The sequence below is a fragment of the Rhinolophus sinicus genome, chromosome 18 (genome assembly GCF_057876585.1).
Source record: "Rhinolophus sinicus isolate RSI-liver-muscle chromosome 18, RSI-T2T, whole genome shotgun sequence".
Lineage (NCBI taxonomy): Eukaryota > Metazoa > Chordata > Mammalia > Chiroptera > Rhinolophidae > Rhinolophus > Rhinolophus sinicus.
The window spans coordinates 89,309,217-89,453,395 of record NC_142518.1 but is presented as its reverse complement, the minus strand read 5'-3'; positions in this window follow the sequence as shown (position 1 = coordinate 89,453,395).

Genomic DNA, 144,179 nt, shown 5'->3' with positions numbered 1-144,179 from the left:
CAATCCCTAATAGTTCATTACCTATTTGATCAAATTGTTTTGCTTACACTTTCAACATTCTCTTGGGTTTTTGATGTTGAAAGATATCCCAGTCTCCACTCCTCTTCAATCGATTCACAACCATTACAAAATTGCTCACGTGACTTTTAAACCATTTTCTTGGTCACTGCAGCATCACCATAAACTAATTTGAACAATCTGTGTGTTTCTTTAGCACATTTTTGCATTTTGAAATAAAATTTCGTGTTAATACGTTGTTCATGATTCATGATTTGTGACACACTTTCAAACACAACTTCTCTCAAGTGTAGCTCATACCTGACTGACTGCACCCAACGAGTAGAAAATTGTCACACACTGTTACTAAGGTTCAACGTGCTGATTCCTGTATTGAAGAGCTCTGCCTTTCTGTTGGATGGTACTCTGCAGCTGCATTCACTGTATGTTTTTATCATACCTAGTATATACAGTATCATGTAATTTGCAATTAATGACAGTTTTCCTTCTTCCTTTCCAATTTGGATGCACTTTAGTAATCAGACAATTCAGATTTTTTGTTTTTTCTTGATTCAGCCTTGGAAGATTGTGTGATTCTAGGAATTTATCCATTCCTTCCAGATTTTTCAATTTGTTGGCATATACTTGCTTGTAGTATTTATTTATTTATTTATCTATTTTTCGTGTTTTTGTGATGTCAGTGGTAACTTCTCTTTCATTTTTTATTTCATTTATTTGGTTTATCTCTCTTTTTTATTCCTCGTTTTTGTGGTTTTGTTTTTTTTTTTTCCTTGTAATTGATTTCTAGTTTCAAACCAGTGTATTCAGAGAAGACACTTGGTGTGATTTCAATCCTAAACTTATTGAGACTTATTTCATGGCATAATATGCGGTCTATCTTGAAAAACGCTTCATGTCCACTTGAAAAGGATGTATATTCTGCTGCTTTGGGATAAAATGCTCTAAAAATATCCATTAAATCCATCTGGTCTAGTGTATCACTTAAGGCTGCTGTTTCTATGTCGCTTTTCTGTCTGGAAGATTAGTTCATTGGTGTCAGTGGGGTGTTAAAGTCCCCTACTATGATTGTGTTACTGATGAACTCTGCTTCAGGTTGGTCAATATGGGTTTTACATATTTAGGTACTCCTATGGTGGGCGTATAGATGTTTACTGGGTTTATGTCCTCTTGTTGGATTGAACCATTTATTACTATTTAATGTAATTATTTGACTCTTATTATCATCTTCATTTTAAAGTCTATTTTGTTCAATGTAAGTATTGCTACACCAGGTTTTTTCTCACTTCCATTTACATGAATTATACGAAGATCCAACAAGTAAGTACATGAACTCATCCTAGAAAAAGTGCTACATAACTCATTGCTGAATATCACTATGGTCACCTTCAATGTACTCCCTTTGGGAAGCTATGCACCGATGTCAGTGCCTAGTCCACACTTCAAAGCAATTTTGGAACACTTTTTCTGGAATGGACATCAGAGTTGTTCTCATATTACCCTTGATATCTTGAATGTAATAAAAATGTCTTCCTTTCAATATTTCCTTTATCTTTAGGTAAAGAAACAAGTCATTGGGGGCCAGATCAAGTGAGTAGGGAATGTATTACAATACGGTGATTTGTTTACTGGCTAAAAACTCCCTCACAGGCAGTGCCTTGTGAGGTCGTGCATTTCCATGATGCAAGAGCCATGAATTGTTGGAACAAAGTTCAGGTTGTCTAACTTTTTCATGTAGCTTTTTCAGCACTTCAAAACAGTAAACTTGGTCAACTATTTGTCCAGTTGGTACAAATTCATAATGAATAGTCCCTCTGAAATCAATAAAGGTTAACAATATTGTTGCAACAAGTTCACAAACTTAATTGTCTGACCTTCTATTTTTCTATCCCTTTACTTTCAATCTGTGTGTGTCTTTCTATAATAGGTGGGTCTCTTGTATACAGCATATGTATGGGTCTTGTCTTCTTATCTATTCAGCAACCCTATGTCTTTTGATTGTAGCATTTAATCCATTTACATTTAACGTGATTATTGATAGATACATAGTTACTGCCATTTTATTTTTTTATGTTTTTGATCCTTTTCCCCCCTTTTTTTTCTCCTTAAAAGAGTCCTTTTAACGGTTCTTGTAATACTGACTTGACAGTAATGAATTCCTTTAGCTTTTTCTTATCTGGGAAGATCTTTACCTTTCCTTAAATTTTAAATGACAGCCTTGCTGGGTAGAGTAGTCTTGGTTGTAGTCCCCTGTTTTTAATCTTTTTAAATCTTTTCTGCCACTCCCTTCTGGACTGCATGGTATCTGTTGAGAAATCAGCTGAAGGTCATATGGGAGCTACTCTGTAAATAACTAGTTGTCTTTCTCTTGCTGCATTAAGGATTCTCTCTTTGTCTTTAACCTTCACCATTTAATTATGATGTGTCTTGGTGTGGGTCTGTTTGTGTTCATCTTGTTTGGGATTTTCTTCACTTCCTGGTCTTGTATGTGCATTTCCTTTTTCAGGTTAGGGAAGTTTTAATTCAGTGTTTCTTCAAATAGGTTTTCGAAACTTTGCTCCCTCTCTTCTTTCTCTGATACTTCAATGATGCAAATGTTGTTATATTTGATGTTATCCCACTGGTCCCTTAAACTATCTTCATTTATATATATATATATATATATATATATATATATATATATATATATATATATATATATATATATATAATTATTTTCTTTTTGGTGTTCCAATTGATGATTTCTGCTACCTTGATTTCTACATGGCTGATTTGATCATCTGCTTCATCTAATCTATTATTGATTCCTTCTAGTTCATTCTTCATTTCAGTTAGTGTATTCTTTATTTCTGACTGGTTCCTTTTTATACTTTCTGAGTTTTTCTTTATGCTTGCTATCTCTTTGTTGAAATTCTAAGTACCTTAAGCATTCTTATAGCCAGCATTTTAAACTCTTTCTCTAGTAGGTTATTTGCCTCTATTTCATTTAGTACTACTTCTGGAAGTTTTTCCTGTTATACTATTTGGGACATGATTTTATTTCCTTGTTCTGTCTGCCTCTCTGTGTTTGCTTGAATATGTTAGGTAAATCTCCCATGTCTCTCATTATTTGCTTGGTGGCCTTATGTAGTATATGTCCTGTGTGATCCAATATAATAGTCTCCCTGACCTCCTGTGTTCCAAGAGTGTCCCTTGAGTATTTTTTGTTTATTATCCTTTTGAAGTTGACCGTTGATTGCTTTTGGCTTGTCAATGGGTGGGATTGACTCACAGGCTTTTTGACTGAGGATTGGCCATACCCTCAGTGTATGAGCTGCTGTGCAGGGTTGACCCCTCAGAGGAGGATTTGGCCCTGTGGGCTCTTGTGCTTGGTGAGAATCTCCTTTGGGTGTGCTGCTTGTTGGGCTAATTAGGTAGTGTCCAGTTGTGGTCTGAAGGTGGCCTCTGGGTGTGTTGCTTCTGGTGTTTCATGGGATGGGCAATTGTGCCTGCCAAATTCAGCCTTACCTGTTGCCAGCCTGCTGTAACCTGTTAGGAGTCACAAAGCTATGTGGTTGACTGCTGCCTGTGCTGAATCTGAAGGCATGTGGGAGTGGCCTTGCTGTAACCCGAGAATGCTGTCACTAGTAGTAGGCATGAGGCAGCTTGGCAAAAGACCCAGGCCCCTAGACCTATAGGCAACAGATGGTTGCCTGTAAAGCCCAGCCATTGAAAAAGACTCGTTAGGTGCACATGGTGGGCTGGTTTACCTGGTACTGAGAGTACCCTGGTGATGTAGTACTAGCTTGGTGTGTAGAGTCATAGGGAGTCACAAGGTTTGGCTGGTGTTATTTACAAAATTAATGCAGATTCAGTTCGTATGCCAGTGTCTGCTTGTCACCAGTTTGTGCAGCATCCCCAGAATACCAAAGCCAGCCAACACTCACCTCAAAGCAGTGCCTGGCCTATGACCACTATGTAAAATGTCCTTACAACACATTAGACAGGCACCACTTTTCTTGGCTTCACAAATCTCTTAGAGCTGACTAAGAGTGGCTGTGGCACAGGTTTTGGATCATTCTCCACCATCAAAAGCTCCCTGTGTTTTCAAGGGCCTTCTCCTGCTTTAAAAGGCTTCTGCGACTTATGAGGTAGTTCTTGCCACTCAGTCAGAGAGAGTGCATTGGCATTGCAGCTCTAAGTGCATGAGGCAGGGTTCCAGGGGCTAGGGGATGTAGGCAGTTGTTTCTGTAAAGTTAATGAAGTCTTGGCTCCTGCACCAGTACCAGGACTGTAACCACTCCACAAAATCACCCTGAGAACACCATGGCCAGCCACCACCCTGCCTCAGGCCCACGGGTTCCTAAAAGCTGCCCACAAGATGCTCTGCATGAATGTCTTTGGTCTCCGCCCACAAAAATAATTTCCTAGGCTGCAGTGGATGGTCCACAGATGCCAAAAAGCTTCTGCTGTATGTGGGGTGGTGCCAACAGTCCATCCATCAAGAATGTTCCAGGTGATACAGCACCAGCTGTGTGGGGGCGGGGACCCAATGCATCACCAAGGCTGTGCACATACATGGATTCCACCAGACCAATATGTCCTAGACTTGGCCTTTTGGGGGAGGGCTCAACACTAAAGACAGCGCCCTCTTGTATGCTACAAGTGTGTCAGGCTCCTCACAGGGACAACAGTTGCTCCTGTCTCTCCAGCCTTCACACTATAGCTGCACAACTCAGACTTTTCCCACACGTTCCTGGGCCTTCTGTGCTGCTGCCTTTCCAACAGAGACCAGGTGAGTGTTTGCAAGAGAGTCTTTGTACAGGCTCTATAAGAGGGCATCTGTGTTTGCAGTCACCTTCCATCTCACCACGACAAGCACACAGATTCTTTGCTGATTTTCACTGCCAGATGCTGTCGAAACTCCTTATCTCAGCACAGGACCCCTGGGCTGGGTGACTGATGTGGGGCTGGGAGACTAGTGTGGGGCTGGAACCCCTCTCTCTTCAGAGGGGTCCTCTGCCACTGAGTTGCCCCTCCTAGTGTTCAACCACTGTTTGTGGGTTTAAGATTAGCTCATTTCACATCTCCAACCTTCCTACCAGTCTTTATGTGGCTTCTTCTTTATATCCTTAATTGTAGGGTTTGTGTTCAACTTGTCTTCAGATGATTCTTGAGGTTGATTTTTCTGTAATTTATTTGTGATCTTGGTGTGATCCCCAGATGCAGTAGGCATAGTATTTACCTAATCTGCCATCTTGGACTGAAACTTTTTATTGTTTTTATGTACTTTTGTATGCTTACTATCTCTTTGTTGAAGTTCTCACTAAGTTCCTTGGGCAGATTTATAAGCAGTGTTTTGAACTCTATATATGGTAGATTGCTTGCATCTATTTCATTTAGTGCTTTTTCTGGTGTTTTCTCTTTTTTTATTTTTTGGGGTGTGTGTGTGGAGGGTATTTTGTTATTGTTGTTGCTTTTCATTTTGGCTGTTTTTCTGTGTTTGTTTTTATGTACTAGGTAAATCTTCTACATCTCCCAGTTTTGGCAGGGTGGACTTATGTAGTAGGTGTCCTATGGGGCCCAGTGTTGCAGTATCCCTAGTAACCTGAGCCAGATGCTCCAGGAGTGTCTCTTGCATGGGTTGTGTGTGCTCTCTTCTTATATTTGAGCCTTGATTGCTGTCAGCATATCAAGGGTGGGATTGATCCCCAGGTTTACTGGCTTCAAGGATTGCCACAATCACAGCATATGATCTGTTTGTTGGGGCTGACCCCAAGGAGTAGGATTTGTTCCAGTGGGCTCCAGTGTCTGCTGAGATTGTATGTTGACTATGTTACTTGTAGGGGTAATCAGGTGGTGTTTTGTTGTGGTATGAAACTGGCCAGCAGGTGTGCTCATTCTGGGTTTTTTTGGAAGGAGTTCCTGTCCAGGCCAAGGTCAGCAACTGCCTGTGACATGTCTGGGGCTTCCTGGTAGGAGCTAGGAACAATCTGCAGTTGGTTGCTGCCTCTGTTTGACCTGCAGTTGCATCAAAGAAGCCACCCAGGGAATTGATGCTGGCCATCACTATTAATGGGTTTGGGACTGCTCAACAAATGGCCCAACACACCCTGAGGCCTGCCAGCACTTGCTAACTGTCCATAAAGCTCAGCCACTGAAAGAATGTTGGGTGGTTTGGGAGTTGGTTGAGTTGGGGTTTCAGGAAGTCACCATCATGAAGTAAGTGGTGTTCAATGGGTTAATGCAGATTCAGATTTAATGCCATTTCTGAGCCCGTGGCCACTCTGAACAAGGCTCCGTGCACCCTGAGGACAGTCACTGCCTACCTGGGGCATGTGGACTTCTAAAAGTTATCTGAAAAATACTGCAGTGCAGGCCAACAATGGCAGCACACAGGCCACCAAAACAACCTCTGGCACATGTGCAAGTTTGGTGACGTTGGGTATCATGGAGTCACAAACCAGGGACAAGTGGTATTCAAACGGTTAAGGCAGATTTAGATTTGACCCTAATTCTGAGCTTGGGTCCACTTCACAAAAGTCTTAGAGCACACTGAGGCCAGCCACTGCCCTTTTAGGTTCCAAAGACCCCTGAGAGTTGTCCAAGAACGGCTTTAATGTGGGCCAACTCTAGCTATCTGTCATCCAAGAAAAAGCCTCTGACATTACACAAGTTGGTTGGGGCAAAGTCTCAGGGATTCACCAGGGTGGAGTGAGTGGAGCTCACCAGGCCAATGAAAATTCATATTTGGCTATGTAGGGGAGGGGTCAACACAGGAAATTTGTCATCTGCATGTTTGCTACATGGGAAAATGGCTCAGCACAGGAACAATGGCCACTTTCCCCCCAGCCCATGTCCTGAGCCACACAACTCAGTCTCTTCCCGTGTGTGTGTCTCTGGCACCTTCAGAACTTCAGCTCATTTGCTGGATCCTAGTATGAGTGGGATCAAGAGAGGCTGTGTGCTGGTCCTTTATGAGGACACCTGGCTTTCCCACAGCCTTCCTTCTCACCCCATAATGTGGAATACCCACTGATTTTCACAGCCAGATGCCATGTTGGCTACTCTTCAGGGACTGATGCTCCAGGCTAGGGAGCCCAGTGTGAAGCTGGAACCTCTTGCTCTTCAGAGGGCATCTCTGCAGCCAAGATATCCCACCCAGTTTTTGACTGACACAATGGGGGTGTGTGACCAACCTGTTTCACATCTCTGTTTGTATTACTAGTTTGAAGGTGATTTCTTTATATTAACAGTTATAGGACTTTTATTCAGCTAGTTTTCAGATAGTTTCTCCTGGTTGACTGTTCTATAATTTAGTTGCAATTTTAATGTGGTCATGGAAGGAGGCAAGTACAGTGTTCACCTACTGTGTGATATTGACCAGAAATCCCCAAATTACTTTTTAAGATATTACGCTTTACATTTGTTTTAGACAGAACTCAAAACTTGTCTTTGTAGGATTCTGTAATTGGGTGATTTAAACGCTAATCTAGCTACTGCTGTGAAGAGACTTTTCATATTGAATTAAAGTTGCTAATCAACCAACAATAAATAAGAAGATTACTCTGGACTATCTGAGTGGCCCCAATATAATCACAGTTAAAGGAAAAAAAAAGTATTCTGAGACTTGTTAAAAATATCAAGTAAGACTCTTTTGACTTTCAGTGGATGTCAAGACTATTGCAATAGTGGAGAGAGGTTGACCTTAACTACAAATACAGTAAACACAGGTGGGGATTTATAGCCAATGAGCAAATTGAGGGGTCAGTGGTTAGAAAATTACTAAGAAAAACTTGATTACATATCAAAGGTAGAAGGATTCTTGCTAAATTGGCTGAACAGGATTCTTGGTGATGGCAGGCCAATAACTTAGATTTCAAGGGTAAGGGGATTCTTGATAAACAGGCTTAGCAGGATTCTTTGCTACAAATGGACTCAGCAAGGCCAAAGTTAAGGCTTAGTCTAGAAGAAGGCTCAGAGGAGCCTGACAAAAGTTTGGTAAAGGAGGGAGTTTTTCTCATCCTATAGTCTTTTAAATGCAGAAGGTGAAGGAAGAAGTGTCAGTCAGAGAGATATGGTGCAGGATCAGGAAGCAGAAAAGAAATAAGGCAGAAGGGAAGGTCAGTGAGCTTCTAAGAATGAGAAGAACTCCAACTGTGGTTCATGGCTTTGAAGATAGAGAAAGGGAGCTATGAGCTAAGGAAACTGAAAAGGACCTCAAGCAAGAAAATAGGGACCTCAGTTTCACAATTATAAAGAAATTCAATTCTTCCAACAATATGAATGTATTGGAAGTGGACTCATGTACAGATTCTCCAGAAAGGAACACAGTGCTCAGTTTTGGCCTGTGGCACTTGGAGCAGAGAATCAAGCTGAGCCCCCTCAGTCTTCTAATATACAGATAATAAATGTGTGTTGTTTTAGACCTCTAAGTTTGTGGTAATTTATTAGTAAGGTGATAAGCAACTGGTACAACATTCTCATCAGAAATCAATAAAAACTATTGAATCATATACTTGAAATGGGTAAATTGAATAGCATGTAAATTATATCTTAATAAGGGTAGTTTTTAAAAATGCCCCTTTGTTCCACATCTTTGCCAGCAATGGATGATGTAACTGTAATTTTTGCAAATCTGATTTGTGAAAATTCAGACTACTTCAAATTTCCTGACTTCTAATTAGGTAAAATACCACGTCATATGCTATGGCAATTAGCTTTTACTCTTCTGTGAACTTACTACTTTCATTATTGGGCACTTTGTCAATTGTGTGTGTTTTTTCCCTCCAATATGTCAGCTGTATTAGCTTTGTATTTAATGATGATAATAATGCCATGACTGTCATAGACATTGCACATATTTTCTCCAGGCTATCAAAAAATGTTCAATTGTTTTCATGTTAACTTGTTTTGTGTGTTAATTTTAAATGTGCGTTTTTAAAAATATTTTACTATATCCTCTACATTTTGTTTTTGTTTGTTTTGTGATATTATCATGGTTGTATCTATCCTTCAGTTACAATATATGCTCATAATATTTATTCATTTTTGGCTGCAGTTTTTATTATTACAAAGGACTGAAAATAAGTGTTTATTAATAATAAAATTGTATTTAAGACACTATTTTTTATTTTATAAAATTTAGGGGAAGGATCCAAGATGGTGGAGTAGTTAAATTTTGTGCTCGCCTCCTCCCATGACCACATTTAAATTACAACTAAATTATTGAACAATCAACCTAGAGCACCATGTGGAGTCTAGCTGAATAGAAGTCCTATATCTGAGGATATATAAAGGAAGCCACATCGAGAAAGGTAGAAGGGGCAGAAATGTGAAATGGGTTGGCTCCACACCTGCATGTGGCATTTGAAAATTAGTAGACATATCTTAGGCATAGAGATCCCCCTTGAGAAGGGAGGAACTACAGCATTACACTGGGCTTCCTAGCCCAGAATACTGATGCTGGGAAGAGGAGCCCCCCACAACATCTTACTATGAAAAACATTGGGGATTCTGACCATCTAGTTGAGATACAAGGCTGCAGCAAATACAGGTGTCCTTTTAAAGGGCCCACACACAGACTCATTCATCCACAGGCACTCACCCTGGGCTCTAGCAGTGGTACAGTGACTCTGGAGACTCAGAGACATACGGGGAGAGACTGAGTTGTGTGGCTCCAGGGTGAGGATTGCAGGGACAGTTGCCAGTTTATCTGTGTAGAATCCTCCTCCCATGCAGCCAGCAGGTAGGTGTCATATTTCCTCTGTTGAGCCCTCTCCCACATGGCAAAATCTGAATCTGCATTGACCTGTTGTACTCTGCTAGTTGCACCCAGGTACCCCACCCAACTTGGGAAGATTTCTTTTTGCCAGCAGCCAGCCCTGCCCGTGTTGCACTATTTCTTGGACAAGTCTCAGGGGTTTGTGGGACCAAGGTGGGTGGTAGCTAAACTTGGTGTGCTCTGAGACCTTTTCTGAGTAGCTCCAGGCTCAGTACTGGCCCCACATCAGAATCTACATTAATCTGGTGAAGACCACTCATCCCACCCTGGTGACTCCCTAAGACTCTGCCTCACCAAAATTGCACACCACACAAGGCTCTATCAGTGGCTGAGCCTTACAGGAACCAGCAGTCAGCAGCAGGCATTGGGATGTCCTAGACATTTGCAGAGGTATCCCAAGCCCAGGCCTGGCGGCTGATATCCTCTGTTTGTAGTGTAGCCTCTAGCACACACCCCCAGGACTAGCATAGAGAGCAACAAATCATAGATTGCTTTGTAGCTTCTACCAGGTGTCCCCCAGCCAGACACAGGAAGTGTATAAACTGGGCCAGCATTGGAGCCCCTCCAAAGTGGTCTCAGAACCAATGTACCTGGAGGTCAGCTTTGGAGCACAGCAGAGTATCACCCAATTAGCCGCACAAATGGCATAACCAAAAAGTGGTCCCAGCAGATAGCAGAGGCCACTGGGGAAAATCCTGCTCTGTGGGATAAGACCCTGCACAGCCACCCATAACCTATGGATGTGGCCAAATCCCACAGCCAGTCAACCTGAGGTTCAATCATACCCACTGATATGCCAACAGCAATAAAAACTCAACTACAAAAGGAGGGCACACACAAGGGACACTCCTGGAGCATGTAGCTCAGGTGATCAGGGAGACTATGTCACTGGGTCCCAAAGGACACATACTAAATAAAGCCTACCCCATCAAGATTGGGAGACTTAGCAGATTTATCTAATAGACAGAAATAAACACAGAGAGGCAGCCAAGTCGAGGAAACAAAGAAATGTATTCCAAATGAAAGAACAGGAGAAAACTCCAGAAAAATAGCTAGATGAAATAATGGCAAGCATTCTACTAGATACAGAGTTGAAAACAATGGCAATAAGGATGCTCAGTGAATTTAAGGGAAGAATAGGTGAACTCAGTGAGATCTTCAACAAAATTAATCTTGATAACATTTTTATATGCCACAAGGTGAAATATATGTTGTTGTTTTTCTCAAGGGAGATATCAATTAGGCTAATACGTCTTATGATATAAATCATTTTACTGATGAATCAAAATATATATATGTGAAGTTTCAGGTGTACAAAACAATTTAATAGTTATACATTTACATCCCTTGAGGGAGAAGGTGAGGGGATTAAAAAACACAAATTGGTTGCCATATATCTTTCCATAAATAAACCTCTTTCTTATTCTCCATTTAGTTTCTTTATGTTTCTATTATTGAATTAATACATATGGATTTTTAATTAGGGTGAATTTATTATAATATTTGATAAATCACATATTTTTCAATATTATTTTTAACATTTTCATTAATAGAATTTATTGTGGGGGACAATTTTGAGTTACAGGAAAATTGAGCAAAAAGTAGAGATTTATCATATACACTTTCACATCCTCCTCCATTTTATCTTTATTTCTAACATCATGCATTAATGTGATATATTTGTTATAATTGATAAGCCAGTATTGATACATTAGTAATAACTAAAGTCGATAGTTTACATTAGTATTCACTCTTTGTGTTAAATATTCTACCGGTCTTAACAAGTGTATAATGACATTTATCCACCATTACAATATCATACAGAGTAGTTTTACTGACCAAAAATAATCCCTTGTCTTCTACCCATTCATTCCTTTCTCCCTCCCCTCAGAACCCTGGAAATTACTAATTTTTCTACTCCCTTCATAGTTTTACTTATTCCAGAAAGTCATATAGTTGGAATCAAACAGTATGTAGTCTTTTCAGATTAGCTTTAATCACGAGCAATATGCATTTAAGGTTTTTCCATGTTTTCTTGTGGCTTGATAGTTCACAATGAAATCACACCTGAAATCTGTGTAATGAATTATTTTAATTCAAAATTGATGATCTTGTTTTTACTTTATCATGGTATATTATTCTTGTGACAGATATTTACAATTTATGTTAATATTTCATCTTTTTTTTTTTTTTTTGCATCAACATGAATGGGTTAAGGTGGAATTCTATTTTGTTTTATGCTGTAGAAGTGTGCCAAACCCAACCATAGCCATGGTAACAACAAAGAATAGTGGATAAGGTAACAAACATATTTTCTTTAAATCTATCAGAGAACGCCAAATGCAAAGATTCCTTAATAAGTCGAATTCCTGAGAAGTCTGGGGCCTTCATAATTAAGCAAAGAACAGCAACTTCTCTCAGACAATCAGATAAAGTCTAGATTGAATATAGCTCTTGGAGGTTCAAGGGTATGTAAAACTAGTAAGTGTGCCATATATAAAAATACTTTACAAAGTAGAGGAAAAACCAGAGTTCACAATACCAATACAGGATGGTACAGTGGATTTGAAAAAAAAGATTTTCAAACACAAAACTAAATTGCTCAGCTTAGCAGTCTGACTGTCCTCCACCCCACACTGGAAATTTTGTTAAGTAAATTATAGTGAAAGTAAAGCTTAAAATTAAATAAAGCTATCATAGTATTGACAGTTTAGTTATGCTTATATATCAGGTCTTTTCCAAAGTTGAATCTAAATTTGAGCCAAAACTGAAGTCATGACTAAACTTATTATAAGCTCAAATACTGACAAGATCAAACACATCATCCTCTCAGCAGAGGAAGTTGTATGTTTAATTTAAGAGCATGAGAGAATTTTTAAACTTCTTTTAAAACTGCAAGGAAACACAATCTAGTTAAAACAGTGACCTAGAGATTTCTCAGTAGAACATTTTTTTTTGGAATCCAAATGATCATTTTCTTACTCTAGTCACTTGATAGAGAAAATAACTTACATTTTCAAGGAGATACATACATATATATATATATATATATATATATATATATATATATATATATATATATATATATATATATATAATGTGTGTGTGTGTATTTTACTTCAGTCTCCACTGTTGTTCAATATTTTACTTCAGTCTCCACTGTTGTTCAATATACAGTTTACAGCATAGGATCAAAACCTAAGAGACATATAAAAGTTTAGAATATTTTGCAACAAAAAGTAGGCAACGGAAACAGAGACATGATATAGATATTGGCATTATCAGTCGAGGAGCTTTAGAAACACTATTAAGACATAGTAATGACTTTACAGTAAAAATGGATAAATGGGTGAACATATAGGATACATCAGTTATTTAATTGTATCCATTAAATAATAACTCTTATGTTTTCCTCCCCCTAACCCCTGTCAACTTATATTCTACTTTCTACCTCTATGAAAAGTCCACAAGAGAAAAAATAAGAAATCTAGAACAGAAAAATACAATACATCCAGTGAACATTTTTTTAGACTGACAGTAGACTGGTCACTGAGGAAGAAAAAAAAAATCAGTGAACTGAAAATCAGGTCAATGGAATTTTTGCAAAGTGAAACATTGTGAACAACAACACTACTGAAAAAAGGCCTGTGGGACTGGGAAAAAAGCCCAGGACTTTCTAAAATTTTCTCAAATAGAAACTTTGTATCCATTAAATAATAACTCTTATGTTTTCCTCCCCCTAACCCCTGTCAACTTATATTCTACTTTCTATCTCTATGAGTTTGCCTATCCTAGGAACCTTATATAAGTAGGATATTAAAATATTTGTCGTTTTGTGTCTGGCTTATTTCACTTAATATAAAGTTTACAGGGTTTACCCATGCTGTAACAGGTGTCAGATTTTTACTGATTGTTAAGGTTAGATAATATTTCACCATATATATGTGTATACCACATTTTGTTTATCCATTCATCTACTGATGAACATTTGGATTGTTGCCACATTTTGACTCTTGTTCGGTTGTGAACACTGGGATACAAGTAAATGTTTGAGTACATGTTTTGAATTATTTGGGATATATACTTAGTCGTGGAATTGCTGGGATTATATGGTAATTCTATATTAAGCTCTTAAGGAACTGCTAAACTGTTTTCCACCACTCTTGCACCATTTTACATTACCACTAGCAAAGCACAAGTGTTGCACTTTTCCACATTCTTGTTAACACTTGCTATTTTTTTGTTTTGTTTTGTTTTTGATAACCCATCCTAATAAATGTGAAGTGCAATCTCATTGTACTTTTGGCTTGCATTTCTCTAATGGTTATAGATTGTGAGCATGTTTTGATAAGCTTATTGGCAATTTATTTATCTTCTCTTGAGAAATGCTTATTTAAACCCATTGCACATTTTTGAATCGGGTTGTTTGTTTACTGTTGATTTGTAGTTACTTATAGATTTGGGATACTAATCATTTATCAGATATATGCCTGCCAAATACTTTCTCCTATTCTATAGGTTGTCTTTTCATTCTATTAATAATGCCCTTTGTTGCAAAGAAGATTTAATTTCAGCGAAGTCCAATTCATTTATTTTGTTGTTGTTTTCTTGTCTATTATTCTGGTGTTATAGCCAATAAATCACTGTGGAATCCTATGTTTTTGAAGCTTTTCTCCAATGATTTCTTCTAAGAGTTTACATTTTATAGTTTTAACTATAAAGTAATTTATATTTAAGTGTTTGATCAATTCTGAGGTACTTTTGGTATATGGTGTAAGATATGGGTTAGATTTCATTATTTAACATCTGAATATCCAGTATTCCAACTACTATTTATTGAAAAAACTTGACATATTTATTAAAAATCCATCAACCACATATGTGAGGGTAAATTTCTGTGTTATCTATTCTATTTTATTGGTCTATGTCTGTACTTATGCAAGTACTACACTGTTTTGTTTACTATAGCTTTGTGATGATTTATAAAATTAGGAAGGGTGATTTAAGCAGCAGAAATTTATTTCTCATATTTCTGGATACTGAGAAGTCCAAGATCAAAGTTCCAGAAAGAGAGGTTTTATTCTGAGACCTTGTCCCTTGCCCACAGGTGGCTGCCATCTTGCTATGTGGTCACATTACCTTTTCTCTGTATGGGGTGGGGGTGAGTGGAGGTGGGGGAGAGTGAACTCTTTTGCATCACTTCTTATAAGGATACTAATTCTTTAATATCAGGGCCCTACCCTTATGAACTTATTTAACCTTAATTACCTTTTATAAACCTTATCTCCAAATAAAGTCACATTGTGGGTTTGGGCTTCAACATACGAATTGGCAGAGGGGCACAATTCAGTCTATAGCAATCACTTTGAGTAGTGTTGTAATCTTTACGATATTAAGGCTTTCAGTCCAATATGGGATCTCTTCCAATTGATTTATGCCTTCACTAACTTCTTTCAAGAGTATTTTGCTGTTTGCAGTGTACAGGACTTTTGCTTCCTTGGTAACTTTTTCCTAAGTATTTTATTCTCTTTGATGCTCCTATAATGGATTTGCTTTCTTAATTTCCTTCTTGAATTTTTATTGCTAATGTATAAAAATGCAACTGATTTCTGAGTGTTGATTTTGTATCCTGAAAATGTTGAATTTGTTTATTAGTTTTAGCAGTTTATTATGTGTGAGTGAATCTTTAGGGTTTTCCATGTGTATGATCATGTCATGTGTGCACATAGATAACTGTTATGTCTTTCTGTCTAAACTGAGTGCTTTCTATTTTGTTTTCATGCCTAGGATTTCCAATACCATATCGAATACAAGCGGCAAAAAGTGAGCATGCTTGTCTCTTTTCCTGATATTAGTTTCAGTTCTTTATTATTATGTTGTTAGCTATGGGCTTTTCCCACACATGGCTTCTATCAGGTTAAGTTTCCTTCTTTTCTTAGTTTATTGTGTGTTTTCATCATGCAAATGTATTAAAATTTGTCTAATAATATTTGTTATAACTTGACATAATCATATTTCTCCTCATTCTATCAATGTGGTTGATTTTTTTTATTAAATTTATTGGGGTGACAATTGTTAGTAAAATTACATAGATTTCAGGTTCAACATATGAGAATGTGGTTGATTTTCATATGTTGAACCATACTTGTATTTGGGTATAAATTATACATGATCATGGTGTTAAATTCTTTTAATATGCTGCTGAATTTAGTTGGTTAATATTTTGTTGAAAATATTTGCATCAATATTCATTAGGAATACTGGACTGTAGTTTAATTTTCTTGCAGTGTCTTTATCTGGTTTTAGTATTAGTTCAGTGCTGGATTCATAAAATGAGGATGTGAGCATTCCTTCCTCTTCTTTTTTTGGAAGAGTTTGAAGAGGATTGTGTTAATTATTATTTTATTGTTTGGTAGAATTCATCAGTGATCTGGTCCTGAGATTACCTCTACTGGGAGGTATGAATTATGAAACCTATCTCTTTATTAGTTATAGGTCTATTCAGGTTTTCTATTTCCTCATAAATAAGTTTTGTTTTTGCATGCTAAAAATTGGAAAACCTGGAGGAAATGGATAAACTCTTAGAAAAACTATTCTAGGATAAATGTTCATCCATTTCCTCCATATGACCCAATTGTTGGCATATTTTTGCTCATAGTAGTCTCTCATATTTTTTTCCTGCAAAATCAATAGTATTCCTACTTCATTTCTAATTGTAGTAATTTGAGTAATTTTTTCTTAGTGTATATAGATAAAGGTTTTTGAATTTTGTTGATCTTTATAAAGAACCACATTTTGTTTTTAGTGATTCTCTTCACTTTTTTTCATATTCTTTTTAACTCTGCTCTAATCTTTATTATTCTCTTCAACTAGCTTTGGGTTCAGTTTGTTCTTTTCCTCCTAGTTGCTTAATATATAAAGTTAGGTAATGGATTTGATATCTTTCTTTTTAAAAAATGAGTTTGTAAGTATATATATACCACTTAGTACTGTTTTTGTTGCATCCCTTAAACTTTGTTATGTTAAATTTTTTGTTTTCATTTGTCTCAAAGTATTTTGTAATTCCTTTGTGACTCTTTTCTTTTATCTATTCATTATTTAGGAGTGTACAGTTTATTTTTTTCATATTTGTTAATTTTCCAGTTTTATTTTTATAATTGATTTCTAGTTTTGTTTTACTGTGATTGGAAAAGATACTTTGTGTCATTTCAATCTTTTTAAACTTATTAAAGCTAATTCATGGCCTAACATATTGTTTATCCTCAAGAATGATTCATGTGCACTTGAGAAAAATAAGAATTCTGATGTTTTGGGTGGAATGCTCTGTATATGTCTGTTAGGTAAAATTATTTTATATCGTTCAGTTCTTCTATTTCCTTATTGATCTTATGTTCAGTTGTTATATTCATATTGAAAGTGAAGTATTAAAATCTCCCAATACTTCTGTAGAGATATCGTTTCCTCCTTTAAAGTCTGCCAATGTTTGCTTTATCTATTTCGAGATTCTATTATTTGGATTCTATTATATGTTTATAATTGTAAATATCTTCTTGATAATGGACTATTTTATTAACATATAATGTACTTCTTTGTCTTTTGTAACAGTTTTTAATGAAAGTCTATTGTGTTTAATATTAGTATGGACAATCCAGCTCTATTTTTGTTATAATTTACATAAAATATATTTTACCATCATTTCACTTTCAACCTATTTGTGTCTTTAGAAGTACAGTGAGTGCCTTTTAGGAAGTTTATAGCTGGATCATGTTTTCTAAATAACCATTCTTGAAATGGTTACATTTTTAAATCTTCTCAACAAACATTAAGCAAGTACCATTATTAAATGATTTGAGGAAATAAAATGAAACATTATATCTCACATTTTCTTTTAAATTAAAGCAAAACAAAAAACATAGTCACATGCCATGATTTATCTCGGTGAACCCATATAGATTTTTTTTTTTATTTCCTTTGCCTCCTCTAGAGTTCAAAAAGCTTAATTCATAAAGACCAATTTTTAAAATGTTAGTTGGGAATAAATTCGAGAGAATGTGGTTGTACATAATTTACATTCTAACACACTTTTAAAAGCATAACTAACTTAATAAATAGAATTTCTAATACCTCTTATATGCTCTTTGAGGCTTTAAATTTACTTTTTTTTAAATTTTATTTTATTAAATTTATTGGGGTGACTTATTTTTAAATAATAATTACATTGTATCAAATTGCTGTGGACTATTGTTATATTCTTCAAAGTAACTTTGTTTTCAGTCTTGCATTACTTTAGCAGTAACCATGTGTAATGTGTATTATTAACCTCATTTTGCTATTGGTGGGAGAAACCTTAAGAAATGAGCAGTCTCAGTTGCTTAAACATTTCTTGCCATCATACACATTCTGAAGTCCAATATGATGGATCAGCTACTATGTGGAATAGTGTTGCTCACTATAACATAAAAAAAAATGTACAAAAAGTTGAAGCATGAAATAAATCTTTTAACTTTTCATTCAGTAGCCATACACAATTTTTCTACTCATATGCCATTAACCAATGCCAATCTTATTGTACTTCCATGAGAAAAATATGTAGGATTATACTATGGTCACCATTATCTTGATATCTTCTTCAATGTTTGTTCCATCAACCAAGATGCTCTTTCAGCCACCCAGTTCCATAGACAAATGGCTCATATTATGTGGTCTGACTCCCTTCAGAAGGTTCATGAAGTCCTCTTTTATTCAATTATGCATCTGTGAGATGCCAAATTATTTTCATATAACTCAACCAAAACCACATATCATTAAATACTATATGCAGATGCAGATAAAAAGATCCAATTGTCTTTCATTAAACTATACATTAAGAAAATTTGTAAAAATGTAAAAAATAAATAATTCTACTCTATATTTTTCCTGTAAATATAATTATTTTTCGTAAAATAAGTTTTATACTTACATGTAATGGGTTAATTAAATAAATAAATATTTTAAATGATTTGTTTCATGTATATTATAAATATCAGTGATATGACTAATATAAGAAAAAAGGTTTTTGCATCACCAACAATTTGTAATAAGTACTGGAGTCAAAATGTTTAAGAACTGCTAACCTAAAGAACTTCAATAGAAATAGAAATGTTAGCATTTCATTACACTGGAAGGCTATTTTCCAAAAAAGGCAAGTTTATTAAGGAACAGCACCAATATTTTGAGCTCATTTTGTGTATGCATTTGGAGCCAGAGGAATTTCACCTCAAGTTATGGCTTCAACACATGCTACCTGTGGGACCTTGAACAAATTGTTTACCTTCTCTAAACTTCAATCTCTTATTTACAAATGAAAATAATATGTAACTAATGCGGTTATATGAGGATGCATACATGTAAAATTGTTGCATCCTGTCAGGTAAGACATGGTAAATAAAATTTTAGTAATACTAGAGATCATAGAAATAATGAGTAGACAAAGAAGTATGTCTGGAAGGAATATTCTTCCATTGAGTCAAAACATGAGATATTGATAGTAAGAGAGTCCCTTGGTAGTTTTTATACTATATATGTAAGTTGCCACAAACTCTGACTTGCCTACCTCAAACATTTGACAAATATGCAACTGACACTCACAACTCATAAAAATCCGTTTGCCATGTGATTGCCACATTTTGTAACCCAGTATCCTCCAAGAATATTATCATAAACTCCCCTCAACTTTATTAATGTTTCTGGTTATTCTCTCCATTCAGGCACATAAGAATTGCACTCCTCATCCTCCTCTTTGAATTTAGGCATGATAATGCATCTTACTTGGTTCAATAAATATGACTATGGGTGATGTGAATCACTTTTTTTGTGGAAGAATTTAAGATCTAGTGCTTTATTACCTGTTGTCTTTTTTTTCATATCTCTCCAACGAAGGAGATTGTATATTTCATGTAGTGAAACTACAGAGTGTTAAAGGCTCTCAACATCCTGAATTAATTAATCCATAGATAGAGGTAAGGTGCCTAATGGAGGTGCCAGGATTTTTATCAGAATTCCATAAATGAGAAATAAGACTTTATTGTGTTAACCACTGAGATGTAGGAGTTCTTGAAGTAGCATAATCATGTCTACCTTTCTGACCATCAGTGTAATTCCAGTAGTAGCACAAACTCAAGGATAATTGTTTTAAGGGTCCAATATCAATTAATGTATCTCTGAGTTACAAATAATACACTCTCTGCTTCTCACCCCAGATGGTTAATCTATTCAGTACAATATTGACATTACAACCTTTTTGCACTGGAAATATCCCCTGAATTTAGTGAAGCTTTTCAAATCTTTTATTTTTCAATTACTCTTTATCTTTTCTGAAAGGCAATGTTTTAAGTAAAGTAGGCTAAATTAGCCCTCTTTATTTTTCCATTCTCACCAGAGCAATAAAATACACAGCTGAAATTCATTCTCATACATATGTAAGACAGAAATATTAGTGGATAACAGCTCCAAATAAGGAGCTTTTGAACTTTACTACACCAAGAGTTTAAGTTAGAAAATGTATCATCTGTTGAGCTATTGGGTATAATGTTTACCAGATAGATTTGGACGGATTATATAATACTTGGAAAGACATGTCAGTTGAGGTAGATTAAGAACTCATTTTCTTCCACCATCTGGTGCAGTTACTTTCATTGTAAGAGAAAATAAAACGAAACAAAACAAAAGACAAAAAAATATCAAAAAACAAAACAAAACAAAAAAACTTCTGCTATTGTACTGCTCAATGCAGTCCTTTAAAAACGTTTTTTTTTTTTTTTTTTTTTTTTTTTTTTCATTTCATGTATGCAAGTAAATGTCTAATTTACCTGATGTGTGGTTGTAATAACAGTGTTGATATTTATCTATATCCATTGAGAAAATGTGGTCAGCAAATACATTGTGTGATTTGACTGGCAAGGAATACACAAGTTTTGTTTGTTTTTGTTGTTTATATTATGTAGAAGAAGTATATCCAGAAATCTAACATCAAAGATTCCTGGTTGTTTACATGTTGAAGACCCAGGGCTGGGAGTTTCAGAATGGTTACACCAAAGGGAGGGGGAAAGAACATAGATTGGGAAATAAGAACGACTATAGAAAGCCAAATAGAAAGAGAGAGGAAGAAGTTTTGATTCTGTGATCCAATAGAAATTTCTTAATGCCATATTGGTGGACATCTACACATTAGTTTTTTTTAGATTCATTGGCATATAATTGACATTGAACATTGTGTAAGTTTAATGTGTATAATGTAATTTTATATATGTATATGTTGCAAAATGATTTCTGAAAAAATGTTGCTTAACACTTCCATCTTCTCATATACTTATAATTTTCTTGTGTGTTGTGAGAACTTTTATAATCTACTCTCTTAGCAGCTTTCAAATATACAATCGCTTCTTGACTTATAATGAGGTTATAGCCCAGTAAACTATTTTGAATAAGTCAAAAATGCATTTAATACACATTACCTACCAAACATTATAGCTTAGCCTAGGATGCCTTAAACATGCTCAAAACACTTGCATTAGCCTACTGTTGTGCAAAATCTTCTAACACAAAGCTTATTTTATAATAAAGTGTTGAATATTTCATGCAATTTATTGAATATACCAAACATTAAAAAATGATAATGGTTCTATAAGTACTTACCATTAACATACAGAGTTGAAAGCACACTGAGCCTGAAAAATATTTGAAGATTTGTGCTAAAATTAACTGCTGGATGATGTGGATGTTACACTGACAGGTCCATCAATTTCTCTCTCTTCTAGTAAAGTTTGAGAATAGATGGTAGAAGGCACTGAGTCATTGAAACTTGATGATTCAGCAGGCACAGTGTTCTTCAGCACAGGTTTCTTTCAAACCATTGTAAAGTCAAAAAATCATAAGTCGAACCATAAGTCAGGAACCATCTGTACAAAACAGTATTGTTAAACATTAGTTACCATCCTATTTATTATATACCCCCAAATTATACATCTTATAACTGGAAGTTTGTATCCATTACCATATTTCCATATCCCCCACAACCCAGCCTCCTCATCGTGGATAACCACTAATATGCCTGCTGTTACTATGAGTTCAAATTTTTTTTTATTCCATGTAAGTGAGATAATACAGTATTTGTCATTCCCTGTGTGACTTGTTTCATGTAGTATAATGATCTCAAGGTTTATGTATGTTGTCATAAATGGCCGTATTTCATTCTTTTTTATGCTTCAAAAATCTCTCTGTGTGTTGTGTGTGTGTGTGTGTGTGTGTGTGTGTGGGTGTGTGTATCACATTTTCTTTACCCATCATATGTCACTGGACAATTAGGTTATTTTCATTTCTGGACTATTAAAAATAATACTGCAGTTAACATGGGGGTGCAGATATCTCTTCAAAATGTGTGATTTCATTTCCATCAGAGAAGTACCCAGAAGTGGAATTGCTGGATGATATGGCAGTTCTACTTGTAATTGTTTGAGGAAACTTCATACTATTTTCCAAAGTGGTTACACAAATTTACATTTCCAATAAAAGTGTGAAAGAATTCTCTTTTCTCCATATTATTGCTGACACTGTTATTGTGGGGACAGAGCCAGGTGTGCAGTTTCCAGGCTCTCAGCCTCACGTGGAAATGTGCTGGCTCAGGTAGTAAATGGCCATCAACTGTGATTGGATGGCTATCAACTGTGGTTAGTTGGCCATCATCTGTAACCAGTGAGCCATTGGCCACTAATATAACTGCCATGGCTATGCTAGCAGAAAATGGGGGCGAGCAAGAAGATGGTGGCTGAGCTAGCAAGCGGTGGAGTGCAGGTTGCGGATTGCAGAGAAGTGGACGGCAGGTTGCGAATGGTGTAACTCCTGCTTCCTGTGTCTCCAACCCAGGTGCCAATGAGAATGTAGTGATATGACTCCCTATCCATGTCTCCGTGGGTGTTTCTTTTTGGCTTCACCATGTCCTGCGTTCTTATGTGGGCAGCGGGACCAGAGACCTCACCTGTCACCCCACGTGACAGTTATGTTATCTTTTTTCTTTCTTTTTTATAATTAAAGTTTATTGGAGTGACAATTGTTAGTAAAGTTACATAGATTTCAAGAGTACAATTCTGTAATACATCATCTATATATCACATTGCGTGTTCACCACCCAGAGTCAGTTCTCTTTCTATCACCATGTATTTGACCCTATTTACCCTCTTATACAACCTCACCTCCTTCCATACCCTCTGGTAACCACTAAACTATTGTCTGTGTCTATGAGTTTTGTTTCTTGTTTGTCTTGTTCCTTTGTTGCCTTCAGTTTTATATCTCACATATCAGGGAAGTCATATGGTTCTCGACTTTTTCTGTCAGACATTTTTGCTTAGCATAATAATCTCAAGATGCAGCCATGTTGTCGCAAATGGCCCTATTTCATCTTTTTATGACAGAGTAGTATTCCATTGTGTATATATACCATGTCATATTTATCCAATTATCTATCAAAGGACACTTTTGTGGTTTCCATGTCTTGGCCACTGTAAATAAAGATGCAATAAAGAAACAGAAACTCATAGACACCGACAATAGTTTAGTGGTTGCCAGAGGGTAAGGGGGGTGGGGGATGGGGGGTGGGAGATGAGGGTAAGGGGGATCGAATATATGGTGATGGAAGGAGAACTGACTCTGGGTGATGAACACACAATGGGATTTATAGATGATGTAATACCGAATTGTACACCTGAAATCTATGTAATTTTACTAACAATTGTCACCCCAATAAATTTAATAAAATAAAATTAAAAAAAAACAAAAAAAAAACATCAGAACACACACACACACACACGCACACGCACACACTTATGTATATATTTTTAATTAATTGGGGTGACAATTGTTAGTGAAATTACATAGATTTCAGGTGTACAATTCTGTATTACATCATCTATAAATCCCATTGTGTGATCACCACCCAGAGTCAGTTCTCCTTCCATCACCATATATTTGATCCCCCTTACCCTTATCTCCCACCCCCCACCCTCCTTATCCTCTGGTAACCACTAAACTATTGTCTGTGTCTATGAGTTTTTGTTTCTCATTTGTTTGTCTTGTTCTTTTGCTGTTTTTGGTTTATATACCACATATCAGTGAAATCATATGGTTCTCTGCTTTTTCTGTCTGGCTTATTTCACTTAACATTAAACTCTCAAGATCCATCCATGTTGTCACAAATGTTCCTATATCATCTTTTCTTACCACCGAATAGTTTTCATTGTGTATATATACCACAACTTCTTTATCCATTCATTTATCCAAGGACATTTTGGTTGTTTCCATGTCTTGGCCACCGTAAATAAAGCTGCAATGAATATTGGAGCACGCGTGTCTTTATGTATAAATGTTTTCAGATTTTTTGGGTAGATACCCAGGAGAGGGATTGTTGGGTAATATGGTAATTCTATTCGTAATTTTTTGAGGAACCTCCACACTGCCTTCCATAACAGCTGCACCAGTCTGGATTCCCACCAACAGTACATATATTTTTACAGATAAATGTTTTCAGATTTTTTTTGGTATTAGGTTGGTGGAAAAGTAATTGCAGTTTTTGTGATTAATTATTTTTATCCTTTTAAACCACAATTACTTTTGCACCAACCTAATATATACACAGGAATACTGAAAGAAACTATTCGACCTGAAACGAAAAAAAAAAAAATCAAAAGAATACAAAACCTTGAGTAGTATTATGAACAGACAGAAAGAAGCAGGAAATGGCAACACCTGTACAAAATAAGACACTACAAGTTCTGAGAATTAAGTTCACAAACTCTTCCTAGAAAAAGTGCTACATATCTCATCGCTGGATATCACTATGGTCACCTTCAAAGTACTCCACTTGGAAAGCTATGCATCAATGCCAGTGCCTAGTCCACATTTCAAAGCAGTTTTGGAATTCTTTTTCTGAAATGGCCATCAGAGCTGTTTTCATATTAACCTTGATGTCCTGAATGCCATCAAAATGTCTTCCTTTCGATATTTCCTGTATCTTTGGCTAAGGGAAGAAGTCATTGGGGGGCAGGGCAGGTAAGTAGGGAGGGTGTTCCAATACAGTTACTTGTTTATTGGCTAAAAACTCCCTCACACACAGTGCCGTGTGATCTGGTGCATAGTCACGATGCAACAGCCATGAATTGTTGGTGAAAAGTTCAGGTCATCTAATTTTTTTACACAGCCTTCTCAGCCCTTCTAAACAGTAAAATGGTTAACTGTTTGTCCAGTTGTACAAATTCATAATGAATAATCTATCTGTTATCAAAATATGTTTTGTAACATTTTTGCAACAGTTCACAAACTTTGTTGTCAGCACTCATATACACTTAAACATAACATACAGGGTAAAGAAGAACATTTAAAAGAAAGAAGGAAAAGATGAAAAAGATTACATAAATCACCTCCCTGTGTAAGTAGGGATAATTTGTGACAACAAAAAGCATAAAAGGGGAGAGATTAAATGTCTGAACCGGCAAAGGGGAATGGAGATAAGCATGCTGAAGAAAAATGACTGCTGTAATTATGAAATTTTCTTTTACATAAACTTTATGGTAATCACTGAAAAATAATCCAGAACTGAAATATACAACATAATAAAAGAAGAAACAGGGAAAAAGCATAGTATCACCACACTAAAATAACAGACAGCAACAAAAAGGCAAAGAAACAATGGAGACACTGTCCTATCAGAAAACCAAAGATAGAATGATAGGAAATCCTCATATATCAATAATCACCCTAAATGTAAATGGACTGACCTCACCAATAAAAAGGCACAGAGTAGTAGATTAAATAAAAAAACTAAACCCAACCATACGCTTCCTCCAAGAGACACATCTCAGCGACAAGGACTAGTGTAGACTCAAAGTGAAAAGGTGGAAATTGATACTCCAAACAAATAGTGTTCATAGAAAATCAGGTGTAGTCATACTTATACCAGGTGTAACCTTTTTGATAATAGACTTTCTGACAGGCCTATGGTGAACTTATCATGGTTTTGATTTGCATTCCCCTGATTACTAGTGATTTTGAGCACCTTTTCATTTACCTGTTGGCTATTTGTATATATTCATTGGGAAAAAAAATATATATGCAGGTTCTTTGCCCATGTTTTTAATTGAGGTAACTTTGGTTTAATTGAATTATTATTTTTCTACTGAGTTGTGTGAGTTTGGATGTTAATGTCATCAGATATGTAGCTTGCAAATATTATCTCTCTTTCCACAGAATGCATTTCTTTTTTGTTGATTGTTTATTTTGCTGTGCAAAAGCTTCTTAGTTTGCTGTAGTCCCACTTGTTTATTTTTCCTCTTGGTCCTTGTGCTTTGGATGTCATATTCATAAAACCATTGCTGAGACCCATGTCAAGGAGCATTTCCCTATGTTTTTTCTAAGATTTTTATAATTTTTGGTTTCATGTTTATGTCTTTAGTCTATTTTGAGTTATTTTTTGTGAGTAATGTAAGATAGGGATCTAGTTTCATTTTTTCTATGTGAATATCTAGTTTTTCCAGCAGCATTTATTGAAGACATTATCTTTCTTTCATTGACAATCATTGGTGCCCCTGTCCAATACAGTAGTCTCCCCTTATCCAGTTTTGGTTTCAGTTGCCCACAGTTAATAATAGTCTGAAAATATTAAATGGAAAATTCCAGAAATAAACAATTTGTAAGTTTTAAATTACATGCTATTTTGAGTAGCATTATGAAATATTGAGTCATCCCCCTGGGTCCCACCTAGGATGTGAATCATCCTTTTGTCCAGTGTGTCCATGCTGTACACAATACTAACCCATTCGTCATTTAGTAGCCATTTCAATGATCAGATCAACTGTTGTGGTACAACAGTGCTTGTGTTCAAGTAATTCTTATTTTACATAATGAAGGCCCCAGAGTGCTAGAATAATGATGCTGGCTATTCATATGTGCCAGAGAGAAATCATAACCTGTTTCCTTTAAATGAGAAGGTGAACATTCTCAACTTAAAAAATAAAGAAAAAAATATATGCTGAGGTTGTTAAGATCTCCAGTAAGAACAGATCTATCCATGAAATTGTGAATAAAGAAAAAGAAATTCATGTTAGTTTTGCTGTTGCACCTTAAACTTCAAAAGTTATGGCCATGATGCATGATAAGTGCTTAGTTGAGATGGAAGAGGCATTACATTTGTACATGGAAGGCATGAACAGAAAACGTGATTGACAGAAATGTGTTGTACTAGAAAGCATTGAGCCTATACAAAGACTGCAGAAAGGGATCCCCTGAAATAAGTGACCAATTTACATAATTTTATCACAGGATATTATTATAATTGATCTATTTTATTATGGTATTGTTCTTAATCTAGTACTGTGACTAATTTATAAATTAAACATTATGCCAGGTATATATGTATAGAAAATATTTTATGTATATGTATAGGTATAGTTATAGGTATAGGTATAGGCATAGGTACAGGTACAGACACAGACACAGACACAGATATAGATATAGATATAGATATGGTTTGGTACTATTCTTGGTTTCAGGCATCTACTGGGGGCTTTGAAATGTATCCCCTCAGATAAGGGGGAACTACTGCATTAGTTTATCATAAATGCACACGTTTATTTCTGGGCTCTAGATTTTTTTCCATTGGTCTGCATTCCAATTGATACCACAAAAATACAGAGGTTTATAAGAGACTACTATGAACAACTATACACCAACAAATTGGACAACTTAGAAAAATAGATTGATTCCTAGAAACATATAATGTAGAAAGGCTGAATCATAAAGAAATATATAATCTGAACAGACCAGTAATGAGTAAGGATATTAAATCAGTATTCTAAAAGCTCCCAAGAAAGAATAGCTCAGGACTACACAGTTTCACTGGTGAATTTTACTAAAAATGTACAGAAGAATTAACGCTAGTCCTTCTCAAACTCTTCCAAAAAATTTGAAGAGGAGGGAATACTTAGACTCATTTTAGGAAGCTGACATTACTCTTATACTAAAACCAGATAAGGACAGTACAAGAAAAATATGTATACCTGAAATCTATGTAACTTTACTAACAATTGTCACCCCAATAAACTTTAATTAAAAAAGAAAAGAAAATTAAAAAGAAAAGAAAAATACATGAAAAAAATTCATCTTCCCTGATGAATATAGATGTGAAAGTTCTCAACAAAACACTATAAAATCAAATTCAAGAACTCATTAAAAGGATTATACACTATGGCCATGTGGGATTTATCCCTAGGTTGCAAGGATGGTTCAATATGTGCAAATTAATAAATGTGATACACCATGTGAAAGATAAAAAATAATATATTCGATCCCCCTTACCCTCATCTCCCACCCCCACCCCCTTACCCTCTGTCACCCCAATAAATTTAATAAAATAAAATTAAAATAATAATAATAATATGATCATTTTAATACAGGCATCAAAAGCATTTGACAAAATTCAACAGTCTTTCATTATACATACTTTCAACAAATTGGATATAGAAGGAATGTACCTTATATGACAAGCCCATAACTAACAACATACTCAATAGATGAAAGGTTTAAAGCTTTGCCTCTAAAATCAGAAACAAGACAAATATTCCTACTCTTACTGCTCTTATTGAACATAATACTGAAAGTCCTAGCTAGATTAATCCAACAAGAAAAAATAAATAAAATATAAGCTACCCAAATAAAAAAGGGAAAAGGAAAATGTCTCTCTTTGTGGATGATATGATCTTACATATAGAAAATTTAAAGACTCCACCATAAACCTTTAAGAAGTAATAAATGATTTCAGTAAAGTCTCATGACAAACAATCAACATACAACATTTATTTTAGTGTCTATACACTAACAATGCACTATCCCAAAAGGAAATTAAGAAAACAATCTCACTTATATTAACGTACAACAATAAAATTCTTAGGAATAAATTTAACCAAGGAGTTTAAAGATATGTACCCTGAAAACTGTAAGACATTGATAAAATGAATTGAACAAGACACATAAATGGAAAGACACCCCACGTTTATGGATTGGAAGAATTGATATTCTTTAAATGTCCATAATGCCTTAGGTAATCAATAGATTGAATGAAGTCCTTATGAAGATTCCAATGGCATTTTTCACAGAAAAAAAAAATCCTAAAATTTGTATGGAATCACAAAAGACCCCAAATATCCAAAGCAATCCTGAAAGAAGAACAGAGCTGGAGGTATCACATTTCCTGATTTCAAAGTATATTTCTTTTGTTAAATTACTCTGTTTTGACTTTATAATTTTTAAAATTTTATTAAATCAATTGGGGTGATATTGGTTAGCAAAATTATATATGTTTCAAGTGTACAGTTCAATAGTACATCATCTATCTATTGCATTGTGTATTTATCACCCAGAGACAGTTCTTGCATCACCATATAGTTACCCTCTTCTACCACTCCTCCTCCCCCCTTACACTCTGATAATCACTAAACCACTGTGTGTGTCCATGACTTTTTGTTTCTTTTTTGGTTTATCTTGTTCATTTGTTGCTTTCACTACCATATCCCACATCTGAGTGAAATCATTTGGTTGTCGACTTTTTCTAACTGACTTATTTCATCTAACATGATAATGTCAAGATCCATTCATGTCGTTGCAAATGGCAGTACTTCATGTTTTCTTATCGCTGAGTAATATTTCATTGTATATCTGCATGGTTGACATTCAATATTATTCAGCTTCAACTTCAGGTGTACAGCACACTGCATGGACTATGTAGATGTCTGACCACTATGCTATTCCTAATTTTTTGATGGACCTCGATACCGATTGCCATAGTGTCTGTACCAGTTTACATCTATATCAGTAGTGTATGAGAATTCCATTTTCTCAACAAACTCTCCAAAACTTGTTATTATTTGTCTTGTTGATAATAACCATTTAACAGATGTGAGGTAGTGTCTCATTATGGTTTTGATTTGCACTTCCCTAATAGCTAGTGAGGTTGAGCATTTTTTCTTTTATCTGTTGGCCATTTGTATGTCTTCTTGGGAGAAGTGTCTGTTCAGGATCTCTGCCCATTTACTAATTAATTTTTTTTGTTATAGTTGTTGCTGAGTTGTATGAGTTCTTTATATATTTTGGATATCATACCCTGATCAGAGGTATTGTTTGCAAATATCTTCTCCCATTCCATTGGTTGCCCCTTTGTTTTGTTGATGGTTTCTTTTGCTGTGCCTATGCTTTTTAGTTTGATATAGTCCTATTCATTTATATTTGCTTTTACTTCCCTTGCCTTTGATGTCAAATTCATAAAATCCTCTCTGAACCCAAGGTCCATTAGTTTAGTACCTATGCTTTCTTCTATGTAATTTATTGTTTCAGTTCTTATACTTAGGTCTTTGACCCGCTTTGAGTTAATATTGGTATTTGGTGACAGGTACCAGACTCTTTTCAGTTTTTTGCATGTGGCTTTCCAATTTTCCCAGCACTATTTATTGTAGAGGCTTCCTTTTCTCCATTGCATGTTTTTGGCCCTTTGTGGAACATTGTCTCCTTATGTATATATTGAGTTTCTGTCTGGGTTCTCAATGTATTCCACTGGTTTGTGTTTCTGATTTTCTGCTAATACCATGCTGTTTTGATTATTGTTGCTTTGTAGTATAAATTGAATCCAGGTAGTGGTTGAATGCAATCCCCATCAAAATCCCTATGGCATGTTTGTAAAGAAAAGGAACAAAAACATCAGATTTGTATGGAATCATAAAATACCCTGAATAACCAAATCAATGCTGAGAAACAAAGAACAAACTATATTTTAAAACCATATTAATTAAAACACTGCACATTAGTTTCTATTACTTGATAGTTAAGATAGTTAAGTCTGGGTTGAGACAATATCACCTGCAGCATTGTTTCACAACTATATATTACTTAAATTTTGTTTTTTAAAACATAGATAGATTGTGGTTTTTCTTTGCATTTCTCTGATGATTACTGATGTTGAGCATTTTTTTATATGTCTATTGGCCATTTGTATGTCCTCTTTGGAGAAATGTCTATTCAATCCCTCTGCCAATTCTTTAATTGGATTGTTTTTTGTTGTTGTTGTTGAGTTGTATGAGTTTCTATATTTTGGACATCAGCCCCTTATCGAAGGCGTTGTTTGCAAATTGGATGGTTTGCAAATCTCCCATTCGGTTGGTTGTCCCTTTATTTTGTGGATGTTTTCTTTTGCTGTGCAGAAGCTCTTTAGTTTGATATAGTCCCATTCATTTATTTTACCTTTAACTTCCCTTGCTTTTGAGGTCAAATTCATAAAATCCTCTGAACCCAAGATCCATAATTTCAGTACCTATGTTTTCTTCTATGCAGTTTTTTGTTTCAGGTCTTATGTTTAGGTCTTTAATCCATTTTGAGTTAATTTTGGTACGTGGTGGCAGGTAGAAGTCTAGTTTCATTCTTTTGCATGTGATATCCCAATTCTCTCAGCACCATTTCTTGAAGAGGCTGTCTTTTCTCCATTGTATGTTTTTGGTTTCTTTGTCGAAAATTATCTGTCCATATTTATGTGGATTTATTTCTGGGTTCTCAATTCTATTCCATTGGTCAGTGTGACTGTTTTTCTGCCAATAGTATACAATGAGATATCACCTCACACCAGTTAGAATGGCTGTCATCAGCAAAACAAATAATAAGAAGTGTTGGAGAGGCTTGAAGAAAAGGAACACTTATACACTGTTGGTGGGAATGCAGATTGGTGCAGCTGCTATGGAAAGCAGTATAGACGTTCCTCAAAAAATTAAGAATAAAATTACCATATGACTCAGCAATCCCTCTCCTGGGTATTTGCCAAAAAAATCTGAAAACATTTATCCATAAAGACATATGTGTGCCAATGTTCATTTGAGCTTTATTCATTGTGGTCAAGACATGAAAACAACCAAAGTGTCCTTCAATAGATGAATGGATAAAGAAGTTGTGTTATTTATACACAATGGAATACTATTCTGCCATAAGAAAAGATGAATTAGTACCATTGGTGACAACATGGATGGATCTTGAGATTATTATGCTAAGTGAAATAACTCAGACAGAAAATGTCCAGAACTATATGATTTCACTGATGTGGTATATAAAATTGAAAACAACAATAGAATAAGACAAACAAAGGAAAAAACAAAAACTCATAGACACAGACAATAGTTTATTGGTTACCAGAGGGCAAGGGGAAAGGAGAGTGGTAGATGATGGTAAAAGGGATCAAATATATGGTGATGAAAAGAGAACTGACTTTGGATGGTGAACACCTAACATGATATACATATGATGTATTACAGAATTGTACACCTGAAACCTATGTAACTTTACTACCAATTGTCACCCCAATAAACATTAGTTAAAAAAAATAGCTGGATAATTCCCAATATTACTTATTCATTCACCTAATGAGAAGCTGAATATCAGTGGAGAATATTATATAATTGCTCTAAGTAAACTCACTTTAAATTTATACTCAAATTTATCAAGAGACAAGATATTGACATACAATTACACCGTGTTTCCTCAAAAATAAGACATAGCCGAACAATCAGCTCAAATGCATCTTTTGGAGCAAAAATTAATATAAGACAAGGTCTGATTTTACTATAAGACTGGGTATAACGTAATATTATATGACATAATATAATACTGAATTTTATAATATAATTAATATAATATAATATAATATAATATAATATAATATAATATAATATAATATAATATAATATACTGGGTCTTACATTAATTTTTGCTCCAAAAGATGCATTAGAGCTGATTGTCTGGCTAGGTCTTATTTTCTGGGAAACATGGTATTATCCCTTATAGGAGATGTTTGTCAATATCTTCTCCCTTTATGTTGGTTGCCTCTTTATTTTTTCAATGGTTTCTTTTGCTGTGCATAAGCTTCTTAGTTTGATATAGTCCCATTCATTTATTTTAGCAATCTGGCTCCTGGTTACATACCAAAAACATCTATCCATAAAGATATATGTGCTCCAAATGTTTATTGCAGTTTTATTTATGGAAGCCAAGACATGGAAACAGCCAAAGTGTCCTTCAACAGATGATTGGATCAAGAGGATGTGGTACATATACACAATAAAATACTATTCGGCCATAAAAAAAAGATGAAATAATGTCATTTGTGACAACATGGATGGGTCTTTAGATTATTATACTAAGCAAAATAAGTGAGACAGAAAAAGTAGAGAACCATATGATTTCACTGATATGTGGGATATAAAACTGAAAGCAACAAACGAACAAGAAAAAACAAAGAAAGAAACAAGAACTCATAGACACAGACAATAGTTTAGTGGTTACCAGAGGGTAAGGGGTGAGGGGGGGTGGTAGATGAGGGTAAAGGGGATCAAATATATGGTGATGGAAAGAGAAATGACTCTGGGTGGTGAACACACAACGTGATATATCGATGATGTGTTACAGAATTGTACACCTGAAATCTATGTAACTTTACTAAAAAATTTCACCACAATAAATTTTAATTTTAAAAAAGTGGGTATGAAAATAAAAAGTCAAGAAATAACATGTGGTGGTGAGGTTGTGGAGAAAAGGAACACTTGTGCACTCTTGGTGGGACTGCAGACTTAGTGCAGCAACTATGGAAATCAATATGGAGATGTCTCCAAAAACTGAAAATGGATATACCATATGACCAAGAAATTCCACTTCCGGTTATTTATCCAAAGAAAAGGAAGACAACAATTTGCAAAGATATATGCACCCCTATATTCACTGCAGCATTATTTATAAAAGTCAAGATATGGAAGCTACCTAGGTGTCCATCGTTAGATGAATAATGCATAGATGAATATATATATTCACACACACACACACACACACACACACTCACACACAATGGAATATTATGCAGCAATAAAAATAATGAAATCTTGCTGTCTGTGACAACATGCATTCATCTAGAGGGTATTATGCAAAGTGAAATATAACAGACAGAGAAAGACAAATACTGTATGGTTTCACTACAAATTATAAAACACTACATAAAAACACTATATAAAACAAAACAAAACAAAATAAAAACAGACTCATAAAAACAGATACCAAAGTGATAGTTACCAGAAGGTAAGGAGCGAGCGGGTAGATGGTTGAAAAGAGAAGGGGCTAAGTCAATAACAGAGTGATAAGTTTGCACACTAAGAGATGATTACTAGAATTAACTGGTTGGTCACACTGTAAGGTATGAAAATGTTGAATCGCTATAATGTAAGCGTGAAACTAATATAACCAATATAACATTGCATACTTACTATACTTAAATTAAATATAATAATAGTAATAATAATAATAATAATAAAATAATCTGCTAAATCAAGGAAGCATTTTGACTGTGTTTAAGATGAGCTGTTTGAATTTCAATTCAACAATGGTTTGGATAACTAAAATATGATACAGATATTAATGAGAACTATACAAAATAATTGAATTAGTAGTATAAGAGAACAATTCTGGATTGTAGAACCAAAGCAATAACTAGTATTAGTTTTCCATTTAGTTAATAATGACTATGAGTATTAGATATAATAAGTACAAACTAATCACTTATCATAATAATCTTAAAAATAATAATCACAATGGTGAAAATAATTCTGGGAGTAATTTCTATTTAGTTTTATTGAACAAATTAACGTACTGAAATTCATTAATTTAAGGATGCGATTCAATGTGTCACTGCTATAATCATCACCAAAATCAAGATATAGAACCTTTCCATGACCATTGCAAAGTCCCCTTCTGATTTGTTTTCCACCAGAACTTCTATATTATAAAAGCTACAGATAGATGTGATGCCCCCCTGCAAAAGAAACCAAAAACAGCTAACACAGCTTCAATAAATAAATAAATAAATCTATATAAAAAAGAATACATTTCTATAAATCTATAAATGAATATATGATTATCTACAAATGAATATATAACATATTGAAATGTAAAAAATACATGAAACAACAGAATAGAAGGAAACAAAAGAAAAAAATCAACTGAAAAAATATATTTGAAGATTATTTTTTAACTTATTGTGGTGACAATTGTTACTAAAATTACATAAATTTCAGGTGAAAAATTCTGTATTACATCAGTTATAAATCCCATTGTGTGTTCACCACCCAGAGTCAGTTCCCATTCCATCACCATATATTTGATCCCCCTTACCCTAATCTCCAAACCGCACCCCACCTACGCTCTGGTAACCACTAAACTATTGTCTGTGTCTATGAGTTTTGTTTCTCATTTGTTTGTCTTGCTCTTTTGTAGTTTTTGGTTTATATACCACAAATCTGTGAAATCATATGGTTCTCTGCTTTTACTGTCTGACTTACTTCGATTAGCATCATACTCTCAAGATCCATCCATGTTGTCACAAATGTTCCTATATCATCTTTTCTGAAAGCTGAATAGTATTCCATTGTGTATATATACCACACCTTCTTTATCCATTCATCTATCGATGGACATTTTGGTTGTCTCCACGTCTTGGCCACCGTAAAAAAGCTGCAATGAACATTGGAGCAAACATGTCTTTACGGATAAATGTTTTCAGATTTCTTGGGTAGATAACCAGGAGAAGGATTGCTGGGTCATATGGCAATTCTATTCGTAATTCTTTGAGAAACCTCCACACTGCCTTCCATAACGGCTGCACCAGTCTGCATTCCCACCAACAGTGTATGAGGGTTCCTTTTTCTCCACAGCCTCTCCAACATTTGTTATTATTTGTCTTGTTGATGATAGCCATTCTGACTGGGGTGAGGTGATATCTCATTGTGGTTTTGATTTGCATTTCTCTGATGATTAGTGATGTTGAACATTTTTTCATATGTCTATTTGCCAGTTGTATGTCCTCTTTGGAGAAATGTCTCTTCAAGTCCTCTGCCCATTTCTCAATTGGGTTGTTTGCTTTTTTGTTGTTGAGTTGCATGAGTTCCTTGTATATTCTGGATACTAGCCCCTTATCGGAGGCACTGTTTGCAAAAATCTTCTCCCATTCAGTTGGTGGCCTCTTTATTTTGTCAATGGTTTCTTTTGCTGTGCAGAAGCTTTTAAGTTTCATATAGTCCCATTCGTTTATTTTAGCTTTTACTTCCATTGCCTTTGGAGTCAAGTTCATAAAATGCTCTTTGAACCCAAGGTCCATAAGTTTAGTACCTATGTTTTCTTCTATGCAGTTTATTGTGTCAGGTCTTATGCTTAAGTCTTTGATCCATTTTGAATTAACTTTGGTACATGGTGACAAATAGCAGTCCAGTTTCATTCTTTTGCACGTGGCTATCCAATTCTCCCAGCACCATTTATTGAAGAGGCTGTCTTTGCTCCATTGTAAGTTTTTAGCTTCTTTGTCAAAAATTATCTGTCCATATTTATGTGGTTTTATTTCTGGGTTCTCAATTCTATTCCATTGGTCTATGTGTATGTTTTTCTGCCAATACCATGCTGTTTTGATTATTGTGGCCCTGTAGTACAAGCCAAAGTCAGGAAGTGTGATACCTCCATAATAGTTCTATTTTCTTAAGATTGCTTTGGCTATTCGGGGTCTTTTGTGGTTCCAAACAAATCTGATGATTTTTTGTTCTATTTCTTTAAAATATGCCATTGGGATTTTGATGGGGATTGCATTGAATCTGTATATTGCTTTGGGTAATATGGCCATTTTAACTATGTTGATTCTTCCAATCCATGAGCACGGAATGTCTTTCCATTTCTTTGTGTCTTCTTCAATTTCTTTCAAAAAAGTCTTATAGTTTTCAGCATATAGGTCTTTCACATCCTTGGTTAAGTTTATTCCTAGGTATTTTATTCTTTTTGCTGCAATTGCAAAAGGAATTGTTTTTTGTATTTCTTTTTCTGAGATTTCATTATTAGTATATAGGAAGGCAATGGACTTTTGTGCGTTGATTTTGTAGCCGGCAACTTTACTGTATTCGTTGATTGTTTCTAATAGCTTTTTGGTGGAGTCTTTAGGGTTTTCTATATATAGCATCATGTCATCTGCAAAGAGTGATAATTTAACTTCTTCATTCCCAATTTGGATGCCTTTTATTTCTTTCTCTTGCCTGATTGCTCTGGCAAGGACTTCCAACACTATGTTGAAAAGCAGAGGTGATAGGGGACAGCCCTGTCGTGTTCCTGAACATAGAGCAAAGGGCTTCAGTTTTTCTCCATTAATTATGAGATTAACAGAGGGTTTGTCATATATGGCCTTTATTATGTTAAGTTATTTTCCTTCTATACCCATTTTATTAAGTGTTTTAATCATAAACGGATGTTGTATCTTGTCAAATGCTTTTTCTGCATCAATTGATATAATCATATGATTTTTGTCCTTTATTTTGTTTATTTGATGTATCACATTGATGGATTTGCGAATGTTGAACCATCCTTGTGCCCAGGGGATGAACCCCACTTGGTCGTGATGAATAATCTTTTTAATGCATTGTTGTATTCGATTTGCTAGAATTTTATTTAGGATTTTTGCATCGGTATTCATTAGAGATATTGGTCTGTAGTTTTCTTTTTTTGTGTGATCCTTACCAGGTTTGGGTATCAGGGTAATGTTGGCCTCATAGAATGAGTTAGGGAGTACTGTCTCTTCTTCAATTTTTTGGAAGAGTTTGTGCAGAATTGGTATTAGATCCTCTTTGAAAGTTTGGTAGAATTCACTAGTGAAGCCATCTGGTCCCGGACTTTTGCTTTTGGGAAGGTTTTGGATGACTGATTCAATTTCGTTACTGGTGATCGGTCTGTTTAGATTTTCCAGTTCTTCATGGTTCAGCCTTGGAAGGCTATATGTTTCTAAGAACTTGTCCATGTCTTCTAGGTTGTTGAATTTGGTGGCATATAGTCCTTCATAGTATTCTTGGATGATCCTTTGTATTTCTGTGGTGTCTGTGATAACTTCCCCTTTTACGTTTCTGATTTTGTTAATCAGTGTCTTCTCTCTTTTTATCTTAGTATGTCTAGCCAAGGGTTTGTCAATTTTGTTAATCTTTTCAAAGAACCAGCTCTTTGTCATATTAATTTTTTCTATTGTCTTTTTGTTCTCTATTTCATTTAGTTCTGCTCTAATTTTTGTTATATCCTTTTCTCTGCTGACCTTGGGTTTTACTTGTTCTTCTTTTTCTAGTTCTTTAAGGTGTAACATGAGGTTATTTATTTGGGAGTTTTCTTGTTTCTTGAGATAGGCCTGTAGTGAGATAAATTTCCCTCTTAAAACTGCTTTCGCTGCATCCCAAAAATTTTGGTAGGATGTATTTTCATTGTCATTTGTTTCTATGTATCTTTTGATCTCTCCTCTAATTTCTTCTTTGACCCAGTCCTTCTTTAAAAGTATGTTGTTTAGTCTCCATGTATTTGTGTTTTTTCCCGCTTTCTTTTTATAGTTGATATCCAATTTCAAAGCCTTGTGATCAGAGAATATGCATGGTAAGATTTCAATCTTCTTAAATTTGTGAGACTGATTTTATGTCCCAATATATGGTCTATCCTTGAGAATGTTCCATGTACACTAGAAAAGAATGTATAGTCTGATGTTTTAGGATGAAGTGCTCTATAAATGTCAATTATGTCCATTTCATCTAATGTGTCGTTTAGGGCTACTATTTCGTTATTTATTTTCTTTTTGGATGATCTATCCATAGCTGTCAATGATGTATTTAAGTCCCCTAGTATAATTGTGTTTTGGTCAATTTCTCCCTTTAGTTCTGTTAGTAGTTGCTTGGTGTATTTCGGTGCTCCCTGATTGGGGGCATAAATATTGATGACTGTTATGTCTTCTTGTTGTACAGTCCCCTTCAACATTATGAAATGTCCATCTTTGTCTCTTGTTATCTTTTTCACCTTGAAGTCTGTTTCATCTGATATCATTATGGCTACACCTGATTTTCTCTGGGTACCATTTGCTTGGAGTGTCAATTTCCACCCTTTCACTTTGAGTCTATGCTTGTCCTTGTAGCTGAGATGTGTCTCTTGGAGACAGCATATGGTTGGGTTTAGTTTTTTGATCCAATCTGCTACTCTGTGCCTTTTTATTGGTGAGTTCAGTCCATTTACATTTAGGGTGATTATTGATATGTGAGGATTTCCTGTCATTCTATCCTTAGTTTTCTGGTAAGGTTGTGTCTCCATTGTTTCTTTGTCTTTTTGTTGTTGTCTATTATTTCTGTGTGGTGGTATTCTATGATGTTTCCCTCTGTTTCTTCTTTTATTTCAGTATATATTTCAGTTCTGGATTTATTTTGAGTGGTTACCCTTAAGTTTATGTAAAAGAAAGTTTGATATTTAGAGTATTCCATTTTCTTCAGCACGCTTACTTTCTCCATTCCCATATTCCGGTTCAGGCCTTTACTCTCCCTCTTTTTGAGTTTTGGTTGCCACAAATTGTCCCTGTTGATGGTGGTCGAATAGCCTCCTTTAGTATTTCTTGTAGTGAAGGTCGTGCATCAGAAAATTCCTTCAGCTTCTGTATGTCTTTAAAGGTCTTTATTCCTCCTTCATATCTAAAGGATATCTTTGCTGGATATATTATTCTTGGCTCATGGTTTCTCTCTTTCAATAGTTTGAATATTTGGTTCCACTCCCTCCTGGCTTGTAGAGTTTCTGCTGAAAAATCTGATGATAATCTAATGGGCTTTCCTTTGTAAGTTACCGTCTTCTTTTCCCTGGCTGCCTTGAGGATTCTTTCTTTGTCGTTGATTTTAGACAGCTTCAATACAATGTGCCTTGGAGAAGGACTGTTGGGATTGAGGTAACTAGGTGTTCTATTTGCCTCCTGGATTCGAGGGTCCAGTTCTGTCCACAAATTTGGGAAGTTCTCATCAACAATTTGTTTGAATATATTCTCTGTTCCCTTCTCTCTTTCTTCTCCTTCTGGTATGCCCATTATTCTTATATTGCTCTTTCTGATGGAGTCAGAAAGTTCTTGTAGAGTTCTTTCATTTCTTTTAAGTCTCAAGTCTCTTTCTTCTTCAATTTGTGTCATTTCCAGGTTTCTATCTTCGATGTCACTGATTCTTTGCTCCATCTGGTCAACTCTACTACCTAAGCTGGTTATTTCATTCTTAATTTCTTCTATTGAGTTCTTAATCTCCAGAAATTCTATTTGGTTCTTTTTTAAGATTTCAATCTCTTTTGTAAAATGCTCATACTGTTCTTTGATTGAGTTTCTGAGTTCCTTTAACTGCCTATCTGTGTTTTCTTGTATCTCGTTGAGTTTTTTCAGAACTGCAATCTTGAATTCTGTGTCATTTAAGTCACATATTTCTGTATCTTTAAGTGCCTTCTCTGGAGATTTTTCACTTTCTTTCTGAGCTATCTTGTTGCCTTGGTTATTCATGGTGATTACTGGTTTGCTATTTCTCTTCCTAGACATCTACAGGAGTGACTTCTGCAACAGGTTGCTAGAAAGCGGTCTTTCTTTTGTTTGCCAGTACTTGTTGGTAGAATGTTTTATTATTTCTCCAACTGCAACTTATTTTTCTTCTCCCACACAGTAATGCTATGTTTTCTCTGCACTATTCCAACTTCTCACGCAAAGGGGGGATTCCCTGGGAGACGGGCTTCTCCTCTGTTAAATGTTCGTCTAGGTCACAGGGCGCAGTGTCCCGGTGGGTATGTGGAGAGCTTTTGATGTTCGAAAGCTCTTCCAGCTGCTGATTCAGAGCCCGTATATTTCAGCAGTTCTGTTTACTCCTGCAGGATCCGCCCAGATAGGTGGGGTCAGGGGCAGGGTGAGTTGTGAGAGGTGGCCCAGAGCAATGGCGGCGACCACCACCACAGCCGGTCCTGCTTCCACAGGTCTCTCCCCTTTGCTGGAACCAGTTGGGCTGTGAATTTGTGTCTGCGGTCCACAGATCTCAAAACAGCAAATTTTCTGTTGTTTTGATCTGACACCGCCACTGTTTCGCTTCTAGCACCGGGCAGGTGGGGGCGGGGCGAGCTCTGGGAGGGTAGGGAGGGGACGGCTAGTATCAGTGCCCAAGGCTCCACTCTCCGCTTGGCAGTGTGGGCCCAAACCACCGTCTTCAGCCCCCCTCCCCCAGTCTTCTCTCCAAGGTCCCTGCCGCGAGCGTTGGGCCCAGCCGTGCTACATGCTGTCCCCTCAGCCCTGTGGAGCCCCGGCGGAGCCCCAGCAGTCCGATTTCCAGCAGCCGTGGCAGTTCCGGGAAGCAGCGAGCTCGGCGCACCGAGCCAGGTCCGCGTCCCGCGCCCACGCGGCTCCGCCTCCGCGCGCCTCTCCCCTTCCTCCTCCTCCCTCCACTCGCGCGAATCTCCCACCCGTAGGTGATTTCAGTCGGCAGTGGGCCTCCTCATGTTGCCCGTCTGCTGCGCAGGGAGTCCCCTGTGCAGTTTTTGCCGTTCGATTCTTTGTAAATTCCGGGGGAGCTTTACAGAGGCTCACCTCACGCTGCCATTTTTCCGGAAGTCTGAATAATTTTGACTTTGGAGAAGAGCAAGAAGTTGCATGGTCCCAGTCCTGGTGAATAAGGTGGATGAGAGTACACTGTAATGTTTTATTTGACAGAAATTGCTGTATATCAGAAGTGATGTATGACACAGAGTGTTGTCATGGTGGAAGATGATTTATGGCACACATCAAAACACACCTTCTCTCAACTTAGCTAACACCTGACTGATGTCACCAAACAAGTTGAAACTTGTCACACACTGTTCTTAAGGTTCAATGCACTACTTCCCATATTGAAGATCCCTACCTTTCCATTGGATGGCACTTGACAGCAGCATTCACCATATTTGGTGATCACACCAGAAAGACTCCACATCACACATCAATTCTGGTATGGCAATTTCTATCAGATAAAAACATTACAGTGTGTCATCACCCACCTTATTCACAACATCTGGTGTCATATGACTTCTGGCTCTTCCTGAAATTCAAAATGACCGTGAAAGGTAAACATTTTGAATAGATTCAAGACATTGAGGCAGCCGCGGCAGTGCAACTAAAGACACTCATGAAAGAGGACATCCAGAACAGCTTCAGAAAATGGCAAGAATGATGGGATATGTGTGTTACAAGTGAGGGGGGTGTATTTTGAGCGTGATTAATGGCAATGTGTCTTCTACTGTAATTTTTTTAGACATTCACTGTACTTTGTGATCACACCTCCTAATTCTGAACAATAAGTAAAGGTATATCACTGCTTTACATTTTTTGCTATTTACTTCTTCAATAATATTTTTTTCTGAGGAATATTTGATATATGGAAATAAACCACATCTAAAGTTGAGTATTTCTATTAGACTCAGGAAATCTCAGCAGTAATAACTTTGTGGGCTAATTTTATCCTTATTTTTAAATGAGGAAAATAATGGAATTTTATAGTAGGAGATCTAATTGTAGTTTTTCTTGTTGTCCTTAAAGATATGATCAACTTTCTTTAGTGCTAATGTACATCCACTTGAATGTAGAAAAGTGAAAAACCCATATACTTGACCAATGTGATGTACTCCATCACATTCCTGAAACACATTACAAAAAGGCATCATACCTCCCTGTTAACCATGTTTTTGTCTCAAGTATTCCTTCATATTGCTTGGCAGTAAGACACCAACCGCCTCTATAATTTTTTTTATTTTTATACTTCTGAAGAAATATGCTGCCTCCTTACTATTTTGTGTGAAATGGGACGTGTACTTTGAGTCTCTTTCCATGCAAAATATCTGAGAATTTTTGGCATTCTGTCTTCAAAATTAATTGAACATTTTGACAAGGAGAAAAGGAGTAATACTGAATTATTCAAAAATAATATTTTGCAATGAAGTTAAAAAATAATTATAAGGGAGAAGGTCCAAGATACTAGATTAGGTAAACACAATGCCTGCTCCTTCCCAGGATCACATCAAAATTACAATCAAATTATAGAGCAATCAACCTCAAGAATCGCCAAAAGATTGGCTGAACAGGACCCCTATAGCTAAGGATATAAATAAGAGGCCACATTGACTGGTAAGAGGCACAGAGACATGAAACAGGCTGAAATTAAACACACAGGTGATTGTTGAACACCAGGAGGGACACTTCAGTGGCAGAGGTCCTCCCTGAAGAAGGAGTGAACCAAGGACCATACTGGGCTCCCCAGCCCAGGTGTTCTGTGCCAGAAGAACAGTCCGCGAAATATTTGACAGCAAAAAATCATCAAGGATTCTGTCCATCAGATCTGGTGAGATGGAAGGTGGCTGGAAACACAAGTGTATTTTAAAGGGCCCATGTACAAATTCACTCACTTGCAAACAGTCACCTGGGCTCCAGTGGAGGGGTGGTATCTTGAGAGGAGCCAGAGACATATGGGGAAAGACTAAGTTGTATGACTTTCCAGCAAGTGCTACAGGGACATCTGTCATTGTCCCTACAGCCTCATGTGTACCGGCCCACGTGTAGCCGACAGGAGGGTGCCATTTTTCATATGCTGAACCCTCCCCCACAGGGTCAAATTTAAGACTATATTGGTCTGCTAAAATCTGTCTATGTATTCACTGAGATCAAAATGGCGGCATGAGGTTAGTCTCTTTAAAGCTCCCCTGGAATTTACAATTAATCGACTCCACAAAGGACTCCCTGCACAGCAGACAGGCAAGACGAAGAGGCACACTACTGAATACACCTAAAGGTGGGCGAATCACAGGAGCAGGGGAGGAGGGAAGGGAGAAGGGCAGAGACAGAGCCACGTGGGTGCAGGACACAGACCTAGCTCAGTGCTCCGAGCTTGCTGCCAGCCGGAACTACTGAAGCTATGGGAAAGGGAAGAACTCAGACTGCTAGGGCTCTGCTTATGGCCCACAGGGCTGAGGTGGCAGCATATAACACAGCTGAACCCAATGCTCACGGCAGAGACCTCAGAAAAAGACTAAGGGTGGAAGGCTGAAAACAGTGGTTTAAGCGCTCATTGCCCAGCAGAGAAAGGAAGCCTTAGGCACTGAGATTAGATGCCTCCTCCCTACACTCCCAGAGATCGCCCCGCCCCCACCTACCCAGTGCTAGAAGCTGAATAGTAGCAGTGTCAGATCAAAACAAGAGAATAATTGCTGTCCCGAGAACTGAGGACTGCAGATACAGATTCCCAGCCCACCTAGTTCTGGCAAAGGGGAGGGAGCTGTGGAAGCAGGACCCACTGTGTTGGTGTTCACTGCCATTGCTCTGGGCCACCTCTCACAACTCACCCTGCCCCTGGCCCCACCTATCTGGGTGGATCCCTGCAGGAGTAAACAGAACTGCTGAAATATACTGGTTCTGAATCTGGTGCAGGAAGAGTTTTGGAACTTCAAAAGCTCTCTGCATGCACACACGGACACTGCACCCTGTGACCCAGGTGAACCATTAATAGAGGAGAAGCCTGTCTCCCAGGGAATCCTCCCATTGTGTGAGAAGCTGGAACAGTGCAGAGAAAAGATAGCACAACCGTGTGAGAGAGAAAAAAATGCTGCAGTCAGAGCGAAAATAAAACATTCTACCAACAAGTACTGGAAAACAAAAGAAAGACCTCTTCCTATCAACCTGTTGCAGAAGCCACTCATGTAGATGTCTAGGAAGAGAAATAATAAATCAGTAATTGCCATGAATAACCAAGGCAACAAACAGTTCAGAAAGTGAAAAGTCTCCAGAAAAGGAACTTAAAGATACGGAAATATGTGACTTAAATGACACAGAATTCAAGGTTGCAGTTATGAAAAAACTGAATGATATGCAAGAAAACACAGAAAGGCAGTTTAATGAACTCAGAAACACAATCAAAGAAAAACATGAGCACGTTACGAAAGAGATTGAAATTTTAAAGTAGAACCAAATAAAATTTCTGGATATTAAGAACAAAATAGAAGAAATTAAGAATGAAATAACCAGCTTAGATAATAGAGTTGACCAGATGGAGGAAAGAATCAGTGACATGGAAGACAGAAACTTGGAAATTACACAGGAAGAAGAAGAAAGAGACTTGAGACTTTAAAGAAATGAAAGAACTCTACAAGAAGTTTCTGACTCCATCAGAAAGAGCAATATAAGTATGATTGGCATACCAGAAGGAGAAGAAAGAGAGAAGGGAACAGAGAATATATTCAAACAAATTGTTGATGAGAACTTCCCAAACTTGTGGACAGAACTGGATCCTTGAATCCAAGAAGCAAATAGAACACCTAATTACCTCAATCCAAACAGGCCTTCTCCAAGGCACATTGTATTGAAGCTGTCTAAAATCAACTAACAAGAAAGAATCCTCAAGACAGACAAGGAAAAGAAGACCGTAACCTACAAAGGAAAGCCTACTAGATTATCAGAAGATTTTTCAGCAGAAACTTTACAAGACAAGAGGGAGTGGAATCAAATATTCAAACTATTGAAAGATGGAAATTATGAGCCAAGAATAGTATATCCAGCAAAGATATCCTTTAGATATGAAGGAGGAATAAAAATCTTTCCAGACATACAGAAGCTGAGGGAATTTTCCAATCCACAACCTGCACTACAAGAAACTCTAAAGGAGGCTATTCGACCACCATCAACAGTGACAATTTGTGGCAACCAAAATTTAAAAAGGGCGAGAGTAAAGGCCTGAACTGGAATTTGGGAATGGAGAAAGTAGGCGTGCTGAAGAAAATGGAATACTCTAAATATCAAACTTTTCTTTACATAAACTTAAGGGTAACCACTCAAATAAATCCAGAACTGAAACACATACTGTAATAAAAGAAGAAAAAGAGGGAAACATCATAGAATACCACCACACAGAAATAATACACAACAACAAAAAGGCACAGAAACAATGAAGACACAGCCTTACCAGAAAACTAAAGAAAGAATGACAGGAAATCCTCACATATCAGTAATGACCCTAAATGCAAATGGACTGAACTCACCAATAAAAAGGCACAGAGTAGCAGATTGGATCAAAAAACAAAACCCACCCATATGCTGTCTCCAAGAGACACATCTCAGCTACAAGGACAGCACACACTCAAAGTGAAAGGATGGAAATTGACACTCCAAGCAAATGGTACCCAGAAAAATTCAGGTGTAGCCATAATGATATCAGATGAAACAGACTTCAGGGTGAAAAACATAACAAGAGTAAAAGATGGACATTTCATAATGGTAAAGGGGACTATACAACAACAAGACATAGCAGTCATCAATATTTATGCCCCCAATCAGGGAGCACCAAAATACACCAAGCATCTAGTAACAGAACTAAAGGGAGAAATTGACCAAAACACAATGATACTAGGGGATTTAAATATATCATTGACAGGTATGGATATATCACCAAACAGAAAATCCATAAAGAAATATGGTCCTAAATGACACATTAAATGAAATGGACATAATTGACATATATAGAGCACTTCATCCTAAAACCTCAGACCATACATTCTTTTCTAGTGTATATGGAACATTCTCAAGGATGGAACATATATTGGGACATAAAATCAGCCACAGCAAATTTAAGAAGACGGAAATCATACCAAGCATATTCTCTGAACACAAGGTTTTGAAATTGTATATCAACTACAAAAAGAAAGCAGGAAAAAACACAATTACATGGAGATTAAACAACATACTATTAAAGAACGACTGGGTCAAAGAAGAAATTAGATGAGAGATCAAAATATACATAGAAAGAAATGACAATGAAAACACATCCTACCAAAATTTTTGGGATGGAGCCAAAGCAGTTTTAAGAGGGAAATTTATATCATTACAGGCCTACCTCAAGAAACAAGAAAAATCCCAGATAGGTAACCTCATGTTACACTTTAAAGAACTAGAAAAAGAAGAACAAGTGAAACCCAAGGTTAGCAGAAGAAAGGAAAAAACAGAAATCAGAGCAGAATGAACTGAAATAGAGAACAAAAAGACAATTTAAAAAAAATTATGTGGGACTTCCGGAAAAATGGCGGCGTGAGGTGAGCCTCTGTAAAGCTCCCCTGGAATTTACAAACAATCGAACAACAAAAACTCCACAAAGGACTCCCTGCACAGCAGACAGGCAAGACGAAGAGGCCCACTACCGACTGAAATCACCTACAGGTGGGAGATTCGCGCGAGTGGAGGGAGGAGGAAAGGGAGAAGTGCACGGAGACGGAGCCGCGCGGGCGCAGGACGCAGACCTAGCTCAGTGCGCCGAGCTCGCTGCTCCCCGGAACTACCGCAGCTGCGGGAGAGGGAAGAAATCGGACTGCTAGGGCTGCGCCAGGGCTCCACAGGGCTGAGGGGACAGCATACAACACGGCTGAACCCAACGCTCACGGCAGAGACCTCGGAGAAAAGACTGAGGGAAAAAGGCTGAAAACGGTGGTTTATGCCCGCACTGCCGAGCAGAGAACGGAGCCTTAGGCACTGAGACTAGCCGCCCCCTTCCCCTCCCCTCCCAGAGCTCGCCCCGCCCCCACCTGCCCGGTGCTAGAAGCGAAACAGTAGCAGTGTCAGATCAAAACAACAGAAAATTTCCTGTTTTGAGAACTGTGGGCCGCAAACACAAATACACAGCCCAACTAGTTCCAGCAAAGGGGAGAGCTGTAGAAGCAGGACCGGCTGTGGTGGTGGTCGCCGCCATTGCTCTGGGCCACCTCTCACAACTCACCCAGCCCCTGACCCCACATATCTGGGCGGATCCCTGCAGGAGTAAACAGAACTGCTGAAATATACGGGCTCTGAATCAGGAACATCAAAAGCTCTCCGCATACTCACCGGGACACTGCGCCCTGTGACCTAGACGAACTATTAACAGAGGAGAAGCCCGTCTCCCAGGGAATCCCCCCATTGTGTGAGAAGTTGGAATAGTGCAGAGAAAACAGCACTACCGTGTGGGACAAGAAAAATAAGCTGCAGTTGGAGAAATAATAAAACATTCTACCAACAAGTACTGGCAAACAAAAGAAAGACCGCTTTCTATCATCCTGTTGCAGAAGTCACTCCTGTAGATGTCTAGGAAGAGAAATAGTAAACCAGTAATCACCATGAATAACCAAGGCAACAAGATAGCTCAGAAAGAAAGTGAAAAATCTCCAGAGAAGGTACTTAAAGATACAGAAATATGTGACTTAAATGACAGAGAATTCAAGATTGCAGTTCTGAAAAAACTCAACGAGATACAAGAAAACACAGATAGGCAGTTAAATGAACTCAGAAACTCAATCAAAGAACAGCATGAGCATTTTACAAAAGAGATTGAAATCTTGAAAAAGAACCAAATAGAATTTCTGGAGATTAAGAACTTAATAGAAGAAATTAAGAGTGAAATAACCAGCTTAGGTAGTAGAGTTGACCAGATGGAGCAAAGAATCAGTGACATCGAAGATAGAAACCTGGAAATGACACAAATTGAAGAAGAAAGAGACTTGAGACTTAAAAGAAATGAAAGAACTCTACAAGAACTTTCTGACTCCATCAGAAAGAGCAATATAAGAATAATGGGCATACCAGAAGGAGAAGAAGGAGAGAAGAGAACAGAGAATATATTCAAACAAATTGTCGATGAGAACTTCCCAAATTTGTGGACAGAACTGGACCCTCGAATCCAAGAAGCAAATAGAACACCTAGTTACCTCAATCCCAACAGACCTTCTCCAAGGCACATTGTATTGAAGCTGTCTAAAATCAACGACAAAGAAAGAATCCTCAAGGCAGCCAGGGAAAAGAAGACGGTAACTTACAAAGGAAAGCCCATTAGATTATCATCAGATTTTTCAGCAGAAACTCTACAAGCCAGGAGGGAGTGGAACCAAATATTCAAACTATTGAAAGAGAGAAACCATGAGCCAAGAATAATATATCCAGCAAAGATATCCTTTAGATATGAAGGAGGAATAAAGACCTTTCCAGACATACAGAAGCTGAGGGAATTTTCTAATACACGACCTGCACTACAAGAAATACTAAAGGAGGCTATTCGACCACCATCAACAGAGAGAATTTGTGGCAACCAAAACTCAAAAAGGGGGAGAGTAAAGGTCTGAACCGGAATATGGGAATGGAGAAAGTAAGCGTGCTGAAGAAAATGGAATACTCTAAATATCAAACTTTCTTTTACATAAACTTAAGGGTAACCACTCAAAATAAATCCAGAATTGAAATATATACTGAAATAAAAGAAGAAACAGAGGGAAACATCATAGAATACCACCACTCAGAAATAATAGACAACAACAAAAAGGCAAAGAAACAATGGAAACACAGCCTTACCAGAAAACTAAAGATAGAATGACAGGAAATCCTCACATATCAATAATCACCCTAAATGTAAATGGACTGAACTCACCAATAAAAAGGCACAGAGTAGCAGACTGGATCAAAAAACTAAACCCAACCATATGCTGTCTCCAGGAGACACATCTCAGCTACAAGGACAAGCATAGACTCAAAGTGAAAGAATGGAAATTGACACTCCAAGCAAATGGTACCCAGAGAAAATCAGGTGTAGCCATAATGAGATCAGATGAAACAGACTTCAAGGTGAAAAAGATAACAAGAGACAAAGATGGACATTTCATAATGGTGAAGGGGACTGTACAACAAGAAGACATAACAGTCATCAATATTTATGCCCCCAATCAGGGAGCACCGAAATACACCAAGCAACTACTAACAGAACTTAAGGGAGAAATTGACCAAAATACAATTATACTAGGGGACTTAAATACATCATTGACAGCTATGGATAGATCATCCAAACAGAAAATAAATAACGAAATAGCAGCCGTAAATGACACATTAGATGAAATGGACATGATTGACATTTATAGAGCACTTCATCCTAAAACATCAGACTACACATTCTTTTCTAGTGTACATGGAACATTCTCAAGGATAGACCATATATTGGGATATAAAATCAGTCTCAACAAATTTAAGAAGATTGAAATCATACCATGCATATTCTCTGATCACAAGGCTTTGAAATTGGATATCAACTGTAAAAAGAAAGTGGGAAAAAACACAAATACATGGAGATTAAATAACATACTTTTAAAGAAGGACTGGGTCAAAGAAGAAATTAGAGGAGAGATCAAAAGATACATAGAAACAAATGACAATGAAAATACATCCTACCAAAATTTTTGGGATGCAGCGAAAGCAGTTTTAAGAGGGAAATTTATCTCATTACAGGCCTATCTCAAGAAACAAGAAAACTCCCAAATAAATAACCTCATGTTACACCTTAAAGAACTAGAAAAAGAAGAACAAGTAAAACCCAAGGTCAGCAGAAGAAAGGAAATAACAAAAATTAGAGCAGAACTAAATGAAATAGAGAACAAAAAGACAATAGAAAAAATTAATATGACAAAGACCTGGTTCTTTGAAAAGATTAACAAAATTGACAAACCCTTGGCTAGACTTACTAAGATAAAAAGAGAGAAGACACTGATTAACAAAATCAGAAACGTAAAAGGGGAAGTTATCACGGACACCACAGAAATGCAAAGGATCATCGAAGAATACTATGAAGGACTATATGCCACCAAATTCAACAACCTAGAAGAAATGGACAAGTTCTTAGAAACATATAGCCTTCCAAGGCTGAACCATGAAGAACTGGAAAATCTAAACAGACCGATCACCAGTAACGAAATTGAATCAGTCCTCCAATACCTTCCCAAAAGCAAAAGTCCGGGACCAGATGGCTTCACTAGTGAATTCTACCAAACCTTCAAAGAGGATCTAATACCAATTCTGCACAAACTCTTCCAAAAAATTGAAGAAGAGACAGTACTCCCTAACTCATTTTATGAGGCCAACATTACCCTGATACCAAAACCTGGTAAGGACAGCACAAAAAAAGAAAACTACAGACCAATATCTCTAATGAATACCGATGCAAAAATCCTAAATAAAATTCTAGCAAATCGAATAGAACAATGCATTAAAAAGATTATTCATCACGACCAAGTGGGGTTCATCCCCGGGGCACAAGGATGGTTCAACATACGCAAATCCATCAATGTGATACATCACATAAACAAAATAAAGGACAAAAATCATATGATTCTATCAATTGTTGCAGAAAAAGCATTTGACAAGATACAACATCCATTTATGATTAAAACACTTAATAAAATGGGTATAGAAGGAAAATACCTCAACATAATACAGGCTATATATGACAAGCCCTCTGCTAATCTCATAATTAATGGAGAAAAACTGAAGCCCTTTGCTCTACGTTCAGGAACACGACAGGGATGTCCCCTATCACCTCTGCTTTTCAACATAGTGTTGGAAGTCCTTGCCAGAGCAATCAGGCAAGAGAAAGAAATAAAAGGCATCTAAATTGGGAATGAAGAAGTTAAATTATCACTCTTTGCAGATGACATGATGCTATATATAGAAAACCCTAAAGACTCCACCAAAAAGCTATTAGAAACAATCAACGAGTACAGTAAAGTTGCCGGCTACAAAATCAACGCACAAAAGTCCATTGCCTTCCTATATACTAATAATGAAATCTCAGAAAAAGAAATACAAAAAACAATTCCTTTTGCAATTGCAGCAAAAAGAATAAAATACCTAGGAATAAACTTAACCAAGGATGTGAAAGACCTATATACTGAAAACTATAAGACATTTTTGAAAGAAATTGAAGAAGACACAAAGAAATGGAAAGACATTCCGTGCTCATGGATTAGAAGAATCAACGTAGTTAAAATGGCCATATTACCCAAAGCAATATACAGATTCAATGCAATCCCCATCAAAATCCCAATGGCATATTTTAAAGAAATACAACAAAAAATCATCAGATTCGTTTGGAACCACAAAAGACCCCGAATAGCCAAAGCAATCTTAAGGAAAAAGAACAATAATGGAGGTATCACACTTCCTGACTTTGGCTTGTACTACAGGGCTACAATAATCAAAACAGCATGGTATTGGCAGAAAAACAGACACATAGACCAATGGAATAGAATTGAGAACCCAGAAATAAAACCACATAAATATGGACAGATAATTTTTGACAAAGAAGCTAAAAACATACAATGGAGCAAAGACAGCCTCTTCAATAAATGGTGCTGGGAGAATTGGATAGCCACGTGCAAAAGAATGAAACTGGACTGCTATTTGTCACCATGTACCAAAGTTAATTCAAAATGGATCAAAGACTTAAGCATAAGACCTGACACAATAAACTGCATAGAAGAAATCATAGTTACTAAACTTATGGACCTTGGGTTCAAAGAGCATTTTATGAACTTGACTCCAAAGGCAATGGAAGTAAAAGCTAAAATAAACGAATGGGACTATATGAAACTTAAAAGCTTCTGCACAGCAAAAGAAACCATTGACAAAATAAAGAGGCCACCAACTGAATGGGAGAAGATTTTTGCAAACAGTGCCTCCGATAAGGGGCTAGTATCCAGAATATACAAGGAACTCATGCAACTCAACAACAAAAAAACAAACAACCCAATTGAAAAATGGGCAGAGGACTTGAAGAGACATTTCTCCAAAGAGGACATACAACTGGCAAATAGACATATGAAAAAATGCTCAACATCACTAATCATCAGAGAAATGCAAATCAAAACCACAATGAGATATCACCTCACCCGAGTCAGAATGGCTATCATCAACAAGACAAATAATAACAAATGTTGGAGAGGCTGTGGAGAAAAAGGAACCCTCATACACTCTTGGTGGGAATGCAGACTGGTGCAGCCGTTATGGAAGGCAGTGTGGAGGTTCCTCAAAAAATTACGAATAGAATTGCCATATGACCCAGCAATCCCTCTCCTGGGTATCTACCCAAAAAATCTGAAAACATTTAGAGATAAAGACACGTGTGCTCCAATGTTCATTGCAGCTTTGTTTACGGTGGCCAAGACATGGAAACAACCAAAATGTCCTTCAATAGATGAATGGATAAAGAAGTTGTGTGTATATACACAATGGAATACTATTCGGCAGTAAGAAAAGATGATATAGGAACATTTGTGACAACATGGATGGATCTTGAGAGAGTAATGCTGAGCGAAACAAGTCAGACAGAAAAAGCGGAGAACCATGTGATTTCACTGATATGTGGTATATAAACCAAAAACAACAAAAGAACAAGACAAACAAATGAGAAACAGAAATTCATAGACACAGACAATAGATTAGTGGTTGCCATAGGGTAAGGGGGGCGGGGGGTGGGGGTGGGAGATGAGGGTAAGGGGGATCGAATATATGGTGATGGAAGGAGAACTGACTCTGGGTGATGAACACACAATGGGATTTATAGATGATGTAATACAGAATTGTACACCTGAAATCTATGTAATTTTACTAACAATTGTCACCCCAATAAATTTAATAAAAAAAAAATTATGTGACAGAGATCTGGTTCTTTGAAAAGATTTAGAAAAGTGACAAACCCATGGCTAGACTCACTGAGAGAAAAAGACAGAGGGCACTAATTAACAAAATCAGAAGTGAAAAAGGGGAAGTTATCACGGAAAACACAGAAATACAAAAGATCATCGAAGAATACTATGAAGAACTATATGCCACCAAATTTAATAACCTAAAAGAAATGGACAATTTCTTAGAAACATATGGCCTTCCTAGGCTGACCCATGAAAAACTGGAAAATCTCCACAGACCGATCACCAGTAATGATATTGAATCAGTCGTCCAAAACCTTCCCAAAAGCAAAAGTCCAGGACCAGATGGCTTCACTAGTGAATTCTATCAAACCTTCAAAGAGGATCTAATACTAATCCTGCTCAAACTCTTCCAAAAAATTGAAGAAGAGACAGCACTCCCTAACTCATTTTATGGGGCTAACATTACCCTGATACCGAAACCTGGTAAGGACAACACAAAAAAGGAAAACTAGAGACCAATATCTCTGATGAATACAGATGCAAGAATCCTAAACAAAGTTCTAGCAAATCGAATACAACAATGCATTAAAAGATTATTCATCACGACCAAGTGGGGTTCACCCCCAAAGCACAAGGATGGATCACCATCCGCAAATCCATCAATGTGATACATCACATAAAGAAAATAAAGGACAAAAATCATATGATTATATCAATTGATGCAGAAAAATCATTTGACATGATACAACATACATTTATGATTAAACACTTAATAAAATAGGTGTAGAAGGAAAATACCTTAGTATAATAAAGGCCATATATGACAAGCCCTCACCTAATCTAATAATTAATGGTGAAAAACTGAAGCCCTTTCCTCTACGTTCAGGAACACAACAGGGCTGTCCCCTATCACCTCTGCTTTTCCACATATTGTTGGAAGGCCTTGCCTTCCTTGTTTGGAACCACAAAAGACCCTGAATAGCCAACACAATCATAAGAAAAAAGAACAATACTGGAGGTATCACACTCCCTGACTTTAGCTTGTGCTACAGGGCTACAATAATCAAAACAGCATGGTATTGGCAGAAAGACAGACACATAGACCAATGGAATAGAATTGAGAACCCAGAAATAATACCACATAAATATGGACAGATAATTTTTGACAAAGAAGCTAAAAACATACAAAGGAGGAAAGATAGCCTCTTAAATAAATGGTGTTGGGAGAATTGGATAGCCACGATCAAAAGAATGAAACTGGACTGCTATCTGTCACCATGTACCAAAGTGAATTCAAAATGGATCAATGACGTAAGCATAAGACCTGAAACAATTAAGTGAATAGAAGAAAACATAAGAACTTAACGTATGGACCTTGCATTCAAAACGCATTTTATGATTTCGACTCCAAAACCAAGGGAAGTAAATGCTAAAATAAATGAATGGGACTATATCACACTTAAAAGCTTCTGCACAGCAAAAGAAACCTTCGACAAAATAAAGAGGCAACCAACTGAATGGGAGAAGATTTTTGCAAACAGTTCCTGCAATAAAGGGCTAATATCCGAAATATACAAGGAACTCATGAAACTCAAGAACAAAGAAACAAACAACCCAATTAAAAAATGGGCAGAGGACTTGAAGAGACATTTCTCCAAAGGGGTCATACAAATGGCAAATAGACATATGAAAAAATGCTCAACATCACTAATCATCAGAGAAATGCAAATCAAAACCACAATGAGATATCACCTCACCCGAGTCAGAATGGCTATCATCAACAAGACAAACAATAACACATGTTGGAGAGGCTGTGGAGAAAAAGTAACCCTCAGACACTGTTGGTGGGAATGCAGACTGGTGCAGCCATTATGGAAGGCGGTGTGGAGGTTCCTCAAAGAATTACGAATAGAATTGCCATATGACCCAGCAATCCCTCTCCTGGGTATCTACCCAAAAAATCTGAAAACATTTAGAGATAAAGACACGTGTGCTCCAATGTTCATTGCAGCTTTGTTTACGGTGGCCAAGACATGGAAACAACCAAAATGTCCTTCGATAGATGAATGGATAAAGAAGTTGTGGTATATATACACAATGGAATACTATTCGGCAGTAAGAAAAGATGATATAGGAACATTTGTGACAACATGGATGGATCTTGAGAGAGTAATGCTGAGCAAAACAAGTCAGACAGAAAAAGCAGAGAACCATGTGATTTCACTGATATGTGGTATATAAACCAAAAACAACAAAAGAACAAGACAAACAAATGAGAAACAGAAACTCATAGATACAGACAATAGTTTAGTGGTTGCCAGAGGGTAACGGGGGCGGGGGGTGGGGGGTGGGAGATGAGGGTAAGGGGGATCGAATATATGGTGATGGAAGGAGAACTGACTCTGGGTGGTGAACACACAATGGGATTTATAGATGATGTAATACAGAATTGTACACCTGAATTCTATGTAATTTTACTAACAATTGTCACCCCAATAAATTTAATTAAAAAAAAATTACGAGTATAATTACCGTATGACCCAGCAATCCGTTTCCTGGGTATCTACCCAAAAAATCTGAAAACTTTTATACATAAAGACAAGTGTGCTCCAATGTTCATTGCAGCTTTGTTTCTGGTGGCCAATACATGGAAACAACCAAAATGTCCTTTGATAGATGAATGGATAAAGAAGTTGTGGTGTAAGTATACAATGGAATACTATTTGGCGGTAAGAAAAGATGATATAGGAACATTTGTGACAACATTGATGGATCTTGAGAGTATGATGCTAAGTGAAATAAGTCAAAAAGAAAAAGTAGAGAACCATATTATTTCAGTGATATGTGTTATGTAAACCAAAAACAACACAATAACAAGACAAACAAATGAGAAACAAACACTCATAGACACAGACAATAGTTTAGTGGTTACCAGAGGGTAAGGAGGTGAGGGGAGGCAGACGAGGGTAAGTGGGATCAAATATATGGTGATGCAAGGAGAACTGACTCTGGTTGGTGAACACACAATGGGATTTATAGATGATGTAATACAGAATTGTACACCTGAAATCTATGTAATTTTACTAACAATTGTCAACCCTATAAATTAAAAAAAAAAATTCTGTCCATGTTACAACCTTTGTGATGTACTGGGTCCCTACCCAGCTAGTGCTGCACCGCCAGGGGTGCTCTCCAGCTCCTGAGGTGTCAGTCTCACCCCACAAGGTACAGAAGACTTTCTCAGTAGCAGATGCCCACAGTGGACAGTCAGCCACAATGTGCCCTGCAGCCTCTCTTGGATGGCTCTTACATATCTAGAGACCTAAGGCCAGTGGTGGCTGGCTATGTTGTTTTCAGGGTACTTTTTGAAGTAGTCACAGGCCTGCCACTGGCACAAGTACTGAATTTGCATTAACTTAGTAAACACCATAGCCCACAACTCCCTGGAACCCCAACCCACAAAACTAGTGCTGCATTCCTGGGGGAACTCTAAACTCCTGGGTGGCTGACCCCAATCCACAATGTATGGAAGGCTTTTATAGCAGCAAACAGACTGTGGTAGCCTGGGAAACTTTCAGTAGTAGGCAGTCAGCCACAGCTTCCACTGGAGACTCTCTTGAGTGGCTCTCGGTGATTTGTGGGCCCAAGGTAAGTGGTAGCTGGACGCAGTGTTCTCAGGGCATCTTGAGAAGTGGTCACAGGCCCAACACTGGCCGAAGAACTGAATCTGCGTTAAAATTGTAAACATGACTGGCCATGTCTGCTGACTCCCTGGAAACCCCATCCCAGTTAGCTAGTGGTGCATTGCCAGAAACACTATCAACACTGGGTCAACCAGCCTGGCCCACTCACCTAAGGAGGCTCTTTCACCGACTGAGCATTATGGGAAGCTCTCAGGTGGCAACCGGCCTTGGAGGGGGGCAGGGGCTTTTGATAAGCTGCCGCAGGCTCAATACTGATGGGAGCTGTCTTCAATTCAATGTGAGGCCACCCACACATACATCCAGATGCAGCACAGTCACCAACCAACAGGCAGCAACCAACAACATATAGCTTTGTTGCTCCTACCAGGTAGCCCTGGGTTTATCACAGGACTGTTGAAATTTGCCTGCATGGGAGCCCCTCCCAAGAAACACCAGAAACATCACACCCAGTGGCTGGGTTCAGATCTCACCAGAGCACTACTCTGTTAGACCCATAGTGACACATCAAAAGTGTGGTCTCAATAGTCATAAAAGCCCACTGAGGTAAACCCACATCTGAGAGGTCAACCTCCACACACCAGCTCATAAACTTTGGGTATAGCCAATCCTCACAGCCAGTCAGCCTGGGAGTCAATCCCACCCACTGTCATGCCAAAAGTAATCAAGGCTCAACTACAACAGGAGAATACAAACAACAAACACTCATGGAAGACACACACAGGTGATCAGTGAGACTGAATGACTGGACCACATAGGACACATACTACATAAGGCCAACCGACAATGATTGAAAGACATAGGAGATCCACCTAATACATAGAAGCAAACACAGAGAGACAACCAGATTGAGGAAACAAATAAAATGTCCCAAATAAAAGGAGAGAAGAAATCTCCAGAACCAAATGAAATAGAAGCAACCAATCTGCCAGAGACAGAGTTTAAAACATTGGTTATAAGAATGCTTAAGAAACTTAGAGAACTCCAACAAAAAGACAGTAAGCATAAAGAGTACATAGAAACATAAAAAAGAACTACTCAGAAATAAGGAATATAATTACTGAAATGAAGAATACATTAGAAGGAATGAACAACAGATTAGATGAAGCAGAGGATCAAATCAGAGATGTAGAAGACAAGGTAGCAGAAAACATCCAAACAGACAATGAAAAGAATAAAAGAAAAATATAAAGATAGTCTAAGGGACCTTTGAGACAACATCAAGCATAACAACATTTGCAGCATAGGAGTACCAGAAGGAGAAGAAAGGGAGCAAGACATTGAGACCCTCTTTGAAGAAATAATGACTGAAAACTTCCCTAACCTGGTGAAGGTAATAGATGTACAAGCCCAGAAGGGCAGAGAGTTCCAAACAAGATGCATCTAAACAGACCTACACTAAACACATTATCATTAAAATGAAAATGGTTAAAGACAAACCAAGAATCCTAAGAGCAGTAAAAGAAAGAAAACTAGTTACTTACAAGGAATCTCCCACAAGACTATCAGCTTATTTCTCAACAGAAACTTTGCAGTCCAAAAGGGAGTGGCAAGAGATAATCCAATTGATGAAAAGCAAGGACCTACAAACAAGACTACTCTACCCAGCAAGGTTATCATTTAAAATTGAAGGAGAGATAAAGAGCTTCCCAGAAAAAAAAAAAAAAAAAGGCTAAAGGAATTCATTGCCACCAAGCCAGAATTTTAAGAAGTGGTAAAGTACTTCTTTAAGAAGAAGAAGGGGGAAAACAAACTAACTAGTTAAAGAAGATAAAAATATGAATAATAAAATGGCAAGAACTATGTTCCTATCAATAATCACTTTAAATGTAAAGGGATTAAATGTTCCAAACAAAAGACATAAGGTAGCTAATTGGATAAGAAGAAAAAAAAAAGACCCATACATATGTTGTCTACATGAGACCCACCTCAGATAGAAAAACCACTTACACTGAAAGTAAAGTGATGGAAAAAGATATTTCACGCAAATGGAAATGGAAAAAAAAAACTGAGGTAGCAATACTTATATCAGACAAAACAGACTTTACAATAAAGACTATAATAAGAAAGAAAATAGACATTATATAATGATAAAGGGATCAATCCAACAAGAGGACATAACACTAGTAAATATCCATGTACCCAATATAAAAACATCTAAATATATAAAACAAATATTGAATGACATAAATAGAGAGATCAACAGTAACAGAATCATAGTATGGGACTTTAACCCCCTATTGACATCAAGGACATATCTTCCAGACAGAAAATCAACAAAGAAACAGCAGCCTTAAATGACACACTAGACCAGATGAATTTAGTTAATAATTATAGCGCATTTCACCCCAAAGTAGCAGAATATGTATTATTTTCAAGTGAACATGGAACATTTTTCAAGATAAACCTCACGTTAGGCCACAAAAGAAGTCTCAATAATTTTAAGAAGATTGATATCATATTAAGTCTCTTCTGTGACCAAATAGTATAAAGCTAGACATCAATTATAAGAAACAACAACAACAACAACAACAACAAACACAGAAACACATAGAGGCTAAATAACACGCTACCAGATAATGAATGGGTCAACAATGAGACCAAGGAAGAAATCCAAAAATAACTTGAAACAAACAAAAATGATAACAAAACAACACAAAATCTGTGGGACACAATGAAAACAGTCTTCAGAGGGAAATTCATAGCAATGCAGGCCTACCTAAAGAAACAAGAAAAAACTTAAATCAACAGTCTATCTTTACACCTAAGGGAACTAGAAAAAGAACAGCAAAATAAGCCCAAAGTGCATACAATGAAGGAAATAATGAAGGTCAGAATGGAAATAAATGAAATTGAGTCTAAAAAAAACAATACAAAAGATCAATGAAACCAAGAGCCGGTGTTTTGAAAAGATAAACAAAATTGAAAGACCTTAAGCAGACCCATCAAGAAGAAAAATGGAAAGGATACAAACAAATACAACCAGAACTGAAAGATGAGAAGTTACAACAGGCACCACAGAAATACAAAAAAAAAAAAAAAAAAAAAAAAAAAAAAAAAAAAAATACTGCAAGCAAATATACACCAACCAATTGGACAATCTGGGAGAAATGGATAAATTCTCAGACGCATACAGTCTTCCTAGGCTGAGTCAAGAAGAGCCAGAAAATCCAAACCAACCAGTTACTACTAATTAATTGAATCAGTGGTGAAAAAGTTCCATACCAACAAAACTCCTGTCTGGATGGCATCATAGTTGAATATTAGCAAAGATTCAAAGAATTAACACTTATTATTTCTAAAATTCCAAGTGAAGTGACCTCAGTTTACAAATCCATCACTTCCCTAATTCCCAAGTCAGACAAAAACAATACAAAAAGAAAATATTATATGCTGATATCCCTGATGAACATAGATGCAAAAATCCTCAACAAAATATTAGCAAACAAAATTCAGCAAAACATTAAAAAGATCATACATAATGATCAAATGGGATTTATTACTGGGATGCACGTTGGTTCAACATCCACAAATCATTTAATGTTATACACCACATGAACAAAATTAAAGATAAAAATCATATGATCCTATCAATAGATGCAGAAAAAGTGTTTACCAAAATACTTATAATAAAAACTCTCAGCAAATTTGGAATAGAGAGTACATACCTCAACATAATAAAAGCCATATATGCCAAACCCGCAGATAACATCATACTCAATGGAAAAAAGCAGAAAATATCAGAAAAAGACAGGATGGACACCTTCCCCACTTTTATTCATCATAGTACTGGAAATTCTAACCGCAGCAATCAGACAAGAAAATGGAATAAAAGGCATCCAATGTTGCGACCTGCACAACACAAGCAGTGGGAAAGCGAGGGAGGTGGCAGGGGCTAAATTCTATTATAGAAATAAAGAGACCAGAGACACTGAATGCAGAGAAACCACAGAGGACCAAGGGACTCACAGCCTCAAGAGACTGGAGCCCCGAATCGGGTCGTCGTGGGTATTTATTGCTTTTTTACAATAGGCATCACATGATTCTGGGCAGGGTCTGTAAAACTCTCACACCACTAATACAATTAGCATGTTCCCAATATCCAATCATATTGTCCCAAAGCAACCTGTGCATGCTGTCCCCATGTGAACAAGGTGCGGTGTATACAATCCCTGGGGGAGCAGGTCTCTCATGGCAATCATCCCATGAGCCAAGCGGGGAGTGAGATGGTTTCACTCAATTGATCATTCCTTAGCACAATAGGGTGCTGGTCACTTGAAGCAGGAGTCAGCAGCTCCCAGGAAACATTGGAGGAGGGGCATCCCTCCTAGTTTCAAAGGCTAACTCATGGGGGTCCCTGGGGTCCCGTCTGGCTTAAGTTGTCCCTCCCTTGAGGAAACTTACTCGTCTTTGACCGCAGACCCAGCATACTGGGACCAAGAGAGGAGACCTATAAAACTCAACCCCTAAGAGGGACAACCCGCAACCCTCTTTCCCTAAGGAAAGGATGGTAGGGACAAGCGGCTAGGCTGCTGTGTGACAACAATCCAAACTGGAAAAGAAGAAAATATCTTATTATTTGCAGATGACGTGATACTGTACAATGTATAGAGAACCCTGGAAATTCCACCAAAAACTACTAGAACTGATAAATGAATTCAGTAAAGAAGCAGGGCTCAAAGTATTTATACAATGACGTATTACTCGGCCACTAAGAAGAATGAAATATTACCATTTTCAACAACATGAATGGACCTAGAGAATATTACGCTAAATGAAATAAGTCAGATGGAGAAAGACAAATATCATATGATTTCATTTATATGTGGAATCTAAAGAGCAGAATAAATGAACAAACAAAACAGAAATAGACTCAGAGATATAAGGAAAAAAAACTGAGGTTTGCTAGGTGGGAGGGGTGTGGAAATCAGAGAGAAGGTAAACAGATGAGAAGGTACAAATAAGTAATCACAATAAATCCATGGGGATATGAAATACTGTTTGGGGAATATAATGAATAATGTTGTAAAGATTTTGTTGGGTGTCAGACGGGCATTTGTCTTATTCGGGAGAACACTTCATAGACTGTGTAGATGTCTGACCACTGTGCTGTACACCTGAAACTGAAGCTGAGTAATATTGAATGTCAACTATTATATATATATATATATATATATATATATATATATATATATATATATATATATATATATATGTGTGTGTGTGTGTGTGTGTGTGTGTGTGTGTACACACACAGGATGGCCACCTTCACCATATATATATATTCAAGAGATGTGGAGTACAGTATAGGGAGTAGAGTTAATGGAATTGTAACAGCTATATAAGATATCAGAGAGGTAGTAGGTTGGGGGAGAAGAGGGTGGTTATCACTTTGTGAGGCATGTGAATGTCTAACTATTGCATCATTTTGTACACCTGAAACTAATAAAATAACAATAATAATAATACTAAGAAATATGTTCCATTTCTATACATTAAAAAGGAGCAATCAGAAAGTGAAATTTTAAAGAAATCTGGGGGAGGGGTGTTATCACTTTGTGATGGGTGAAATGTCTGACTATTGCATTGTTTTGTACACCTGAAACTAATATAAAAAATAAAAATAAATATTTTAAATGAAATATTTTAAAATAAGTAAAATAAAGAAATCTCATTTGCAATTACATCAAAAATATAAAATAACTAGGAATAAACTTAAGGAAGTAAAACACCTGTACTCAGAAAATCATAAGACATTGAAAAAAAATTGAAAATCATATAAATAAATGGAAATATACACAGTGCTCATGGATAAGAAGAACAAACATTGTTAGACTATCCATGCTACCCAAAGCAACCTGTAGATTGAAAGCATTCCCTATTAAAATGCCAATGACAATTTCTACAGAACTAGAACAAATAACCCTAAAATTTACACGGAACCCCAAATGACCCCAAATAGCCACAGCAATCTTGAGAAATAAGAACAAAGATGGAGATCTCATGTTACCTAATGTCAAAATATACTAGAAGGCTATAGGAATCAAAACAGCTTGGGAGGGGTATAAAAACAGACACATGGATCAGTGGAAAACAGTAGAGTGCCTAGATATAAACTCAAGCTTATATGATCAATTAATCTATGACAAAGAAAGAAAGAATAGACAATGGGGTACAGAGAGTGTCTTCAATAACTGGTGTTGGGAAAACTGGACAGATATATGCAAAATTATGAAACTGGATAACCTTCTTATACTATATACAAGAGTCAATTCAAAATGGACTAAAAATGTACATATAAAACCAGAAACCATAAAACTCCTAGAAGAAAACATGGACAGTAAATTCTCCAATATCACTCCTAGTAATATGTTCTGTAGTGTGTCACCTTGGGCAAGGAAAACAGATGAAAAAATAAACAAATGGGGCTACATCAAACCAAATTTTTTTTCACACCAAAGGAAACCAATAGCAAAATTGAAAGACAACCTACTGAATGGAAGAAGATATTCAGCAATGATACATCTAATAAGAGGTTAATATTCAAAATTTATAAATAACACATAAAACAACACTAAAAGACAAGCATTCCAAATTAAAAAAAAAAAAAAACAGGCAAAGGACCTGAATAGACATTTCTCCAGAGAGAACATACTGATGGCCAATAGTCATAAGAAAAGATGCTCAACATCACCAGTCATAATAGAAATGCATGTTCCAACCACAATGAGATATCACCTAACATCTAATACCTGTCAGAATGGCTGTCATCAATACATGAAAAAAACAATAAGTGTTTAACAGAATGTGGCTATCATTCCTACTGTATTTCTTATGACTCCCATTTTTATTTGCTATTCTAAAGCCACTGGGCTTCCTTTTTTTTTTTAACACTCTAACTGTGTCCCTATCTCATGTTTGTTGAGCCAGTTATAAAGATGATCGAGAGTACTAGTCCTCTTGTGAATATTGATAAAGAAAAACCTCAACTATGAGTTTCTGTTTCTCATTTGTTTGTCTTGTTCTTTTGTTGTTTTGGTTTATATACCACATATCAGTGAAATCACATGGTTCTCTGCTTTTTCTGTCTGACTTATTTCGCTCAGCATTACACTCTCAAGATCCATCCATGTTGTCACAAATGTTCCTATATCTCAAATATATGGTGATGGAAGGAGAACTGACTCTGGGTGATAAACACACAATGGGATTTATAGATGATGTAATACAGAATTGTACACCTGAAATCTATGTAATTTTACTAACAATTGTCACCTCAATAAATTTAATAAAAAAAAAAAAGAAAAACCTCAACTAAGATGAAGATGGGAGGCTAGAAGAGAAAATTCTTACCAATGTGTCACTCAACACAGACTACTGTCAGCAGCAAGAGATATAACTCTATCTCTGACAAGAAGTGATACCAATATGCTATACACCCGAAACTAACATAAAATAATACTGAATATCAACTATAAATAAATAGTCATGGAGATATAACATACAGCATAGGTAACATAGTCACTACTATTGTGATAACTATGTACTGTGTCAGATATGTAATAGACTTATTGGGTTACCACTAGGTGAGGTATATTAATGTCTAATCACTATGTTATTTCTGTACACCTGAAACGAATAAAAAAAGAAGTGATACAACTTTACAACCTCATCAGGGGGAAAAAATGTTTTATCCTTGCCGAACACTAGTTCATCCAATGGAACACTGATATATCTCAGGCAATATTATTTTAAATTAAAATTTAATGATGATGGTCAACAAAAGTACATAGGTTTCAACTGTACAATTCTATAATACATCATCTACATGTATTGCATTATGTGTTCATCACCCAGAGTCAATTCTTCTTCCATCACCATATATTTGACCATCTCTAACCATTTCTACCATCCTCCTCCCTCCTACCCTCTGGTAACAACTAAACTGTTGTTATGTCTATGAGTGTTTGTTTCTTTATTTGCTTGTCTTGTTCCATTGTTGCCTTCAGTTTTCTATCCCACATATGACTGAAGTCATATGGTTCTCGACGTTTTGTCGTTTTGTCTCTGACTTATTTCACTTAGTGTAATGATCTCAAGATCCATCCATGTTGTTGCAAAGGGCAGTATTTCATCTTTTCTAACGGCAGTGTATCATTCTATTGTGCTGACAATTTGTGAATTTGTTGCAACGATGTCACTAAACTTTCTTGATATCAGAGGGATTATTTATTATGAATTTGTACCAACTGGACAAACAGTTAACCAAGTTTACTACTTGGAAGTGCTGAAGGGCTGCATGAAAAAGTTAGACAACCTAAACATTTCATCAACAATTCATGGCTCTTACATCATGACAATGCACCAGCTCACATGGCACTGTCTGTGAGGGAGTTTTTAGCCAGTAAACAAATCGCTGTATTTGAACACCCTTCCTACTCACCTAATTTGGCCCCCAATTACTTCTTTGTTTATCCAAAGATAACGGAAATATTGAAAGGAAGATATTTTGATGACATTCAGGACATCAACGGTAATACAATGACAGCTCTGTTGGTTATTTCCAAAAAAGAGTTTCAGAATTTGTTTGAAGGGTGGACTAGGTGATGATGAAAGTAGTGCTATTCAGCAATGAGGTATGTAGTGCTTTTTCTAGGATGAGTTAGCAAACTTAATTGAGAGATCTCTACCACATCTTCTTTATCCAATCATCTATGGAATGGCACTTTGGTTGTTTCTATTTCTTGGCCACCATAAACAATGATGGTGCTATGGAAAAAATATGGAGGTTCTTCAAAAAATTAAGAATAGAATTGCCATATAACCCAGCAATCCCTCTCCTGGATACCTACCAAAACCATCTGAAAACAATTATCTACAAAGATATACAAGTCCTGACAATTATGTTCATGAACTCATCCTAGAAAAAGTGCTACATACCTCATTGCTGAATGTCACTAAAATCAACTTTGAAGTACTCCACTCAGGCAGCTATGCACTGATGTCATTGCTTAGTTCACGCTTCAAAACAATTTTAGGGCTCTTTCTCTGAAATGGCCATCAAAGCTGTCATCATATTACTTTTGATGTCCTGGATGTCATTAAAATGACATCCTTTCAATATCTCCTTTTTCTTCGGGTACAGAAAGAAGTCATTGGGGGCCAGATCAGGTGAGTAGGGAGAAGGGTGTTCCAATAAAGTGATTTGTTTACTGGCTAAAAACCCCCTCACAAACAGTGCTCTGTGAGCTGGTTCTTTCTTGTGATGCAAGAGCCATGAGTTGTTGGCAAAAAGTTCAGGTCATTGTTAGAAATGGTACTATTTCATCTTTTCTTAAGGCAGAATAGTATACCATTGTGTATATGTACCACATATTTTTTATCCAATTACCTATGGAAGGACACTTTGGTTGTTTTCATATCTTGGCCACTGTAAACAGAGCTGCAATGAACATCGGAGCACATATATCTTTATGGATAAATGTTTTCAGATTTTTTGGGTAGGTACCCAAGAGAGAGATTGCTGGGTCATGTGGTAATTCTATTCTTAATTTTTTGAGGAACCTCCACATTGCCTTCCATAGTGGCTATACCAATCTGCATTCCCACCAACAATGTATGAGGGTTCCTTTTTCTCTACAGCATCTCCAACACTTGTTATTGTTTGTCTTGATGATGTTAGCCATTCTAACTGGGGTGAGGTGATATCACATTGTGGTTTTATTTACATTTCTCAGATGATTAGTGATGTTGAACAGTTTTTAGATGAAGAAGTACCATTTGAAGCAACATGGATGGATCTTCAGATTATTATGCTAAGAAAAATAAGTCAGACAGAAAAAGTCGAGAACCATATGATTTCACTGATATGTGGTATGTAAAACGTAAAACTGAAAACAATGAAGGAACAGACAAAAAAATGAAGAAACAAATACTCATAGACACAGACAACAGTTTAGTGGCTACCAGAGGATAAGGGGGGAGAGGGGTGGTAGATGAGGGTAAAGGGGATCAAATATATGGTGAAGGAAAGAGAACTGACTCAGGGTCATGTGCACACAATGTATATACAGATTATATATTACACAATTATACACCTGAAATCTATGTAACTTCACTAACAATTGTCACCCCAATAAACTTTAGTTTAAAAAACAAAAAAAAGAGGCCGGCCCTGTGGCTCAGGCGGTTGGAACTCCGTGCTCCTAACTCCGAAGGCTGCTAGTTCGATTCCCACATGGGACAGTGGGTTCTCAACCACAAGATTGCCGGTTCAATTCCTTGAGTCCTACAAGGGATGATGGGCAGCACCCCCTGCAACTAAGATTGAACACAGCACCTTGAGCTGAGCTGCCGCTGAGCTCCTGGATGGCTCAGTTGGTTGGAGTGTGTCCTCTCAACCACAAGGTTGCCGGTTCGACTCTTGCAAGGGATGGTGGGCTGCACCCCCTGCAACTAGCAATGGCAACTGGACCTGGATCTGAGCTGTGCCCTTCACAACTAAGATTAAAAGGACAACAACTTGACTTTGAAATATGTCCTGGAATTACACACTGTTCCCCAATAAAGTCCTGTTCCCCTTCCCCAAAAAAAATCTTTAAAAAAAAGAAAAATTCTGCACTGAAAATAAATAAATAGTCTGCTCTCATCATTTAAAAAAAAAAAAGATTAAAAAAAAATTCAGGTCGTTTCCATCTAACTTTTTCAGGCAGCATTTTCAGCACTTCCAAATTGTACACTTTGTTAACTGTTTGTCCAGTTGGCACAAATTCATAATGGATAATCCTTCTGATATCAAAAAAGGTTGGCAACATCATTTTGACTCTTGATTTGGATTGACAGAACTTTTTTGTTCTTGGACAATTGGCTGACTTCCATTGTGCACTTTGACGCTTTGTTTCATCTTTGTTTCATGGTCATATTAGTAAACCCATGTTTCATCACTGGTGGTAAAATGGCCCAACACTGTCTTTCCTCTCCAAAAGGTCTTGGCAAACTGTGACTCTCCTTTGCTTTTGTTCATTGATCAGTTCCTTCAGGGCCATTTTTCACACACCTTTCTCATGCCAAGATTTTCAGTTAAGATTTTCCTAACTGTTTCTCTATCAATGTTTACTTGGTCGACTATGCTTCTCACAGTCAGCCAAGGATTTTGCTGCACAATTTGACAAATTTTGGCAATGTTTTGTCAGTTCTGCTGGTAACTGGCTGCTCAGATCTGTGTTCATCAGTGACATGTTCTCTCCCCTCAGTAAAATGTTTAATCCTTTTGTACACTGCCGTTTTCTTCATGGCATTGGACTAACATGTCACTGACTTCACTTCCACTCTTGCCAAGTTTAACAAGAATTTTAATGTTTGTGCCTTGCTTTAATTCAAGCTCAGACATTCTTGTGATGGCACACAAAATCATGCAACAATAATGAATATCACTCAGCAATACAGTGTCACATGTCTACATGAACACAGCTGTGAGACACTGATATACTAAGGTTATGAAACCTTACTGAGCTATTTGTACGGTGCTGCTAATGTAAGCACAAGGTGGCAGTTCATGAATTTAATTGCCAGACCTCATATGTACTCAAATGTCACTATACTTTGAACTTTCAGTTTCCTGCCCAAGACTCTTCCCAAGTCCATAAAACAGCATTTCTTTTCTTGGACGTACATGAGGTTTACCTTAAGAAGGCATGTCCTCAGTTGCAATTCTTTGTTGTTTCCAGATAAACCAATTTTTTAAGAAACATCTGGCTATTTGTTTATAGTAAGCACTCCAGATCTTTTCATTATTTGTTCTTTTTCATTATTTCTCAGCCTGAATAATTTTCACCTTCACAGGAAGGACTTTCCTAATGACCATAGCTTCATTATCCTACATCAAATGTACACCCAATCACTCTCTATAATATACTCTTTCACTTTCATCACAGGTCTAATCATAAATTTAATATCTTATTTTATTATGTGTTGATTTTCTGTCCCTTTTCTGAAATAAAATGTAAGTTGCATAAAGATAGGGGTCTTGGTTCTCTAATTATCTCTTTTATCCCTAGTGGGTACAACAGTGTTTGGCACTTTGTAGAAAAGCAGTGTACAATTAATAAGTGAATAGAGGGATGGCTTATTGCTTTAATTGGCTACTCTGACACCTGACACATCAGTTCAGCTGAGCTCCTGACACCTTCTTGTTTAACCATTAAGTGCAAATATTAACTGTGTGTTTTCTCTTTTTTTATTAAAATTTATTGGGGTGACAATGATCAACCAATCTACATAAGTTTCAAGTGTGCAATTCTATAATACTTTATCTATGCATTGCATTTGGTGGTTACCAGAGGGTGAGGGGAGGAGGGGGCTGATAGAAGAGGGTAAAGGGCCTCAAATATATGGTGATGAAAGAACTGATTCTGTTCTGGGTCGTGAACACATAATGCAACACATAATGTTTTACACAGGTGTCCTTTATCATGTTGAAAAAGATCCTTTTTAATTCTAATTTAAATAATTTATATCTTGAAAACATGTTGAATTTTTCTCAAATGATTTTTCTATTTCTACTGAGATGATTATGTCGTTTTTGCCTGTATTATACTTGTATGGTGTATCACATTAATTGATATGCACATGATCTTGTAGATTTTCAGGAATATGTGGAACTATTTCAAAGCCACTTTTCCAAAAGCATCTCATTAACTAGCCTTTTCTTCCAAGATTTTCATTGGTCTATTTTGTGCCCCAACATTTATCACTTGATTGAAATAGCAGCTAATACATTTACCTTTAAACGTTTTGCATTTATGTTTGGTAAAAGTGAACTGTCATCTTAAGATGCTTAACCATAGAGCTGGGAGGACTATGGGTTGAGCTGGGCCCCTTGTCGACTCTCTGGTCCTGACTTCCTGTTGGACTTTTTGGTAACTACATGGGGAGGGATGCTGATATATAGAATAGCCATCTTGGAACCAGGGGCTATTCTACTTCATGTGGGCAATCGGTTGGAGCCCCACGTTGGAGGTGTGTGTTCCTGCACTGACATGGTGGTTTTTGTTCTTTTTTCTTTTCCTGAATAAACCGCTCTTTTGGTAGATTTTTCTGGAGAGTTTTTTTTGCCAGTCGACATGCTATCTTCACTCTGGCTGTTTTTGTTAAATTGTATTACCACTTATTGATGTAACCATAGCTGCTTTAGACCTTAGAAAGTTCTAGTATAGGCAAAATAAAGACAAATCCTTTAATATGGCCCTTCAGGATCTATAACACAGGTCAAAACTGACAACCACTTTTTTTTGTGTGTGTGAGACTAAGGTGCAGTTTTAAGTGTAACTATGGCCATATTCTATCACTCCAATTTATGGTATTCTCCTCATCTCTAGAAATACTTCAGTTAATTCACTGTTTAATTGTATGTTGAGAACATTAGCATACATTCCCTTACCACTTCATTCAATGAAAAGTTGCTTCTGTAAATTTTTATGTCTTTGCTGTCTTCATGTGCAATAACAATTGTCTGATAATTGTCTTTTTGATATCTGTTTTCTACTTTTCACATTTTTTACTATGTTCCCCTATTTGCTTTATTATTTTACATTATATATAAGCTTCTAAAGCTTGCACTTCACCTCTCTTTTAATTCTAGGTATCATGCAATTTTAATTATCTAATTGTAATTTCATTTTATTTATTTTCTAGAATTAATTTGAGAATATGTTTACTCTCCCTTATCATAATTTGCTTCATTAATCTCTTATCTTTCTTTTATTGTTCCATACATTTATTTCATTAGCAATTGCATTGTCTGAGTGAAGGCACTTTTGCTTTTATGTGGCAGAAGTCAAATTAAAACTACGTTAGGCAAAATACTCATTTTCTTAAGGAGAGATGTCAAAAAATATTATTTCTGGCTATTTCAGGTAACAATAATTTTTTTAAAAATCTATGAACACTCTAGTGATTCTAATTTAAAATAGCTATCATCATCTTATCTGGAATGCCCCAAGATTGTGAATTAGACTAAGAAATACAGGAAGTCTTTTATGCCAATTACATTGTAAAGCTTGGTTGAAAAGAAGTCAGAGTTATTTGGCTTGGAAATTCAAATAATGTAGGTTGCTTTGATAAACCATTTCTTTTGTGAGTGTTTTTTCCTTAAAATGTAAAAATGTTGATACAATGAACAATTTAATTCCTAAAGCAGCACTATCAATATTTCATTAAGTACTCAAAATTCTTTTTCATCTTAATATATTCAAAATATAGTTGGAAAAACTGCAGCTTATAAACAACTGATACAATTCAACCAAATATAAGTCTACTTTTTATTGAAGTGTCCCTGTTAATTATAAAGAAAACATTTTCTTTACGACTTACCAAGAAATTTTCTTGTTATCTTTATATTCTTTTTTTTAAATTAAAGTTTAGTCGATTGACAATTGTTAGCAAAGTTACATAAATTTCAGGTGTAATATTCTGCTATACATCTTCTATATATCACATTGTGTGTTCTTGATCAAAGACACAGTATATAGATAACTTAAGAACAAAGTGACTCCTTCTACTTATCTCTATTTTAATCAGTACTCACATATCTTTTTGGAATACCATAAAATAGACCTCGTTGTTTATTGGATTTCATTGCTATTCTTTTAATTCTAGTTAAGTGACTTACTGTTACTCAGATGAATATAGACCATATTCTGTATTGTGTATTTGTTTCTAAGACAGTATTCCAGGTCACTCCTTGAACTCTACATAGAAGATAATAAATTAATATTAAAATGCATTTATTGATGTTCTACATCAGCAACTTTGTATCTAAGAAGACAGAATCACATTTATAGTTCTTAATACAGTTTAACTTCTTTTTAATGGTGGCAGATTCCCATGAGTTGGCTGCTGCTGAGGTAGCAGGATTTGGTTTCTTGAACTTAAGCACAGTTCGACTGGTTAGGTTCAAGGACAAAAAAAAAAAAAAAAAAAAAAAAAAAAATCTTAGCGTCTGTTCTTCCTTTGTTAAAAAGCAAAGTAAAATATCCAAACAAGAAATTTTCCATAACCAGTGCCAACTTCAAATACCAAGGCATTCACTTAAGGATTGAGACATGGTGTTAGATTTGGAGACATAGTTTATGAAATTAGTAACATCTGAGTTGACTTTGGTTGTGACATTTTCCCATACCATGTGTATTTATTGGGGCTCATCCTAAGAAAAATTGTTAGGTTCTTTCTTTCTTTTTCTTTTCTTTTTTTTAATTAAAGTTCATTGGGGTGATAATTGTTAGTAAAGTTACATAGATTTCAGGTATACAATTGTGTAATGCGTCATCTATATATCACGTTGTCTGTTCACCACCCAGAGTCAGTTATCTTTCTATTACCATATATTTGATCCCCTTTACCCTCATCTACCACCCCTCTCCCCCCTTACACTCTGGTAACCATTAAACTATTGTCTGTGTCTATGAGTTTTTTTGTTTCTTCTTACCTTTGAAGGCATGTGATACAATCGTTTGTTGGTTGGGATCTTGGTGATTACTGATTTGAATTCATTAGTACTAATCAGTTAGTGCAGATTTTCTGTTTTTTTCTAGATTCAGCTATGTAAGATTGTTGCTTCTAGGAATACTTCTTTTTCTTCCAGATTGTCCTTTTTGCTTTTCTTTTTCTTTCCTTTTTTTTTGGCATATAATTGCTCATAGTAATATCTTAAATATTTTGGTGTGTCTTTCTGTGATGTCCATTGTTAGTTCTATTTAATTTCTTATTTTATGTATTTTTGATCCTCTCTTTTTTTCTTGAGGAGTCTAATTAAAGGTTTAACAATTTTGCTTACCTTTTCAAAGAACTACATCATGCTTCATTGATCTTCTGTATATATTTTAGCCTCTATTTCATTTATTTCTGCTCTGATCTTTATTAAATCTTTCCTTCTACTCACACTGGGATTTATTTGCTGATTATTTTTTCATGTTCCATTAGGTATAAATTTAGATAGTTTATTTGAGATTTTTCTTGTTTTTTGAGGTAGGGCAATATTGCATTGATTTCCCTCTGAAGACTGCTTTTGCTATGTCCCATAGATTTTGTGTTATTTTGTTATCATTTTGTTTGTATCAAGGTATTTTTAAATTTATTCCATGATCCCACCATTAACTGATTCATTGTTTAATAGCATGTTATTTAGCCTCCATGTGTTTGTATGTTTTTCAGGGTTTTCTAAATAATTGATTTCTAGTTTCATTCCACTGTGGTCAGAAAAGTCTCTTGATATAATTTCTATCTTATTAAATTTATTAAGACTTGTTTTGTTGACCAACATGTGGTCTATCATGGATAATGTTCCATGTGCACTTGAAAAGAATGTATATTCTGCTGCTTTGGGGTGTAATGCTCTAAAAATATCAATTAGTTGCATCTGTTCTAGTGTGTCTTTTAAGGCCATTGTTTCTGAGTCGATTTTCTTTCTGGAAGATCTGTTTATTGTCGTCAGTGGGTGTTAAAGTCCCCTACCATGATTGTGTTACTGTTGATCTCTGCTTTGGTGTCTGTCAATATTTGTTTCATATATTTAGGTGCTCTGATGTGGGTGCATAGATATTTACTAGTGTTATGTCCTCTTTTGGATTGATCCATTTATCATTATGTAATGTCTTTCTTTGTCTCTTATTATAGTCCTTGTTTTAAAGTTTGCTTTTTTTTTCTGATATAAGCATTACTACTCCAGCTTATTTTTCTTTTCATTTCCGTTCCCATGACATATCTTTTTCTATGCCTTTACTGTCAATCCAAGTGTGTCCTTCGATCTGAGGTAGGCCTCTTGTAGACGACATACATATAGGTCTTGTTTGCTTATCTATAGCTACCTTATGTCTTCTTATTGGAACATAAAATCCATTTACATTTAAAGGGATTTTTTTAGGTGCATAGTTATTGTCATTTTATTATTTATATATTTTTAAATCTTTTTTTGTTTATTTTTCTCCCTTCTTAAAGAATTCCCTTTAGGATTTCTTGTAATACTAATGGCTTGGTTATTATGAATTCTTTTAGTTTTTTATTGCCTGGTAAGCTCTTTATCTCTCCTCCAATTTTAAATGATAGCCTTGCTGGGAAGAGCAGTCTTGGTTGTACGTTCCTTCCTTTTCCTGACTTTGAATATTTTATGCCACTCCTTTCTGTTCCGCAAATCTTCTGCTGAACAACCTGCAATTAGTTTTATGGAAGCTGGTTGTGAGTAATTAGTTGTCTTCTGTTGCTGCTTTTATGATTCTTTCTCTGTCTTTAAACATTGCATTTTCATTATAATGTGTCTTGGTGTGGGGTTCTTTGGGTCCCTCTTGTTTTGGATTCTGCACTTCCTGGGCTTGTATGTCTATTTCCCTCACCAGGTTAAGGACGGTTTCAGTCATTGCTTTTCTCCCACCAACAGTGTATGAGGGTTCCTTTTTCTCCACAGCCTCTCCAACATTTGTTACTATTTGTCTTGTTGATGATCGCCATTCTGACTGGGGTGAGGTGATATCTCATTGTGGTTTTGATTTGCATTTCTCTGATGATTAGTGATGTTGAGCATTTTTTCATATGTCTATTTGCCATTTGTATGTCCTCTTTGGAGAAATGTCTCTTCAAGTCCTCTGCCCATTTTTCAATTGTGTTGTTTGTTTTTTTGTTGAGTTGCATGAGTTCCTTGTATATTCTGGATATTAGCCCCTTATCGCAGGCACTGTTTGCAAAAATTTTCTCTCATTCAGTTGGAGGCCTCTTTATTTTGTCGATGGTTTCTTTTGCTGTGCAGAAGCTTTTAAGTTTCATACAATCCCAATCGTTTATTTTTAGCTTTTACTTCCATTGCCTTTGGAGTCAAATTCATAAAATGCTCTTTGAACGCAAGGTCCATAAGTTTAGTACCTACGTTTTTTTTCTATGAAGTTTATTGTGTCAGGTCTTATGCTTAAATCTTTGATCCATTTTGAATTAATTTTGGTACATGGTGACAGATAGCAGTCCAGTTTCATTCTTTTGCACGTGGCTATCCAATTCTCCCAGCACCATTTATTGAAGAGGCTGTCTTTCCTCCATTGTATGTTTTCAGGTTCTTTGTCAAAAATTATCTGTCCATATTTAGTGGTTTTATTTCTGGGTTCTCAATTCTATTCCACTGGTCTATGTGTCTGTTTTTCTGCCAATACCATGCTGTTTTGATTATTGTAGCCCTGTAGTACAAGCCAAAATCAGGAAGTGTGATACCTCCATTATTGTTCTTTTTTCTTAAGATTGCTTTGGCTATTCGGGGTCCGTGTGGTTCCAAACAAATCTGATGATTTTTTTGTTCAATTTCTTTAAAATATGCCATTGGGATTTTGATGGGGATTGCATTGAATCTGTATATTGCTTTGGGTAATATGTCCATTTTAACTATGTTGATTCTTCCAATCCATGAGCACGGAATGTCTTTCCATTTCTTTGTGTCTTCTTCAATTCCTTTCAAAAATGTCTTATAGTTTTGAGCATATAGGTCCTTCACATCCTTGGTTAAGTTTATTCCTAGGTATTTTTTTTTTGTTGTTGTTGCAATTGAAAAAGGAATTTTTTTTGTGTGTTTTCTTTTCTGAGACTTCATTGTTAATATACAGGAAAGCAGTGGATATTTGTACGTTGATTTTGTAGCCAGCAACTTTACTGTATTCGTTGATTGATTCTAATAGCTTTTTGGTGGAGTCTTTAGGGTTTTCTATATATAGTATCATGTCATCTGCAAAGGGTGAAAATTTAACTTCTTCATTCCCAATTTGGATGCCCTTTATTTCTTTCTCTTGTCTGATTGCTCTGGCAAGGACTTTCAACACTATGTTGAAAAGCAGAGGTGATAGGGGACAGCCCTGTCATGTTCCTGAACATAGAGCAAAGGGCTTCAGTTTTTCACCATTAATTATGAGATTAGCAGAGGGCTTGTCATATATGGCCTTTATTATGTTAAGGTATTTTCCTTCTATACCTATTAAGTGTTTTATTCATAAATGGATGTTGTATCTTGTCAAATGCTTTTTCGGCATCAATTGATATAATCATATGATTTTTGTCCTTTATTTTGTTTATGTGATGTATCACATTGATGGGTTTGCGGATGTTGAACCATCCTTCTGCCCCGGGGATGAACCCCACTTGGTCATGATGAATAATCTTTTTAATGCATTGTTGTATTCGATTTGCTAGAATTTTATTTAGGATTTTTGCATCGGTATTCATCAGAGATATTGGTCTGTAGTTTTCTTTTTTTGTGCTGTCCTTACCAGGTTTTGGTATCAGGGCAATGTTGGCCTCATAAAATGAGTTAGGGGATACTGTCTCTTCTTCAATTTTTTGGAAGAGTTTGAGCCGGATTGGTATTAGATCCCCTTTGAAGGGTTGGTAGAATGCACTAGTGAAGCCATCTGGTTCCGGACTTTTGCTTTTGAGAAGGTTTTGGATGACTGATTCAATTTTGTTACTGGTGATCGGTCTGTTTAGATTTTCCATTTCTTCATGGTTCAGCCTTGGAAGGCAATATGTTTCAAAGAACGTGTCCATTTCTTCTAGGTTATTGAACTTGGTGGCATATAGTCCTTCATAGTATGTTGGCTGATCCTTTGTATTTCTGTGGTTGCCGTGATAACTTCCCTTCTTTCATTTCTGATTTTGTTAATTAGTGTCGTCTCTCTTTTTATCTTACTGAGTCTAGCCAAGGTTTTGTCAATTTTGTTTACTTTTCAAAGAACCAGCTCTTTGTCACATTAATTTTTTCTATTGTCTTTTTGTTCTCTATTTCATTTAGTTCTGCTCTAATTTTTGTTATTTCCTTTCTTCTGCTGACCTTGGGTTTTACTTGTTCTTCTTTTTCTAGTTCTTTAAGGTGTAACATGAGGTTATTTATTTGGGCGTTTTCTTGTTTCTTGAGATAGGCCTGTAATGAGATAAATTTCCCTCTTAAAACTGCTTTAGGTGTAACCCCAAAATATTCGTAGGATGTATTTCCATTGTCAATTGTTTCTATGTATCTTTTGATCTCTCCTCTTAACTTCTTCTTTGACCCAGTCCTTCTTTAAAACTATGTTGTTTAATCTCCATGTATATTTGTTTTTTCCCGATTTATTTCTGCAGTTGATATCCAATTTCCAAGCCTTGTGATCAGAGAATATGCTTGGTATGATTTCAATCTTCTTAAATTTGCTGAGACTGATTTCATGTTCCAGTATATGGTCTATCCTTGAGAATGTTCCATGTACACTAGAAAAGAATGTATAGTCTGATGTTTTAGGATGAAGTGCTCTATAAATGTCAGTTATGTCCATTTCATCTAATGTGTCATTTAGGGCTGCTATTTCGTTATTTATTTTCTGTTTGGATGATCTATCCATAGTTGTCAATGATGTACTTAAGTCCCCTAGTATAATTGTGTTTTGGTCAATTTCTCCCTTTAGTTCTGTTAGTAGTTGCTTGGTGCTCCCTGATTGGGGGCATAAATATTGATGACTATTATGTCTTCTTGTTTTATAGTCCCCTTTATCTTTACGAAATGTCCATCTTTGTCTCCTGTTATGTTTTTCACCCTGAAGTCTGTTTCATCTGATATCTTTATGGCTACACCTGATTTTCTCTGGGTTCCATTTGCTTGGAGTGTCAATTTCCACCCTGTCACTTTGAGTCTATGCTTGTCCTTGTAGCTGAGATGTGTCTCTTGGAGACAGCATATGGTTGGGTTTAGTTTTTTATCCAATCTGCTACTCTGTGACTTTTTATTGGTGAGTTCAGTCCATTTACATTTAGGGTGATTATTGATATGTGAGGATTTCCTGTCATTCTACCTTCAGTTTTCTGGTAAGGCTGTGTCTCCATTGTTTCTCTGCCTTTCTGTTGTTGTCCATTATTTCTGTGTGGTGGTATTCTATGACGTTTCCCTCTTTTTCTTCTTTTATTACAGTATACATTTCAGTTCTAAAATTTTTTTGAGTGGGTACCCTTAAGTTTATATAAAAGAAAGTTTGATATTTAGAGTATTCCATTTCCTTCAGCACGCTTACTTTCTCCATTCCCCTATTCCGGTTCAGGCCTTCACTCTCCCCTTTTTTGAGTTTTATTTGCCACAAATTGTCCCTGTTGATGGTGGTCGAACAGCCTCCTTTAGTATTTCTTGTAATGCAGGTCATGTATTAGCAAATTTCCTCAGCTTCTGTATGTCTGGAAAGGTCTTTATTCCTCCTTCATATCTAAAGGATATCTTTGCTGGATATATTATTCTTGGCTCATGATTTTTCTCTTTCAATAGTTTGAATATTTGGTTCCACTCCCTCCTGGCTTGTAGAATTTCTGCTGAAAAATCTAATGTTAATCCAATGGGCTTTCCTTTGTAAGTTACTGTCTTCTTTTCCCTGGCTGCCTTGAGGATTCTTTCTTTTTTGTTGATTTTAGACAGCTTCAATACAATGTGCCTTGGAGAAGGCCTGTTGGGATTGAGGTAACTAGGTGTTCTATTTGCTTCTTGGATTCAACGGTCCAGTTCCGTCCACAAATTTGGGAAGTTCTCATCGACAATTTGTTTGAATATATTCTCTGTTCCCTTCTCTCTTCTCCTTCTGGTATGCCCATTATTCTTATATTGCTCTTTCTGATGGAGTCAGAAAGTTCTTGTAGAGTTCTTTCATTTCTTTAAGTCTCAAGTCTCTTTCTTCTTCTATCTGTGTCATTTCCAGGTTTCTATCTTCGATGTCACTGATTATTTTCTCCATCTGGTCAACTCTACTACCTAAACTGGTTATTTCATTCCTAATTTCTTTTATTGAGTTCTTAATCTCCAGAAATTCTATTTGGTTCTTTTTTAAAATTTCAATCTCTTTCGTAAAATGCTCATGCTGTTCTTTGATTGAGTTTCTGAGTTCATTTAACTGCCTATCTGTGCTTTCTTGTATCTCGTTGAGTTTTTTCAGAACTGCAATCTTGAATTCTCTGTCATTTAAGTCACATATTTCTGTATCTTTAAGTGCCTTCTCTGGAGATTTTCCGCTTTCTTTCTGAGCTATCTTGTTGCCTGGGTTATTCATGGCGATTACTGGTTTACTATTTCTATTCCTAGACATCTACAGGAGTGACTTCTGCAACAGGTTGATAAGAAGAGGTCTTTCTTTTGTTTTCCAGTACTTGTTGGTAGAATGTCTTATTATTTCTCCAACTGCAATTTATTTTTCTTCTCCCACATGGCAGTGCTGTTTTCTCTGCACTATTCCAGCTTCTCACACAATGGGGGGATTCCCTGGGAGACGGGCTTCTCCTCTGTTAATAGCTTGTCTAGGTCACAGTGCGCAGTGTCCCGGTGGGTATGTGGAGAGCTTTTGAAGTTCCAGAGCTCTTCCTGCACCAGATTCGGAGCCTGTATGTTTCAGCAGTTCTGTTTACTCCTGCAGGGATCCGCTCAGATAGGTGGGGACAGGGGTGGGGTGAGCTGTGAGATTTGGCCCAGAGCAATGGCGGCGACCACCACCACAGCCGGTCCTGCTTCCACAGCTCCCTCCCCTTTGCCGGAACTAGTTGGGCTGTGAATTTGTGTCTGCGGCCCACAGTTCTCAAAACAGCAAATTTTCTGTTGTTTTGATCTGACACTGCTACTGTTTCGCTTCTAGCACCGGGCAGGTGGGGGCGGGGCGAGCTCTGGGAGGGGTGGGAGGGAGCGGCTAATCTCAGTGCCTAAGGCTCCATTCTTTGCTTGGCAGTGAGTGCTTAAACCACCGTTTTCAGCCTTTTTCCCTCAGTCTTTTCTCCGAGGTCTCTGCCGTGAGCGTTGGGTTCAGCTGTGTTATATGCTGTCCCCTCAGCCCTGTGGAGCCCAGGCGGAGCCCTAGCAGTCCGAGTTCATCCCTCACTCGCAGCTGCGGTAATTTCGGGTAGCAGCGAGCTCGGAGCACTGAGCTAGGTCTGAGTCTTGCGCCCACGCGGCTTCCTCTCTGCGCACTTCTCCCTTTCCTCCTCCCTCCGCTCGCGCGAATCTCCCACCTGTAGGTGATTTCAGTCGGTAGTGGGCCTCTTCGTGTTGCCTGTCTGCTGTGCAGGGAGTCCTTTGTGGCGTTTTTGTTGTTCGATTCTTTGTAAATTCCAGGAGAGCTTTACAGAGGCTCACCTCATGCCGCCATTTTTCCGGAAGTCCCTGCCCTTCAGTTTTAAATGGAACACAGTCAAGGCTTCTTTGAGATGTCTTCTTGAGATGGGTGGGTTACAAGATGGAGAAAGGCCTATTCCACTTTCAGAAAGTGATCCTCATATTTCTTGTCTGATAAAAATTGTATAGTGGGAAACTGCTTTTAATTTAAAAATGCAATCCCCATCTTAGACTGATTGCTAAATGAATATAAAATAATTTCTCTTATATATGCACAATTCACACACACCCACAAACATTATGCGTTATTCCCTTAAAAGCCATATTTTGATTCCCTAACCACTAGTACCCTACATTGGGAGGTAAGCCTTTAAAGAGGTAAATAAGTTTAAAAGCAGTCATTTATGGATAGGCCTTAAACCAATCTGACTGGTAGTCTCATAAGAAGATGAAATTTGGACACATAAAGAATCACCAGGGTTGCATGAGCATGAAACATGTTGTGAGGATGCACAAAGAAGGTAACCATCTGCAAGCTAAAAAGGACAGCCCTCAAAAGAAACTAAACCTGCAGAACTGTGAAAAATAAATTTCCGTTGTTTAGGCCAACCAGCCCATGTTACTTTGTCATGGCTGCTCTAGAAGTGTATGTATGTATGTATATATATATATACACATATATATTTGCCATGTGTAATGCACTCCCATGTATAATGTGTACCCATGTAGATGGCCTAAACTTTCAGGGAATTAATCTTTTGTTTTAATTTTTAATTCAAATTTTTATTTGTTTACATTTAGTTACTTGGTTTTTGTATTATAAAGGAATTTTATCATTTATTTTCTAACATATTATGGTAGAAGAAATTTTATGTAGCAAATAATTAAAAAACATAAAAACAGTTACAAGATACAAGACATTTTATGTAATGGTAACAAACATTTTTCCAGATATTTTCCTGTATTCAACTTTTTTTATTAGTTTCAGGTGTACAAAACACTGTAATAGTTAGACATTTATACCCCTCACATAGTGATAATTCCCCCTCCCCCAATGTGCTACCCCTTTAACATCGTATATAGCTGTTACAATTCAATTGACTATATTTCCTATACTGTATTCCACATCCCATGAAATATATATATATATATATATATATATATATATATATATATATATAATCAGTCACGTCCCTTGATAAATGTATATTTATAGTTGACATTCAATATTATTCAGCTTCAGCCTCAGTTGTACAGCACAGTAGTCAGACATCTACAAAGTCCATGAAGTGGTCTCCCTAATAAGACCTGATCCCATCTGACACCCTACAAAATCTTCACAACATTATTGATTATATTTCCCAAACTATCTTTCGTATCCTCGTGGCAATATTGTGGCTACTAATCTGTACTTTCTAATCCTTTTGCCTGCTCCCCCATCTCCACCTCCGTCCCATCTTGCAACCATCAGTTTTTTCTCTATATCTCTGAGACAATTTCTTTTTTTTTATTATTAATTTTATTTTATTAAATTTATTGGGGTGATCGAATATATGGTGATGGAAGGAGAACTGACTGTGGGTGATGAACAGACAATTTCTGTTTTGTTTGCTCATTTATTCTGTTCTTTAGATTCCACATATATGTGACATCAAATGGTATTTGTCTTTCTCTGTCTGACTTATTTCACTTAGCATAACATTTTCTAGGTCATCCATATCATTGCAAATGATAAGATTTCATGTTTCTTTATGAATGAGCAATAAATATTGCATAAATATACCACAGTTTCTTAGTCCTGTCGTCTACTGATGGGCATTTCAGTTGTTTCCATGTCTTGGCTATTGTGAATAGCACTGCAATAAGCATAGGGAAGCACACATTTTTTTCAAATTACTGGATTTCTATGGATAGATATCCAAGAATAGAATTGCTGGGTCATAAGGTAGTTCTATTTCCGATTTTTTGAGATACATCTGTATTGTTTTCCATAGTGACTGCACCAATCTGTAATTCCACCAACGGTGCCCAAGGGTACCCTTTTGTCTACATCCTAGTAGCACTTGTTGTTTGTTGGATTATTGGTGATAGTCATTCTGACAGGAGTAAAGTGGTATCTCATAGTGGCTTTTATTTGCATTTCTCTAATGAATAGTGATGTTTAGCATTTTTTCGTATATCTGTTGGCCATCTGTATGTCCTCTTTAGGGAAATGTCTCTTTACGCCCTCTGCCCATTTTTTAATTGGGTTGTTTGTTTTTTATGTGTTGAGTTGTATGTGTTTTATATACATTTTGCATATTAACCTCTTGTCAGATGTATCATTGGCAAATATCTTTTCCCATACAGTAGGATGCCTTTGTGTTTTATTGATGGTTTCCTTTGCTGTGAAAAAACTTTTTAGTTTGGTGAAATCCCGTATGTTTATTTTCACTTTTACTTCCTTTGCTCAAGGGATTATTTCAGCAAAAATATTACTAAGGGTAATATCTGGAAATTTACTTTCTATATTTTATTCTAGGAATTTTATGGTTTGGGATCTTACATTTAAGACTTGAATCTATTTTGAGTTTATTTTCATATATGGTGTAAAGAGGTGGTTCAGCTTCATTTCTTTGTGTGTGCATGTCCAGTTTTCCCAGAACCAGTTTTTTAATAGACTATCTTTACCCCAATGTAAATTCTTGCTTCTGTTGTCATAGATGAAATGACCATATAGGTATGGATTTATTTCTGGGCTCTCTATTCTGTTCCATTGATCTATGTATCTGTTTTTATGTGGTAACAAATTTATGATATTTATGAATCTTAGAAGGCCAAGAACTCTTCTTCGTTGCAAGTTCATTGTAAGTTCAACAAAACCAATTATCATACTGCAGGGTATTATTTTGTATGTGGATATTGCTATTGATTTCTAGAGTTACACTTTTAACTCATAAGCATAAGTAAAATAATTAAAATTTATATAGGTACAGAATTAGTGCTACCCATGTATAATGGGCATCCTTATTTTTCCCACACAAATTTGGGCAAAATAAATGTGCATTATACACAGCAAAATACTGTATATATCTATCATTTAACATCAGTGTGTATCCTCTTGTGAAATGATTATGTAACATTATTAAAAACATTTTAATACCAATGTGTCACTGATGATAGTTTGCATTAACATAAGCTCTTCAAAAGGCAATATAGTGTCTGGCAAAATTTAAATAAATAAATATACATACATATATACACACATATATACACACACATTTATATATGTATATATATATATATATATATATATATATATATATATATATACACACACACACACACACACACACACACATTTATCTATCATTTCAACTCCTGGGTACATACCCAAGAAAAACTCTTGCACATGTGCAGTAGGAGATATTTACATGCTGTAATGGTAAAAAACATAAAAATCAGTCTAAATGCCTCTAAATCAATAGAGGTACATATAAGAATATTATGATATATGAATACAGTGGAATACTGCTATACATGTTACAATTAGTGAAATAAGTTTGTATGCATGAACATGAATATATATAAATAATTCAATATTAAGTGAAAAAGAAAATTTTACAATGATATAAGCAGTTTAATGCCATGAATATATATTTAAAATACACAAATCCCAAAATCCAGTTATATATATATATATATATATATATATATATATATACACACATATATATTGTAATTATAAAAAACATATTCATGATAGTGATATGCTGTGATGAAGTTGGGAAAAGTGGCCTGAGGAGAAAACAAAGGATTTTAAACAGCAATATTCATGTTAAATATATATATATAGCATGCAATAAAAAAATTAAAAAATGTTTTCATTCATATAAAATAGTATTATTAATTTTGGGAAGTAATGTCATGGGTGTTTATTTCAGTTTTTAATGTAGTTTTTTCTGAAACTTCTGGTGAGTTTAAATAGAAAAGTAAACCCTAACAGACTATTGCATTACGTACTTTTAGAATCACTGAAACTTTCTACACCACGACAGAAGAGAAAATCCCTCTAAGTTTTCAATTATCAGTTTTTTGTGACCCTGTTCTGGGCATTTTTATGCTTGTAAATGCAATTGACATCAATATACAATAGTATTAATAAAAATTATAAATGTAAATTTGACATTCCTTGAGATAGACCATTTTCTAAAACTGTTTTTTTGTTTGTTTGTTTGTTTCTGCGATCTCATGAAAATAAGGAGTACATTTTATTTTCTTTTTTAAACTTATTTCTATTCTGGTCTGATTGCTCTATGAGTGTAAAGACAAGCCTGCTGAAATGTATAGACAGGCAGGAATTGTTGAGCAGAAGGATGAGCCCTACTCGGAATTTCACAACTAATTTCTACTAGGTAAGCACATGATCTTCTAAATTTCTTATGGATAAAAGCAATGCATGTAATACACCAAGCCTTTCCTGAAGTCTAAAATTAGAGTTGATCTTGCTTAGAATGCAAGATTTGCAATCTTAAAGTAAGGTGGTATTGTAGTAATTTAACCAACGTTTACAAATCGATACATTCGTTTCTAACCTATCCAGCTCTCCCAAATTTTGCATTTTTGACGTTTTTGCAAAATTATCTCCCTGCATCTCTGTAGTAACTCACATTGATTGCAATGCACTTGATCAGAGACAAAGCAATAAACTGTAGGCCCTGATGCTGCTGAAGTTAGCAAATAAACCAGTTATGGTTTTATTTTATATTTTTGCTCTTTCAGGCCTTTAAAAAGAAAAAAGTTTTTACATCAGGGAATTTTTGTGCTCTGGATCTTAGGAACCATCATCCCACCAGTCTTAGCTAAATCATTTAAGCTAACTTCATTATCTTAAATGTTAATATTTGCATTTCAATATGGCTTTCATTAAAGTACCTCAAGACACTTAACACACATCAATCAAGATATATCACACCCCTGTGAAGCAGGTCAGGATTATTATATCTTCTGAGACACAATGACATTACTTTGACTGAAGGTCATGGAGCAAATTATCAGTCAAGTAGGAGACCACAGTTCAAACTAAATTCTTGTTTTACCTCTTACTATTATAGCTGGTTTCCTAAATGCTATCTGCATTTCTTTTGTCTTTAATTATAAATGAAGTAGACATTCAATACTTCAAACATTATGTACTTAAAATGCATAGCTATAGGTAGCTTAACCAGTTCAAACTTACATAAACTAATTTATGTCACAATTTTTAAACATTGTTTGGATTTTATACTTTCTGCTCATGACAAATCATTATTTCATTCCATATCGATTTTAAATATTAATTAAATATACATATTTATGTATAATTTTCTTATAAATGCCCTTAGTAGAATTATACTTATGTATGGATTAAATAACTCTTTCTACTTCCTACAGATGCCAAGTAAGCACTCATAATTACACATAGTGAAGAGTTGAACACTGTCATACTCTGGCTGGAGCCAAAATAAATAGTTAATAAATATATAATTGCTTCTTGATGGAGTATTTGGTAGTACCTACTTGGAAAATATCTCACTTTGGCAGGCATTTTATTATGGAACATTACAGCAGGGTTCAGAGAAACAGCTGGAAAAAGTTTGGCAAAGGGAAACTAAAGTGATGGCATGATTGGTGAGACACTCAAACAATACTCAGGCAACAATATTAAGATTTGTGAGTCTAGGAAGATGAAAGCTGCAGGATATAGTATGAGAAATGTATTACATGATATTTAATGTTAGATTGTTCAAGTGCTTTATGCGTTAGTCCTAAAGCTTTCTATAGATAATCACTATGTTATGTTACTAAAATAGGAACTATCACTGGGAAATCTATAAATACATGTGGACCTTATTCTTATCTCTGCAATATCATTCCTAATGTTTATAGGGCAATGACGTAATTCAGAGCTATGGAAAATTTGAAAATCTTTACTAAGTATAACAAACCCATGTTCATACTTTCTATGGTCTGAATGTTTGTGTTCCCCAAAATGTATATTTTGAAATCCTAATTCCCGATATGATGGTATTAGAAGGTGTGGTCTTTGGGAGGTTCTTGGATCATGAAAGTAGAGCTCTCATGAATGGAATTAATGCTTTATTAAAAGAGACACCACAGAGGTCCCTGACCCCTTAATATCATGGTAGGACACAGCCAGAGGTCAGCAGTCTACAACCAGGAAGACAACCCTCACCCAACCATGCTAGCACCCTGATCTTAGATTGTACCCTCCAGAATTGTGATAAATGAATTTGTTATTTATAAGTTACCCAGTCTGTCATATTTTATTACAGCAGCTTGAACAGACTAAGACAATATTATATAGAGAATTATTCCTGTAGAGATGTATTTTAAATGTGTCTAAATGACCATGATTCTCCAATGTTCTTTTCCTTCACTGGGAACTATAGAGAGTTTCTATTACAAGTAATTCTATATAAACTATGGCATATCTTTCTACAAATAATATACACTCAATACCTAATGTTTAATATTAAGAATGGTGGTTGAAATAGTCATGCCTGAAAAAAGTAATTCTGTGATGGTATCTGAATAAAGTATATTGCGTAATTCCAGACTCATGAAACTATAACTTTTTCTTCCTTTGGGTTACAGTTCTTAGAGAAAATCACTTTAAAATTACCTTTTTCACGTGTAATGCACTTTCAGCATTTATATTCTCTTAATTAGTCAATTATGTGTTTTCAAGGGTTTTTTTTGTGTGTGTTTTTTTTAAATAAAAGAAAATTACTATAGTAAAAGACACATTGCCATTAATCCCCCTCAACATTCTCCCCCTCACTTCGAACACACTTATCCCATGTTCTTGCCACTTTCTGAAGCAGTTCTGGAAGTCCTCTTCCATGAGTGTCTTTAGTTGCACTATCATGGCTGCCTCTATGTCCTGGATTGATTCAAAATGTTTACCTTTCATGGTCATTTTGACTTTGGGGGAGAGCCAGAAGTCACACAGTGTCATATCCAGTGAATAAGGTGGATGAGGACACACCATAATGTTTGACAGAAATTGCCGTACCAGAGGGATGTGTGACATGGATCGTTGTCATAATGGAGGATGATTTACAGCACACATTATTTTTTTATTTTTTTTTTAGTTTATAAAGATAATAATTGGTTATTATTTTTTTATTAAATTTATTGGGGTGACAATTGTTAGTAAAATTACATAGATTTCAGGTGTACAATTCTGTATTACATCATCTATAAATCCCATTGTGTGTTCATCACCCAGAGTCAGTTCTCCTTCCATCACCATATATTCGATCCCCCTTATCCTCATCTCCCACCCCCCACCCCCCACCCCCCTTACGCTCTGGCAACCTTTCTTTTATGTGGTAGTGTTGAAAAAAATGGAAGAATAGCTTATTTTTTAAATAAATTCCCCAGCCCACTCAGCTTCTATGCTACATTGCTTGAATTTAAAAACCTGTTTGACTTTAAAATACACAGCTGTATGATTTACCATTCTTGGTAATATTATTTTCCTCAATAATATTATGCCCAATCCTAGAGAGATTGAAGCAATGTTATCTTAACACACTAAAATGATAATCTGAGTACCTACATGATGAATAGAGTAGAATGTGCATATATGTATAGCTATCTCTCTCTCTCTCTCTATATATATATATATAGCAACATCGTTTCAACAAGTTCTCAAACTTAACTGTATATATATATATATATATATATATATATATATATATATATAGAGAGAGAGAGAGAGAGAGAGACAGAGAGAGACAGAGAGAGACAGAGAGAGAGACAGAGAGACAGAGAGAGACAGAAAGAGAGGGAGGGGGGCAAAAAATGTACACATATTTTAAGAAAGGAAAAAACTGGACTAAAACTGTAATACTCAATATATTTCCAATAACAAAAGATGAATACAAGTCATGTGTTTACATGTTTTGGCACCCCCAGTATGCATATGACAATATTCTTAAACTGTGTAAGGAATTTAAAAAATAATAAAATTATTAAGGCAGCCTTGCCGTCACTCTGCCCTTCTTGCTACAGTTGGGAATGATAGATTTCTCTCCTCTATTGTTTATATCATGTAGTAGTAAAATCTACTAGAGAGTCAGAGAGGAAGATTTGAAATGAGTACACTTCAGTGGTATACTGGAGCCAACTCAAACACTCTTACAAATGCTAGTTGTGTGCTTGTATTCCCAACACCATGTTTTGGTAGCGTGAAATTGACATGGTAAAAATATATACCATGGAAACTGGAAAACAGTATAAATCAAATATTTTATCCCCAGGAGAGCCAGTTTTTAAACATTTACCAGCACACCACTTTAATTCCTATGTAGCGAGTTGTATGCTAGTGAGCCAGCTGTCAAAATGTGTATAATTAGCTTTATTAATGCAGAGTGAACCAGCTCCAGCACACCATTGCATATAAATGCATTGACACCATTTACATAAAAATTTTCAAAGTATATCTATATATTATAAATAAATAAAAAAACAAACATTAAATTTTTCAGTGCTCACAAGAATGAACAAGAAATATCACAGCACAAGACAAACAAATGAGAAACAGAAACTCATAGACACAGACAATGGTTTGGTGGTTGCCAGAGGGTAAGGGGGGTGGGGTGGGGGGTGGGAGATGAGGGTAAGGGGGATCGAATATATGGTGATGGAAGGAGAACTGACTCTGGGTGATGAACACACAATGGGATTTATAGATGATGTAATACAGAATTGTACACCTGAAATCTATGTAATTTTACTAACAATTGTCACCCCAATAAACTTAATAAAATTAAATTAAAAAAAAAAAGAAATATCACAGCAACTCAAGATTGAATGTGCACAAAAAGGCATATTACTAAGTAAAAAATGCCAATTTGAAGTTTTTCACACTTTATGATTTTAACTATATAATAGTCTGGGAAAAGCAAAACTATGCAGACAGTAAAAAGATCAGTGGTTACCAGGACAACAGGAAGAGGGATGAGCAGACAAAGCACGGGACATTTATAGGGAAGTTAAAATATTCTCCATGATATCATAATGATTGACACATGTCATTACACATGTGTCCAAACCCATATAACACGAGGTATGACAATTAAGTTCACGAGCTCATCCTAGAAAAAGTACTATATGCCTCATTGCTGAATATCACTGTGGTCACCTTAGACTTACTCCCCTTAGGAACCTATACACCGGTGCCAGCAACTAGTCCACCCTTCAAAGCAATTTTGGAACTTTTTTTTCTGGAATGGCCATCAGAGCTGTTGTCGTATTACCCTTGAAGTCCTGAATGTCATCAAAATGTCTTCCTTTCAGTATTTCATTTACCTTCAGGTAAAAATGTCATTTGGGGGCCAGATCAGGTGAATAGGGAGGGTGTTCCAATACAGTAATTTGTTTATTGGCTAAAAACTCCCTCACAGACAGTGCCATGTGAGCTGGTGCACTGTCATGATGCAAGAGCCATGATTGTTGGTGAAAAGTTCAAGTCCTCTAATTTTTTCATGTAGCCTTTTCAGCACTTCGAAATATTAAACTTGGTTAACTGTTTGTCCAGTTGGTGCAAATTGATAATGAATAATCCCTCTGATATAAAAAAAAAAGGTTAGCAACATCGTTTCAACAAGTTCTCAAACTTAACTGTCAGACCTTGTATATAACCCCAGAGTGAACCCTAAGTTAAACTATAAACTTTGGGTGTTTATCATGTGTCAATGCGGGTTCATCAATTGTAACAAATTTACCACTCTGGTGAGGTATGTTGATCATGGATGGAGCCTATGCATATGTGGGAGTAGGGGGTATATAGGGAATCATTCTTGAACAATAAGCTTTTGGACTGGACTGTCCAACTCGGCCTCCTTGTCGGGTTGTTGAAGGTTTTTATCAAGTCTCTACATTATTTAAATTATCAACCGTCATTGATAATATCTTTTTAAAGGAATCTTTCTCCATATTAAAAAGGAAAGATCCTGCAAATAAAAAGATAAATAAAAGTCTGGACATTTGAGATCTAAAAAATTACTTATGTGTATGTTATGTACAAGAATACACACATACACATAGCATGTGCATAACATAATTAAATTAATAGCACAGGACCACATGAATTCTAACTAGATTGACTACTTTGACAAAATGGATCAAACAAACAAGCAATTCAATCAAATAACTATATAGGTAGGGAGAAAAAGAGGGACAGACAGAAATTTTACATTCATTCATTACTAAAAAGACTGAACAAATGGCCTGAGTAGACATGAATTCTATACAACAATTTGGGAGCAGCTGTTTTTGCCCTTTAGTATGGATATAAGAAATATGTAGGTGTCATTCACCCCTCCACCAAGGAAGGCATAACCTTGCCACTTTCTGCTGACTTTATAAGTTATAGAAGTTGATGACAGTTACACCTCCTCTGTGAGGTGCTGCATTTGAAGATTGCATTGTCCTTCAGTATGACTAAAAATACTGGACAGTGATTGAATGTTGTCTAGTGGTTATTAATATGCATGTTGTCTTTTGTCATCTCAGTCATCACTGACACTTTGTCATTTATGTTACTGCAAGCATTATATAGAATCTGAGTTGCTAGATTTCAGGTCATTCTCTTCCTTGCAAACTAATCAAAAATACAACTTACCATTTTCCATCACCATATATTCGATCAAGGTGTCATGCTAATAATAAAAGATGGGTTTCCGATTGTTTGACTCATTTAATCCTTTAACGCAATACAGAAGAGAACTACCAGTTATAAAAGAAAAACAACTACAAGAATTGAATTATTTGTCTTTTTAATGGATTATATCTAAGTGTACTGATTACCGTGTAAATAGGTTTAATCTCCTTTCTCAAAGGTAACTAAACTTTTAAAAATAAGAGTACTTCTAATTCCAAAAGCTCTCATATCTATTATTACATTTTATTATTATATCTATTTGAATGATAATATGTAAGTAATGGCATTGCTATGTAGGTAAGGAAACTGAGGCTCAGACATTTTTAATGATTTGCCTAAGGACACAGTTTTTTAATGTAAGAACTGACAAGAGAATTCAGACCCCTATATATTTCGCCCAATGTTTCTCTTCAATGCGTTTTTCTATATCAATGAAGTTTATTATTTCTAAGCATTCTTTGAGATTCTTAACACTTGTTTGAGGTTACGTATCAGAACTTGTATGTTGTCTGCTTAACATGTCATGTGCTTCTCATTCTTAAGAAAACATGATTGTTTTTATTACTCTCTATCCAGCATATGATCATATGTTTCAGGGGAAAATGCCTGATCTCTACCTCTACATGGTGGATAAAATTTAGATCAATTCACTCATGGTAATTGCATCCTTCTTGCCCGTGATTGCATTAAGAATATCCATGTGATCAATGACGCATTAGTGAAGTCCTCTAAGGGGCTTCTGGGAACATTTTCCTTACTCCCAAGGGTACAAGACATGAAAGGATAGTCATTTTCCCCTGCATATTGTCATATCTAGACTGGTGATGAGAACTTCTATAGCCATCTTACTATGAGACTGGGAATGAAAACATCTGAAGTTCAAAATCAAAAGCTACAGAGAAGTGAAAGTAGAACACTGAAATACAACATATAAAATCTGTCTTACTTTTAAATCTTGTTATATGACAGTGCATTTTACAATTAAAGCCAGTTTGAATAAATATGTTTTTATTATTTTCATCCAGAACATATTCATACATTCTATTCGAAGATATTTTGCAAAATACTAACAATAAGTAATTATCGAGTGTTGCACAAACTATTTTGAAACATTACTAAATAATTGCAGTAAGAACCATAGATTGTGCCTAGAAAGATCATCAGAGAGAATATACTCTACGTGTTTCTGAAGCATGTTCCATTAAAGGCATTTTAAATGCTATCTGGGGATGGACAAAGGATGGGGGATTTCCAGATGAGACACAATTTAGAAAAAAGTGGATAAAAATATCTTAACAGGTTCCTCCACTGAGTATATCCTACAGCCATGCAATTGTATATCATAAATTTCCAATAAAAGTTTTAATTTGGAGCATTTTTGCACCTAACCACAGAATTGTGTGTGTGTGTGTGTGTTATTGTGTTTTCAGAGATACATTTTAGGAGAAAATGATGACAAACTTAAATTTAAAATGGATTTGGAACTGATTAACACTTTTAGACCACTTAGCGGTAGATTTGAGATTAGCACCCTGGACTGCTAATTTTCTGGTCAATATTATTTCAGTTACATCATTTTGTCTTTTCTTTAAAAACCACATAAAATATGGTTCCTACTCAAACACAGAGTTTTTTTTTTTTTTTTTTTTTTTTTTTAATTAAATTTATTGGGGTGACAATTGTTAGTAAAATTACATAGATTTCAGGTGTACAATTCTGTATTACATCATCTATAAATCCCATTGTATGTTCATCACCCAGAGTCAGTTCTTCCATCACCATATATTCGATCCCCCTTACCCTCACCCCCCCCACCACCCCCCACCCCCCTTACCCTCTGGCAACCACTAAACTATTGTCCGTGTCTATGAGTTTCTGTTTCTCATTTGTTTGTCTTGTTCTTTTGTTGTTTTTGGTTTATATACCACATATCAGTGAAATCACATGGTTCTCTGCTTTTTCTGTCTGACTTGTTTCGCTCAGCATTACTCTCTCAAGAGTTTTAATTATACATATTTGAATGGTAATAGTGGAATTTTAGAGAGTGTTATTAAATAGAAGGCAAAAAAATTAAAAACAGGAAAAGAGAAATATAATGACAAGGATACAGATTTGAATTCATACAGGCCTTAGTGGCTATACTTATATCAGCCAAAATGTAAGTTAAGTAAAAAATATTTATGAGACAAAGCAGGACATTGTATAATGATGAATGAATAAAATCAAAATAAAGATTTAATAAATTTAAGTATAAACCAAACATAAGAGGATCTAAAGATATAAAGAAAATATTAAGAGGACTAAAGGGTAAAGTAGACCACAATACAGGAACAATAGAAGTCTTCAGTACCAAATGCTTCAAAAATATCAATCAGATCCATTTGGTCTAGTGTGTCATTTAAGGCTGCTGTTTCCTTGTTGATTTTCTTTCAGGAAGATCTGTCTATTAGTGTCAAGGTGTTAAAGTCCCATACTATGATTGTATTACTGTTGATTTCTTCCCTTATACTAGTCATATCTGCTTTATATATTTAGATGCTCCTATGTTGGGTGCATAAATGTTTACAAGGATCATATCCTCTTGTTGATCGATCTCTTTTTAATTATATAATGTCCCTCTTTGTCTCTTATTTGTTTTAAAGTTTATGTTGTCTGACGTAAGTATTGCTACCCCAGATTTTTTGTTTCCATTCACATGAAATATCTTTTTCCATCCATTCACATTCAGTATGTGTGTGTATTTTGATCTGAAGTGGTTCTCTTGCAGACAGCATATAAGTATGTATGGATCTTGTTTTCTTATCCATTTAGCTACCTTATGTCTTTTGATTGGAACATTTAATCATTTACATTTAAAGTGATTACTGATAAATACATAGTTATTGCCTTTTTGTTATTCATATTTATGTTCCCCCCCCCCTTTCCTTCTTAATAAAGCCCCTTGAACATATAGTTTCTGTTTGTTTGTTTTGTTTTTTATGCTTGTTATCTCTTTATGGAAGTTTTCACTAAGTTCCTCTAGCAATTTTATAAACATTATTTTGGATTCTGTATCTGGTAGTTTGCTCACCTCCATTTTGTTTAGTTCTTTCTTTCTGGAAATTTCTCCTGTTCTTTCACTTGGGACATATTTCTTTGGTTCTTCATTTTAGCTACCTCTCTGTGTTTGTTTTTATGTATTAGGCAGATCTGCTACAGTCTTGGCTATATGGCCTTATGTTGTAGGTGTCCTGTGGGGCCCTGTGGTGCAGTTTGCTTGATCACCTGGACTGATTGCTCCAGGAGTGCCCCCTGTGTGGGTTGTAACCGAGTTTTGATTGCTATAGACATATCAGTGGGTGAGATTGATCCTCAGGCTGACTGGCTATAGGGTTTGGCCACATCTATAGCTTATGGGCTGCTGTGTGTAGGGGGCTAACTTTGCAGAGATGGACTCATACTAGCAGGCTCTGGTGCTAGCTGAGACCACCCTTTGGATCTGTCACTTGTGGGGCTAATTGTGTAGTGTTCTGTTGTGGTCTGAACCTGGCCTCCATGTATTTTGGTTCTGAGACCTCTTAGGAGGACCTCTGGTGCAGGCCCAGGTCAGTTGATGACTGTGACTGTCCAGGATTACCTAACAGGAGCTACAAATGATACACAGTTAGTCACTGCCTATGCTGGACCTGGATGTGGGTGGGATAAGTCACATTGCAAACCAGTGACGGCTGCCACCAGTACTGGGCCTGGTGTAACTCCACAAAAAGCCCAGGATATCCTGAAGCCTGTTGCCACATGCTGGCTCCCCTAATGCTCAGACACTGGAACACCCTTGTGCAGCATGAAAGTTGCATGTGATGGGTCTTAGGGAGTCACCAGGGTTGGGCGAGTGGTGTTCATGAGGTTAATATAGATTCTGGTTTGGTGCCAGTCCAGAGCCTGGAGCTAATAAGTAAAAGGCTCAGAGCATACCAAGGCATGGGTCTTGCTGATCCCTGTGAGTTGTCCAAGAAACTCTGTACCATGGGCTGTGGTTGCCTGCTGGTCACAAAATTGCCTCCAGTGGTATGTGAGTTGAGGATAGCTGTATGCTGCTGAAAGAACATCCTGTGGCATGCAAATTGAGTGGTGCATGGTCCCAGGGAGTCATCAATGTGGAGCAAGCAGAGCTCACCAGTTCAATGCAGATTCAGATTTGACAATGTTGGGGGAGGCGCAACACAGGAAAGATGGTGCCTGCTTGTAGTCTCAGGAGAAAGGTTCTACACAGGGAAAATGGTGACTGTCCATCCAGTCCTTGTCCTGAAGCCACACAACTCAGTCTCTCCCTGTATACTCTGGCACCTCCTGAGTCACTGTCCCACTGCCATAACCTAGAGTGAGTGCTTACAAATGAGTTTGTGTGCTGCTCCTTTATGAGGATGCCTGGATTTCCAGCAGCCTTTTGTCTCACCTGCATGGGCAGAATCACCACTGTTTTTAATGGCCAGATGTTGTGGGGACTCTTTTTCCCATCACTGGCACTGAGGGTTGGGGAGCTCAATGTGGGCCTGGGGTCCCTCACTCGTCCAGGTGGACATCTGTGGCTGAGATATCCCTTCCAATTCTCAGTGCAGGTTTGGGGTTGGTCTGTTTCATGTCTCTGCTCCTTACTGCCTGTCTTGATGTAGCTTCTTCTTTGTATCTTTAGTTATAGAACTTCTGTTCAGTTAGTAATCAGATGGTTCTCCAGGTTGATTGCTTTATAATTCAGTTGTAATTTTATTGTAGTCATGGGAGGAGGCAAGCACAGTATTTATCTACTGTGCTGTCTTGCTCCCCTCTCTACAATAGCATTTTAAAAAGTAAAATATTTGGGAATAGACTTAGCCAAGGAGGCAAAAACTTGTGCACTGAAAACTATAAAACATTGCTGAAAGACATTAAAGAAGACACAAATAAATACAAATAAATATTACATGTTCCTGGATTGGAAGGCTTAATATTTTTTAAATGTCCACACTACCTTAAATGACACACAGATTCAATGCAATCCTGATCAAATTCCCAATGACATTTTTTTCTCAATAATAATAAAAAACTCCTGAAAGTCATATTTAATCTCATTGCATCCCAAATAGAAACAAAATAAAACAAAAAAACAACAACAATGATAGAAAAAATCCAGACAAGAAAAAAGCCAGAGTATTCACTTCGTTTTACAAGTCTACGATACTCAAAACAGTTTGGTACTATCATAAAGATCGGCATATACTCCAATGAAACAGAATAGAAATCCTAGAAATAAATTATTGCATATATAACCAAATGATCTTATACAAGGATATCAAACAACATAACGGGGAAAGGATAGCCTTTCCACCAAATGGTGTTGTAAAAACTGGATATCCACATGCACAAGAATTAGGTTGGATCCTGTCTTTAACTACATATAAAAATCAACTGAAAATGAGCTAAAGACCATAATCTAAGATGTGAAACTATAAAACTATGATGAGAAAACATAGACAAGAAGTTTCATGACTTTGGTCTTGGCAAATATTTTTTGGCTATCACACCAAGGGTACAGGCAACAAAAGAAAAAAAATAGACAAATGGGACTACATCAAAGTTTAAAACTTCTTCACGTCATAGAAAACAATCAACAGAGTGAAAAGGCAACACACAGAATGAGAGGAAATATTTGAAACCATATATCTGGTCAAGAATTAATAACCAGAATACATAAAATTCTCCTACAACTCAACAACAAAAATCAAATAACCAGATTTTAAAATGTGCAAAGAGCTTGAATAGATATTTCTCCAAAGATAAACAAATGGCCAACAAACATATGAAAAGATGTCTAACTCATTAATCATCAGAGGAATTCAAATTAAAATAACAAAAAATAATTATCTCACAGCAGTTAGAATGGGCACTGTAAAATTTTAAACAAAGAAACAGAAAATAGCAAGTTAAGACCAGGATTTGGAGAAACTGGCTCCCTTTTGAACTGTTGGTGGGAATATAAAATGGTGCAACTACTTGAAAAATAGTATAGAGATTCTTCAAAAATTGAAAATAGAATTACCACATGATCCAGCAACTCCACTTCTTGAATGTATCCAAAGGAATTTAACACAGGATCTCAAAGACAAATTAGCACACCTGTGTTCATTGCATCATCTTCACAATAGCCAAGAGGTGGAAGCAAACCAAATGTCTATCAATGGATGAATTGATAAGAATATGTGGTATATGTATACAATGGGATATTATTCATCCTTAAATATAAATTAACCCTGCCATATGCTATAACATGGATGAATTTTGAGGACATTTTGGCAGGTGAACTAAGCCAGTAACAAAAAGACAAACACTGAATGAATATATTTGTACAACATATCTCTCTGTCTTTTTGGGCTACTGTAACAAAAATTCCATAGACTGTATAGCTTATAAACAGAGATTTATTTTTCACAGTTCTGGAGTCTGTTAAATACAAGATCAAGGTACCAGTAGATTCACTGTCTGGTGAAGGCCTGCTTCATGGTTTATAGAAGGCTGTCTTATTGCTGTGTCCTCACATGGCAGAAGCTAATATGAAGCTTTCTAGGTTCTCTTTTTTTTTTTTCTTTTTTTTTTTTTAATTAAATTTTATCGCGGTGACAATTGTTAGTAAAGTTACATAGATTTCAGGTGTACAGTTCATTAGTACATCATCTATAAATCACATTGTGTGTTCACCACCCAGAGTCAGTTCTCCTTCCATCACCATATATTTGATCCCCTTTACCCTCAACTATCACCCCCTCTCCCCTTACCCTCTGGTAACCACTAAACTATTGTCTCTGTCTATGAGGTTTTGTTTCCCATTTGTTTTTTTTGTTTTTTTTTTTGTTTGTTTGTTTGTTTTTTGTTTTTTTATTAATCAGTTTCAGGTGCACAAGACAAAGCAAAACTTAGACATTTATCATTTATATCCCTCACACTGTGTGAACCCCCCTCCCCCCATCCACTATCCCTCTGTACGTTCCCAAAACCTCTCACCTTCCCCTTATCCCCACCCCCCTGCCCATCTAGGTTCTCTTTTTATAAGGATACCAATCTCATTCATAATAGCTTCCCATTCATGATATAATGACCTTCCAAAGGCTCCATTTCCAAGTGCCATCACATTGGGAACTGGTTTCAACATGTTGATGGGGGGAGAGACATGAACATTCAATCTATAGCAGTATCTGAATAATCAAACTCATAGAAATAGTAAATATAAAATGATTGCCAGGAGCTGATGGAGTGGAGGACGAAATGAGGAGTTTTTCATTAAATACTGAGTTTTAGTTTTAAGATGAAAAAGTTTAAGATATCTACTGCACAACAAAGTGCATGCAGTTAATGCTACTATACTGTACACTTAAAATGATTAACATAGTAATTTAATGTAATGTGTATAACAAAAATTCGGTGTACTAAGCAGTACATTTGAAAGGCAAAGATTGTCAGACTGAGCAAAAAAACAAGATCCAATTATACGCTGAACACTTCATATTCAAAGATACAAATAGATAAAAGTAAAATGATGGAAAAAGTTGTATTATGCAAACAGCAACCATAAAAAAGTTGACATGACGAAACTAATATCAAACGAAATACACATTAAAAAAAGTTGCTGGAGTTAAAGAGGGAAATTAATAATCATATGTAAATCATTTGAAAGATATAACAATTATAAATATATATGTGACTAACATCAGATTCTCAATATACATCAACCAAAAACTGACAGAATTGTAGGGAAAAATAGACAGTTTAACAACAATAATAGTTGGAAACTTTAATGTTTCACTTTCAGTAATGGACAGAATAGCTAAGCATTAGCACAATAAGAAACAGAAAACTTGAAGAATACTGTGAACCAACTAGAAATAGCACATATTTATAGAACACTCTATCCATTAATAATAAAATTCATATTTTTCTCCTCAAGTGCTCATTGTACACTTACAGAGTAGACTGTATGACAAGCCATAATGAGAGTTTCAATAAATTTAAAATGATTGAAGTAATAAAAATGTATTCCTTGAACACATTGAAGTGAAATTATGAACCTAATTATAAAAAATGGAAAATGCACAAATACAAAACTATTAAGCAAAATATTCCTAAATAACCAATGGGTCAAACAGGAAATCACAGGAGAAATTAGAAAATACATTAAGATGGTTGACAAATAAGATACAACATATTAACTCTTAAAGGATGTTGATAAAGTGGTACTAAAAGGGAAATTTATAGTTGTAAATGCTCATATTAAAACCAAAACAAAACAAAACAAAAAACACTCTCATCAATACCCTAAACTTCTCCATGAAGACACTGGGGGAAAAAAACAAACAGCAGACCATACCAAAAGCAAGTAGAAAGAAGTAAATAATAAATATTAGTGAAAATAAATAAAAAAGAGTATAGAAAACATTAAAGAATATTTTAAACTAAAAAATTTATTTTTAAAAAGATCAATGAAAGAGACAAACATTTAGGTACACTGATGAAAAAAAAGTAACTGAGACTTAGATTGGTATAAACAACTATGAATGTGAGGCATTGCAGTCAACTTTATAGAAACAAAAAGGATGTTACGAATATATTGTGAAACTTTATGCCAAAAATTGGACAACTTTGAAAAACTATACATAGTTTTATTTTATTTATCATTTATTTATTTATTTATTTATTTATTTATTTATTTATTTATTTTTATAAAACTTTAATAAATTCACTCATAAATACTTAGAGTTAATAAACATGTTCAGCAAGCTTGGAGGATACACAATCCATAAACAAAAATCAATTGTATTTCTAAACACCTGAAATGAAAAATGTGAAAATGAAATTAAAACGATTTCATATACAATAGCTTCATACTTAGGAGTAAACAACAGAAAAATTTAAAACTGTGTTCTAAAAACCATAATACATTATGGAAATAAATGAAAGATCTAAATATTTAGAAAGATATCTCATGTTCCTGAATCAGAAGATTTAATACCATTAACATTGTAATATTCCCCAAATTTATCTATGGATTCAACATGTTTCATAAGAAAAATCCCAGTTGAACTTTTTGCAGAAACTAACAAGTCAATCCATAATTAATATGAAATTCAAGGGACCAACAGCAAAACAAAACAAAACAAAAAATTCATGAAAAAAAAAAAAAAACATTGAAAGATTCACTTGCCAATTTCAAAACTTAATATAAGTATCTTGTCATAATGGCTGAGTAGGTAAATACTGTGCTTACCTCCTCCCATGATCATATCAAAATAACAACTAAATTATAGAGTAGCCATCATTGAAAACAATATGAAGTCTAGCTGAACAAAAGTCCTATAATTAAGGACATACAGAAAAAGCCACATCAGGACTGGTAGGAAGGTTGGAGACATGGAATAGGCTGGTCCCACATCCACATGTGACCATTAAAAATCAGGAGAGCTGTCTTGACTGCGGAGGTGCCCCCTGAGGAGGCAGGGGTCCCATTCACACACCAGGCTTCTCAACCCAGGGTTCTAGTGTTGGCAAGATAAGTCCCCATAACTTCTTGCTGTGAAAACCACTGGAGATCGTAGCTGAGTGAGACAGAGGGCTGCTGGAGACCGAGGTGTCCCTCTTTCTTTTTAAAAAGATTAAAGTTAAATTGGGGTGACAGTTGTTAGTAAAATTGCATAGGTTTCAGGTGATTCTGTAATACATCATCAATATCACATTATGGGTTCACCACCCAGAGTCAGTTCTCCTTCCATCACCATGTATTTCATTCTGTTTACCCTATATTTCATTCTACCACCCTTGCACCCTGACCTTCTGGAAACCACTAAACTGTTGTCTGTCTCTATGAGTTTTTGTTTCTTTATTTGTTTGTCTTGTTCCTTTTGTGGCTTTCAAATTTATACCCCACATATCAGGGAAATCATACAGTTTTCAACTTTTTCTGTCTGACTTATTTCGCTTAGCATAATAATGTCAAGATCTATTCATCTTGTTGCAAATGGCACTATTTCATCTTTCATTATGGTAGAACAGTATTCCATTGTGTATTTACAGCACATCTTCTTTATCCAATCATCCACCGAAAGCCCTTTGGTTGTTTCCATGTCTTGGCCACCATAAAGCCACAATGAAAATCAGAGCACATATGTATTTACAGATAAATGTTTTCAGAATCTTTGTGTAGATACCCAGGAGAGGGATTGCTGGGTCATATGGTAATTATATTCATATATTTTAAAAGTTTATTGGGGTGACAATTGATAGTAAAATTACATAGATTTCAGGTCTACAATTCTGTATTACATCATCTATAAATCCCATTGTGTGTTCACGACCCAGAGTCAGTTCTCCTTCCATCACCATATATTTGTTCCCCCTTACCCTCATCTCCCAACCCCTTCCCCCTTACCCTCTGGTAACAGCTAAACTACTGTCTGTGTCTATGAGTTTTTGTTTCTCATTTGTTTGTCTTGTTCTTTTGTTGTTTTTGGTTTATATACTACATATCAGTGAAATCATATGGTACTCTGCTTTTTCTGTCTGACTTATTTCGCTTAGCATTATACTATCAAGATCCATCCATGTTGTCACAAATGGTCCTATTTCATCTTTTCTTACCGCCGAATAGTATTCCATTGTGTATATATACCACACCTTCTTTATCTGTTCATCTATCGAAGGACATTTTGGTGGTTTCATTGTCTTGGCCACCGTAAATAAAGCTGCAATGAAGATTGGAGCACACATGTCTTTGTGTATAAATGTTTTCAGATTTTGTGGGTAGATACCCAGGAGAGGGATTGCTGGGTCATATGGTAATTCTATCCGTAATTTTTTGAGGAAACAATACAATGCCTTCCATAACAGCTGCACCAGTTTGCATTCCCAGCAACATTGTATGAGAGTTCCTTTTTCTCCAAAGCCTCTCCAACACTTGCTACTATTTTTCTTGTTGATGACAACCATAATAACTGGGGTGAGGTGATATCTCATTGTGGTTTTTATTTGCATTTCTCTGATCATTAGTGATGTTGAGCATCTTTGCTTATGTCTTTCTGCCATCTGTATGTCCTCCTTGGAGAAATGTGTATTTGGGTCGTCTGCCCATTTTCAATTGGGTTGCTTGTTTTCATGTTGCTGAGTTTCAAAAGTTCCCTGTATACTTTGGATATTAGCCCTTTATCAGAGGCACTGTTTGCCAAAATCTATAGGTTGTTGTCTCTTTGTTTTGTCTATGGTTTCTTTTGCTGTGCAGAAGCTTTTAAGTTTCATATAGTCCCATTCGTTTATTTTAGCTTTTACTTCCATTGCCTTTGGAGTCAAGTTCATAAAATGCTCTTTGAACCCAACGTCCATAAGTTTACTAACTATGCTTTCTTCTATGCAGTTTATTGCTTCAGGTCTCATGCTTAAGTCTTTGATCCGTTTTTGAATTAATTTTGGAACATGGTGACAGATAGCAGTCTAGTTTCATTCTTTTGCATGGGGTTATCCAATTCTGCCTGAACCATTTATTGAAGAAGCTGTCTTTTCTCCATTGTAAGTTTTTTGCTTCTTTGTCAAAAATTATCTGTCCATATTTATGTGGCTTTATTTTGAGTTCTCAGTTCTATTCCATTAGTCTATGTGTCTGTTTTTCTGCCAATACCATGCTGTTTTGATTATTGCAACCCTGTAGTACAAGCTAAAGTCAGGGAGTGTGTGATACCTCCAGTATTGTTCTTTTTCCGTAAGATTGCTTTGTCTATTCGGGGTCTTTTGTGGTTCCAAGTAAATCTGGCGATTATTTGTTCTACTTCTTTAAAAAACGCCATTGGGATTTTGATGGATATTGCATTAAATCTGTATGTTGCTTTGGGTAATATGGCCATTGTAACTATGTTGATTCTTCCAATCCATGAGCATGGAATGCCTTTCCATTTCTTTGTGTCTTCTTCAATTATTTTTAGAAATGTCTTGTAGTTTTCAGCTTTTGGTCTTTCACATACTTCGTTAAGTTTATTCCTATACAATTTATTCTTTTTGCTGCAATTGCAAAAGTAACTTATTTTTGTATTTATTTCTCTGAGATTTCATTGTTAGTATATAGGAATGCAATGGACTTTTGTACGTTAATTTTGAATTTTGTAGCCGGCAACTTTACTTTATTCGTTGATTGTTTCTAACAGCTTTTCAGTGGAGTCTTTAGGGTTTACTATATATAGCATCATGTCATCTGCAAAGAGTGATAATTTAACTTCTTCATTCCCAGTTTTGATGGCTTTTAGTTCTTACTCTTGCCTGATTGCTCTGGCAATGACTTCCAACACTATGTTGAAAAGCAGAGGTGATAGGGGACATCCCTGTCGTGTTCCTGAACATAGAGCAAAGGGCTTTGGTTTTTCACCATCAGTTATGAGATTAGCTGTGGGTTTGTCATTTATGGCCTTTATTATGTTAAGGTGTTTTCCTTCTACACCTATTTTATTAAGTGTCTTAATCATAAATGGATGTTGTATCTTGTCAAATGCTTTTTCTGCATCAATTGATATAATCATATGATTTGTCTCCTTTATTTTGTTTATGTGATGTATCACATTGATGTATTTGGGGGTTTTGAACCATCCTTGTACTCGGGGGTTAAACCAAACTTGGTTGTTATGAATAATCTTTTTAATGCATTGTTGTATTCGATTTGCTAGAATTTTTTTTTAGGATTTCTGCATCAGTGTTCATCAGAGATATAGGTCTGTAGTTTTCTTTTTTGTGTTGTCCTTACAAGGTTATGGTATCATGGTAATGTTGACCTCATAAAATGAGTTGGGGAGTACTGTCTCTTCTTCAATTTTTTGGAAGAGTTTCAGCAGGATTGGTATTAGATTCTCTTTGAAGGTTTGCTAGAATTCACTAGTGAAACCATCTGGTCTTGGACTTTTGCTTTTGGGAAGGTTTTGGATGACTGATTCAATTTTATTACTGGTGATCTGTCTGTTCAGATTTTCCAGTTTTTCATGGTTTAGCCTACGAAGGCTATATGTTTCTAAGTACTTGTCCATTTCTTTTAAGTTATTGAATTTGGTGGCACATAGTCCTTCATAGTATTTTTGGATGATCCTTTGTATTTCTGTGACATCCGTGATGACTTCCTCTTTTCCATTTCTGATTTTGTTAATTAGTGTCTTCTCATTTTATCTTAGTGAGTCTAGCCAAGAGTTTGTCAATTTTGTTAATCTTTTTAAAGAACAAGCTCTTTGTCACATTAATTTCTTTTCTATTGTCATTTTGTTCTCTATTTAATTTAGTTCTGCTCTGATTTTTGTTATTTCCTTTCTTCTGGTGACCTTAGTTTCATTTGTTCTTCTTTTTCTAGTTCTTTAAGGTGTAACAGGAGATTATTTATCTGAGATTTTTCTTGTTTCTTGAGCTAGGCCTGTAATGATATAAATCTCGCTCTTAAAAGTGCTTTGACTGCATCCAAAAAAAATTTGGTAGGATGTATTTTCATTGTCATTTGTTTCTATGTATCTTTTGATCTCTCCTCTATTTTCTTCTTTGACCCAGTCCTTCTTTAGAAGTATGTTGTTTAATCTCCATGTATTTGTGTTTTTTCTTGCTTTCTTTTTGCAGTTGACATCCAATTTCAAAGCGTTGTGAACAGAGAATATGCTTGGTATGATTTCAATCTTCTTAAATTTGCTTAGGTTGATTTTATGTCCCAATTTATGGTCTATCCTTGAAAATGTTCCATGTACACTAGAAAAAAAATGTATAGTCTGAGGTTTTTAGGATGAAGTGCTCTATTTATGTCAATTATGTCCATTTCATCTAATGTGTCATGTAGGGCTGCTCTTACCTTATTTATTTTCTGTTTGGATGATCTATCCATAGCTGTCAATGATGTACTTAAGTCCCCTTGTATAATTGTGTTTTGGTCAATTTCTTTCTTTAGTTCTGTTAGTAGTTGTTTGGTATATTTCGGTGCTCCCTGATTGGGGGCATAAATATTGATGACTGTTATGTCTTGTTGTACAGTCCCCTTCACCATTATGAAATGTCCATCTATGTCTCTTGTTATCTTTTTCACCCTGAAGTCTGTTTCATCTGATATCATTATGGCTACACCTGATTTTTTCTGGGTACCATTTGCTTGGAGTGTCAATTTCCATTCTTTCACTTTGAGTCTATGCTTGTCCTTGTAGCTGAGATATGTCTCTTGGAGACAGCATATGGTTGGGCTTAGTGTTTTGATCCAATCTGCTACTCCGTATCTTTTTATTGGTGAATTCAGTCCATTTACATTTAGGGTGATTATTGATATGTGAGGATTTCCTGTCATTCTATCTTTATTTTTCTGGTAAGCCTGTGTCTCCATTGTTTCTGTGCCTTTTTGTTGTTGTCTATTATTTCTGTGTGGTGGTATTCTATGATGTTTCCCTCTGTTTCTTCTTTTATTACAGTGTATATTTCAGTTCTAGATTTTTTTTTTGAGTGGTTACCCTTAATTTTATTTAAAAGAAGTTTGATATTCAGTGCTCCATTTTCTTCAGCACGCTTACATTCTCCATTCCTATATTCCAGTTCAGGCCTATACTCTCCCCCTTTTTATGTTTTGGTTGCCACAAATTGTCCCTGTTGATGGTGGGCGAATAGCCTCCTTTAGTATATCTTGTAGTGCAGGTCGTGTATTAGAAAATTCCCTCAGCTTATCTATGTTTGGAAAGGTCTTTATTCCTCCTTCATATCTAAAGGATATCTTTGCTGGTTATGCTATTCTTGGATCATAATTTCTCTCTTTCAACAGTTTAAATATTTGATTCCACTTCCTCCTGGGTTGTAGAGTTTCTGCTGAAAAATCTGATGATAATCTAATGGGTTTTCCTTTGTAGGTTACCGTCTTCTTTTCCCTGGTTGCCTTGAGGATTGTTTCTTTGTCATTGATTTTAGACAGCTTCAATACAGTGTGCCTTGTAGAAGGCCTGTTGGGATTGAGGTAATTAGGTGTTCTATTTGCTTTTTGGATTCGAGGATCCAGTTCTGTCCACAAGGTTGGGAAGTTCTCATCAACAAATTGTTTGAAGATATTCTCTGTTCCCTTCTCTCTTTCTTCTCCTTCTGGTATGCCCATTATTCTTATAGTGCTCTTTCTGATGGAGTCTGAAAGTTCTTGTAGAGTTCTTTCATTTCTTTTAAGTCTCAAGTGTATTTCTTCTTCCATCTGTGTAATTTCCAGGTTCTATCTTCGATGTCACTGATTCTTTCCTCCATCTAGTCAAGTCTGCTACCTAAGCTGGGTATTTGATTTTTAATTTCTTCTATAGGGTTCTTAATCTCCATAAATTCTGTTTGGTTCTTTTTTAAAGTTTCTGTCTCTTTTGTAAAATGCTCATGTTGTTCTTTTGTTTCTGAGTTCATTAAACTGCCTTTCTGTGTTGTCTTGCATCTCATTGAGTTTTTTTCAGAACTGCAATCTTGAATTCTCTTTCATTTAAGTCACATATTTCCATATATTAAATTCCTTTTCTGGAGATTTTTCACTTTCTTTCTGAGCTGTCTTGTTGCCTTGGTTATTCATTGAAATTACTGATTTATTGTTTCTCTTCCTAGACATCTACAGGAGTGGCTTCTGCAACAGGTTGATAGGAAGAGGTCTTTCTTTTGTTTTCCAGTACTTGTTTGTAGAATGTTTTATTTTTTTTCCGACTGCAGCCTTTTTTTCTCTCTCACATGGTAGTACTATGTTTTCTCTGCACTATTCCAGCTTCTCACACAATGGGGGTATTCCGTGGGAGATGGGCTTCTCCTCTGTGAATAGTTTGCATAGGTCACAGAGCATCGTGTCCGTGTTGGTATGCGGAGAGCTTTTGAAGTTCCAAATCTCTTCCTGCACCATATTCAGAGCGCGTATATTTCAGCAGTTCTGTTACTCCTGCAGGAGTCTACCCAGATAGGTGGGACCATGGCGGGGTGAGTTGTGAGAGATGGCCCACAGCAATGGCGGCGACCCCCACCACAGCCGGTCCTGCTTCCACAGCTCCCTCCCCTTTGCCGGAACTAGTTGGGCTGCAAATCTTTGTCTGCAGTCCACATTTCTCCGAACAGCAATTATTCTGTTCTTTTGATCTGACACTGCTACTGTTCTTCTTCTGGCACCGGGCAGGTGGGGGCTGGTCGAGGTCTGGTATGGCAGGGAGGGGGTGGCTAGTCTCAGTGCCTAAGGCGTCTGCTCTCTGCTCGGCAATGAGGGCTTAAACCACTGTTTTCAGCCATATTTCCTCACTCTTTGTTCAGAGGTCTCTGCCATGAGCATTGGGTTCAGTCGTGTTATATGCTGTTCCGTCAGCCCTGTGGGCCGTAAACGGAGCCCTAGCAGTCCGCGTTCTTCCCTCTCCCGCAGCTGCAGTAGCTCCAGGATGCAGCATGCTCGGAGCACTGATTAGGTTTGTGTCCTGTGCCCATACGTCTCCGTCTCCGCACTTTTCCCTTTCCTCCTTCCCCACTAGAGTGATTTGTCCACCTTTAGGTGAATTTCGTCGTGGGCCTTTTCATGTTGCCTATCGCTGCGTAGGAAGTCCTTTGTGCAGTTATAGGTTGTTCCATTTGTTGTAAATTGCATGGGAGATTTACAGAGGCTCACCTCACGCTGCGATTTTGATGACGTCTCTCCATAATTTTTTGGAACATCCATAGTGCCTTCCATAATGGCTGTACCAAATGCAATCCCATCAACAGTGTATGAGGTTTCCTTTTTCTCCACAGCCTCTCTAATACTTGTTATTATTTGTCTTGCTGATGATAGCCATTCTAATTGGTGTGAGGTGATATCACATTGTGGTTTTATTTACATTTCTTTGATGATTAGTGATGTTGAGCATCTTTTCACATATCTATTGGGCATCTGTATGTCTTCATTGAGAAATGTGTATTCAAGTCCTTTGCCCATTTTTTGATTATTTGATTTTTGTTGTTGTAGTGAATGAGTTCCTTACATGTATTGTATATTAACCACTTATTGGAGGCATTGTTTGCAAATATCTTCTCCCATTCAATTGATTGTCTCTTTATTTTGTCAATGGACCATGAATAGCCAAAACAATCCTAATAAAAAAGAATAATACTTGAGGTATCACACTCCCTGACTGCAGATTGTACTATACAGCAACAATAAACAAAACATTATGGTTTTGGCAGAAAAAGAGACTCATAGACCAATGGAACACATGAAAACCCCAGAAATAAACCCACATAAATATGGACAGATAGTTTTTGACAAAGCAGCCAAAAACATATGTTGGAGAAAAGACAGCCTCTTCAATAAATGATGCTAGGAGAATTGTAAAGCTATTTGCCAAAGAGATAACTAGACTGCTATCCATCACTGTGTACCAAAATTAATCAAAATGTATCAAAGTCCTAAACATACGACCTGAAACAATAAAATGCATATAAGAAAATATAGGTACTAAACTTATGTTCAAAGAGGATTTTATGAATTTGACCTCAAAGGCAAGAGAAGTAAAAGCTAAAATAAGTGAATGAGACAATATTGAACTAAAGAGTTTTTCCACAGGGAAAAAAAAAAAAATTAACCCTGCAATTATTTATTTCTCCCTGTTTGATCTACTAAATAATGGGTACATGTAAGGCATTTAAAATTCTACAATTTTGGATATTTGGACCAGCTTTTTGATTTCCACTGAATACTAAAACTGTTTGCCAGATTTAATTTGAATCATGCTAATTAAGTATTTATAAATTTGAACCAAGCCGAGCTGAAATTACCCTACCCACTGATATATCTGCTTGCTGATTTATATATGGCAATCAAGAATGATGTCACAGAAGTGATGGTGTGAGGAGTGCTTCTTGAACTCTCCCCTGGAAGTTACAACAAATTGAATAGCTATAATTCAACAAAGGATTCCCTGCTCATCACACAGGAATTCCTTGGAGACCTTCATATGGAATCACCTGAAGGTGGGCGAATTGGGTGTGTGGGCCAATTGGGTGACTGGGAGAGGAGGGAAAGGGGAAATGCAGAGATGTGTGCCATGGGGCCCCAGGATGCAGACTGGCTCTTACTGCAGCCTCAGGAGAGAGAACAAGCCTGGCTGCACGTGCACACCTTGTGGCCTACAGTCCTGCCTGAGAGATTAGCACATAAGAAGGCTGAACCCAGTGTTCAGTACAGAGACCTGAAGTTATAACTGTGGTTTAAACCCTCACTGCCAGGCAGAAAGCAGAAAATAAAGACATGGAGCCTGGCCACCTTCCCCCACCCATGCAGAGTTCGCTCCACACCCACCCACCCATTGTTAGAAGCGGGCTCCAGACGAAACTGTAGCAGTGTCCGATTAAAGAACAGAATAACTACACAGCTGAGAACTGGAGCATGCGTCCTCCAGATGCAAAGTCCAGCAATAGGGAAAGAGCTATAGGGGTGAGACAGCTCTGGGCTGATCAGAGGCACAAATGATCCAGCCACCTCTCACAGCCCACCCTGCCCCCACATTTCTTGGTGTGTCCCTGTGGGGCAACTAGAACTGCTGAGACACACAGGCTAAGCAGTAGGCTGCAAGGGCAGCATTGGGATTTCAGAAGCTCAGAGCTCTATCACCCTCCACATCCCCCCACAGAAGTGGTGCCTTGAGACCCAGGTGACCTGCTCACAGAGGTGGCTCTCCGTGGTGTTCTCAGCACGTTTTTGCAGGCTGGAGCAGAAACTGCAATGATTCTGTAGAAACCACCAACCATACCCCATAGCACCCAGGAAGCCTGCTTTTCCCATCTAGAGCTGCATTTCCAGAGGCCCCACCTCCACTAGCCTCAGAGAAACTTTCAACAACAACAGACCTCCACTGCAGCATAGACAGGTGATGGCTTTTTGTTTTCTCTCGTTTTCTTTTACATTCCTTCTTATTTTTTCCTGTTTTTCTTGTTTTGTGTGTTTTGTGTTATTTTGTTTGTTTTGTTTTGTTTTTTGGAGTTTTTTCTCTTTTCAACTTTATTTTGATTTGTTTTTTGTGTTTTGTTTCACTGTTTTTTGTATTATTGTTTATTGTTTTTCCACTAGTGTGTATTTGTTTTCTTGTTGCTATTGTTTTGTTTTGTTTCAATTCCAGGATGTTCCAAGAGCCAAAACTAAACTGAATTAGTAGAAACCACTGACCATACCCTTTAGCCCCCTGTAACCCTGCCCTGCCCACCTATAGCTACATATTGGACACTCTGGGCTCCTGGGTGACTGTCCCCAGCCCAAGAACCCAAGAAGAGGTTTGTTACAGCAGTACATAATTCCCAATGGCCTTGGAAGATTTTGGTGGGGAGCAGTTACCACAAAACTGTACCACAACCACACAGGAAGAGCCCTTGGGAATTTGTGAGCCTGATAGCAGATGGCTGCAATGTACTCAGGGCACTATACAAGGTGGCTACAGGCCAGGTATAGGCTAAAGATCTGAATCTGCATTAATGTTGTAAAAACCACTCATGACTCACTTGAACTCTACCCTGCCCAGCTAGTGCTGCATCATTGATGCCACCCTCAACACCAGGTCAACCAGCCAGATAAAAGTTCCTAAGGAGATTCTTTCAACATCTGGGCCTTACGGGCAGCTGACAGGTGGCAACAGGCCTAGGGGGACCTTGTCCTTCTACTAAGCTCTCAAAGGCCCAATATTGGTGGCAGAGAAACTTAGTTAACAATGAGGCCACACCCCCATGCTTCCAGGTCCAGCATGAGCAGCTTCCAACCATATATAGCTTTGAAGTACCTACCAGGTAGCTACGGGCCGGTAACATGCAGAGCTGAAATTGCCCTGTAGAAGAGCCACACTCAAGAGACCATCTTCAGAAACAACACACCCAGAGGCCAGCTTCAGACCATACCAGAGCACTACCTGGTTAGACCCAGAGGTGGCACACCAAAAAGGGTTCTAAACAGGTAGAAGAGCTTATCAGGGCAAAGCCTCCTCTGAGGGGTAACCCCTCATGCAGCAGCTCATACACTGTGGGTATAGGACAATCACATAGCTAATCACACTGGAAGTCAATTCCACCCACTGACAAGCCAAAAGCAATCAAGATTCAACTACAACAGAACAGACCCAACACAAGGGAAACCTATGGAACACATGCACAGGGGTTTGGCAGACTTCACAATTTGGCTGTGAAGGACATGTACTACATAAGGCCACCCAGCAAAGACTGAGAGACATAGGTGATCTACTAATACATAGAAACAAACAAAGAGGGGCAGCCTGATGAGGAAACAAAGAAGCATATCCCAAATAAAAGAACAGAAGAAACCTCCAGAAATGGAACTAGATGAAATGGAGGCAATCAACCTAACAGAGACAGAGTTTAAAACAATGATTATAGGAATGCTTAAGGAACTTAGTGAGAATTTCAACAAAGAGATAGAAAGCATAAAGAAGTGGATAGAAACCATGCAAAATAACCAGTCAGAAACAAAGAATACTGTAACTGAAATGAAGAATGAACTAAAAGGAAGCCCCGGCAGACTAGATGAAGCAGAGGCTCAAATCAGCAGTTTAGAAGACAAAGTGGCAGAATTCACACAATCAGAACAACAAAAATAAAAAATAAATGAAAAACAATGAAAATAGTCTAAGAGACCTGTGGAACAACATTAAACATAACAACATTTGCATCATAGGAGTACCAGAGGAGAAGAGAGGGAGCAAGGGATTGAGAACTTATTTGAAGAAATAATGAGTGAATACTTCCCTAACCTGGTGAAGAAATATTACATACAAACCCAGGAAGTACAGAGAGTCCCAAACAAGATGAACCCAAATGGGCCCACACAAAGACACATCACAGTTAAAATGTCAAAGGTTAAACACCAAGAGAGAATCCTAAAAGCAGCAAGAGAAAGACAACTAGTTACTTACAAGGGAGCTCCTATAAGACTATCAGCTAACTTTTCTACAGAAATTTTGCAGGCCAGAAGGGAGTGGCAGTTAATATTAAAAGTGATGAAAAACAAAGACCTACAACTAAGATCGGTTTATTCAGCAAGGCTATCATTTAAAATTGAAGGAGAGATAAAGAGCTTCCCAGAAAAGAATAAGCTAAAGGAACTAATTACCACCAAGACAGTATTGCAGGAAGTGTTAAAAGGGCTTCTTTAAGCAGAAGAAAGATGAAAAGGAACTAACAAAGACCATAAATATGAATAACAAAATGGCAATAACTATGTATCTATCAATAATCACTTTAAATGAAAATGGATTAACTACTCCAATCAAAATACATAAGGTGGCTGAGTGGATAAGAAAAAAAGACCCAGGCATATGCTGTTTACGAGACACCCACCTCAGATCAAAAGACACACAAAGACTAAAAACAAAGTGATGGAAAAAAAAATATTTCATGCAAATGGTAATGAGAAATAGCTAGGACAGCAATACTTGTACTAGACAAAGTAGACTTTAAAAAAGACTACAAAAAAAATACAAAGAAGGGCTATACATAATAATAAAGGGATCAATCCAACAATGGGACATAATGCTAGTAAACATTTATGCATGCAACTTAGGAGCACCTAAATATATAAAATGCATATTATCCAACATAAAGACAGAGATCAACAGTTATATTACCATGGTAGGGGACTTCAACACCCCACTAACACCAATGGACAGATCTTCCAGACAGAAAATCAATGTGGAAACAGTGGCCTTGAATGACAGATTAGACCAATTAGATTTAATCAATATTTCTACAACATTTCACCACAAAGCATCAGAATATGCATTGTGTTCAAGTGCACATGGAACATTTTCGAAGATAGACCACAATCTCACTAAATTTAAGAAGACTGAAATCATATCAAGCATATTATCTGACCACAGTTCTATGAAAGTAGAAATCAATTGCGAGAAGAAAATTGGAAAACACACAAACACATGGAAACCAAATAACATGGTACTAAGTAATAAATGGGTCAACAAAGAGATCAAGGAAGAAATCAAAGATACATTGAGACAAACAAAAATGAAAACACAATGACCCCAAACCTATCAGATGCAGTGAATGCAGTCCTAAGAGCAAAATTTATAGCAAAGCAGGCCTACATAAAGGAACAAGAAAAATCTGAAATCAACAGTCTGTCTTTATACCTAAGTAACCTGGGAAAAGAACATTAAAATAAGCCCAAAGTAAGTACAAAGAAAGAATGGGATCAGAGCAGAAATAAATGAAATAGAGACAAAAGAAAAAGAAAAGAAAAGAAAAAAGGAAACCAAGAGCTGGTTTTGTTTAAAAGATAAACAAAATTGACAAACTTGTAGCCAGACTCATCAGGAAAAAAGAGAAAGCACTCCAATTAATAAAATCAGAAATAAAAGAGAAAAAGTGACAAAAGACATCACAGAAATACCAAAAAAAAAAAAAAAAAAAAAAAAAAAATAGTATGAGCAACTATACACCAACAAATTAGACAAACTGGAAAAAAATAGATAAATTCCTAGAAGTATACAATTTTCCAAGGCTGAATGATGAAGAAACAGAAAATCTTAACAGACAAATTACTACCAGTGAAATTGAATCAGTAATCAACAAGCTCCAAATAAACAAAAGTCTTGGACCACACAGTTTCACAGGTGAATCTTACCAAGAAAAGAATTAACACCTATTCTCCTCAAACTCTTCCAAAACAACCAGAAGAAGGGAAAGTTCCTAAACTCATTTTACCAGGCCACTATTACCTAATCCCAAAATCAGACAAAGACGTTACAAAAAAAGAAAGAAAAGTAAAAAAGGAAGGAAGGAAGGAAGGAAGGAAGGAAGGAAGGAAGGAAGGAAGGAAGGAAGGAAGGAAGGAAGGAAGGAAGGAAGCAAGCAAGCAAGCAAGCAAGCAAGCACGAACACTATAGGTCGATATCCGTAATGAACATAAATGCAAAAACCTTCAACAAAATATTAGCAAACCGAATTCAGCAATACATTAAAAAGATCATACACCATGATCAAATGGGATTCTTTCTCAGTATGCAAAGTTGGTTCAACATATGCAAATTAATTAACGTGATAGACCACATTAACAAAATGAAAAAATGCAAATCATATGGTCATTTTTGATGCAGAAAAAGTATTTGACAAAATCCAGCAGCGATTTATGAAAGAAACTCTTAGCAAAGTGAAAATAGAGCGATCATACTCATATGGTGTAAGGTGTACCATATCCATTTTTTGCATGTATCTGTCTAGTTTTCCTAGCACTATTTATTAAATAGACTGTCTTTACCCCAATGTAAATTCTCGCTTCCATTGTCATAGATTGAATGACCATATAGGCACAGATTTCTTTCTGGGTTCTATTCTGTTCCATTGATCTATGTATCTGTTTTTATGCCAGTACCATGCTGTTTTGATTACTATAGCCTTGAAGTGTAATTTGATGTCAAGTATCGTGATACCTCCCAGTTTGTTTTCAGTTCCCAAGATTGCCATGGGTATTCAGGGTTTTTTAAGGTTCCATAAAATTTTAACTATATTAATTCTGCCTATCCATGATCATGGTATATGTTTCCATTTATTTGTATCTTCTTTAATTTCTCTCTTCAAAGTCTTATAATTTTCTGAGTCCAGATCTTTTACTTCCTAGATTAAATTTATTCCTAAAAATTTTATTGTTTTTGAAGCAATTGGAAATGGAATTGTTTCTTAATTTCTCCTTCTGGTAGTTTGTTATTGATGTATACAAATACAACTGACTTCTGAGTATTAATTTTGTGTCCTGCTACTTTACTAAATTTATTTATCATTTTAATAATTGGTTTTGTGGGTTATTTGGGGTTCTCTATACAGTATCATGTCACCTGCGAATACTGACAATTTTATTTCCTCCTTTCCAATTTGGATGTCTTTTATTTCTTTCTTTTTTTTTTAATTAAAGTTTATTGGGGTTTCAATTGTTAGTAAAGTTACATAGATTTCAGGTGTAAAAATCTGCAATACATTATCCATATCTCACATTGTGTGTTCACCATCCAGAGTCAGTTCTCTTTCCATCACCATATATTAGACCCCTTTTTGTCCCTCTTCTAGAGACCCCCTCCCAATCTTTGGTAATCCCTAAAATATTGTCTATGTCTATGAGTTTTTGTTTCTTTATTTGTTTGTCTTGTTCTTTTGTTTTTAGTTTTATATACCACATATAAGTGAAATCATATAGTTCTCTTCTTTTTCTGTCTGACTTATTTCGCTTAGCATTATAACCTCAAGAGCCAACCATGTTGTCACAAATGGTCCTATTTCATCTTTTCTTACCACCGAATAGTATTCCATTGTGTATATATACCACAACTTCTTTATCCATTTGTCTATTGAGGGACATTTTGGTTGTTTCCATGTCTTGGTCACAATAAATAAAGCTGCAACTTTTTCTTTTCTGATTACTTTGTCTAGAACTTCCAAACTATGTTGAATAAAAGTGGTGAAAGTGAGCACCGTTTTCCTGTTCCTGATCTTAAGGGGAATGTTTTCAGCTCTTCCGCATTGAATATGATGTTATCAGTGGGTTTATCATATATGGCATTTGTTATGTTGAGATACGAGGTCTGCCCATTAAGTTTGAAAACTTGTTGCAACAATGTTGCTAACTTTTTTTTATATAAGACAGATTATTCATTATTAATTTGTACCAGCTGGACAGATAACCAAGTTTACTATTTGAAAGTGCTGAAAATGTTGCATGAAAAAGTTTGATGACCAAACTTTTCACCAACAATTTATGGCTCTTACATCATGACAATTCACCAGCTCACATGGCACTGTCTGTCAGGGAGTTTTTAGTCAGTAAACAAATAACTATTGGAACATTCTCCCTACTCATTGGGGGATCTGGCCCGCAATGAATTCTTTCTCTATCCACAGATGGAGGAAATACTGAAAGAAAGACATTTTGATGACATTCAGGATATCAAGGGTAATATGATGACAGCTGTGATGGCCATTCCAGAAAAAGAATTCCAAAATTGCTTTGAAGAATGGACTAGTCACTGGCATTGTGTGTAGTTTCCCAAAGGGAGTACTTTGAAGGTAAGTGATATTCAGCAATGAGTTATGTAGCACTTTTTCTAGGATGAGTTCAGGAACTTAATTGGCAGAACTCCTACAAGAATAAATTCAAAATGGATTAAAGACTTAAATGTAAGATCTGAAAGCATAAAACTCTTAGAAGTAAATATAGGAAGTAAATTCACACACATTGCATTCAGTAATATTTTTACTGATGTATGCCCTTGGGCAAGGGAAGGAAAAGATAAAATAAACATGTTGCACTACATCAAACTAAAATGTTTTTTCACAGTAAAGGAAACCATAAGTATCACATAAAGGCATCCTCATGAATGGGCAAATAATTTTGCTAATAATTCAACTGATAAGGGGTTAATACAAAAACAAAGTCATGCAACTTAACACCAAAAAAAAAAACAACCCAATTAAAAAATGGACAGAGGACATGAAGAGACCTTTCTTTAAAGACGACATACAAATGGACAGCAAACATGAAAAAATGCTCAATCATTAGAGAAATGCAAATATAAACCACAATGAAATACCATCTCATTCCTGGCTATCATCAGTAAATCAACAAAAAGCAAGTGTTGACAAGGATGTGGAGAAAAGGTGACCCTCATACACTGTTGATAGGATTGGAGATACATGCAGCCACTATGGAAAATAGTATGGAAGCTCCTCAGAAAATTGAAAACGGAACTACCCTATGACCCAGGAATTCCATTCTTGGGTATCTAACCAAAGAAATCCTAAACACTAATTTGAAAAAAAAAATGCACATTAATGTTCATTGCAACACTATTCACGATAGTTAAGTTACAGAAACAACCCAAATACCCATAAATAGATAATTGGATAAAGAAACTGTGGTATATCTATACAATGGAGTATAACCTGGCCATGAAAGAATAAAATCTTACCATTGCAACAACATGGATTGACCTAGAGAGCATTATGCTGTGAAATAAGACTGAAAAACAAATACCATATGATCTCAATTACATGTAGAATCTGAAGAACAAAATAAACAAGCAAACAAAACAGAAATCGACTCAGGGGAAAAAACACTGATGTTTACTAGATTAGGTGATGGGGAAGAAGGTGAAGGAATTAGAAAATACAAAGTAGTGGTAATGTTATAATCATGGAGATATAAAGTACAGTATGGGGAATATTTTCAATAATGTTGTAAGGACTATGTAGGGTGCCAGATGGATACTGGACTTATCAGGGGAATCTTTTAATATGCTGTGTAATATAGCACAGCCTGACCACTGTGCTATATACCCGAAGCTAAAGTAGAGTAATATTGAATGTCAAATATATATATATTCATTAACGGGATGTAAAGTACAGCATAGTGAATGTAGTCAATGGTATTGTACCAACTATATACTATGTCAGAGGGGTAGTAGATTGGGGGGGTTATCACTTTGTGAAGGGTGTAAATTTCTAACTAAAACAATGCTTTGTACACGTTAAACTAATAAAAAATAAAAAGAATGAAAAAATAATTCTTGTCCAAGGATGACATAATGTTCATCGATATTGAAGCTAGGTAAGAGTTATAATGGATTTATTGTATTATTCCTTTTATTCTTGTGTGTGTTTGAAAACATTCAAAGTTTTACTAAAGTTTATTGCAGATATATATATATATATATATATATATATATATATATATATATATATACATACATACACACACACACATACACACACGAGGTCTGACACTTAAGTTCGCTAACTTGTTGCAACAATGTTACTAACCTTTTTTGATATCCAAGGGATTATCCATTATGAATTTGTACCCACTGGACAAACGGTTAACCAAGTTTACTGTTTGGAACTACTGAAAAAGCTGCATGAGAAAGTTAGTCGACCTGAACTCTTCACCAACTATTCATGCCTCTTGCATCATGACAATGTACCAGCTCACACAGCACTGTCTGTGAGGGAGTTTTTAGCCAGTAAACAAATCACTGTATTGAAACACCCTCCCTACTCACCTGATCTGGCCTCCAATGACTTCTTTCTTGACCCAAAGATAAAGGAAATATTGAAAGGAAGACATTTTGATTACATTCAGCACATCAAGTGTAATATGATGACAGCTCTGATGGTCATTCCAGATGAAGAGTTACAAAATTGCTTTGAAAGGTGTACTAATCACTGTCATCTGTGCATAGCCTTCCCAAGGAAAGCACATGCGTTGAAGGTGACCATAGTGATATTCAGCAATGAGGTATGTAGAACTTGTCCTAGGATGAGTTCCAGAACTTAAGTGTCCGACCTCATTTGAGAGTGTGTGGGTGTGTGTGTCTGTGTATGTATGTGTTTGTGTGTACATGGTACTCAAATTATATAATATGTATGTGTATATATATATATATTATATATTATATATAATATATACATAATATATAATATATATGTATATAATATGTATATGTATATATATATATATATATATATATATATATATATATATATATATTATACAATGTTGTCCAATACTAATATGTTCCATGTTTGAATTAAGTATGAAACAGCTGTTGGTGTGGAGAGGATAGATACCAACATCTTTATTAAAAGATATGGTACTTTCAACAGTTTGGTTTTACAGTATACACATACATGTAAAGAATCATCTAGCATGCAAAATTGTCTTATTCATTTTGATTTTTGACTCTAGAAATAGTACATCAACCAGAGAGCTGTCTTATTTTTAGCTCCTGATGGTAGGATAAATCTTTTTAGCCTAGAAATAAAGAATATGCTAAACAAAAACATTGTATTTCTTGGTTAAATTATACTAAGAAAATTGATGTTACAATGCATCGAATTTTATATATATATATATATATATATGTTGTATTTAAACCTTCTTTCTCTTTCTCCCTCTCTTCCTTTCTCTCTCTCCCTTTCTCTCTCTTCTCTTCTCTTCTCTTCTCTTCTCTTCTCTTCTCTTCTCTTCTCTTCTCTTCTCTTCTCTTCTCTCTCTCTCTCTCTCTCTCTCTCTCTCTCTTTCTTCCTTCCTTCCTTTCTTCCTTTCTTTATTTCTTTCTTTCTTCCTTCCTTTTAGGTATTCAGGTTTTTATTATTCATTCAATAGCAGTCATGCCACACTAGTTGTTCAACTGTTACTATGTCTTTGAAACAGTGGCCTGAAATAGGTGAGGTTTATTTACAATTGTCTGTGGAGAATGCAGGATTGGATATTCCCAGTAGCAACTATTTGTCTTTGGCACTTTAATAGAAAAAAGCCAGGTATATTTTTACTTATTCATTAAAATCCTTCCTCCATATCCATACCACATTTCCCTAAATAGAGGATAATGTTTATATAATCTGAATAGATAAGCTAAATGTTAATATTCAAAATATATAAAACACTCATACAGTACAACAACAAAACAACAAACAGCCCTAGTAAAAAATGGCCATATGACATTTTGTATAGATGTTTCTCCAAAGAAGATCTACAGATGGCCAACAAGCAAATGAAAAAATGGTCAACATCTCTAATTATTAGGGACATGCAAACCAAAATCACATTGAGATATCACCTCACACCTGTTAGAATGGTTATTCTGAAAAAGACAAGAAATAACAAGTGTTGGCAAGGATGTGGTAAAATGGAACCCTCTTACACTGTTGATAGTATTGTAAATTGGTGCAGCCACTATGGAAAACAGTATGAAAATTCTTCAGAAAATTAAAAATAGAACAAATATATGACCCAGCTATTCCAATTCTGGGTTTCTATCTGAAGAGTATGAAAACATGAATTAGAAAAGACATGGGCACCCCTGTGATCATTGCAGTATTATTCACAATAAGCAATATATGGCACCAACCATTCAACATTCAATGTTACAATCAACATAAGAATATATATATATATATATATATATATATATATATATATATATATATGTATATATATATGTATGTATATATGTATATATATAGATGTGTGTATATATATAATGGGATGCTTCTTACCTGTAAAATAGTTGTATAAAGTCTTCACATTTGAGACAACATGGATGGACCTCAAGGTTATCGTGCTAAGTGATATAGGTCAGATAGTCAAGGACAAATACTGTATGATTTCCCTAATATGTTGTAAACTAACTGAAGCAAACAAAATGAACAAAATAAAACAAAAATAAACTCACAAATACAGAGAACAGATTAGTGGTTACCAGAAGGGAAGGGATTGGAGTCTGGGTAAAAATGGGTGAACTGGGTTAAAGGTATGGTGATGGTTAGTAAGCAGACTTGTGGTGGTGATCACTTTGTAGTATATACAGATGCAAATTATAATGCTAAACATCTGAAACTTATATAACAAAAACATTTTTTTTTATTGAAGTTCATTGAGGTAACAAATGTTAGTAAAGTTATGTTTGGATAAAGAAGATGTGGGATATAGACACAGTGGAATACTATTCTGCCATAAGAAAAGATGAAATAGTGCCATTGCAACATCGTGGATGGATCTTGAGATTATTATGCTAAATTAAAAAAACTTTTTTAAAAAATTAAGCCTTATTGGGGTGACAAATATTAGTAAAGTTACATAGGTTTCAGGCGTACAATTCTGTAATACATCATCTATATATCACATTGTGTGTTCACTACCCAGAGTCATTTCTCCTTCCATCACCATATATTTGATCCCATTTACCCTCTTCTACAACCTCCTCCCTCCTTACCCTGTGGTAACCACTAAACTATTGTCTGTGTCTAAGAGTTTTTGTTTCCAGCAATACCTCTCCTGGGTATTTATTCAAAAAATATGAAAACATTTATCCATCAATATATATGTGCTCCGATATTTATTACAGCTTTACGTATGGTGGCTAAGACATGGAAAAAACATAAGTGTCCTTTAATAAATGATTGGATAAAGAAGATGTGGTATATACACACAATGGAATGCTATTCTGCTATAAGAAAAGATGAAATAATGCCCTTTGTGACAACATGGACGGATCTTGAGATTATTATGCTATGTGACACAAGTCAGACAGAAAAAGTTAAGAACCATATTATTTCACTGATATGTGGTATATAAAACTGAAAGAAACAAAGGAACAAGACACACAAATAAAGAAACAAAAACATTTAAAAAATAAAATAAAATAAATGCACGTAGAACATTAATTTTAACATATACAGAGGGTGACAAAAAAACACACACAAACTATATACATTATAAGAAAGGAAAAACCTGTATTAAAATTGTAATGCTCAGTATATACTGATACCAAAGATTAATACAAGTCATATGCATACATTTTTTTTTTTTTTGGCATTCAGGTATTGCATGTAATTTCTCTTCAATGTTTCCAGCATCAGATAAGTGACCAACAATAATTGCTATGCAAATCTACATGCAAAACTCTGCACAAATATTCTGCAGATAGGATGTGAAAAATATAAAGGTAAGATTGATGACCCCATGAAACTTGCAATAAAATAGATTTAGTATGCATGCAAATGTTCCCATATATTATAACATTAAATGTGAAACTATAAACAATGGCAAACTATTAATAAAAATGACCAAGCTTTCTAAAGCTCTTTCATTCCAGTAATAATTTTCCACTGATTTATTGAAGTAAATGTTAGATCTTACTGATACTGAATGATCATGTTTAAGCTGTACATTTACCACTTAAAGAGAGTTGATAGTATATACGCTGCCAGTTTCCATTTCATGCCAATTTTCTAAAATCTTTTATAACCTTCTAAATGATTTTGTTAAGTCTTGGGAAAAAAAAAAAACGATAAATATTTTCTAGGTATGAGTTTTCCCAACGATGAGAAAAAAGGAAATTATTTAACATATCTTAGAATATTCTGAGAAATTATGAATTCCCTTAAATTTCTGCTGTTAATAAACTCTTCATCCTTCTTGTTTTCTGTATCAATATCAAGAAAAAAGATTCTACGCCAGCACTTATTGTTTGTTGATTTATTGATGATAGCCATCTTGACTGGGGTGAGGTGGTATCTCATTGTGGTTTTTATTTGCATTTCTCTGATGGTTAGTGAGGTTGAACATTTCTTCATATGTCTGTTTGCCATCTGTATGTCCTTTTTAGAAAAATGTCACTTCATGTCCTCTGCCCATTTTTTAATTGGGTTGTTTGTTTTTTTGGAGTTGAGTTGAGTGAGTTTTTTATAAATTTGTGATATTAACCCCTTATCAGATATATCGTTGGCAAATATGTTTTCCCATTCAGTAGGATCTCTTTTTGTTTTATTGATGATTTCCTTTGCTGTGAAAAAGCTTTTTAGTTTGATGTAATCCCACATGTTTATTTTTTCTCTTACTTCCGTCGCACAAGGGGATATATCAGTAAAAATCTTACTCCGGGTAATGTCTGTGAAGTTTCTTACTATGTTTTCTTCTAGGAATTTTATGGTTTCAGATCTTACATTTAAATCTTTAAGCCATTTTGAATTTATTTTTGTATGTGGTGTAAGGAGGTGATCCAGCTTCATCTTTTTGCATGTGTCTGTCCAAGTTTCCCAGCACCATTTATTGAATAGACTGTCTTTACCCCACACAAGATGGTCATGGGGGTTTGAAAATTAATTTGGGGAACGTACAGAGGGATAGTGGATGGGGGGAGGGGGATTCACACAGTGTGAGGGATATAAATGATAAACGTCTAAGTTTTGCTTTGTCTTGTGTACCTGAAACTAATAAAAAAAAAAGAGAAAAAAAAAGAAAAAAGATTCTATGATTGAGATTTTTCCTAGTGCTGCTTATAGTCAGCACTGAGCCTGAGACTCACCAGAAAGACAAACAAAATTAATAATTAATTATTTGTTAAGTTCCTGAAAGGCATTAAGTATACAAGTTCTGAGAATTGTTTTCATGAATTTGTTGCAATGACATTGATACCCTTTTTAGATATCAGAGGGATTATCCATTATGAATTTGTACCAAAGGGAAAAACAGTTAATCAAGTTTACTATTTGAAAGTGCTGAAAATGCTGCATGAAGAAGTTAGACAACCTGAACTTTTCACCAACAATTCTTGGCTCTTGCATCATGACAATGTACCAGCTCACATGGCACTGCTGTGAAGGAGGTTTTACGCAGTAAACAAATCACTGTATTGGAACACCCTCCCTACTCACCTGATCTGGCCCTCAATGACTTCTTTCTTTACCCAAAGATAAAAGAAATATTGAAATGAAGACATTTTGATACTATTCAGTACACCAAACATAATATGATGACAGTTCTAATGGCCATTCCAGAATATGTGCTACAAAATTGCTTTGAAGGGTAGACTAGGCACTGGCATCAGTGCATAGCTTCCCGAAGTTGACCGTAGTGATATTCAGCAAATAGGTATATAACACTTCTTCTAGGATGAGTGCATAAACTTAATTGTCCAATCTGGTATACAAAGGAATGCTACTCAGCCATAAAAAGGTGAAATATTGCCATTTATGACAACAAGGATGAATCATGAAAGTATAATGCTAAGTGAAATAAGTCAGACAGAAAAGAATAAAAACTGTAAGATTTCAGTCATATGTGCAATAAAAAACAAAAAGTAACAAACTAACAAAACAAATAAAGACAAGCTCATAGATACAGACAACAGAATGTTGGGTTACCAGAAGGGGAAAAGAGTTGGGGGAGGACAAAGAGGGTAATTCCATTAGCATATATTATATATTACTATACCAAATGTTTGCTAATGGAAGGAAACTGGATTTTGGGTGGTGGGTACACACTAGAATATACAGATATTGTATATATATAACCTTGTACACCTGAAAATTATATAATTTTATTAGCAAATGTTATCCCAATAAATCTAATATTATAAATAAATAATAATGAAATATTTGAAGTTTAAAAGGAAAATAAGTTTAATGTTTAAACCCAATAACATTTTTAAAAGAAATAGTACAAAAAAAAAAATCAGATTTGTATGGATCTGCAAGAGACCCCAAATATCCAAAGCAATCCTAAGGAAAAAGAATAATGCTGGAGGTATCACCCTCCCTGACTTCAGCTTTCACTACACAGCAAAAATAATGAAATAGTATGGTATTGGCAGATAAACAAATATAAAGACCAACAGAATAGAACTGAAAACCCAGAAGTGAATGTGCATAAATATGGACAGACTATTTTTGACAGAGGACCCAAAATTACACTGGAGTAAAGATAGCTCTTCAATAAGTGGTGCTGGGAGACTTGGAATGCCACGTGCAAAAGAAAGAAACTAGACTGCTGTCACCATGCATGAACACACAATGAGATTTATAGATGATGTAATACAGAATTGTACACCTGAAATCTATGTAATTTTACTAACAATTGTCACCCCAATAAATTTAATTAAAAATAAATAAATAAATAAATAAATTCAAAAATAGATCAAAGACCTAAACATAAGCTCTGAAAAAATAAACATTAGAGAAGAAAACATTGGTACTAAACTTATGGACGGTGGGTTCAAAAAGGATTTTATAGATTTGACATCAAAGGCAATGGAAGTAAAAGCTAAAATAAATGAATGGGACTATATCAGACTGAAAGCTTCTGCACAACAAAAAAAACCATTAACAAAAAAAAGTGGCAACCAATCGAATGAGAGAAGATGTTTGCACACAACACCTTCAATAAGGGGCTAATATTGGAAAATATATAAGGAACACATAAAACTCAACGATAAAAAAGACAAAAAAAAATTACAAATGGTCAGAAGATCTGAATAGACGTTTCTCCAAAGAGGATATACAAATGGCAAATAGACATATGAAAAAATGCTTAACATCACTAATCATCAGAAAAATGCAAATGAAAACCACAATGAGATATCACCACACACAGGTTATAATGGCTATGATCAACAAGAAAAGTAGTAACAAGTGTTGGAGAGTATATGGAGAAAACGAACCTTCATACACTGTTGGTGGGAATGCAGACTGGTGCAGCCACTATAGAAGGGAATGTAGATGTGCCTTAAAAAAATTAAGAATAGATCACCAATTTAAGAAGATTGAAATCACACCAAGCATATTCTCTGATCACAACGCTTTGAAATTGAATATCAACTGCAGAAAAAAAAGCAGGAAAACTCACAAATAATTGGAGATTAAACAACATACTTTTTTAAAGTTTATTGGGGTGACACTGTTAGTAAAATTACATAGATTTCAGGTGTACAGTTCTGTATTACATCATCTATAAATCCCATTGTGGGTTCCCCAACCAGAGTCAGTTCTCCTTCCACCACCATATATTTGATCCCCTTTAGCCTCATCGACCAACAACTCCCCCTTATCCTCTGATGACCACTAAACTCTTGTCTGTGTCTATGAGTTTTTGTTTCTCATTTTAAACAACATGTTTTAAAGAACGACCAGGTCAAAGAAGAAATTAGAGCAGAGATCAAAAGATACATAGAAACAAATGACAATGAACATACATCCTACCAAAACTTTTGGGGTGCAGCATAAGCAGTTTTACGAGGGAAATTTATATGATTACAGGCCTAAGTTAGGAAACAAGAAAAATCTCCCCAAAATAACCTCACGTTACACCTTAAAGAACTGGAAAAAGAAGAACAAATGAAACCCAAGGTCAGAAGAAGAAAGGAAATAATAAAAATCAGAGCAAAACTAAATGAAATAGAGAACAAAAGACAATAGATAAAACTCATGTGACTAAGAGCTGGTTCTTTGAAAAGATTAACAAAACTGACAAACTCTTTGCTATGCTCACTAAGATAAGAAGAGAGAAGACACTAATTAACAAAATCAGAAATGAAAAAGTGGACATTATCACGGATGACACAGAAATACAAAGGATCATTCAAGAATACTATGAAGGACTATATGCCACCAAATTCAATAACCTAGAAGAAATGGACAAGCTCTTAGAAAGATATAGCCTTCTTAGGCTGAACCATGAAGAACTGGAAAATCTAAACAAACCAATCACCAGTAACAAAATTGAAACACTCATCCAAAACCTTTCTAAAAGCAAAAGTTCGGAACCAGATGGCTTCACTAGTGAATTCTACCAAACCTTCAAGGAGGATATAATACCAATCCTGCTTAAACTCTTCCAAAAAAATTGAAGAACAGACAGTACTCCGTAACTCATTTTATGAGGCCAACATTGCCCCGATACCAAAACCTGGCAAGGGCAACACAAGAAAAGAGAATTACAGACCAATATCTCTGATGCACAAAGATGCAAAAATTCTAAACAAAATTCTAGCAAATCGAATGCAACAATGCATTAAAAAGATTATTCATCACGACCAAGTGGGGTTAATTCCAGGGACACAAGAATGGTTCAACACCCGCAAATCCATCAATGTGATACGTCACGTAAACAAAATAAAGGACAAAAATCATATGATTATATCAATTGATGCAGAAAAAGCATCTGACAAAATACAACATCCTTTTATAATTAAAAAACTTAATAAAATAGGTAAAGAAAGAAAATACCTTAACATAATAAAGGACATATATTACAAATCCTCAGCTAATCTCATAGTTAACGGTGAAAAACTAAAGCCTTTTGCTCTATGTTCAGGAACATGACAGGACTGTCCCCTATCACCGCTGCTTTTCAACATAGTGTTGGAAGTCCTTGCCAGAGCAATCAGGCCAGAGTAAGAACTAAAAAACATCCAAATTGGGAATGAAGAAGTTAAACTGTCACTTTTGCAGATGACATGATTCTGTATATAGAAAACCCTAAAGACTCCACCAAAAAGCTATTTGAAACAATCAACGAATACAGTAAAGTTGCCGGCTACAAAATCAATGTACAAAAGTGCATTGCATTCCTATATACTAATAATGAAATCTCAGAAAAAGAAATAAAAAAAGAATTCCTTTTGCAATTACAGCAAAAGTAATAAAATACTAGGAATAAACTTAAGCAAGGATGTGAAAGACCTATATGCTGAAAACTACAAGACCTTTTTAAAAGAAATTGAAGAAGACACAAAGAAATGGAAAAACATTCCGTGCTCATGGATTGGAAGAATCAACATAGTTAAAATGGCCATATTGTCCAAAGCAATATACAGATTGAATGCAATCCCCATCAAAATCCCACTGGCATTTTTTAAAGAAATAGAACAAAAAATCATCAGATTTGTTTGGAACCACAAAAGACCCCGAATAGCCAAAGCAATCTTAAGAAAATAGAACAATGCTGGAGGTATCACATTCCCTGACTTTATCTTGTACTACAGGGCAACGATAATCAAAACAGCATGGTAGTGGCAGAAAAACAGACACATAGAAAAATGGAATAGAATTGAGAACTCAAAAAGGAAACCACATAAATATGGACAGATAATTTTTGACAAAGAAGCAAAAAACATACAATGCTGGGAGAATTGGAAAGCCACGTGCAAAAGAATGAAACTGGACTGCTATCTGTCACCATGTACCAAAATTAATTCAAAATGGATCAAAGACCTAAGCATAAGACCTGAAACAATAAACTGCCTAGAAGAAAACATAGGTACTGAACTTATTGACCTTGGGTTCAAAGAGCATTTCATGAATTTGATTCCAAAAGCTAGGGAAGTAAAAGCTAAAATAAATGAATGGACTATATCAAACTTAAAAGCTTCTGCACAGCAAAAGAAACTATCGACCAAATTAACAGGCAACCAACTGAATGGGAGACGATTTTTGCAACCAGTGTCTCTGATAAGGGGCTAAAATCCCAAATATACAAAGAACTCATGCAACTCAACAACAAAACAAACAAACAACCCAATGGTAAAATGGGCAGAGGACATGAAGGTACATTTCTCCAAAGAGGACGTACAAATGGCAAATAGACATATGAAAAAATTCTGAACATCAATAATCGTCAGAGAAATGCAAATAAAAACCACAATGAGATGTCACCTCACCCCACTTAGAATGACTACCATCAACAAGACAAATAGTAACAAGTGTTGGAGAGGCTGTGGAGAAAACGGAACCCTCCTACACTGTTGGTGGGAATGCAGACTGGTGCAGCTGCTATGGAAGGCAGTGTGGAGGTTCATCAAAAAACTACGAATAGAATTACCGTGTGACCCAGCAATCTCTCTCTTGGGTATCTACCAAAAAATTCTGAAAACATTTATCCATAAAGACACGTGTGCTCCAATGTTCATTGCAGCTTTATTTACAGTGGTTAAGACATGGAAACAACCAAAATGTCCTGTGATAGATGAATAGATAAAGAAGTTGTGGTATATATACATGATGGATTACTATTCCACAGTAAGAAAAGATGACATAGGACCATTTGTGACAACATAGATGGATCTTGAGAAAATAATGCTAAGCGAAAAAAGTCCAACAGGAAAAGCAGAGATCCATATGATTTCACTGATATGTGGTATATCAACCAAAAACTACAAAAGAACAAAACAATCAAATGAGAAACAAAAACTCATAGACACAGACAGTAGTTTAGTGTTTACCAGAGGGTAAGAGTGGAGGGTGTTGGGAGATGAGCGTAAAGGGGATCAAATATATGGTGATGGAAGAAGAACTGACTCTGGGTGATGAACACACAATGGGATTTATAGATGATGTAATACGGAATTGTACACATGAAATCTATGTATCTTTACTATCAATTGTAATCCCAATAAACTTTAATTAAAATAAAAATGTAACCATTTACCAAAGAATCTTGCAATCCCCCTCCTGGGTTTATTTCCCAAAAATTTGAAAACATTTATCCTTAAATATATATGTGCTCCAATATTCGTTCAAGTTTTATTTATGGTGGCCAAGACATGGATACGGCCAAAGTGTCTTTTGATAGATGATTGGATAAAGAAGATATGGTGCATGTACGCAATGGAATAATACTATTTTGCTCTAAGGAAGATGAAATAGTACCATTTGGGACAACCTGGTTGGATCTTGAGAGCATTATGCTATGCGGAATAAGTCAGACAGAAAAAATTCGAGAACCACATGATTTCACTGATATGTGAGATAAAAAATTGTAACCAACAAAGAACTACACAAACAAATAAAGAAACAAACATATTGTGATGGAAGAACAGCTGACTCTGTGTGTTGAACACACAATGTGTTATATGGATGATGTATTATAGAAGTGTACTCTTGAAACCTATGTAACTTTACTAACCATTGTCACCCCAATAAACTGTAATTTAAAAAAATAAAAATAATAAATGTTTTTGGAATTTTGATGGGGATTACATTAAATCTGCATATTCCTTTGGGTATTATGACCAATTTCACTATGTTGATTCTTTTAATGCATGAGCACAGAATGTCTTTCTATTTTTTTGCGTCTTCTATTTCTTTTAAAAATGTCTTATAGTTTTCAGGGTAGAGGTTCTTGATAACCTTTTTAAGTTTATGCTTAAGTGTTTTATTCTTTTTGTTGCGGTTGCGAAAGGAATTGTTTTTTCTCTCTTTTTCTGAATTTTCATTGTTAGTATATAGGAATAAATGGATTTCTGTATGTTGATTTTGTAGCCATCAACTTTACTATATTTGTTTATTGTTTCTAATAGCTTTCTGGTGGAGTTAGGGTTTTCTATTTAAACAATCATGCCTTCTGCAAAAACTGAAAATTTAACTTCTTTGTACCCAATTTGGATGCTTTCTATTTCTATCTCTGGCTTGTTTGCTCTGGCTAGGACTTCCAATACTATGTTGAATAACAGTGGTAAAATGAGGCAACCCTGTCTTGTTCCTGAATGTAGAGTAAAACCCTTCAGTTTTTAACCGTTAATTTTGATATCATTGTGTTTCTGTGAAAATAAGACCTACCCCCAAAATAAGCCCCAGTTAAGATCATCAGCCAGATGGACACATTTAGTGTGTTATGACAATGTTCCAGAAGAGGATGACATTGCTGTATTTGAATAAATGAAGATTGTTGTACATGAACAAAGTAAGACGTTCTCTGAAAATAAGTCCTAATGCGTCTTCTGTAGCAAAAATTTGTATAAGACTCGGTCTTATTTTCAGGGAAACACGGTAGCAGAGGTTTGTCATATATGGCCTTTGGTACGTAACCATTTTATTAAGTGTTTTCATCATAAATGGATGTTGTATCCTGTCAAATGCTTTTTCTGCATCTATTGATATAATTGTACAATTTTTATTTTATTTTTTCTTTATGTGGTGTATTACATTGATCGATTTGCATGTATTGAACCACCCTTGTGCTCCTGGGATGAACCCCACTTGGTCGTGATGTGTAATCTTTTCAATGCATTGTTTCATTCGATTTGCTAGAATTTTGTTAGGATTTTTGCATCTGTATTCATCAGAATTATTGGTCTTTAATTTAATTTTTGTGTGTGTTATCTTTCCAGGTTTTGATATGAGGACAACGTTGCCCTCATAAAATCAGTCAGGAGTATTTCCTCTCCTACAATTTTTTGAAAGAGTTTGAGGAAGACAGGAATTAGATCCTTTTTGAATGTTTGGTAGAATTCACTAGAGAAGCTATATGGTCCTGGACTTTTGCTTTTTGGAAGGTTTTGGATGATTTATTCAAATTCCTTACTGTTGATAGGTTTATTTAGATTTTCCCATTTTTCCTGATTCACTTTAGGAAGGCTATATGTTTGTAAGAACTTGTCCATTTATTCTAGGTTTCTTAATTTTGTTCATTATTGTATTTCATAGTATTCTTGGATGATCCTTTGTATTTCTGAGGGATCCATGGTAATTTTCCCTCTTTCATTCCTGATTTTGTTTATTTGTGTCTTTTTTCTTTTTATCTTAGTGAATCTAGCCAAGGGTTTGTCAATTCTATTAATCTTTTCAAAGAACCATCTCTTTGTTGCATTTATTTTTTCTATTGTCCTCTATTTCATTTAGTCGTGCTCTAATATTTACTCTTTCCTTCCTTCTGCTGCCTTTGGGTTTCATTTATTCATCTTTTACTAGCTCTGTAAGGTGTAATGCTAGGTTGTTTGGGATTTTTCTTGTTTCTTGAGATAGGCCTATAATGATATAACTTTTACTCTTATTACTGCTTTTGCTACATCCCAATAATGTTGATAGAATGTTTTTTTCATTCTAATTTGTTTCTATGTATCTTTTGATCTCTCTTATTTTTCCTTTGACCCAGTCATTCTTTAAAAGCATGTTGTTTGGTCTCCACATATTTGTTTTGATATCCAATTTCAAAGCATTATGATCAGACAATATGCTTGGTATGATTTCAATCTTAAATGTGCTGAGGTTAGTTTTATGTCCCAATATATGATCTATCATTAGGAATGTTCCATGTACACTAGAAAAGAAAGCATAGTCTGATGTTCTAGGATGAAGTGCTATGTAATTGTCAGTTATGTCTGTTTTGTCTAATGTGTCATGTAGAGCTGATATTTGCTTATTTGTTTTCTGTTTGGATTATCTATACATAGTTGTCAATGATGTATTTAGGCCCCTAAGATAATTACGTTTTGGTCAATTTGTCCCTTTAGTTCTGTTAGAAGTTGCTTTGTATATTTCAGTGCTTCCTTTTTGGTGGCATATATATGGATTAGAGTTATGTCTTCTTGTATTCCCCCCTTTATTGTTATGGAATGTCCATCTTTGTCTCTTGTTACATTTTTATCCTGAAGTCTGTTTCATCTGATATCATTATGTCTACGCCTGCTTTTCTCTGAATACCATTTGCTTATAGTATAAATTTCCACCCTTTCACTTTGAGTATACATTTGTACTTTTAGCTGAGATATGTCTCTTGAAAGAAGAATATAATTCCATTTTGTGTGTGTGAGTTTTTTAATCTAATCTGCTACTCTGTGCCTTTATTTTTATTTTTATTTTATTAAACTTATTGGGGTGACAATTGTTAGTAAAATTACATAGATTTCAGGTGTACAATTCTGTACTACATCATCTATAAATCCCATTGTGTGTTCATCACCCAGAGTCAGTTCTCCTTCCATCACCATATATTCGATCCCCCGTACCCTCATCTCCCACCCCAACCCCCCGCCCCCCTTACCCTCTGGCAACCACTAAACTATTGTCTGTGTCTAAGAGTTTCCGTTTCTCATTTGTTTCTCTTGTTCTTTTGTTGTTTTTGGTTTATATACCACATATCAGTGAAATCACATGGTTCTCGGCTTTTTCTGTCTGACTTGTTTCGCTCAGCATTACTCTCTCAAGATCCATCCATGTTGTCACAAATGTTCCTATATCATCTTTTCTTACCGCCGAATAGTATTCCATTGTGTATATATACCACAACTTCTTTATCCATTCATCTATCGAAGGACATTTTGGTTGTTTCCATGTCTTGGCCACCGTAAACAAAGCTGCAATGAACATTGGAGCACACGTGTCTTTATCTCTAAATGTTTTCAGATTTTTTGGGTAGATACCCAGGAGAGGGATTGCTGGGTCATATAGATATTCTATTCGTAATTCTTTGAGGAACCTCCACACTGACTTCCACAACGGCTGCACCTGTCTGCATTCCCACCAACAGTGTATGAGGGTTCCTTTTTCTCCACAGCCTCTCCAACATTTGTTATTATTTGTCTTGTTGATGATCGCCATTCTGACTGGGGTGAGGTGATATCTCATTGTGGTTTTGATTTGCATTTCTCTGATGATTAGTGATGTTGAGCATTTTTTCATATGTCTATTTGCCATTTGTATGTCCTCTTTGGAGAAATGTCTCTTCAAGTCCTCTGCCCAATTTTCAATTGGGTTGTTTGTTTTTTTGTTGTTGAGTTGCATGAGTTCCTTGTATATTCTGGATACTAGCCCCTTATCGGAGGCACTGTTTGCAAAAATCTTCTCCCATTCAGTTGGTGGCCTGATTATTTTGTCAATGGTTTCTTTGGCTGTGCAGAGTTTTAAGTTTCATATATTCCCATTCGTTTATTTTAGCTTTTACTTCCATTGCCTTTGGAGTCAAGTTCATAAAATGCTCTTTCATCCCAAGGTCCATAAGTTTAGTACCTATGTTTACTTCTATGCAGTTTATTGTGTCAGGTCTTATGCTTAAGTCTTTGATCCATTTTGAATTAACTTTGGTACATGGTGACAAATTGCAGTCCAGTTTCATTATTTTGCATGGGGCTATCCAATTCTCCGAGCACCATTTATTGAAGAGGCTATCTTTCCTCCATTGCATGTTTTTAGCTTCTTTGTCAAAAATTATCTGTCCATATTTATGTGGTTTTATTTCTGGGTTTTCAATTCTATTCCATTGGTCTACGTGTCTGTTTTTCTGCCAATACCATGCTGTTTTGATAATTGTAGCCCTGTAGTACAAGCCAAAGTCAGGAAGTGTGATACCTCCATTATTATTCTTTTTTCTTAAGATTGCTTTGGCTATTCGGGGTCTTTTGTGGTTCCAAACAAATCTGATGATTTTTTGTTCTATTTCTTTAAAATATACCATTGGGATTTTGATGGGGATTGCATTGAATCTGTATATTGCTTTGGGTAATATGGCCATTTTAACTATGTTGATTCTTCCAATCCATGAGCACGGAATGTCTTTCCATTTCTTTGTGTCTTCTTCAATTTCTTTCAAAAATGTCTTATAGTTTTCAGCATATAGGTCTTTCACATTCTTGGTTAAGTTTATTCCTAGGTATTTCATTCTTTTTGCTGCAATTGCAAAAGGAATTGTTTTTGTATTTCTTTTTCTGAGATTTCATTGTTAGTATATAGGAAGGCAATGGACTTTTGTGCGTTGATTTTGTAGCCGGCAACTTTACTGTATTCGTTGATTGTTTCTAATAGCTTTTTGGTGGAGTCTTTAGGGTTTTCTATATATAGCATCATGTCATCTGCAAAGAGTGATAATTTAACTTCTTCATTCCCAATTTGGATGTTTTTTAGTTCTTACTCTTGCCTGATTGCTCTGGCAAGGACTTCCAACACTATGTTGAAAAGCAGAGGTGATAGGGGACATCCCTGTCGTGTTCCTCAACGTAGAGCAAAGGGCTTAAGTTTTTCTCCATTAATTATGAGATTAGCCGAGGGTTTGTCATATATGGCCTTTATTATGCTAAGGTATTTTCCTTCTATACCCATTTTACTAAGTGTTTTAATCATACATGGATGTTGTATCTTGTCAAATGCTTTTTCTGCATCAATTGATATAATCATATGATTTTTGTCCTTTATTTGGTTTATGTGATGTATCACGTTGATGGATTTGCGTATGTTGAACCATCCTTGTGCCCCGGGGATGAACCCCACTTGGTCGTGATGAATAATCTTTTTAATGCATTGTTCTATTCGATTTGCTAGAATTTTATTTAGGATTTTTGCATCGATATTCATCAGAGATGTTGGTCTGTAGTTTCTTTTTTTGTGCTGTCCTTACCAGGTTTTGGTATCAGGGTAATGTTGGCCTCATAGAATGAGTTAGGGAGTACTGTCCCTTCTTCAATATTTTGGAAGAGTTTGTGCAGGATTGGTATTAGATCCTCTTTGAAGGTTTGGTAGAATTCACTAGTGAAGCCATCTGGTCCCGGACTTTTGCTTTTGGGAAGGTTTTGGATGACTGATTCAATTTCGTTACTGGTGATCGGTCTGTTTAGATTTTCCAGTTCTTCATGGTTCAGTCTTGGAAGGCTATATGTTTCTAAGAACTTGTCCATTTCTTCTAGGTTGTTGAATTTGGTGGCATATAGTCCTTCATAGTATTCTTGGATGATCCTTTGTATTTCTGTGGTGTCCATGATAAGTTCCCCTTTTACGTTTCTGATTTTGTTAATCAGTGTCTTCTCTCTTTTTATCTTAGTAAGGCTAACCAAGGGTTTGTCAATTTTGTTAATCTTTACAAAGAACCAGCTCTTTGTCACATTAATTTTTTCTATTGTCTTTTTGTTCTCTATTTCATTTAGTTCTGCTCTAATTTTTGTTATTTCCTTTCTTCTGCTGACCTTGGGTTTTACTTGTTCTTCTTTTTCTAGTTCTTTAAGGTGTAACATGAGGTTATTTATTTGGGAGTTTTCTTGTTTCTTGAGATAGGCCTGTAATGAGATAAATTTCCCTCTTAAAACTGCTTTAGGTGTAACCCCAAAATATTCGTAGGATGTATTTCCATTGTCAATTGTTTCTATGTATATTTTGATCTCTCCTCTAACTTCTTCTTGACCCAGTCCTTCTTTAAAAGTATGTTGTTTAATCTCCACATATTTGTGTTTTTTCCCATTTTCTTTTTACAGTTGATATCCAATTTCAAAGCCTTGTGATCAGAGAATATGCTTGGTATGATTTCAATCTTCTTAAATTTGTTGAGACTGATTTTATGTCCCAATACATGGTCTATCCTTGAGAATGTTCCATGTACACTAGAAAAGAATGTGTAGTCTGATGTTTTAGGATGAAGTGCTCTATAAATGTCAATTATGTCCATTTCATCTAATGTGTCATTTAGGGCTACTATTTCGTTATTTATTTTCTGTTTGGATGATCTATCCATAGCTGTCAATGGTGTATTTAAGTCCCCTAGTATAATTGTGTTTTGGTCAATTTCTCCCTTTAGTTCTGTTAGTAGTTGCTTGGTGTATTTCGGTGCTCCCTGATTGGGGGCATAAATATTGATGACTGTTATGTCTTCTTGTTGTACAGTCCCCTTCACCATTATGAAATGTCCATCTTTGTCTCTTGTTATCTTTTTCACCTTGAAGTCTGTTTCATCTGATATCATTATGGCTACACCTGATTTTCTCTGGGTACCATTGGCTTGGAGTGTCAATTTCCACCTTTTCACTTTGAGTCTATGCTTGTCCTTGTAGCTGAGATGTGTCTCTTGGAGATAGCATATGGTTGGGTTTAGTTTCTTGATCCAATCTTCCACTCTGTGCCTTTTTGTTGGTGAGTTCAGTCCATTTACATTTAGGGAGATTATTGATATGTGAGGATTTCCTGTCATTCTATCCTTAGTTTTCTGGTAAGGCTGTGTCTCCATTGTTTCTTTGCCTTTTTGTTGTTGTCTATTATTTCTGTGTGGTGGTAGTCTATGATGTTTACCTCTGTTACTTCTTTTATTTCAGTATATATTTCAGTTCTGGATTTATTTTTTGAGTGGTTACCCTTAAGTTTATGTAAAAGAAAGTTTGATAATTAGAGTATTCCATTTTCTTCAGCACGCTTACTTTCTCCATTCCCATATTCCGGTTCAGGCCTTTACTCTCCCCTTTTTTGAGTTGTGGTTGCCACAAATTGTCCCTGTTGATGGTGGTGATTACTATTTCTTGTAGTGCAGGTCGTGTATTACAAAATTCCGTCAGCTTCTGTATGTCTGGAAAGGTCTTTATTCCTCCTTCATAGCTTAATGGTATCTTTGCTGGATATATTATTCTTGGCTCATGGTTTCTCTCTTTCAATAGTTTGAATATTTGGTTCCACTCCCTCCTGGCTTGTAGAGTTTCTGCTGAAAAATCTGATGATAATCTAATGGGCTTTCCTTTGTAAGTTACCGTCTTCTTTTCCCTGGCTGCCTTGAGGATTCTTTCTTTGTCGTTGATTTTAGACAGCTTCAATACAATGTGCCTTGGAGAAGGTCTGTTGGGATTGAGGTAACTAGGTGTTCTATTTGCTTCTTGGATTCGAGGGTCCAGTTCTGTCCACAAATTTCGGAAGTTCTCATCGACAATTTGTTTGAATATATTCTCTGTTCCCTTCTCTCTTTCTTCTCCTTCTGGTATGCCCATTATTCTTATATTGCTCTTTCTGATGGAGTCAGAAAGTTCTTGTAGAGTTCTTTCATTTCTTTTAAGTCTCAAGTCTCTTTCTTCTTCTATTTGTGTCATTTCCAGGTTTCTATCTTCGATGTCACTGATTCTTTGCTCCATCTGGTGAACTCTACTACCTAAGCTGGTTATTTCATTCCTAATTTCTTTTATTGAGTTCTTAATCTCCAGAAATTCTATTTGGTTCTTTTTTAAGATTTCAATCTCTTTCGTAAAATGCTCATGCTGTTCTTTGATTGAGTTTCAGAGTTCATTTAACTGCCTATCTGTGTTTTCTGGTATCTCGTTGAGTTTTTTCAGAACTGCAATCTTGAATTCTCTGTCATTTAAGTCTCATATTTCTGTATCATTAAGTGCCTTCTCTGTAGATTTTTCCCTTTCTTTCTGAGCTATCTTGTTGCCTTGGTTATTCATGGCGATTACTGGTTTACTATTTCTCTTCCTAGACATCTACAGGAGTGACTTCTGCAAGAGGTTGATAGAAAGCGGTCTTTCTTTTGTTTGCCAGTACTTGTTGGTAGAATGTTTTATTATTTCTCCAACTGCAACTTATTTTTCTTCTCCCACACGGTAGTGCTATTTTTTCTCTGCACTATTCCAACTTCTCACACAATGGGGGGATTCCCTGGGAGACGGGCTTCTCCTCTGTTAATAGTTCATCTAGGTCATAGGGCACCGTTTCCCGGTGGGTATGCAGAGAGCTTTTGATGTTCCAAAGCTCTTCCAGCTCCTGATTCAGAGCCCGTAGATTTCAGCAGTTCTTTTTACTCCTGCAGGGATCCGCCCAGATAGGTGGGGTCAGGGCGGTGTGCGTTGTGAGAGGTGGCCCAGAGCAATGGCAGCGACCACCACCACAGCCGGTCCTGCTTCCACAGCTCCCTCCCCTTTGCTGGAACTATTGGGCTGTGAATTTGTGTTTGCGGTCCACAGTTCTCAAAACAGGAAATTTTCTGTTGTTTTGATCTGACACTGCTACTGTTTCACTTGTAGCACTGGGCAGGTGGGGGCGGGGCAAGCTCTGGGAGGGGAGGGAGGGGGCGGCTATTCTCAGTGCCTAAGTCTCCGTTCTCTGCTCGGCAGTGTGGGCTTAAACCACCGTTTTCAGCCTTTTTCCCTCAGTCTTTTCTCCGAGGTCTCTGCCGTGAGCGTTGGGTTCAGCCGTGTTATATGCTGTCCCCTCAGCCCTGTGGAGCCATGGCGGAGCCCTAGCAGTCCAAGCTCTTCCCTCTCCTGCAGCTGTGGTAGTTTCGGGAAGCAGTGAGCTCGGCACACTGAGCTAGGTCTGTGTCCTGCGCCCGCGCGGCTCCGTGTCCACGCACTTCTCCCTTTCCTCCTCCCCCACTAGCGCGAATTTCCCACCTGTAGGTGATTTCGGTAGTGGGCCTCTTCGTCTTGCCTGTCTGCTGTGCAGGGAGTCCCTTGTGGAGTTTTTGTTGTTCGATTCTTTGTAAATTCCAGGGGAGCTTTACAGAGGCTCACCTCACGCTGCCATTTTTCCGGAAGTCTCCCAAGTGTACTCTGTGCCTTCTTATTGTTGATTTCAGTCCATTTACATTTAGGGTCATTATGGATACATGAGGATTTCCTATCATTGTATCTTTTGCTCTCTGTTGGCTTACTGTCTCCATTACTTCTTTGCCTGTTTGTTGTTGTCTGCTATTTCAGTTTGGTGGTGTTCTATGATTTTTCCCTCTGTATCTTCTTTTTTTATATATCTCAGTTCTGGATTTTCTTTTCTTTTCTTTTTTTTTTTTTTTTTTTTTTTAGTGATTACCATTAACTTTATGTAAAAGAAAGTTTCATATATACAGTACTCCTCTTTCTTCAGCATACTTTCTCCATTCCCCTTTTCAGGTTCAGACCTTTACTCTCTCCCATTTGATGGTTTTGTTGTCACTAGTTACACCCACTTGTGTTATGAGTTGATTTCTGAGTTGCTGTTCCAAGTTGTCTTTTTCTCGTTTTTCCTTTTTTAAAAATATTTTTTTCTTCTTTATCCTTTATGTTATGTTTATGTGTAGAATGCCCTATTTTGTGCAGCAGTTGTCATTTCCTGCTTTTGATAATACTGCTCATGGTTTTGTGTCATTTTCATTTTTGCTTCAGGTCAAATACGCTCATTCATTATCTTTTGCAATACAGTCATGTGTTAGAAAATTCCCTCAGCTTCCGTATGTCTGGAAAGGTCTTTATTTCTCCTTCATATCTAAAGGACATCTTTGCTGGATATATTATTCTTGGTTTATAATTTCTCTCTTTAAATAGCTTGCATATTTTAGTCTTCTCCCTCCTGGCTTGTAGAAATTCTGCTGGAAATTCTATGATCATATAATGGGCTTTCCTTTTTAGGTTACTGTTTTCTTCTCCCTGGCCGCCTTGATTATTCTTTCTTTGTCATTAATTTATTTTATTTTATTTTATTTTATTAAATTTATTGGGGTGACAATTGTTAGTAAAATTACATAGATTTCAGGTGTACAATTCTGTATTACATCATCTATAAATCCCATTGTGTGTTCATCACCCAGAGTCAGTTCTCCTTCCATCACCATATATTCGATCCCCCTTACCCTCATCTCCCACCCCCCACCCCCCGCCCCCTTACCCTCTGGCAACCACTAAACTATTGTCTGTGTCTATGAGTTTATGTGTCTCATTTGTTTTTTGACAGTTTCAATGCAATGTGCCTTGGAGAAGCTCTGTTGGAGTGATGTAATTAGATGTTCCATTTGCTTCATGGATTTGAGGATCCAGTTCTTTGCACACATTTGGGAAGTTCTTGTTATTTATTTGTTTGAATATACTATATGTTCCTTTCTCCCTTTCTTCTCCTGATATGCCCTTTATTGTTATGTTTCTCTTTCTGATGGAGTGAGAAAGTCCTTGTAGAGTCCTTTCATTTCTTTTAACTCTCAGTTTTCTCTCTTCTTCCATCTGTGCCATTTCCAGATTTCTGTCTTCAATATCACTAATTATTTCCTCCATTTGGTCAGCTCTATTATCTAAGCTGGCTATTTCATTCTTCATTTCTTTTATTGAGTTCTTAATTTCCAGAAATTCTATTTGGCTATTCTTTTAAATTTAAATCTCTTTTGTTAAATGTTCACTTTGTTCTTTGATTGTGTTTCTTAGTACATTAAACTGCCTTTTTGTGTTTTCTTCCATTTTTTTTTCAATTACAATTTATTCGGGTGACAATGGTTAGTAAAATGACATATGTGAACTTACTCTGGGTGGTGAACACACAATGTGATATATAGATGATATATTGCAGAATTGTACACTTGAAACCTATGTAGTTTTCTTGCATTTTATAATTTTTCAGAACTGCAATCTTGAATTCTCTTTCATTTAAGTCACACTTTCCATGTCTTTAACTTCATTTTCATGAGGCTTTTCATTTTCTTTCTGAGCTGCCTTGTTACCTTGGTTATTCATGGCAGTCAATGAATTGTTATTTCTCTTCTTGGGCATCTATAGGAGTGGGTTCTCCAGAAGGTTGATATACAGTAGTCTTTCTTTTGCTTTCTAGTAGATGTTTGTGGAATATTTTATTTTCTGTCCCACTACAGCATTTTGTTCTCTCTCACACTATAGCACTATATTATTTTTTGCAGTATTCTGCCTTCTAACACAATGGGAACTTCCCTGGATGGTGGGCTTCTCCTCTGTGAGCTTGTTGCCTTCATCTGAAGGTACCACCTCTGTGGGATAATGTGGAGGGTGATAGATTTCTGAGCTTCTGAAATCCCAATGCTTCCCCTGCAGCTTCATGCAGAGCCTGTGCATCTCAATGGTTGTGGTTACCTCTGCACGGATCTGCCCAGAAAGCTGGAGGCAGGGTGGGCTGTGAGAAGTGGCAAGTGCATTTGTGTTCTGAACAATGGTAACTAGCATCCCATAGCTGTTTTGCCCCTACAGTTCCTTACCCTTTGCTGAAATTATTTGCACTGTGAGTCTGTGATTGTGGAACTATCACTGCAGTTCTTAGGTCTACAGATATTCTGTTCTTCAATCTGACAGTGCTACAATTCCTGCTGGAGCTCATTTCTAACACTGGAAAGGTGGGGGTGGAGTGAGCTCTAGGAGGGTGGGGCGAAACGAACAGGCTCTATGTCTTTGTTTTATGTTTTCTGCCTGTGAGTGAGGGCTTAAACTACCATTCTCACCCTTCTGTATTTGGTCTTTACTCTGAAGTCTCTGCTGCAAGTGCTGGGTTTAGCCGTATTATATTCTGATCCCTCAAACAGGATTGTGGGCCACAGTGGGTGGGCCTACATCCTGAATTCTTCCCTCTCCTTTGGTTGCATTGAGCCCTGGACTGCAGTGATCTCTGGTTTGCATTCTGTGGCCCCACAGCCCACATCTCTGCAGTTTCCCCTTCTCTCCTTTCCTGCTCGCTGGACTTGTCCACCTTCAGGTGACTAAAAGTGCAGGTCTCTCAGACATTTTTGTGTTTTGCACAGGCAATCCTTTGTAGATTTCTAGCTGTTCAATTTGGTGCAACTTCTAGGGGAGATTTCAAGAAGCACTCTTCCTGCTCCCATTTCTGTGATGTCTGTATTCTTTATTTCTGACTTTTTTTATGGTTTCTGTGGTCCTTCTTGATGCTTACTATCTCTTTGTTGAAATTCTCACTCAAGTTCTTAAGCATTCTTATAACCATTGTTTAAACTCTGTCTCTGCCAGGTTGATTGTCTTCATTCCATTTGGTTCTATTATTGGAGATTTCTCCTGTTCTTTTATTTGGGACATGTTTCTTTGTTTCCTCATTCTGGCTGTCTCTCTGCATTTGCTTCTATGAATTGGGTAGATTTCTTATGCCGCTTAATCTTTGCTAGGTGTCCTTATGTACTATGTGCCTTGTGTGTGCAATGGCACAGTCTTGCTGTTATCCTGTGCATGTCTTTCAGGAGTGTCCCTTGAGTGTGCTTTGTGTGTTCTTTAGTTTTAGTTTAGCTTTGATTGCCTTTGGCATATCAGTGGGTGGGATTGACTCCTAGACTGACTGATTATGAGGATTGGCTATGCCCATAGTGCATCAGCGGCTGTGTGAGGACTGACCTAGCAGAGGAGGATGTACCCCTGTGGGCTCTTATTCCTGTTGAGATGACCCTTTGGGTTTGACACTTGTGGGGTTAACCAGGTAGTGTTCTGCTGTGTTTTGCAGCTGGCCTTTGGATGTGTTGTTTCTGGTGTCTGTTGGAAGGGGCTCCTGTGCAGGCCAATTTCAACCTTGCCTGTGACTGGCTTGAAGCTACCTGTAGGAGCCACAAAGCTATATGTGGCTGGCTACTGCCTGTGATGAACCTGGAGGCATGTGGGGGTGGCCTTGCTGTTAACCAAATCTGGTTGCCACCATTATTGGGCCTGAGGCAGCTTACCAAATTACCCAAGAACCCCTTAAGCCAATTGCTACCTGCAAGTCACCCCATAAGGCTCAGTGATTGAGAGAGCCTCTTTACATGCACAGGCCAGAATGCTTGTCCTAGTGTTGAGAGTACACTTGGTGATGCAGCACTAGGGTGGGACAGAGTATCAGGGAGTCATGAGATATGGCCAGTGGTTTTCATAAAGTTAATGCAGATTAAATTATTGCACCAGTGCCTTGCCTGTGACCACTTTGCAAAGCCCTCTGAGGACACTGCTGCCAGCCATCACTCAGCTCAGGATTGCCAATCCCTGAGTGGTGCCCAAAAGAAGCTGTGGCACAAGTTTTGGGTCACTGCCCACCAACAATAACCCCACCGGTTGTCTCAGGCTCTTTGCTGCTACAAGCTTCCATACCTTGGCAGGGGAGCAGATTGGGCAACACAGGCACTGAGAGTGCCCCTGGCTATGCAGCTGTAACTCAACGGGGTGGGGTTACAAGGAGCTACAGGGTGTGGGCAGTGGTTTTTACAAACTTGATGCAGTTTCATTTCTTGCACCATTGTCAGGCCCATGACCACTTTGCAAAAATGCCCTGAGAACACTATGGCCACCCACCAATCACCTTAGGCCCGCTTATCCCCATGAGCCTTTTAAGAGAGGTTGTGGTGCAGGTTTTGAATCACTGTCCAACACCAAATTTACCTTGCTGCCATGGGCTTTCTGCTGCTGTAAAAGGCTTCTGAATCTTGGTGGTGGGGCCAAGCACTCAGTAGTTATGTGTGCTCTGGGCCATGTAATAATAGCTGTGTGGGGCAGGGACACAGGAGATCACTAAGCAGGTACACATGAATGAATTTTACCAGACTAATGCAGTTTCAGATTTGGCCCTTTAGGGGAGATTTCAATATAGAAAAGTCTGTGCCCTCCTGTAGGCTACATGTGAGACTGGCTTCACACATGGATAATGGTGGCTGTCCCTCTAGCCCTCGCCTTGAGCCCACACAACTCTGTCTTTCTCTGTATGTTTCTGGTGCCTCTTGAGTTGCTGCCCCTCCACCGGAGAGAAGGTGAGTGTTTGCAAACAAGTAAGTCTGTGTGAGGGCTCTCAAAGAGGGAACCTGGTTTTATAGCTTCCTTCCATCTCACCCAGATAGAGAGACAGAGTCCTTACTGATTTTCACTGCCAGAAGTTGCTGGAATTCCCCTTGTTGGCACGGGAGCCTGGCATGGGGCTGAGACTCCTCCTTCCTCCAGGGGGACCACCACCATCAATTGTCCTTCCTGGTGTTCAGACCCTATCTGTGGGTTTGGGGTCAGCCCGTCTCGCATCTCCACCCCTCCTACCAGTCTCAGTGTGGCTTTTTCTTTATATCCTTTGTTACAGGGGTTTTCTTCAGCTAGTTTTCAAATGATTCCTAAGGTTTATTGTCCTATATTTTATTTGTAATTATGGTGTGATCCTGGATGCAGCAGGCATTACTTTCACTGAAACTGCCATCCTGCTTGAAGGTATTATATTTGCTCCTTTTAAAGCACTCTGGTGCCAAACAAAGCAACAAAGACATTTTTTTAGATTGAACTGATGTAATTGACTGCAAATTTGAAACCCTTGCAATTTTCCTTAGAAATAATTTTTACTTTCAGTTGTTTTGATTCCTCCTCCTCTAGATCTTCTCCAGTTCCAATTGTAAAACTTTTTATTTTGCTTTTTTTATTATTGTTTTTAAAGAGGTTACACATTTAGAGTAATTTTGATTAATTTTAAATCACACCAGGATTTACATAAAGAAGTCACTGTTACATTAATTACAAAAATTGAAAATTTACATCTCTAAGTTATGTGTAAAGGAGGACAATGAAGGCAAAATAATATTATTTATATAGTACTTGAAATTTTTGAGAAATATGTGCCAGGAACTATGTGTTCAATACTTTATTTTTACTTTTCAATGAAATCAGGGTTGTAAAACATGCACTGTAACAGTTAAGATTAATGGAGGACAATAACAAATGTTAGTCAATGTATATGACAGAAGAAAAAAATCAAAGGATTACTTGTTACATGATAAATCAAACACTGACCTGGGGAGTGGAGGGAAAAAAATCAAATTAGAAGACTGTTTAAGAGTGGACATTTATTTTCTGATTATCTGCATCTGGTAAAAATGACATCAAAGGCAAAAATTACAGGGGCAAAAGTAGTCTGATACCAATAAACTAATGACCAACTGACATCTAAAAAAAAATATATCAAGTTTTC